The sequence below is a fragment of the Talpa occidentalis genome, unplaced genomic scaffold, assembly GCF_014898055.3.
Source record: "Talpa occidentalis isolate TD23 unplaced genomic scaffold, MPIMG_talOcc4v2.1 talOcc4.2, whole genome shotgun sequence".
Classification (NCBI taxonomy): Eukaryota; Metazoa; Chordata; class Mammalia; order Eulipotyphla; family Talpidae; genus Talpa; species Talpa occidentalis.
The window spans coordinates 129,318,278-129,440,173 of NW_023602073.1; the positions used below are offsets into that span (position 1 = coordinate 129,318,278).

General features: G+C 40.1%; 2 protein-coding genes and 2 long non-coding RNA genes across 9 annotated transcripts; 2 read left to right on the plus strand and 2 right to left on the minus strand.

Annotated features, from left to right (window-relative positions):
• The first annotated feature begins 13,770 nt into the window (after nucleotides 1-13,770).
• LOC129146241 (uncharacterized) lies at nucleotides 13,771-29,740 on the plus strand. Its single transcript, XR_008552781.1, has 3 exons — nucleotides 13,771-13,901; nucleotides 24,776-24,904; nucleotides 29,512-29,740. It is a non-coding gene; the product is annotated as an uncharacterized LOC129146241 (long non-coding RNA).
• LOC129146240 (uncharacterized) lies at nucleotides 20,533-29,961 on the minus strand. 3 transcript variants are annotated; one of them, XR_008552779.1, is made up of 3 exons: nucleotides 29,837-29,961; nucleotides 23,949-24,042; nucleotides 20,533-20,690 (listed from the first exon to the last, which is right to left on the minus strand). It is a non-coding gene; the product is annotated as an uncharacterized LOC129146240 (long non-coding RNA). The 3 variants fall into 3 exon arrangements; XR_008552778.1 differs by having other exon boundaries at nucleotides 29,811-29,961; XR_008552780.1 differs by lacking the exon at nucleotides 29,837-29,961 and adding an exon at nucleotides 29,317-29,381.
• Nucleotides 29,962-30,079: 118 nt separating this feature from the next.
• TBPL1 (TATA-box binding protein like 1) lies at nucleotides 30,080-59,872 on the plus strand. Of its 4 annotated transcripts, none has more exons than XM_037520424.2 (7): nucleotides 30,080-30,177; nucleotides 53,458-53,636; nucleotides 56,159-56,241; nucleotides 56,395-56,458; nucleotides 58,471-58,574; nucleotides 58,664-58,758; nucleotides 59,351-59,872. In XM_037520424.2, the coding sequence occupies exons 2-7, from the start codon at nucleotides 53,502-53,504 to the stop codon at nucleotides 59,428-59,430; spliced, it is 561 nt and encodes a 186-aa protein (XP_037376321.1). In that variant the 5' UTR covers nucleotides 30,080-30,177; nucleotides 53,458-53,501; the 3' UTR covers nucleotides 59,431-59,872. The 4 variants fall into 4 exon arrangements, with proteins under 4 accessions (XP_037376321.1, XP_054553832.1, XP_037376322.1 ...); XM_054697857.1 differs by lacking the exon at nucleotides 30,080-30,177 and adding an exon at nucleotides 30,184-30,302; XM_037520425.2 differs by lacking the exon at nucleotides 30,080-30,177 and adding an exon at nucleotides 30,184-30,297.
• SLC2A12 (solute carrier family 2 member 12) lies at nucleotides 59,521-121,526 on the minus strand. The gene is made up of 5 exons (XM_037520426.2): nucleotides 121,217-121,526; nucleotides 97,133-98,467; nucleotides 77,621-77,743; nucleotides 74,246-74,378; nucleotides 59,521-63,591 (listed from the first exon to the last, which is right to left on the minus strand). Exons 1-5 carry the CDS (start codon nucleotides 121,329-121,331, stop codon nucleotides 63,438-63,440), a joined length of 1,860 nt encoding a protein of 619 aa, XP_037376323.1. The 5' UTR covers nucleotides 121,332-121,526; the 3' UTR covers nucleotides 59,521-63,437.
• Nucleotides 121,527-121,896: the final 370 nt, after the last annotated feature.

The window sequence follows — 121,896 nt, forward strand, 5'->3', positions numbered from 1 at the left end:
AGGAGATGAATTAAAGACCTGGGAGGATTAGGGCCCGGCTGCTGTTGGCTCCTTTGCGACCGCTAAGGGGCAGAGAAATCTTACAGTCTGGGGCTTTCTCGGTGGGAGGCTGTTGTGCAGCGGGTCCCTTGGTCCCTGCCAGGCAGGCAAAGATTTCCCCTTTGCTCTGGTCTGGGGCCCTGTGCTTCCGGCTCCCGGGAAGTGAGTCTGAGGTTGGGGTGCAGGAGCTCGAGGAGTGTGAGCGCCTCAAGAGCGCTGGGGGGAGCCCCTGGGCAGGGGAAGGACTCCAACAGAAAGGCAGCGAGGGGACCACAACTCCGCTGCGTTTCTACCCCAAGAAGAGTTGGTGGAAGTAGGGTGGCGTGGGAGGAGGGTGCCCCAGCCTACACGGGCTCCTGCTCCCGCTCCCTCTCCCGCAACCTCCCGCGCCCGGTGTGAGATGCAGTCCAGGGACGATTCTGGGTTCAAGACCCGTGCAGCCAGGACGGGAGGCCCCGACCCCACGCTGTGGCTCAGCCAAGCTTCCTCTTCTCAGCTTTGCCTCCTTCCCGGCGAGCACTGTCTGCGCCCTGGGAACGCTCCGGGCGTCCGCGGCGGTGGGGAGCGAACCTCGCCGGCTTCTCGGGCGCCCGGGTTCTGCGCGCCTCTGATCTTTCCCTCTGCCGGGGACTCGCGGGTCCACCCTTGTCCTTTTTCGCCAAGGATTAAACACCGGAAGACAAGGCTTAAAACCCCCTGCTAGAGCGCAGGGGGAGCAGGGGTGGGAAGGGCAGAGAGAACACCCTTAGGAAGTGCCGGGACATAAAGCGAAACTCCCCAGAGCCTCGCCCTGCATCTTTCGTACCCAGCACGCAGCTCAGTCCCTGACACCTCAGCAATTGTTGAACCATGAATGAATCATGAGGCTATGGTGACAGAGGCAGATAAGATAGAGAACAGTTGGAGTAAAGAAATTGACAGTGGGGCTGTGACTAGAGTTAAATGGAAACTGAGCCTCTTATGTTCGAATCTAGGTGCATTTTTTTTTAAAGACAAGGATTTCATTAAGATAAAATTTTAGTGGCGCAGCGGGTTGAGCGCAGCGCCGGTGAAGTTGTCCGCAGGCTCCACGGCGCCGGTTCGATTCCCGGCCGGCCAGGGAGAGGTCCACAATGCGCAGCAAACCTCTCCTGTTGTGCCCGCTGCTCCTCTCAGCAGTGTATTTCGGTCCTTCTGCCTGTTCTGGTCCCTGCTCTCTCTCTGGTGCATTCTCATCCTCCTGCACTTCTGGCCTGTACCCCAGTGCTTGCATAAATAAATAAATCTTTACCAAAAAAAGATAAAATTTTAAAGAATAAAGACATGATAGGATAAATGGTAACAACGGGGGGGGGGGATGCTTAAACTATCCCCCCTCCCCCAACTCCACACAAACACACAAATAACATTTGTTCTTTCCCTTCCCAGTAAAAGAAGATGCTAGTTTTAAATTTGTATGGCCCTTAGATCAGAATCATTAGCTTAAAATGTGGTTTGAACCATAGAAATAATTTGAGACATTATATAGATTATTTTATTTATTTCTGCATACAAGAGCTGGGGTGTAGGCCAGAGGTGGAGGCGGGGTCTGAGAGGATTCACCAGAGACAGAGTGGGGAACAGAACAGGCAGGGGTACTGAAATACACTGCTGGGGGGAGCAACAGGTGAGACAGGAGAGGACTGCAGCACCATGTGGATAGCTCCCTGGCCAGGAATTGAACTCATTCTACAGTGGCTGCTGATAGCTTGACAGTGCTGAGACTTAACCCCTTGTGCCACCAGGGAGATCCTAATTTGAGACATTAAAAGAATAAAATTTTCACAAAACCTTATTTAAAAATAAATCCATAATCATCAGGGAAATGACTTAGAACAACAGACATTTCTTATTGCTTATGAGTCTTCAGGTCAGTTGGGCAGTTCTGCAGTTCTTGCTGGGCTTGCTTACACATCTGTGGTTGTCTGAGAGCTGGCTGGTTGAGTATGGCTTCATTCAACTCACTTCCAACAGCAAGAGAAACAAAAGCAAAAATAAACAAATGGGACTGTATCAAAATGAAAATCTTCTGCACAGTGAAAGAAACTATCATTAAAATGAAAAGACAACCTAGTAAGTGGGGAAAAAAAATACTTGTACATCATAAATCTGACAAGTGGTTAATATCCAAGATCTACAAAGGACTCATAAAACAAAAACAAATAACTCAATAAAAAAAAAAATGGATAGAGTCTTCTCCAAAGAAGACACGGAGATAGTAAACAGGCATATGAAAAAATGTTCATCATCACTTATCATGAGAGAAGTACAAATCAAAATTATAATGAGATAGCAGCCCAAACCAAATAGAATGGCCCAAATAGAATTGGCAAAGGTGTGGAGAAAAAGGACCCTTATAGACTGTTGGAGAGACTGTATCCTGGTCCAGTCCCATTGGAAAAGAGTATGAATGTTTCTTAAAATATTAAAAATAGATTTGCCAAATGATCCAGCAAGTCCACTCATTGGTATCTCTCAGGAAGATACAAAAACACTAATTCTAAGGAATAGATGCACTCTGATATTCACTGCAGCACCATTTGCTATAGCCAAGTTATGGAAACTATCCATGTGCCCAACAACAGATGAATGAATAAAGCAGATGTAGTACATATACATAACACTATAAAAAGAGTTAAAAATCTTTCCATTTGCAGCATCATGGATGGAACTGGAGGGGATTACGTTAAGCAAAATAAATCAGTAGAAAGACAAATACAGGATGATTTACTCATGTGATAGAGAAACAAAACAAAGGAACAGACAAAACCAAATAAAAGAAACCCTAGAAATATGACTGCAGAATTGAGGCTACCAGTGGGAGTGGGGAGGAAATGAGGAAGGGGCCCCAATTGTCTATTGATGCTTTGGGAGTGGGTATGGTATGTGAACCTATGCCCCTAAATCATGTATAGTTTGCAAACCAATGTTACCTCAAAAAAAAGAAAATTGTGTTTCCTAAAAGAAAAACAAAAGGGTGGCCTCATTCACATGTTTGGTGACTGAGGTTTATAGGCTGGGATGAGGACATTAAAAGAGGCACAAGTATTTCATCAACCAGTTAGATAACTTGTGCTTATTCTCAGGTGATTTGGGCAGGAGTAGAAGCTCACAGGCCTCCTGGAGCTAGCGAGCATTGATACACACAAGATATGAACGTTTGTACTGTTTTCCATTAGGACTGGACCGTTCTATATTCTCTCCAACAGCCTATGAGGGTTTCTTTTCCTTTTTCTCCATGCCTAATTAACATGGCATCACTTTGGCTCTGATCTGTTGGCTAACACCAGTCGCAAGACATCCTAGACGAGGGAGGAGAGATGCAGTCACATTGCACACCACATGGATAAAGAAAAGAGAGAAGACTTGGAATCATTTTTATAATTAACCTACCACATTAAGGTTTGCCTGAAACTTCTTCATATTAGCCATCTAGCTCTGAACCATTTTCCACTTGAATTCCAGTATCTTGTGATTTACCAACCATTTTTGTCCCTTGGATTCCTATGAACATGTCTTAGAGTTTTCTATTATCACTTTGGTTTTCTTTGAAGTTACTGATCCCCATTCTGCAAGTGTCAATGCTGACATTGTCTTGATTTTCTCAGAGGGAGCATCAAGAACATTCCAATGGAAATTAGTTATACCAAGCTTTCTTTTACATATTCTTAGAAATTTGGAGGTTTCTCTGACTAGTTCTATCACTTAGCATATGGGTGGAATGGGAACCCCACAAATATCCAATTGTAATCCCTGAGAACTATAAATATTACCTTATTTGGTAAAAGAGCCTTCACAGATGTGATTAAGGATATTGAGAGAGATAAATTACCCTTGATTAATTTTATGAACTCTAAATACTATTACAAGTGTCCTTAGGTGAGAAAGAGAGGGAGAATTGATACACACAAGAGTTAAAGGTGATGTGAAGACAGGCAGAGGTCAGAGACTGAGAAAGGCAAGAAATGGATTCTCCATAAGGATCCATAGAGAGACTGGCCATGCCAACACCATGAATTTCACCCAGTGAAGCTGATGTGGAACTTCTGGCCACCAGAACAAATAAAAAATAAGTTTCGTTATACTAAAGCAACAATTTTGTAGACATTTGTTATGGCAGCCATGGGAAACTAATATAGCTTGTAGTAAGCAATCCCTGGCAGGTATCTCAGTAACAAAATGAAACAGGATTATCAATTTATTGTTTAATTCATGTTTTAAGATTCGTAAAGCACTTGAATGTTGCTTACAGAACTATGGCTATCCCTCTAATGATAATTATCTTTGTTCCTACACGTTGCTTCTCTATTTCCATGCCTCTTTATAACAAAATAACATTTTCCAATGCTGAATCAGATTATAATTTTTAAAAGAGATTATAATGACAATTGAGCCCAGCATGGATAATATCAAGAATATTGTTGATTATCAAACAAAATGTTCAGCTGCATACCATGTTTGAAATGAAAAAAAATGTGAGAAAGAATGCATCTTAGTATGACTGTATATTGCAGCTCATTTCATTCCATGCAACATCACTAAGTGTCCGCTGTGTTCAGGGCCCTGCACTTGTACTGGAAGCAGATTAATAAGAAAATGACACCTTCCTGACCTCCCGTATGGGTCTTCCTCTCCAGGAGTTGCAGAGTATCTTCTCTGCAAGGACCTAGAAGGGCAGAGGAGCCATACATTCTGAAAAACATCAACTCTGCCAGTCCTCAGTAGAGAGGGCTTTTGGACATGCTGGCTGGCCCTGTCACACTTCAGTCACAAGGCCACAGATACCTCCACATGCATTTGTGGTGGCACTCTCAGCTGTCTCTACCCCGGGCTAACAAATTTTTAGGTAGTGTGGCCATATATTTGGGCAAGTAATGTCTTGCTCATTTGCCCAAATATATGGCCAAGGTGGTTATTCTGGGTACCTTTATTTTCCTAAAACTGAAATTGGATCTCAGGCCGCTGGAAGATGGACAATGTATGGTGGGTCATCATTCTGATACACTGATATGAGCAGTCATTTTGCAAACATGTATTCTTGGGTCTTAGCAAAATATATTTCAGGATATGATTGGTATATCAGTAGAGACTTACCTATCTGGAAGCTCAACACCAAAACTATAACTGACAGAACTTGATAGCTAAAGATCATGAACCATGCCCTGCGGTAGCTGGGCTTAACTCTTCTTTCTCACTTGCCAAGCCCATTGGATCATCTTAGAGGCCTTACCTTCAATTAGTTTATAAATTTTCTGTCTTCAGAATCTAGCTTGCCTTTTTCCTTGTCTTTTGAATCTCAACAACCAATTCACAGCCTGTGATACTGAATTCCACTCTTTTCTCAATATTTTATATCAGGTACATTTTACATTATTAGAGTAATTTGTTTAACAGTGATATTATCAAAAGCTCATAGACAAGTCTGAGCTTTTGGGGCCTCTGCCATAACATTGTTCTGACCTCCAGCTAATCATTTAATCTCTTTATGCCTTGATTTCTTCAGCAAGATTTCTCTAGTTCATTTCAGCATTAAAAAAAAAGTCGTGATTCTAGAGGAAAAAATCCAGTGGTTTTTGAACCAGACTGCTGGTACTTGTTTGGATAAATGCCCATCCAGTCTCAACTGTATATTGTAGAAAGTCCCAGAAATTGTTGGTATCATGATTAGTTTTAAAACTTCTGCTGGTCCTATCAGAAAAAAATAGAATATGACATTCTTCAAAAACTCTCTCATTAGAGTGATTTCCTTTCCACATGTTACATAATATTTAGAAATAATTTAAAAAATAAATGATATATTTATATCTACTTATTTACCATTCTGCCCCTGGTGTGGGAATCATCTCTCCAACAACTGAATAAACAAAATGGGGCTGAAAAGAGGATGGTGACCCAAGGGCATGACACTGTGAAAACCTTCCAAAGATTTAATATTTCATCATATTTTATTTATACCATTCACAGTATAGCTAACCATTGCATGATTTCCAGATATTTAGATAATGTTTAGAATTGTAACATTTCACCATAAGCCATGATGCCATCTTGGACCTTTGTCTGCAACTTCCAGAATTATAATTTTGGGTTAATTAGTGTGACCAACTTTAGACTCCTCATATAGATGACCAAACTGCTTTTATTTTACACCCCACCAATGATTTCCTAGACCACTAATTGTATTGAATTTTAAATTTAACTGTCTTTTTCTTTTGCCCACATTAGGAAGTCTACCCTTTGAAGAAAGAAAGAATATAATGGGTCGAGAGGCATTTCTCTATTTTCCACTATTTCATATCATTATCTCTTTTGGATAATCTTGTAATTTTTTTAAAAAATGATATTTGTTCTTGAACAAGGACTGAAGGAGAATGTAAGAAAAAATTTAAAACTGCATCTGTGGAGGAGGGAGTAAACTTATTTCTGAAGTTTTGCTTTTCCATTTCATCCTTAAGAACCTTTATTAAAAATTCCAGTCTGTATGACTCACGAGAAAGATTTTATTCTCAAAACACCTTGTTACCAAATTAAAACAAATCTGTTAACTTTTTTCTGATAATAACTTGAACTCTCTTTATAATTAGAGTTGTGAGACATATAAACCTGATAATCTGCAGGTCTGCAAAGCAATTTTGAATGGCAGGAGAATGGTGGAGACCAAAAGAAAAATAGCAGCTTGAGTAAAAAGAAATGCAGTGTAGTGATCAAACTGGAATAGGGCATGGGTATTGAACACAGCATTTGCTTCAGGAAGAATGAGAAACTGAGCTCGACCATCTTTTGAACTAGCTACTGAGGGCTGAAAGAATAATATCTCAGGAAACAAATTACTATGTTGTGAGAAACCCCTTTCTAAGAATAAGTCATCTGAAATAAGAGAATTTTCTATGCTTAGTATAAAAAGATCACCACTATAATGTCCCACAGTCAGCAGAGAAAAGGACAGAAATCCCTGGGAGAAGAGGGAGTCAGCTGTCACAAAGTCAGGTAGAAGAATGACAGCTGTCAACTGAGCAGAAATGTGACAAGAGCGAATATCATTGCCAGGAAGTAAGAGACCACTGCTTTGATCATCTTGAGACCAGTTCCTGCCCTTGCAGTCAGTCAGTCCTCCAGAGATCTTGACATTAAAATTTGCCTTATACAGGACATAACCTTAGGAATTCTATAAGCAAAAGACTGCAGCTTGCTAATCAAGAGGTGGGGACTCAAAGCATGGGGATGTGTGGGATGTAAATATGAAAGATTTTTTTTCACCAATTTTCTGGGCTTATTCACCTTTTTGAAACTTACAGAGAGAATTTAATGTGTATAGTCATTGTTTATAAAGGAAATTGTTTATTTCCAAATTAAAAACCTTATTCATTATAAACATGATCTTTAATATACCAGTTTGTGGGTTATTGTTTAATGGAGTAAGACCCTTCCAAATAGCTTTTGTGTTTTGGGGGAAATACATACATGTAGACTAACACACACATATACATATGTATATCACATGTCAATTAACAGCTGTAACGTCAAAGAGTAAGAAACATAAACCAGTTTAATGTTCCTACCATTGCTCTGCTGTGTTGACTCTCCTTTTCTTAGTGGGAGCAAATTCTTTTTTTTTTTTTTTTGATAGAGGCATGCTTTATTTATTTGTTTGCTGGTTTGCTTGTTTGTTTTGTTTATACATGCACTGGGTACAGTCAGAAGCGCGGGAGGGTGAGAGAATTCACCAGAGCCAGAGCGGGGAGCAGAGCAGACAGAAGGACCGAAGTACACTGCTGAGGGGAGCAGCGGGCGGCAGGAGAGGTCTGCGCGCCATGTGGGACCCTCCTCCAGTGGCCGGGGAGCAGCCGGGGATCGAACCGGCGCCGCAGAGGCCGCAGGCAGCTTCGCAACCCAGCGCTCAACCGCTGCGCCACCGGGGAGGCCCGGGAGCAAATTCTTAATGATCTCTAGGGCAGACACTACAACATTTCCAACATTTTGTTATTAAAGACAAATTCAGTATTGTCCACTTTATTTTTTTTAAGATTTATTTATTTGTACATGTAAGAACTGGGGTACAGGCCAGAGGTGAGGGGGTGAGAGGAGTCACCAGAGACAGAGTGGGGAACAGAACAGGCAGATTGACTGAAATACACTGCTGAGGGGAGCAGCAGTCGAGTCAGGAGAGGTCTGCTGTGCCATGTGGGTAACTCCTTGGCTGGGGATCAAACTCGTGCTGCTGTGACTGCAGATAGATTCATAGGTTGTGTCTTAGCCCCTTGTGCCACCAGGGAGGCCCCAGTAGTATTGTCCACTTTGAAGCCTAAATCTTACATTTGATGTTAAATCTTTTCTCCTCCTCAACCATGACCTGTGGCTCCATGGGTCCTGCACAGCATTTTCTCTTTGGTTCCTCCACCAATTTACTAACTTGAATCAGAGTGAAGGGAAGGGGCTCTGGTCTAAGTCTAGATCTACCTTAGTCAGGAGTTTATCCCTCTGATGGTGGGGACTGAAAGGCAGTGTGTCCAACGATGAGTCTTTATTGACAGTACCCAGCTGTGGTCCTCTGTCTACTGTTGCTTCTTGCTTGCTCTGAATGTCCTCTATGTAGCAAGGGTCACAATATGTCCTCTCATTTGGACACAAGAGTGCATTCTTCTGCAGGGAAAAGGATGCAGTGAAGTCACCCTTCCACATAATTCCCACAATTAGAGTTTGCCTCTACATCTTCATGTTTAGCTTTCCCAATTCTTTCAACCCTTGCTTTCTTTTTTTTTAAGATTTATTTATTTATGCATACAAGAACTGGGGTACAGGCCACAGGTGCGGGGTTGAGAGGATTCACCAGAGACAGAGGGGAACAGAACAGGCAGACTGACTGAAATACACTACTGAGGGGAGCAGCGGGCAAGTCAGGAAAGGTCTGCTGCTACATGTGGGTTGCTCTCTCTGGTTGGTCCGGGGATTGAACTCATGATGCAGAGGCTGCAGATAGCTTCACAGTGCTGTGCTTAACCTCTTGCACCACCAGGGAGGCCCTTCAGCCCCTGCTTTCTTGCCATTGGTATCTCTTCACCCTGTAGTCAGCTCTCATCTCTCTGACATCTGTCTTCAGTTCTGTTTTTCCCTGTTTATATAGGCACATGGGCAGATTCTTAAAATAACTGTATATAATCAACCCCAAAAATTCCATTGGGAATGAGATGCCAGTCTTCTCTTCTTTCTTTAGATACCCACCACATCTGTGAGCAGTTGTCCTAGCCTTCCTTCATCACCTGACTTGTGGAGGGGGCAAAAATTCAACTTCATTTTTTCATGGGAAGTCAATGGAGTAAAATACAGCACTTACATAAACACACAACCTCTAAAGACTCTTTCCCTGCCTTACTACTATCTCTAGATCCTCTGTTTATAGGTTTGCAAAAGGGATATTGGAGAAAGGGGAGATTCACAGCAATAGTGATTGGAGGTAGTACAGCTAATCTGTCCAGTTGTTGATAAACCCTAATAGAGATGTCAGCCCACAAAATGTTTGCACTTCCTTGGAAAATGTCACTGTAGCATAAGATACTTAAGGGTCTTTTGTCCACAGTTTATAATCTGAGTTGTCAGTTCTAAGCAGCAAGAAACGCCCATTCCATAATTTGTGTATAAAAAAATGAGAACATGCTGTTTTATATACTAAAAAGTCGTGGCTACTATAATGTTATTATATGGATACCATAATATTTTTAACAATTTCTCTTTATTTAGAAATTATTTCTAATTATTTTTCCCTATACAAACAATGCTAAAATTAGTGTCTATTGTCTTTATGTCCCCATGTTAGCATTTGTGTAGAACAGCTTCTTACAAGTAGAATGGCTGGTAATGTTAAAATTTTTAGATGACTACTATCAAATTGCTCTCACCAAAATTTGAAAAAGTTTACACATTCAGTACCAATTTCTTCTTCCTCACATCCTTGACAATATTCAGTATTATTAAATTTTAGAACTTTTGCAGAAGACTCCTATTTTCAGGAAGATGAAGTAAATATACCTTATTCAGACTGCTAACTACAATTTAAGACTGTACATTTTCTATTAAACAGATATGTCTCTGAAATCAGATAAACATCTTAAAAAAAATTGTAAGACCTAGTTAATATGGACAGCCTACCTAATGCAATAAGGCAAGAAAACAAAGAGTGTTCTGATTGATAAGGAAGAAGTAAAATTATTTGTTTCCATAGACATGACTACCTATGCAGAAAATCTGAAAGAAGTGACCAAAAACTCCTGCAACTAATAAGCAGTTATTGGAAGGTTGGAGGAGATAAGATTAATAGACAAAATTCAGTTGCTCTCCTAGATATAATCAATGAACATGTAGAATATTTAAAGTTGAAAAACAATACCATTTACAGTAATCCAATAATAAAATATTATATACAGATCTAACAAAATATACACAAGATCTATGTGGGGAAAACTACAAAACTGATTAATGAAATCAAAGACTTAAATAAATGAAGAGAGATTCCATGTTCATAGTTAGGAGGAATTAATATTATCAAGATGTCAGCTCTTCCTAACATGATCTATAGATTGAATGCAATCCTGATTAAAACCTAAGCAAGTTATTCTGGGCGTAGCCACAAACTAAGTTTAAAGTTTATAAGGTGGTGTAAAAGACACAGAATAGACAACACAATATTGAAGAAGAACAGTTAAAGGACTGACACTGCACAAGTTCAAAACTCACTATAGTAATCCAGACAGTGTGGTATTGGTGAAAGACAAGTAAGATCAATGGAACAGAATAAAAAGTCCAGAATAGACCCACAAAGCTACAATCAGTTGAACTTCAATAAAGGAGCAAAGGTAATAAAAGGGTATATAATCCAGCAATGGTAGACCTTCACATATAACTAAAACACTTAAAACTTAATGTCGACATAAAAATCTGCACATGTATGATTATAACCATTTTATTTATAATTTTTAAAATATGGAAGACACCAAGATGTTATTCAGTAGGTGAGTGGGTAAATAAACACTGGCACATCTAGGGAATGGAATATTATTGAGCACTAAAAAAAAAAAATCTATCAAACCATGGCAAGATGTGAAGAAACCTTAAATTTGTATGGAAGATGATGGAAAGATGAATAGGCAGGGCATAGCGGACATTTAGGACAGTGAAAATATTCTGTATGACACTGTAATGGTGACTGTCAGGACACATTTTTCCGACCACACACTGAACAGCACCAAGAGCTAACTCTAACGTAAACTACTGACTTTGGATGATAGTGATGGGTCAGTCAGTGCAGGTTCATCAATTGTAACAAATGTATCACTCTGGTGTAGGTATTAATAATGGGGAAGCTATGCATGTGGGGGAAAATAAGGTATATGGGAAATTACTGCACCTTCCTTTCAATTCTGCTGTGAACCTAAAAGTGCTCTAAAAAAAAACAAGATCTTTTGAAAAGTTAATCAATAGATGCCAGCACTGAGATGACAGAGATATTAGGATTATTGAATAAATATTTTAAGCAATCATGATAAAAATGCTTCAGTGAGTAATTACAAGCATACTTCAAACAAAATAGAAAGCCTTAATGAAGAAATAGAAAGCTTCAGCCATGAAGAAGGAGGAAAAAGAAAAAGTAAAAGGATGAGAAAGAAGGAGAAGAAACAAATAGGAACTAAAGCATTACTAACTTTACTCATAATAGCCCAAACTGCTAACTACCCAAATATCTTTCAACAGATAAATGGCTAAATAAACTGTGGTACATCCAAACCATAAAATATTACTCAGCAATAAAAAGGAATGAACTGTTAATCCATGCACCAACTTGGATGAGAATTGTGCTAAGTGACATGAATCCCCAAAGGTTGCAGAATGTGTGATTGCATTGATGTAACATTCTTGAAATGACTAAATTATAGAAATGAGGAACAAATTAATGGTTGCCAAGAGATAAGCAAGGGATAGAGAAGAAGGGAAGCAGGTGCCTCTACAAAAGGGCAAAGTGGAGTATCCAGTGGTGATGGGGAATATCTTGTATCTTTTGCGTATCAGTGTTAATTGCCTGGTTCTGTTGTTGTACTGGTGATTTGCAATATGTTACTATTGGAGAAACCTGGGTAAAGTTTACATGGAATTGCCTGCATTACTTCTTACAACTGCATATGAATCTACAATTACCTTCAAATAAAAAGCTTAATTTAAAAAACTTTCCTAATCCAAGGTGAAACATGCCATGTCATGTTTTTTTTTTTTTTTTTTAAGATTTATTTATTTATTTATTTATACAAGCACTGGATACAGTCAGAAGCGTGGGAGGGTGAGAGAATTCACCAGAGCCAGAGCAGGGAGCAGAGCAGGCAGAAGGACGGAAGTACACTGCTGAGGGGAGCAGCGGGTGGCAGGAAGAGGTCTGCGCGCATGTGGGACCCTCCTCTGGTGGCCGGGGAGCAGCCGGGGATCGAACCGGTGCTGCAGAGGCTGCGGGCAGCTTCGCAACCCAGCGCTCAACCACTGCGCCACCGGGGAGGCCCATGTCATGTTTGTTTTAATTTGCTTTTTTTTTAGTTATAAGTGAATTGAGCACCTCACACTTATTTATAGGTTCTCTTTTTAACTATACAAATTGTATGTTTTGATGCTTTGCCTAATTTTCATTTGGTTTACCTTTTCCTTAAGGATTTTTCAGGGCTCCTCATTAATTACAAGCACTTGTGGGTTTTTTTTTTTTTTTACTTTAAACAATGTAAATATTTTCTTGCATTATGTATTTGTCCTTTAGTTTGTTTAATTTTAATACATTTCTATCATTATGTAACCATTATGTAACCAAAACACACTATCTCAAAGTGTTCCCTTATGTCTGATTGTACTTGCTCTTCCCACTCACCTATATGTAAAGAAACCACTGAAATGTTACTATTTTCCATCTCTAAAATTTTACATCTCCCAGAAATTCCTTATTAAACAGACCATACAACATGCAGTCTTTTACGACTGCTTTGATTTATCTAGATATTCACTGCAAATCACCTATGTCGATAGAAGTATGAGCAGCTTGTTCATTTTTATTGTTCAATTTGCATGTATATCACATTTTGTTTATTCATTCACCAAATGGTACATATTTAGGATGTTTCTAGTTTGAAGTTACTATAGTGCTATTAAGTTACTATAGTGCTATTAAGTGCATTCACATACATGTCCTTGTTTGAAAATGTTTTGATTTCTCTTGCATGGAAAATGAGGTTCAGAAGCATTAAGTGACTTGCCTGAGACTGCCCTATTAGGAGGCGCTAGAGTTGGGATTCAAACTTTGTCCAACTGACCCCAGCCCTGGAACGTCTTGCACTGCGCTGTACTACCCTCTACTGGCTGCCTCCTCCAGTTATGCCAGTAAAAGAGTTGAAGCAAGGGCTGGGGAACCTAGTTTGTAACCTGACCTAGAAACACGTACAGAGGCCCATTCAAAATTTTCTCAACTCTGTGCATAATCATGAATGATCACAAAAGCTTGAAAGTATTTAATTTTGGGGTTATAAATAAAGTTTAAAGTACTTATATATTTACAGATAAAAAAATCTGAATAATGATGGTCGAATGTGCTATTGGGCCTATGTGGTAGGGTTCTCCAGAGAAACAGAATCAATAGGATGTATATGATTTTCATATAGTGATTGTGCTTTTTTGTTTTTCTTTTTAAAGATTTTTCTTTTCATTTATTTATACAAGCACTGGGTACAGTCAGAAGCACAGGAGGGCGAGAGAATTCACCAGAGCCAGAGCGGGGAGCAGAGCCGGCAGAAGGACCGAAGTACAATGCTGGGAGGAGTAGCGGGTGGCAGGTGAGGTCTGCGAGCTTGTGGGACCCTCCTCCGGTGGCCGGGGAGCAGCCGGGAATCGAACCGGTGCTGCAGAGGCTGCGGGCAGCTTCGCAACCCAGCGCTCAACCACTGCGCCACTGGGGAGGCCCTAGTGATTGTGTTTTGATTTATATATATTACATAATCTGATCTGTGGATATGATTTATATATACATACATGCATGATTTCAGATGATTTCACATACAGTAATTGATTTGTTGTGAACAATTGACTCATTCAATTTTGGAAGCTAAGACGTTCCACAATCTCCATCTGCAAGGTGGAATGGTGTACTTTCAGTCTGAGTCCAAAAACCTGAGACCTGGGAGAACTACTGGTATAAATCCTAATCTAAGGGTAACAGAAGACCTGTGTTTCAGTTCAATCAATCAGGAAAAAAATGAGTTCTCTCTTGCCCTGCTGCACTGTTCTATTCAGACCTTCAAGGGGGTTGGGTGATGTCCAGCACACTGGGGAAAGATCTGCTTTACTGAATCAACCCATTCAGATCCTAGCATCATATGGAAATACTATCATGAACATACTAAGAAATAATGGTTAGCTAAATATCTGGGCACCCTATGACTCAGTCAAGTTGACATGTTAATATTAGCCATTGTGCTTTGTAATTGAGTAAATGGAAATTAGAACAATCTAGTTCATGCAGGGCTACTATCATACTCGGCTCTTCCAGAATGAAGACTTGAGTCACCCCACCAATCAAAGAGCCATGACCAGCTGAGGTGTCTGCTGAGGACAAAGGGAATATGGAATATGTAGGAGATGAAGTTATCTATGAATACCAGCTATGGCCCTGCACTCAGCTGCAGAAGTTAGAGCAATAGTAGTTATGAGTATTTCTTCCTCATTTTGTCACAAGTCTGTTTGTATGTGCTTTAAGCAATTATTTTTGTTTTCTTCTCTTATCCCCTTATCATCTAACATATGATATACTGATAACAGTTAACTTTATATCCTGTACTCAAGTTACAGTATATCAAACAGAAGAGGAAATGTCACCCATGAACTCTGCATCTTCTCCTAAAGAAAGTGTTATTGTGTTTCTGTTTGTACACAGGATGCATGATGTCAAGTGGAAGTATGACTTTATCATTGTCTTCATTGGGAGGTTAAGTTTGGTTTATGGAGGTCTGATGGATGCAAAGTTGACAAAAGATAGACTATAATGGTCTAGTTGACACATCAGGGTAGCTAAGCTATCGTCCCTGGATTTTTGTTTTCTGGTTTTTTTGTTTGTTTTTATGAGGTGTCATGGGTTTACAACACTATGTTTCAGTTATACAGCTTCACACCTTAACAGCTGTAGATACCACACTACATCCACCACCACAGGTCTAATTACTCCATCTCCATCCAATCAATACCCTCTACCCATTCCACTGATTCCCCTATCCTGCTTTCCCCTCTGGTAACCATAATTCTGTTGTCAGAATTGAATGGGTTTTTTTTTTTTTTTGCTTGTTTGTTTGGTTGCTTTGATTCTTTATCTCCCCTGTAAGAGTGAAATCATATGATATTTAAAAGTACATAATCAGTTAAAATTGTGCATAAGTAAAGGTGATTGTCCTAGAGAATTTGAATATTTCAATCAATTAAAAATCTTAAAAACAGAGCTGAAACTTTCTCAAAGAAAAAGTAATCCCACCTGTAGATAGCAATTTCAGTCTATGCCCAAAAGCTCTCTCTGCCCTTCCTGATGACGTGCTCTACATATTTAGACTTTTCTAGCCAGTCCCCTCAATCGCATAAAACAAATCCTTGCAATAAATATCTCAGTATATATCTCCTACTGGTTCTGCTTCTCTGGCTCAACCTGGACTGATAATCATGCCAAAAGAGAATTAAGGCTGCAGGTAGAATTAATCTTGCCAATCAATAGCAACTGACTTTAAGAGAGGGAAGTGATCTGAGATTTCCCTGTAAGCCCAATGCAGGCATATGAATTGTTTAAATGGGGAATAGGGAGACAGAAGTGTCAGTCCCAGAGTGAGGGTACAGGAGAAAAACTCCACTGCCATGTCTGGTTTTGAAGATAAAGAGTAGCCGGGAGCCAAAATGCTGGTAACCTTTAGAAGTTGGCAACAATAGTAAACAGATTCTTCCCTAGAGCTGCCAGAAGTTATACAGTCCTGCTGACACCTTGATTTTAGCCCAGTGACAAGAATTTCAAATGTCGGACCCCCCAAACCATCAAATAATAAATGCATGCTGTTTTTTAAGCCACTGATTTTGTGGCAATTTGTTCCAGCAGTGATTGGAAACAAATCTATGAAAGCTGTCTCAAAATGTCCTTTAAAATGAGAGTGAAAAAATATATATGCAATTTTAGTATATAAACATAGTTAGCATCTATTAAAATAAATTGATACAAATGATCATTGACTTGATTCTTTATAAAAAAATTTCAGAAAAAACAAATACCAGTAGGATTCATCTTGTGTAAGAGACTGTTCAAATTGAAGTGGCCCGTGAGACATAGCAGATGTTAAGATTCATGACAGAGCTCCTTATGAAGAACTTACAAAAGAAAATGATCCAGAAAAATTGGTTTCCTGACTCTTGAATCCTTTAACCAAACCAAGAATATCAGAGACAGGAAATGGGTAGAGGATGGAGAGTTTTGTGGAAGGAACATCTACAGAAGGAAGTATTGTGGGTGATAAGGGACTGAGCTGCGAGGTATATCCTACCCCAATCCCAAGGAGGGAAGGAGGAACTTGCTCTCCTACTGATTGGAGTTTCCCTAAATTTGCTCAGTGCTTCAGGTGTTCTTTCTGCGGTGGTAGGTTGGGGGAGGGTTGGCTCCTCTGAAGCCATAGAGGTTAACTTCCTCTGTGGCAGAGCCAGCACTGGGAACTGGGGTTTAGCATAGTAGCTTGTCTCGCACAAGCATGAAGTCACTGGAGAGGTAAAGGGATGTGAGCATTAAGCTCAAGTCCATGGATGAAGCATCAAGCAGCCACCTGAAATGGAAACTCATCTCCCTGGCACAAGGGACATTGCCTACAGGAGAAAGGTTGGCTGTAGGGCCTCCCTGGTGGTACAGGTGGTTGAGCACAGCGCTATGAAGCTGTCTGCAGCCTCTGCAGCATGCAGGTTCGATCCTGGCCTGCCGGTGAGAATCCCACATGGAGCGGCAGACCTCTTCTGTCTCACCTGCTACTCCCCTCAGCAGTGTATTTCAGCCAGTCTGCCTGTTCTGTTCCACACCTTGTCTCTGGTGAACCCTCTCACCCCCCGCAATTCTGGCCTGTACACCAGTTCTTTATGCATGAATAAATAAATCTTTAAAAAAAAAAAAGAAAGAAAGAAAGAAAGGTTGGCTGTAGAACCTGCCAGTCCCCAAGCACTGAGCTTGGACTATAATGATACTCTGTAATTGAAAGTTCTTTCCTTTCCCTTTATGAGTCTCTGGACTCCTTCCGGTTTCAATGTTTGGGGGTCAGATATTGGCAGGGATAAGAATCAAGGAAAGAAAAAAGGGAAATGAAACAGATAAGGTAAAGTATGTGCCCCATTTCCACTTCTAGCCTCAGGTAGGCCTGTGATGGCTGGTTGAGGTTGAACACAGAATATAGTCCAGCTTTTCTGTTAATATCTTGGGTTGGCCATTCTAATTACTTAGTTGAGACTCTGTGACCTTGTGAACTAACTACTGAGAATTAACACAAAAGCTTTAGGTCTTGCCAAGTTTTCATTCTAGGGAATAAGAAACTTCCCCCAATGAACACTTTTTAAAGAGGCAATAAAAGAATGGATAATAACAGGTAAATAGTGACTGGATGACATGAGCACACCAGTTACATTTATTATCAGGATTTTTCATTCCTCACAGCATATCCCAGCTGGGTTGGAAAATCCAACATCAAATATCCCCCTTGATCCCTGTTTCTATGCCACACACACAAACTGGTCTCCTACATTATGAGGATTTCTTCTCTTATATCCACCATTCAGTATCTACTAGTCTTCCTTTACATAGTTTTTACACATATATTCCCTCCTTTATATCCCATACTTGGCCATTGTATGTTATAGGCCCAGATTGCCCCATATTTTGGTTACTATAATAGTTTTCTCAGTATCTTTGATTAGGTTTTAGATCCCATTCCAATTTAATTTATTCTACCTTGCCAAATTCTACCTAGTCAATACATGGCATCTCTTCATGTTCCTTTCTCTAGCATTCAAGATCTTTCATGATCTGACTTCTACCTTCCTTCCAATTCTATTTCCACTTCTTCCTTAGCCAACATGTTCATTCCAGGGAAACAGTCTTGCTTCCCTGTGCACATTTTCATTATACCTAACATATTTCCACCATATTGGCTGCATTTTCATTTGGTAAAATTCTATCCTTCTAAGTCCAACTCGGTGCCACGTCTTCCATGGTGCTTTTCTCCTCATCTCAGCTGGGTGGTGTTAGCCAGAGTTGTAAAGAGGATGGTGCAAATCAGTCTAGTCAAACAGGCTAATAACCATTACATATCGGACTAACTACTAACATGTCAGACTGCCATTTATATTGATTCGATAGTTAGTGGAATTTATATATGTGAGCCACAGATGGTCTGACAAAAGGGACATGATTGTCCCAGGAAGATGTGAGCTAAAGGAAATTTGGTCACAAAATTTATGCTAGAATATAGTTGATTAGGTTTTCACAGAGGAAAAATGAAGGATCCAACTGTGTAGTCAGTATCCAATCAGAGGATAGAATTCATATAATAATTTGAATAAGGAAAGTTTAATTTAAAATGTTATTAACTACAGCGGAATAGCTAGAAAGGGAAATGCCTGGGGCTGAAGGAGTCTCTTCCTGGGGGGAAAAAATTTGGAAAAGTTCCTCTTTCCAAGGCTAGGACTTAGGCTTTTTCAGAAAGGACACTGGACAGAAAAAATCCCTGATTGTTCTATAACAGGGCTGGCTCACAGCTGGTCTGAGCAGAGGCCTGGCAAGCGAGCAATTTCAACTGGGACCAGCATGCAGAGAACACCTGTTTTGGAGTACAGTGAGCAGAGCCTGGTAAACTGGGAACCATGGCTGAGACATACTAGGAATTTATTCTCTGGGAATCCTACACAGGAAAGCCTCCAAAGGAGGTGCCTCACCCTGGAAATAATCTCCAGAAGAGGTGCTGGGGAGGTGGTGTGTTCTGTTGACCATCAAACACTGCTGGCTGTCTCTCCAGCAGCAATAACCTGGGCTGCTGGTAGCACTACTATAGGTGAATCAGGAGGGAGCCCCTTCCTCTTGCAGTGTCCCTCCTGTGCCCTCTACTGACAAAGTTGAGCATCTGCCATCTGCAAAAGATGGCTTATAAAATACAGCTCCAGAAAGAACAGTGGATTTAGAGTTGAGCAGGCAATAGGTTGGATTTGGAGCAGAGAAGCAATAAATTGATGACTGGAATGCTGTCAAAACCACCCTCTCCCTGTATTTTTATTTTTCTATTCTTCAGACACAATGGATCTGTAAATCAACTTCCCAGGTACCTAATCCTGGGGTTTCTGAGACCACCATCATTATCATCAAATATTCTCAACAGAGCAAAATAGATGTGTTGAGATTTGCTCCAGAATAGGTGCTTATTGGCATTATGTCCATAATTAGGATAATGTAATCACTCTACTATACACTAAGCAGTATGTAAGTGCATGTTCCTATTTTTATGTTAACATATGAGGAAACTGAAGCTCAAGGACATACAGCTAGTAAGAGAAAGTCCTGAAAATATCACCTGGGATCATCTAACTAGAAAATCGGTACTTTGTTCACCAGTTCAGCCTGAATTTATCACCAGGCGACCAATTTTTTTTGGGTGCTGAACTAAGAAATTCCAAGCTCCAGGCAAACACCTGGGGCTTCAATGGAGACATCATTGAGATGCTTTTCAGAAACCCACTAGCAGCATCTGTTACTTTTAAATGACATACTGTTTCCATGGGTGCATAAAAATACAATAGAAAGTAGGCTTTTCTTTATGACATTTCATAGCGTCATTGTAAGCACACTCAGCGCATGCACAAATCTTTGCTGCCGGGTGATTCCACCGGTCTGTGTCCCAGCACCGAGTGATCGCTAAGCACTGCTATGCAGCGAGCGGAAATTTTCCTGTGTAATCCAGTGGCTGGGCAGTACTAGCCCATTTTTCAGATGAGGAAACTGAAGACTGGAGGGATCAAATCTCTTAACAAAAGTCACCACCTGGGATTTGAATCCAAATATGTCTAACTCCAGAGCTCAAGTTCTTGACTACACCATGAGGCCAGTGCCCATCCAGTCAGCCCTCTGTTTTATATTTTCAGTTTATCTCAAATAGTCTAGATTATTAAGTTTTAAAAATATAAAATGCTGATAATATATTTTTCAGCTGCTTCCAATGAATGGCGGTAAGAACGTCAAGCAGTTTTACGGGGAGCAACCCTTGTCTTACCCTTTAAGGCCACTAGGGGCAGAGTTGCTAATTTGGGATCCATTGACCATTCTCAACAATTCCAGGTGAAGTAGGGCAGGCCCATGAGTACTTGGATGAGAAATTTGCAGTTATGTAGAATAAGAATATCAACTATACAGTAATTTTTGGCGAATTTATTTTTATTGCCTTGCTTCTTGCCCTACACCTGTTTGCTAGAAGCATCACATCCACGGAGTTGACCTCTATATAATTCGAGCAGGAAATCCCTTGCGCCTCCACTTCACGTTTAACTAAAAATAGACTCCAACACACATTTCTGTGGCTCTGTAACTAGAGCAAAACTTACGTAACTACTTAAACAACTTTACATTAAAATTTAACATTTAAATATTTGCTTCATTTAGCATTTACTAAATCTTATTTAAATTATCTCATTGACACAATATGCTTTTCATGCTAAAAGTATCTGCCTGTGAAAAAGGACAGGAAAAGAGAATTTTAAGAATATAATACACTGTAATACATTATTTTACTTAGTTTGGTTTTACTAAAATAAATGCATGCATATATAAGCCTATTTTAAGAACATGCACACATCCCTAAGAGCCTTATCTATCTCTCTCAATCCGTGGACATCTATCAACGATATATTCCTGGGACTTCAGGCAGTTCCACAGCTAGATCTAATGGCTGTGCTGGGAGTTCCTGATATAGATTCAACAGGATTCCACAACACTGTACTAAATTGATCGTAGCAACAATGGTGAAAGTTGCGGTTACTGTTATTATTAAGGGAAACCGACCTTGCACAATTTTCCCACTGCTGGGTATAAAGCCTTCCTGTCTATCCAAGCTTCACACCACACGGTGGCAGTCTTGTTTCTCGTTTCCTTTTAATGTGTTGTCACAGGCAGCGAACCTATTTACTGAATGGGTAGTGGAGTTCAGAAAGGAAACAACTGATGCAGAACCATGCTCCGGAGGAAACTAGTAGGAAAAATAGTGTGAGCTTTCTTTTCTTATTTATAAAACTGAATGGATCTCCAAAGTCCCTTCCCACTCCACAGCTAAATTAACACAGAACCTGTCTACTACAATGGTGAGAAGAGAATGCTGGGAGAAAGCCTTCAGGAGCAAGCAGAACAAGCACAAGACAAAGAGTAGGAAGGGGGGTGGAAATGTGAGTGGTAAAGATGCTAATTTTCCAAATGGAAGATACAAAGGCAAGAAACTCTGCAAACCTCTTTGAAAGTTTGAGGTTCTTGGGGCAAAGGAAATTAAGGAAGATTGTGATGAAAGAATGAGCTAGAAAATACGGGTTACATATGTTTAGTTTGCAGACCTAGAAAATGTGCTAAAATCAATCCTCACATATGAAACTGTATCTCAGAGGAAAACTAGAATGAATTGAGTCCTAAGAAACTAACAGAAGAGGAGAAACACAAAATCATCACAAATCCAGTCAAGGTATGGTTTCAAGGTGGGGGCACCAACACCTGACCAATAACTTTAACTCCTCAAAGAAAAAAAGAGTTCACAGTAAGATGACAGTCTGCATGGGGAGATAAAGAAGAATTTGAAGTGTCTTCTGCAGCATTGCTCAGGATAGAAATTCTATCATGTTGGCTCACAGATTTGACCCATCTGAGGGGGGTCATACTTTTATATAAGACAGATACCACATCTTAATTCAATAACACTTGCCATGGAAAGGGGTTTTGGTGGTTTTTTTTTTTAAAGACTCTTTTATTTATGCATACAAGAACTAGGGTACATGTCAGAGGTGTGGGGGGTGAGAGGATTCCCCAGAGACAGAATAGGGAGCAGAACAGGCAGAAGGACCAAAAACATTGCTGAGGGGAGCAGCGGGTGAGACAGGAGAGGTCTGTATGCCATCTGTGGATTAGCCCCCAGGGCTGGGATCAGACTTATGCCTCAGAGGTCATAGTGCTGAGACTTAGCCCCTAGGCCACCAGGGAAGCCCTCTTTCTCTAATTTAATGAATACTCATGAATACTTTAGTTCATGAATTTTCAGACTTTCTTCCTTAAAGCATATAACAAGATGTTTTGTTAGTTATAGCTTCTATAGCTCTACTAATTTTTATGTGTTCCATCAATAATTCAGAGAGATTTATTGGTGTACATACTCTGAGTTTCTCATCATATATCTATTAATTTTTACTTCATTTTGCTGATATGATTATAGCCATTAGTTTTTAATGGTTAACATTTTTCTGTAATCATTTTCAGTTTTTAGATTTAATTTTTTCTTTAAATACAAACTTTTCAAGACACTACTGTTCACTTTTCAAAGAAAACATATTAGTGTATTAGAAAAGAGGTCACATATTGAATATGGATAGAGATTTTATGATAAAACCTAATGGACCTGAGGATCTTTGAAAATGATTTATTTAACAGATGTCATAAAGAACTCCTCCAGAAGGGAGTTAAGGTTAGTTAACCTTAAGGTTAAGGTTAACCAACTGCCTCAATACCAGTTATTGTTTATCCTTTCCGAAGAGGTAAATTTCCACCTTCCACTTATTTACTTGCTTCTCTTTTTAACTCCCTCTGCTCTACTTCTCTTTCCCTGTCAGCTTTGTTTTATCTTCTTCCTCATGAGGATATGTGAACTTGTTGCCCTCAATCCACATTCTCCTGGTTATACCATAAGAAAAGGAATTTTCCTCAACTGCACCTCAATGAATCCTGGAGTGGGACACCCTCTGGCTTGGCATGGTCACAACCTGTCTCCAGCCAATCACAGTATCCAAAGAAATGGGATAGTGAGTCCAATAGGGAGCCATAAACTATATGGCAGTTTGAACAGAGATGGCATAATGTGAAGAATTTTTAATTATTATAGGGAATTGGAAAATTGGGGGACTGGCTAGTAAGAAATAAAGAAAACCCTAATAAACATAGGAAACATACAAATAAGGAGTAGGCACGATGCTGTAGGGCTGAAACGGGACACCCAAGAAAGAGCCCCCACCATGGCTGAGCAGCAGGCCTTGTTGCAGGGGACACGGCTCTGACTCACTGTGTGACAGAGAAGTTGCTATGATGCTTCAGACAGAATTCACTGAAAATCCATTCTCCACATGTTGGAGAAAGCAATTCACAGGTGGGGTGTCTCAATGGGGAGGCTTTCTTACAAAACCATGTGACAGGGAGGAGGTAGGAGGGGGCCTGCAGGAGTTGCAAGAAGCAGACAATAGAGAATCTGCTCACATTGTAGGAGCCCTGGGCACTACAGAAAGCTACCTTACTACTCAATGCCTATATGCGCCTTCCTACAACAAAACAACTCTGTATTTCATGAAACATGATACTGTATCCTTCTACAAGTGACATCTCACCTTTCCCCAAAATAAGGAGATACAGAGTCCTAGGAGTCCTTGTGTCTATTACTGGCTATGCTAATCCTCAAATTCAGTCAGTGTTCCACTGTTTCAGTCAGTGTTCCTGTTTTCTAAATTCTAATTGTAAAGCTAACTTCTGTAGTGATTGAGTTACACTGTGGTCACAAAACTATATGTTCAAGTCCTAACCCCCCAGAAATCTGTGAATGTGACCTTACCTGGAAATAGTCTTTGCTGATGTAATGAAATTAAGAATCTTGAGATGAGATCATCCTGGATTTAGAGTGGGCCCTAAGTCCAATGACTGGTATCCTAAAGAGGAAGAAGAGGGACATTTGAAACAGGACCCACAGAGGAGCAGATGACATCAAGATGGAGGCAGAGATTTAGTGCCAAGGATTCGAGGCAGCCAGTAGAAACAGGGAGAAGATATGGAACACATTCTCTCCATAAAGCCTCTCAGAGAAACCAAATCTGCCAACATCGTTTTCTAAATTCTGGCCTCCAGAACCATGAAAGAATAAATTGCCATTGTTGTGAAACAAGTTGTGTACTTTGTTACAGAAGTTCTAGGATACAACTCTGACTACCTGAATATAAGATAAATATGGAAAGGAGAGAAAAGAAGAAAATGTTAGTGGATACAAATAAACATATACAGATAATAAACAATAGAAAATATGCAAAGATACTACAGTCCTTATTTGTGTAACTGTTCACAAGGCTGTATTTTATATCTATGGCTTCTGTTTTCCTCTACCTACTCTGTATTTCTCCTGCCTTAAGTCAGAACCTCAGCTGGTTGGGATTCTTCACTTGTTGGAGTGACCCAAATCTTCATTTTCCAAAGGATCTGAGACCTCAAGCACTCTACATTTTATTTCTGTTGCTATAATGACATGAAAGGACTAAGAGAACCTCTTTGTTCCATACTATTACTCCTGGTTCCATCATGCAGAAGCAAGTCAATTTCCCCTTGGTAATGAGGATCAATCACTTCAGCAAGTAGATTACCGCCCCCGCCTAATTTTGCTTTTTGTTTCAGGGAGATAAGGAATCCAAAATGATCAGTTGGCTGTCTCACTTTCCAATATAATGGAACCATTGTTGCATCTCCTAAAGAAAGCATTCTCCTTGGGAACTAAGGTCTTCAAACCAGCAGCAAAGTTTTCAGGTAAGAGCAGAAAATTCTGACAGCAGTTACTAGGGTGAAAAAGTGAGAAGAGCCACTCACACTCTCATACTTTGATTCAGATATATTCTGGTCACAGAAGATAGAGTAATGTATAATAGCCTATGTTTCAAAACATATCCCATAAGACAGAACCCCATTTTTCCCTGGTATTGCTTCCCAACTAGGTCATAATTGAGTCTTCACTAGGTCATTTCACTGTTCAGTGAAGTCATCTGCTTCCAAGTGTGGTGTATGTGGTATATCAGTTAATTCCATAGCCATGGATAATCACTATATTTGCTATAACTGTGAAATGAGTTCCCTGACCAGAGGCAGTGTTGTGCAGGATGCACTGATGGTAGATAAAGCATTTCTTTGAGTTCACAGACTGTCCCCTCAGAAATATTATGAGTAGGGCCTCCCCTGGTGACACAGTGGTTGAGCGCTGGGATGCGAAGCTGCCCGCAGCCTCTGCAGCACCGGTTCGATCCCCGGCTGCTCCCCGGCCACTGGAGGAGGGTCCCGCATGGCGTGCAGACCTCTCCTGCCGCCCGCTGCTCCCCTCAGCAGTGTACTTCGTCATTCTGTCTGTTGTGTTCCCCACTCTCGCTCTGGTGAATTCTCTCACTCTCCCGCGCTTCTGGCTGTACCCAGTGCTTGTATAAATAAATAAATAAATAAATCTTACCCTGGGGAGTGGGGCCGCATCAGGGGTTCAATATTGTTCTCTGCTGTTGACAAATTAGGCATTTGGTAGTAATGTCAGCAGATGTGTGCCATGGTGAGGGGAAATCCAGGTTAAGTGCACGCTTTGCCTGTATCACTACAACCACTTATAGGCCCACTGAACTTATAGGCTCATTGAGAAAGTACTGGTTGGGAACAGTGGTTGGCTGATACCCAGAGTCTATGGGTCTATGCCATTTCACCTGCAAATTCTTCACTTCAGTGGATACTTTCAGTGTGCATTCAATAGGACACAAATATCATCATAGTTTGTGCCCATTCACAGGAGGCAATTCACACACCTCTTCCCCACACTTCACCACCAGTCTTCTTCTTCTTTTCTTTTTTAAGATTTATTTATTTTTATACAAGAGCTGGGCACAGGCCAGAGGCGTGGAAGGGTGAGAGGATTTACCAGAGACAGTAGGGAGCAGAACAGGCAGAAGACTGAAAGCACTGCTGAGAGGAGCAGCAGACACAACAGGAGAGGTCTGCCACACCATGTGGGAATCTCCCTGGTTGGCCAGGAATCGAACCCTCGCTGCAGAAGCTGCTGACAGCTTCACAGCACTGCGATCAACCCGCTGCACCACCAGGGGAGGCCCACCACCAGTCTTCTGATGTAAGGCCCTGTCCACTTATCAAAACCATTGGCAACTTCCCATTTTGCTCTGTCCCCTTAGAAGATTTACCACTGCTTGTCCTTCAGACCCCTGAGTGGGGCTGGGGAAGCCACCTGTGCTGTAGAAGGTAGATTCTAGAAAGCTGTCCATGCTTCAGGAGCCTGCTAGGGGTTGCACACTGAAATTGGGAAGTAAAAATCTTTCCTACTACAATGTTTCTCTAGCACTTTCTACTGACATACTTTAGCAATAGCAAAAGAAAAACATTTAAAGGGCCCAGATCCATCTTCATAGAGCAGGCACAAAGAGTGAATTTGGAACAGGGAACAATAAATTAATTTCAGTAGAGGAAATTAGCCAGTTTAGCTCAGAAGCCCATCTTTCTTCAACCTCTGTGGCTATTATAGCTCCCATTTGATTAGACAGAGACAAGGAGTAGAAAGAAGAGTACACTTCCCAAAAGAAGAGAGAAGTTCTAGTCTAACAAAACAGTAAATGTTCCTTACATCATTTGGTTGCTCAGTGCATGCACACACCCACATGCTCCCCACCCTCACCCTCACACATACACACACACACACACACACACACACAGAGAGAGAGAGAGAGAGAGAGAGAGAGAGAGAGACTTCACCATAGCTATAGTTGTCCTTCCAGTAATTATCCTATATGCAATAGAATATATACTTAATTTCTACCAAGTGAAAGAAGAAAACTCAAAGTCATGTCCAGCCACTGAAATCAGCTTCAAATTCATGATCTTTGAGTGTAGTCAATTTTAATCAGGTTCAGATGTGGCTAAAAGATGAATAACGTATTAATTTATTCCCAATCCACAGATATACAATAAAGGATGAGGGGGTATAACAAAACAACAAAAACTAACAGAAAGGGCAAATCAGAGATGTAAAGTATGGATGTAGGTGTGTATACCATTTCCTGTTAGGCAACAGTAATAAGCATAAGGACCTTTTTGCTTCAGTACAGAAATTGAAATCATTGATCAGCCAACAAATTGTCAAGTTTTCCTTTGTCCATTATCCCCAAAATCCCTGTCTTTAGAGGGATAGTGAGAAGACACCTTGTGGGATTGACTTGACACCCAGATTCATCTTTCTATAGGATGGGAACCAGGTAATTGTCTTTGAGACAGCACAGTAGTAGATGCTTTTTTCCAGGTTGAGGACTTTCTCACAAAACTTTAAAATTTACTTGACTGTCAGTCAATGTCATTTGGGGGAAATCCATTAGCTTGTTATAATATCATTGAGACACAAGGTTTGAACATGGACTCTGCCCTTCCTGTTTCTAGCTCTTGGAAACGGCCTAGTAACTGTCATCTCCCTAATTCTTAGTTCAATACCTTTGCCATAGACTATCTGAAGGTTGGGGGAGGGAACTTGCTGGGGTCATAAAACCAGGTTACAGCACCAGATTCTCCTAAGCTGTTCACCACTCAACTAGCATAATGAAATTAACTTTTTCAATTTTTCAATTACCTTTTTCAAAGGAGCACAGCAGAAGATATATAGGAAAAGTTGAGAAGAATGAGCTACCCCTGATTCCCCTGGGTCTCTTCATTTCTAAATAGTGTCTTACCTATGAGGCTGAAGATTTAGTTGTTTCAACTGGCAGAATAGGTATTATCTGATCCTTATCAGTATAGTTTAACTAAACCACTGGCAGAAATGATTCCTCTTAACAATGTTATATAATTATCACCCACCTATGACTTGTCTCTTAGAGAAAGTCTATGCTGAACACAGCCTGTCTCTTTCAGATCACTAAGGGATATAAGAACTACTTCTAGCCAATATATTCCAGTGGCCTGATATTTTTAAACCAGGTTCATAAAGCTAGAGTCTTCATGGGTGTAACAAATATTATACCAGTGTCTCAAGCCATCTATGGTGTAGAATCCATTTTTGTTTGTTTTTATTTACCACCTCATCACAAATGTTTTCATAAATACAAAATTGGACACTTACTTATATGTCACAGTATTGTCAAATTGTGAAAAGCTTCAAAGTCCTCCTCTCAATTCCTACTCCTATTTTATTTCTGATCAGTACATTTTCCAGTCTGGCTTTGGTCTGTACATCACATTTCAAGAGCACTGCTCTAACTGATTAAGTTCACCAACTCCCTGACCAACTCCCTCCTTCTTGTCCTCATCCCACCTTGACATAACCAGTTCTACTCTTTATGGCCAGACAATTCAATTCCCTAGTTGCAGGTATTAATTTCTGTATTAATCCAGAGTCTTGGCTTAGAATAGATACCTTATATTCAAACTTACCTGGCACCTGAATTAATGGAATATATTATAAGACCAGTGAAACCCACAGGGTTGATATCATTCTTTTTTGTACTCAAATGAATTATTTGGAATGGCGCATGGGTTGAAGAGATAGTGTATAAAGCTTCAATGAGTCTATAAAGAAAGGTGCTTGCAGCACAATCAAATCCATTTTCAGAATGGGGAGCTATTGTAATGAGTCAAATTGTTCATCATCTATGACAAAATAGAACCCAAAGTAATTGACAAGCTTAATAACCAGTATCTTGTTAGGCCCCTGAAAGGAAGGTGCCTCATAAATGCCTTAGAATTTGCTCACTGTTGCCACAAAATTGACTTTTTATCAGTTGTAGTACTCAGGAGCAGAGCATTTCCTGGGCCATTCCCTTGGTAAATCAGACCATGTTACTCTACCCTACAAATATTCAGTCCCCTATATTTGAAAGAAAATCTAAAGCTCTTCTATGGTCTACAAGACACTGAAGGCTAAAGGTTTTAACTTTTTTCCAATTTCATCTCATGTCCCTCTTTCCCTTGCTCTGATCTGGATGCCCCATTATACTAATATTTTGGCACAGAATACTCTTAGCATATCTTGTTCCCTCTGCCTGGAACACGGGCAAATATCTTCTAGGCCTATCTTTTTTAAATACCAGCTGACATGTTAACCCCTAAAAATCTGGGCCTACTACCACACAGATATTCCTTTCCAACATAGCCTCTTGTTCACTTTCATTACACTCAACACAAACTATGACACTTACTTGAGAAATTAGTACAGAAAGTGAAAACTGCAAATTCCACAGTTCTACAGCTTTTTGATGTTCAGATATTTTACTAAACAAGAAGAATGGGAAGCCAAAAATCAGGATACATGCTTGGAGACCCTGTAAATAAATACCCAGATGGTGACCCACTCCATAAACCCCCAATTCAACCTGTATCTTCTCTTTCAAAAGGAAGTGGCCTCCCTGGTGGTGCAAGGGGTTGGGCACTGCACTGTGAAGCAATCCGCAGCCTCTGCAGCATGAGTTCGGGGAGATACCCACATGGCACAGCAGACCTCTCCTGGCTTACCCGCTGCTCCCCTCAGCATCGCGCCTCGGTCCATCTGCCTGTTCTGTTCCCCACTCTGTCTCTCATGAATCCTCTCACTCCCTGGATCTCTAGCCTGTACCCCATTTCTTGCATGCATAAATAAATCTTCAAAAAAAAAAAAAGGCGAAGTGGTAGCAATAGTTTTATCAACAATTCATACCAGAGACCAGGTACCATGGAGCCCACCTTGGTAGCTCTATTAATTCAAAGCTGCCCACTGGCCTCATCTAGGGCCAGAGAGAGCTCAGGAGATGCCAGAGCAGGTCTGGCTAGGGGGGTGGGGGTGCGTGTCCTGGCGCCGCGCGGCTTCCACGTTGCCTTGTGACCCCAGAGCCGTTACCTCGAGTCTGGCTCCCGCACGCAGCGGGGGGGTCTCCCGCCACCCCCGCGGCCCCCCCCCCCCCACCGCGAGGCTTACTCGGCCACGGCGCGGCGGTTCAAACCCGCGAGTGCGCGCCCTCGGCCCGGGTCATTGCAGGGTTATTTGGGCGCAAAGCCGCGGAAGGTCTCAGTCCCCATCTGTTGGGGTGAGCTCCCCCAAACGCCCCTCGGCCTCTTCTCCTGGCACCCCCACTTCTTCCAGAATCAGGCTTCCCGGCGCAGAAGCTTTGAAGTGCCTCCTGGCAGAGTCCCGACTGCAAACCCAAGTTGAGTAAGAAACATTGGAGGGACAGAAGACAGCGGTGTGACTTGAGCCCTCTGCTGTCTGTCCATCCACCCATTCCTCCACCCAGCTGTCTCTCTGTCCGCCTAGCTTCTATCTTCTCCATCCACGCGTTGTCCCTTCATCATCCATGCAGCATCCATCTATTTTCGGACTAGGATTAAAATTTTTAATGAGCGCTTTATCACGACAACGTAAATTAACACATTTCTTCTCACTGAAAAAACGAAGACTTTATCAGAAAATGCCTTTGAAAATTTAGTTAAGGGCTAGCTTTGTGAATGATGTTAATGGTGGGACTTTTCTATAACTTGAATGAGCTAACAAAGTGCCAAGGTTAGAGAAAAAAAAAAAGTCCATTTATATTATAATGCACTCCAGAAAATAGTATTCCTGTTTGGAACACCACCGAAACATGTAAAAGGCATTCACAGTTTTGTCGAAATCGTCTAAAGTGGTTCTCAAGCGGAAAACAAAACAAAACAAAAAAACCCAGGGCCCAAACGCACCCACCTCCCCCGCACGCCCACCTCGCCCACCTCGCGGGCAGGGGCGGCCTGACCGCAGGACCAGGAAGGAGGAAGGGAAAGTGGGGAAAGGGGCGGGGCAAAGTGACGGGAGCAGTGAGAGCCGGAAATGAGTGGCTAGCGAGGAGCCTAGGGGCGCCCTGTCCGGCGGCGCTCTAGCCTCCACGCTCAGTCTCTATGCTCCCCCGCGTCTCTTCTATTTATTGTCGCGGGGAAGCGGCGGCCGCCTTGTACCCGGAACAACAAAGCACGAAAGACGGAGCCCGAGCCTCGGGGGCTCCTAGCAACGGGCCGGGGCGGGAGTTCCATGGAGACTGGGGAGCGCGCCCGCCTCATCATCATCCTTGTGCTCCAGCTTATTCTCCGCGTCCGACGCAACCGGCAGCAGCGCTGCCGCCGCGTCCTCTGCCGCCGCCCCCTCTTCCCACGGTAACCCCGAAGTCGGCCCGGGGAGGGGGCCGCGCGGGCGGCGGGGCGGCCCGGGTGCGGGGCGTGCGGGGCGCCTCGGCTGGGCAGGCGGGTGCGGGGCCGGGGCCGGGCTCGGGTGGGGTGCGCGGGGGCGGATGACTGGAGTGGAGACGCCCGGGTGGGGGGAATTAGCCCGGGGGCCGAAGGAGGATCCAGTTCTAGGGGGACGTGGTGATATTGGGGGATCTCATTAGGGATAACGGGGTGGGGGTGGGGCTTTGCTGCCTGGGCGCTTTATCGAGCGGGGTGTGGGGGGAAGGAGGGAGGTATTTTATTTTTCGTGTTATCCGCTACGGGGAAAGACAGGCGAAGGGAGAGTCCCCCTCTGTCTCTTCGGAGCCCTCACCCTAGGGAATAGGGACGGTGCAGAGATGCTCGGGGTCCGTTGCGCCCCAGAAAACTTCGGCGGCCTCTCTGCCGCGGCCGGAAAGGCTCCCGAATAGCAGCTTCGCCCGTTCCTGGTTCTGGCAATGCCAACAGCCCGCATTATTGGTACTGTTGTTGTTATTATTAACCATAATTAAATTTGATGAAGAACTGAGGAGGATGAATTGTGGGAAGGGGGCAGGGCAGGGCTAAGGCTGGGGGTCAGCGGTCAGTGATCGCTAGGAAGAACCCTAAAAGTAAATGTACCAGGGAATGACGGTTTGTGAAAGTCTCTTCTCTGCCGAAATGTGCATCTGCGGGCTCTGTCAGTGTGCTGGTTGCAAGGAGACTCAGACTTCAGCCAATCCACAGCTGTGTGCTCGCTGACTGCATCTGTCACCTGCAGTTCCAAAGAGACACTGGCTGTGGGTTTGTGTTTGTAGGGGTAAGAACGGTGCCTAAAAATTGGCTCGAGTAAAGAAAGAAAAGGCAACAAGCTTGGTGTGGTTTTTGTGTGAAAAAGCAGTGATAGATTCTCAGGGAAATTGGAAAAGAGAGATGTAAACTGAAGATTCAACTGTGCTAACAATAATCAGATAGCTCGTTGAAAGTTTGAGAAAATGGTATTTTATTCAGATTGAGAAGGGACTATTCATCTTTTTTAGAACATAGTTCAATTTGATAGGGCCGGTTAAAGGCCTGTCGGTTTGTGCTATCTCTTTAAGCCTCACATCGCTATTTAATGGTTTCAGACTTTCCATAACCATTCTAGGTCAGTAAATGAGGTTTTCTTGAGGTATACTGAAAAGGCCACAGTATACATACTAGAGTAATACAATTTTTATGTACAGCGAGAACAACGCTGTTTATGTTTAGTGGAAGTTTAAAGATGAAAGTAAAACTGATAAATCACAGAACCAATTATGTCAACTATAGCTTCTGTTTGTTCCCATCTTTTTATGCTAAGTCTGGCTTCTCTGTTTAAGCAAAAAGATGTCATCCTCATCCCCAGCACCTTCTCTTTGTACTCTCCGCCCTGAAAATCATTTTCAAAAGCTTGTAATGATCTGCTTCTGTGTGCTCTTGATTGACTGATACCAGAGTTTTTAACGCAAGCATAATATATTGGAATTGAGATTCATTGTCTCTTGTTAAAGGAAGTTCAGGTGTGTGCAAAGAGCTGGATAGGTTCCTTTAACAGAGATGGGAAGTGTAAACATTGAGAAACTAAAAATTGCGTTTTAAGGCTGAGGAAAAACCCGTTACTGTCATCTTTAGGTTAATGGATTGAGAACGTGCTTATTAGTCTTTTCTCATAGCTTTTTTTCTTTTGTGAGAAAGAAAAGGATATACAGGGGAGGACCACACTTGAGGTGTATTGAGACCCAGGATTTTCATAGTGCGTGTGAGATTTTATATATTCCCTCAGTCTCAGGGTTGCCATCACACCTAGACCTTATTTGCTGTCCTCTCTGTCCCTTTTTTATTTAAGTGGGGGGGTAGGGCGGGGGGGGGGGGTAGGTGGAGGGGGTGGGATGTGAAACCCTAACTTCCACTTTTGCTAACAATTCAGTTCCTACTTTATCTGCTTTCTGCCCCAACACTGCAATGTTTGGTATTGCCTAGTTCCTCGCCTTAGTGTGGTGTCCCAGCTGAAAATAATTTTCTAAGCTATTTGTATTATTGCTCTTTCTTATAGAGTTTTCAACCTATGTCCTTGACCTGTATATCCTTTTCATTAATGTTACTTTGTTGCATTTTCCTTCTGTATCCCTCCACTTTATTTCTGGAGAATGGGATTGTGATGTTACATATTCTGTATTCATTCTGAGTAACTATTGGTTGTGTGGTACAACAGGTAAGAGACTTGTGCTGAGAGACAAGACTATTGAAATAGGACACTTAAAAATATTTGAATCTTTTAGAATAGAGTGCAAACATTTTAGAAGCCCAAGGAATAGATACTGTAATTGTAGCTTTTTTAGTAATAGTCGCTTTTTTAAAGGTAAAAAGAGTATTGTAAATCTGTTGTGCGTTTTAAATTGAAATTTTAATTTACATAATTATAATTCTTAAAATTTTAATATTCTCTTTTAATAATTTTGCACCTTAATGCATATGAGGTAACTAAGTGATTTCTACATACTTTCTTGTGGAAAATTGTCACATGAATTTTTGCGTAGATGTGTGTGTGTGTATAATGTGCAGAATTTGCTATAAAATAGAACAAATACATGAAAGATGCAGCTGAAATTTTTGGAGAGTGTATTTCTCATTGTGAATGTACCATATTAACATTTTGCAAATACTATGTAATCTAGTTGAGTGGGTGTCGGTGCAGCTTTTAGATGAAGCAGGCCCCATAATAACCCGGTGATTGATTTCTTTCTGTTGCATCATAGACCATGTGATGAAATTATTATTGATGTGAAAATTAGTTTAAATTGATTTTAGAATTTATTTCTATCACATCTGAATCAAAACTTGTAGTACCTTGAAAATTCAGCTGTATTGTGACATTTAAATAAACATTTTCTGAAATTTATACCCATTTTTTGCACCTTTTTTATGCCTCATGCCACATACAGTGTGCACAGCTGGATGAAAGATTTATGTTTTCAGGTGCTTTTTGTGCATTTATAGGTAGCACAGAAATCACATGCATGGATACCAAAATATGGCAGACCTAAATTTGAACTTTAAATCCTTCATTACATACTGCCTGGTGCTATGTAGTTATTGTTGTGTGGATTTCATCATGCCCACTAAATTAGAATTGTCTTGAGGCGCAGGACTTTGAGTTGCCATCATCTTGTATCTTTACTTATTGTGTGTACTTTAAAGAGTCACATCTTAATAGGATGATATATTTTTACCATTCCACTCCAGGGACTTAACCTCCTGGATGAGGGAAACTTTTTGGAATCTAATCAAATTAGGGATCTAATTCAAGGTGTCTAAAATTTCAACTTTTTATACTGGCTGAGGGATGCAAGTTATAAGTAGCAAAAATTTGTCATACATGATTAGAGCTTTGCATTAACCAATTCAAACACTAAAAATAATGGCTTACTGGCTTGAATAGATACAGTATTTGCTCTTGTCATATGATTGCCACTTTTGGAAATTTTAAAAGGGTGAAAGAATATCAGCATATCTGAGGTCTGCCATTTGATTTTTGCATTGTGACACAAATCAGCCTTTCATTTAGAAGAGTGATAGTGTGTTTGTATAGATGTGAAAATGCAAAATTATAGAAGGATATCAATGGAAAGGAATCAGGCCACATAAGATATTATCATCTGATCTTGTGACTAAAAGGGTGGTAAATTTCATATTTTGGTTTCAACCTCTGGTTTTGTGCTGAGAAGCATGGTGTTAGGTGTCCCATTCATAAATAAATATTAAAATGTACACCAAGGTGAATTCTGAGGCAGGTCAAATCTGCCTGAGCTTCATGTGGAAGTCAATAATGAAACTTTTCAGATTTGACCAGGAAATGCAGCACAAAAGTTTGACTAATGATTTTTTACTCTGCGGCTGAAAATCAGATTGTGTTATGTGTTTTCTCTGAACTAATGTGTGGATGACATTAGTACTTTGGTTGTGTTAGCACCATAGACGTCTTTCTATTGGCCTTGGTTCATGATATGTTTCTGTTTAACTCCCTTCATGAAAACTTACCACACCTTAACAGAAGCAAAACTGTTTTCACTAGTTATATGGTTCCAAAGACTCAGGTGTTAACCTTCCTCTTCCTGATAAATTACAAGTGTTTTCATTGTGAGACATGCTTTTGATCAAAATCAGTTACACTTTCTTGGGATTAGGGACAGGGACAGCTAAAGAGTATGTGGCCTTTGTTTACAGCCTACCTCTGTATGGCAGGGTGTCTGTGCTGCTTATTGGAGGCCTTGCACTAGTTACTTCACTGTCCTGATTCCATTTCTTCACCTACCATATGGGGTTAGTATTCGTACTACCTCACATGGTTGCTGTGAGAAGTGTGTAAAGTACCTAGAATAATGCTACCTGGCTGGTGCTCTTAACAGTGTTGTTGGTTCTGGGTGGTTCATTAAATGTGAATCATTAGGCCACTTGAATGCTTTGTTTCTTTAATTTGGTGACTTTCTATGCAAACTTTGAAATTCTTTGTGATCACTGACTGTGGGACTCATCTCCTGTTAGGTTGTGGGAGGGGAAAGCACTCTTGTTTCAATTTTGGATTGTCACATTGGTATCTAATTATCATTTATAGCAGATGGACTAAGTAAAAAGAGACATCTCTGTTTCTTGGAAAATGAAGGCCACGCAAACGTGATCTGGCACAGCCCTGCAACTATTGAAATGCTGTTTCCCTGTGGACTTAATTGCTTGTTGAGCTGTACGGAATTCTTAATAAAAGGAATAGACTTCAACAGTTTAATTTAGCAGACTTAGTCTTGCTCATAAGACACTATTTTTTTACTTTGATAGCCTTAAATGACAGTAAACTTAAAGCTTGTTGAAGTCATTGTCAAGACATTTAACTTGTTTTCTTTGTCACTGTTATTGTGTTCTTTATAGTAGTTTACCTGTAACTTAGGAAGTAGCTAAAACTGCTGCTTTGCTCCAATATCTCAAATGGCTCAAGAATGACTGCCTAATATTGCAAGATTATGTACAAGGCTAACACCAAATGCTAAGTGTACCTACCTAATCAGGGAACTAATTTGATAATTAAAGCTTTGTTTAGATGGCCATTGAAATGGCCAAGTCCAAATGTTTTAATATACTTTGTAAGGAAGAAAAATAAGATTTGCTTTGGATATACAGGGTAAAATTTTATGATTCCTCTTTCCATATTGTGCTGTTTTTGTTTTTTTGTTTTAATTGGTTTTTAAAACACACACACACACACACACACACAGGAAATTGGCAAATACACTTTTATTTAGAGGAGTGGCTTTTGTTTTCCCGTTTGAAGAGAGTGAAGTCTAATTGATACTGTTTATTTAGTTGAGTAATAACTACTTTGGGCATAGCAGATTTAATATTGATAGACTACTGTTAACATTATTCCATAGTTATCATGCATTCTGGATCTAAAAAATACTGAGATATATTTTGAGATAAGAGAATATGATCATGGCATTTTATATATATGAGCTTAGGGGTGTGTGTGTGTGTGAGTGTGTGTGTAGGGCTATGTACACATATCCTTTTTGCTATTCTGGAGATTATGTGGGAGAGTTTTAGGAAAATAGATCTCCAAGGTGTCAATACTATTGTCCATAATAAAACAGGTCTATTGTGAAATAAAGGTCTCTCTGACACATTGTTAATGTTTCCCTAATGTTCTTTCCAGCACACTTCTTCAGGAACAGATGTTGCTGTCCTTCAGATATGAAGATAATAAATCTAATGCTTAATCCAAAAGTGCAAATATAAGGATGCGTATTTGTCTCATGATTGCGATCAACATGTATGAAGTCTATTATGTGAACCTCAGATAAGATTCCTGGTGAACCTGAAACTTTTGTGGAATAAGAAACCACCCCAGGGTTTATAACTTGCCATACACATTTGTTGAGCCCCAAAGCCTTTTTCTCTCTCCTGCTTATGCTAAAGTGAGCTTCCTGAGTATCTGTAGTTACTTGTACACATGGACAACCTAGTGAAGTTTTAATGAGCATCCTTTAATTGCTGATGGATTGACCACAGCCTAAAATCTCTGTCTCAGATTAGGGTATTTGCAAGAGACCCAGCCCTGTTTAAGACACAATCAACTACTCATTAGACCTTCCTCAACACAGACTGGATAGGCTAATCTCAACTTAGTTCTCCAGTCTTTTTTGATGATGGTGGTGGTGGTGGTAGTGGGAGGGACCTGAGATAAGGAATGTGACATGGCTCATTATCTCACAACTGACAAAAAGCCTTATAAATAATACTTTAATCATCGCCTCAGCAGCATATTGCTAATGTAAATCTTTTGGTTAGTATAGCAGAGAAAATCTTGGACCAGTAATCTTGAAAATTCTATCTCAACTTGTAGTATAAAACTGCTTGGTTAATTGTTTATGTGTACATTAAGAGCCTGTACCTTTTGATTTACTCTTTCTTGACTTTTTGTTTAAGGCCTGTTAAATTGGAAGAGTTTCAAATGTCTGAAATTAAATTCTTAATTTTTACCTCATATTGTACCCTCACTCTCACTTTTGTTAGAAGAGGAATAATGACCTTAACATTAAACCCTGTTAAATTGGATGGTTAATATGTAAAAGTGACTCACAGAGTAGCCATTTTATAACCAGTTATGGAATTGAAAGGCTCTGAATGAGTTAGGAACTTGATGAAGTGCAGACATTATCACTTAGGGGAGCAGAAATGGAATATGTATTGAAATGTGATAAGGATCTAATCTATGTATGTATTTTAATTAAAATAATTCCTTACATCAGAATTCTAAGGAATTGTATTTTTCTATTTTTTAAGAACTCGTGGAACACAATTACCCTTCAGAATTTGGGGATTTGAAGTAAAACTGTTAGCAACTTGTTAGTTGAAAGCACACTGTATAGAACATACCAGAAAATGAAGTAAGGAAATAATAGGATATTGTAGGGAGTCAACAGTTGAGTGGTTTGAAGCTACTAAGATTCTTATTGTTACTGTGAAATAAGTTTACTCTTCCCTTTTATTCTTCAGCCCTCACAAGTCTTTCTGTTGTTCTTAAAGTATTCATTTAATTTAGCAACTATGTATTGAGTTTACCAAGTACCAGCTATTGAGCCAAATTTTAAATAAGCATCTTAAGCAGTTTTCTTCAAGGAACTTGGTGCCTACAGTCTAGCGAACAGTTATAATTCAGATATACTTTGTATTTGCTGTGACCTCTGCTTGGGGTCTCTTTCATTAGTGACTGCTTAGTGTCCTTCTGGATCTCATTTTAAGAATATTTTCTCATTTCTGAGCAAGTTAGAAGGCCTTCCTGATCATTCCCCCTAAAATTTCTCTAGTGTCATCCTTATATAACAAAGATCACATTCTCTAATTATTTTAATTGCTTGTCAGTTTATTGTTCTACTGGAACATAACTACCATGATGGTCCCTTATCTGACCTTATCTGAGCTACATTCCCAGTGTGTAGCCACTTGATTCATTTCAGTTGCTTACTAAATGAATGCAACTATGAGTAATCATTTGTTAGATGAATGAAAGGGCATTCTGGACAAATAAAGAAAATCAGGAAAGGATCTGCTATTGCAAGAGGAATGGTAAAATGTAGAGACTTAAGTTGTGTTGGAGATGGAAGATTTGGTTACAAAGAGTAGATACGGAGAATTGATGTTCACTGTCTTCCAAGCCAAGCAAGTAAGATTCTGTTTTGTTCCATGTAAGAGAGCCAAGAGATGTTTCTTTAAGCAGGGGTGTGGCACAGGAAAATAATAATGGTAGCTTATTTTTCAGATAGAATAGATTGTAGAGATGGCAGGCAGAAAATTCCATGTGAAGGCTGTATTGTATGACATTTGCAAGCCTAAAATGCTGGTGCTTTGGATGCAGCTAAGTAAAGTTAACTGGGTATAGGAGAAAAAGAAGAAATGAATGATTCTGAAATTTCTGATTCAGGTGAGAGAGTGTTAGATGGTGTTTCTATTGACTAAAGAATCAAAAGAGAGCAAGTATTTCTTTTAACCTTTCACACTTACATTTTACAACAACTTTATTATTTTAATGTTCCCATTTTACAGCTGATGAAACTGAGGTTGAAAGAGGCTAAAGTCTTATTTCTGAAGGGATTACTAGTTTTCAGTGTATTGGCTTAATTTAATAAATATACCTAATAGGATTATGGATTCAAATCTCTGATTGGTCATGATTGACGTAAAGAGCCATAAGTCATGAATTAAATCCTGGAAAGCTTAAAAGGATTTAAGGCATTGTTTTTGTAACATTCAAGAATCTTGAATTTGAGAATATGAAGAAAGAAAACAGTTGGCTGCAAGTATTGATTCACATTTATCTGTCGACTATTCAGGGGATTCCTTGCTCCTGGAACCTGCTATTGAGCTTGTCAAGGATTGTTATGGACTTCCATTAGAGGAGGCAGCAGTAGTTGACATGGGAGGAAAACCACTGAAAGGGGTCTCAGGAGCTCTAAGGATAGAAAGGAGTGAGGGAGAGGTTCCTAGTGTTTATGCTCCAGAGAGGTCCTATAAGAAGGGAATTTCATCTGTGATAGTGGATTCAGCAGTGAGCCATTTATTTGCAGCATTTCATAGTGTGTAGAGGCAGAAGGCAGATTGTGACAATTTAGTGCATGACTCCAAGTCAGGGAAACAATGCATGGTAAACAGAGTACAGAAATCTTGATGTTCTCTGTGATAAACAGTCCTGATGTAATATATAGCCCATTGTAAGGACCTGCTGAAAGGGAAATTCCATTATTTTGATGACCTATTATAGCATTTCAGCCCAGTGGTTCTCAGCTCTCTGACCATTACAAACAGCTTGGAAATGTTTTAAAATTAGGGCCCTTAAAAGGTTAGTTAATCAATATCTCTCGGGGTTAAACCTGTTGGTAGTTTTTTTTTTTAAAGATTTATTTATTTATACAAGAACCAGGGTACAGGCCATATGCACGGGAGGGTGAGAGGATTCACCAAAGACAGAGTGGGGAACAGACCAGGCAGACTGACAAAATACACTGCTGAGGGGAGCAGTGGGTGAGACAGGAGAGATCTGCCGCACCATGTGGGACCCTCACTGGTCAGCTGGGATAGAACCAGTCAGCCGGGATCGAAACGGCGCTGCAGAGGCTGCGGACAGCTTCGCAGCGCTCAACCGCCTGTGCCACCAGGGGAGACCCTGAACCTCTTGGTAGTTTTTAGTCTGTTCTGTGATAGTTAAGAACCAGTGTTCCAATCAGAAAATGTCCTAATCAGTCTTGTGTTATACCTAAGAACCCTTTCTGTTACTTGTATGTTATTATCAAATTATTCAGTTTATTATTTTGCTAGGTGAAATCTGTTAGTCCATCTCACAGACCTTAGTTTACAAATTTAAAAAACTTATGGCTTTCTTATCTCTAGCCACATTCTTCATACTTATCTTCTTTTGAGTGATACTACCCTCAGTTACAGGCCTGACCAGTTCTCGGTAAAATAAGAAGTTCTTTATGGTGCTTATATGTGGTAAGAGTATTCATTTGGTAATCCTGTTTTTTGCTTCTAAGTTTGTTATATTTTTACTCTTTTTTAATGACAAAAGTCTGAACTCTATACACTGTTTTCCTGAAGTTAATGTCATACTCTTACCTTCCTTTTCTTAAAAGGACATAGATCTTAAACAATTTGCCTACATTTACTTGAGGAAACTATCAAAACAGGTCATTTCACCTGTGTTTTTGCCTTGCAGTGTCTTCTTTCAATTAAATTCTTTACGAACAATATTTGAACCTTACATTCATACCCTTGAAATAAACATCAAAATGCAGAGAAGCTTGAACTTTATGCATGCCAACCTTGACACCAACCAGAAATCGAAAGAGGGTTCATTCCATTTCTTAGCTACCTGCTGAATTAACATTTATACTTGCAAATGAAAACAATATTGTAAAAATTATGCTGTTTTATTAGCATCAGTTTAATGACTAAGGCTAGCCTTACAAATTATAGTTACTTATTCAGGGTAACTTAGGACAAATACCAAGATTTTCTACAAATTTTTAAATGTCCTAGTTTTTTAAGTGATAACCCCTAAAATGGGATAATCAGGACCCATGTAAGAGCTGCTGAAGAAAAATGATGTCTTACTCTTTTAAGTGAGATGAGCAGGAAAACAGGTTTTGTTTTTGTTTTTGCAATTTAATATCCAAACCCATTTCACTTCTAATTTTCATGGTACCTCTAGAGCACTGTTAACAGAATTTTTTTTAGTAATATATAGTAGACTTGATTAGAATCTTTTTCCCTGTTTCTTCCTGTTTCCCTTCTCCTTGCCCCCCATACTTTGTTTTTTTTTTTAAAAAAAAAATGTTTTTTAAGAATACTAATTTAATTTACCAAATACATCAAAATTACACTCTTTATTTTTACCCCTTCCTTTTACACTTGAAGGAACATGATCTGTTTTTGTGTCCAAAGCTTGAGGACCACAAAAAATAACTGGAAATCCTTTCCATTTTTGAGCATTTCTCTAACCATGGAAAATGAAGAGAGGAGATAATAATAGTAACCATGAGAATAGCTAAATTTGAATGCTTACCATTCTGAGTGCTTTGCATGAAATTTCAATTTTGGTTACACTCTGTGATAGGTTCTGTTATCTGCCCTTTTTTCCAGATGAAGACAGTGAAGCATCAAGGCATTAATTTAATAAACACGACTTAAGTGGTAGAGTCTGGATTAACCCAAGTAATCTCTTCCAGAATCTGAGCTCTTTAGAGACAGTGTTTGTGTTTATTTGTAGATACTGCTTTTTAATAATCTCAAGCTAACGAACTCTTAACAGACATTTTATTGAATGTATCTGGTGCCTCAGGAACTGTGTCAAGACTCAGGTACAATAATAAGATTTGATCATGTGTCTGAGGAGCTTATTGTCTACCCTGGGGATATCTATAAATAGGAAATTTCAGTGTAGTGTGGGGAAATAGTGTGATAGAGGCATGACTAACCCGGTAATAGAAATCAGCGTGAGGATACTTTGGTTCAATCTTGAGGAATCAGATGTCTTTGCCCTTTGATTTCTTATTTTTCCCATCATGGTTACAATTGTCTCCTGTATTAGGGTTTCCAAAATTCACCTCCAGTCTAGACCTAGACCTTTTCTGAGCAAATGGCCTCTTATCTGATTATCTGCTCTGATTATTTCCTCCTTAGTGGTGCAGAAGTTCCTTCATTTCAACATACCCAAAACAGATTGTTAACCTGGAGAATTTTCTTTTCCCATCTTCCCTGCAAACCTGTGCTCCTTCCAGTGTTGCTGTTTCAGTAAATAGTATCTTGGGCCACAGACTTGGCGTCATCCTCCATTGCCCTTTCCCTTATCCCTATATAGTCACAAAGCTCTTTTCACCCTCTCTCCTAAAAATGTCTCTTCCGTCTACTTTTTTCTATCTTCATTTTCCCTGGTCACCAGTGCTGTCACTCTTTCCAGGCCTGCTGCCCTAAGCCCTAGTTCCTACCCATTCTTATCTTCCATTCTATTCTCTTGTTAAAGCAGTGGTAAGTTTTTTTTTTAAAAAGTGAATGTGTGTCATTTCTTGCTGCTCTTTTAACTCTTGGCATAAATACAGCTTAGAAGATGATTTGACCTCTCCTTGCATCTTCAGCCTGACCTTGAGTCACTTTCCCATTCAATCTTCTCACTGTAGCCATGCTGATCCTCCTTTAGGAGGGTCCTAAGCAATTCATATTCTTGCGTCTTATCTGAGAGACCTGCTGTTCCCCAGCCAGGTCTTGTTCACTGTTGAATCTCCACCCCCAGCCTGAGGCCTAACATTTCAATCTCTAATTCATTGTTATAGGATTGATTGAATGAAGGTGATGCTGAGCTATAGAATAAGAAGTGAGAGTGAACCAGGTGTAGAAGTGGGGATAGATTTTTTTTTTTAAAACAAGAAACTGCATAGCCACAAGAAATTAAGAGATCTCAGATGGGAAGTGAACAATCGATGTGAAAAGTTACCAGAGAGGAAATGCAAGTAGTAATATTTGAAGTTTACCCTCTTTAGTATAGGGAAAATCAGTCTGTTCAATATTCCTATTTTTTCATATGTAGCAGATTGTCAGGATTTTTTGAGAAATCCTTTGTTGACTAGATACAATAGCATATTATTTTGATATTTCAAAACTATCAGGTAAAGTAAATGTGATACTTGCATTTAACAAATAAGGATAGGAACAGTTCAGTTTGCCCATTGTCACAAAGGATCCAGGTCTTACTGTTTTCTCAATTTTATATAGATATATGTTAGTGCATGTGGAAATAATGAAATGTTTAAATAGGTTACTATTTTAAACCCTACTTATGGGATGGGCATTAGATTATATAATATTCAAAATGCTTCATTTTTCAACTGGAACTTTCTCATGAGAGTAAACCATTGACTTGCTTTAAGTGCTTTTACAGAAAATCAAAAATTAAATCTTCCACTACCTTTAGGTGCTAATACCAATATTTTTATTGATTGAAGCATAAAATGCATTTTTCCTTACCAATTTTTTACTGTAGATAATTGTTGGAAACTCTCAGAATTGTTAATTTCCATAAAAAAACAGTATCTGTAGTTATCTTAGTACAGATTTTTAAAAATTAAATTTAAAAAATTTGGGCCTCCCCTGGTGGTGCAGCGGTTGAGTGCTGGGTTGCGAGGCTGCCTACAGCCTCTGCAGCGCCAGTTCGATCCCCGGCCACCAGCGAGGGTCCCTCCAAAAAAAAAAAAAAAAAATTAGAGTAATTCATTTTTAATACAAGTTATTCACATGAACATTACATGCTTACTAGTCTTCAGAATTGGTGTTTAAGTAGGGTCAGAGCTAGAAAGCTAAGACCCATAACAAAGATTTTAACTTAATGTGATGATTATGTTTGCTTTTACTTAAAAGGCACTTGTTAAATGCTGTATGTGATATTGGTAATATATAATGCTTTCCTTTGGAAAATGCAAGGATTGGTATTGCCAGGCTGACTGTTAATAAAATTTTCATCAAAATTGCTAAATTTGCAAATATGCCAGCTAGCCCTCAGGACTGGCTCTTAAAGTGTAAGTTCTTGGGCCATGTACAAAAATGTCCTCATGATAGCATGTCACCTGCCAAATAAAAGTTTTGCAGTTTTCATTGACGTATGGTATTACCCCTTATTACATCTAACATTCTAAAGACAGAATTTGCCCCTTTGAACACAAATGCTTGTTGAAGGCAAGTAATAATTTCAGTATTGGGACATTAATTTCGCTAAATTAATATAATAGCTTTAGAGCTAAAATTAAAATTTAGTATATAATTCATGGTTTGTCTGTAGTATGTGTTCACATAAGATATTCAAATCCTGGCATTTTAGAATTAGATGGGATCTTAGAAGCCATGTATTGTAATCTCCCACCTTACAGAAGACTTTTGTAACATTTCCAGCCACTGGTTAATCCTCTAAACCTGCTGTCCATTTTCTTGTTATTTATTATCTGTGGTACCCACTACTTTGCATATATTTGGGTTTTGGTATGATTTCATGAAATCTGCTTCTGTGTGACTTTAATTTTCTCTAGCAGTTTCCTTTTTATCCAGATATTTGAGAACTGCTTCTTTCTTTTTTTTGTGCTTAATGTCCTGAGACTTTACTCACAAAACTATTTTTATATCCCATGCCTTCCTACTTTCCCCTAGATATCAGTGCCCTCTTTAAATGATAAGGTCAGGATATTCTGGATGTTTCCATGCAAAGAGTTTATTCCTTTGTTCCGAACACTCCTCTCTAATCTGGGTTTTTTGTTTTTTTTTTCCTTAAGTAATATAAAACTCATGTTGTCTTAATGTGACCTATTGTGAAACAATGGCTTAAAAATTTCTCAGAAATTTTGTGAAAAATTTCAGACAGATAATGTAGGTAAAGAGAGTATTGTAATGGGGCCTCCCCGGTGGCGCAGCGGTTGAGCGCTGGGTTGCGAAGCTGCCCGCGGCCTCTGCGGCGCTGGTTCAATCCCCGGCTGCTCCCCGGCCAGCGGACGAGGGTCCCACATGGCGCGCAGACCTCTCCTGCCGCCCGCTGCTCCCCTCAGCAGTGTACTTCGGTCCTTCTGCCTGCTCTGCTCCCTGCTCTGGCTCTGGTGAATTCTCTCACCCTCCCGCGCTTCTGACTGTACCCAGTGCATGTATAAACAAAACAAACAAACAAACAAATAAATAAATAAATAAAACATGCCTCTATTAAAAAAAAAAAAAATTAAAAAAAAAAAAAAGAGAGTATTGTAATGAATACCTATGAATCTTGATGCTTAGATTTAACAATTATTAAGCGTTAAAGCAGAAATATGGCATTTGGGGGGGGAGGGTCTAAAAATACAATTATACTCACTGCCCACATTTACTTTGTACCTTGAAGAGATCATCAGATTTGTTTGATTCCTGTGACAAGATTACAGATTCTGGGCCTCCCTGGTGGTGCAGAGGTTGAGCGCTGGGTTGCGAAGCTGCCCACAGCCTCTGCAGTGCCAGTTCGATCCCCGGCTGCTCCCCGGCCACCAGAGGAGGGTCCCACATGGCGCGCAGACCTCTCCTGCCGCCCGCTGCTCCCCTCAGCAGTGTACTTCGGTCCTTCTGCCTGCTCTGCTCCCTGCTCTGGCTCTGGTGAATTCTCTCACCCTCCCGCGCTTCTGACTGTACCCAGTGCTTGTATAAATAAATAAATAAAAATCTTAAAAAAAAAAAAAAAAAACACACACACACACAAAAAAAGATTACAGATTCTGAGGGAATTATCTGAAACTTTATCTAAATCTATTTGTCACTGAGCTTAGACAGTGAAAGATACCTGTATTTTATCAGAAAATACAGACATGACATTCCCCTCTCAATATATCTACTCTGTTGCTCAAAAAAAAATAAGCATATGTGTCTTCATAACATCCTATTATTTTAACTAACAAAATTTATATTAATTCCCTAATATCACAGATTACTTAGTTCCATACTCAGCTTTCCTTAAGATCTCTCTTGTTTTATTCAAACTAGGATGCAGTTAAGGGTCACGATATACAAAATGAACAAAAATTTTGTTCATTTTAATAAAAATGTGAGCTTTACATTTACCAACGTTAAATTTTATTTTATTGATAGCGCCTCATTGGGCTAGCCTGGAAATCTGCAACCTTCTTAAAAGACCAGATAGTAACTATTTAGCCTTGTATGTAATTGGGTTTTTGTCACAGCTACTGAGTTGTGCCACCTAGTCATTATGTAAACACATAAACATGGTGATGGTCTGATAAAACGCTTATGGAACAGACAATGTGACCCACTGGTGTTATTCCACTAATTCTTTTTTTTTAAATATTTATTTATTTATTTATTTATTTATTTATTTATTTATTTATACGAGCACTGGGTACAGTCAGAAGCGCGGGAGGGTGAGAGAATTCACCAGAGCCAGAGCGGGGAACAGAACAGGCAGACTGACGAAGTACACTGCTGAGGGGAGCAGCGGGCGTGGCAGGAGAGGTCTGAGCACAATGTGGGACCCTCGCTGGCGGCCAGGGATCGAGCCTGTGCTGCAGAGGCTGTGGGCAGCTTCGCAGCCCAGTGCTCAACCACTGCGCCACCAGTGGAGGCCCTCCACTAATTCTTATCTAACCTATTATGATACTGTTTTTCTCCACCCGTTAATGTGACTTTTCTCGAGTTTTGCAACAATTTATGAAATAGTGTTATTTGGTTACAATATGCAACTACCTGTGAATCCATCAAACAATAATATCTATCATTTAATAACCATTTGCTATATACTATGTACTTGGCATAGATAATCATATTTAATCTTTAAATTACCCCGGGCAGTGCAGTGATTTTTAACACACATTTTCCAAAAGAGAGAGTTAAGACTTAAAGAGAAAGCTAACTTACCCAGTTATCACATATTAAATAAAATGTAAACACACTGGGTCTCCTTAATGTGGATGCTATACTATTAAACAAATGTAAAAGAGCATCATCTTTCTAAAAGGCAAAATGTTATCTTTTCTCATTGGTCACAGACATGTGACCTGTGGGCATAGACAAAATGTCTTATTTCCTAATCTGCTATTTAAGGAACTTTATAAAGAATATGAGATTAGTTTTGATGGCTCCTCTTGCTTTTAGAAATCAGCTATCTCTAGGAGACCACGTGGGCTCGTGTTGTGTTTGGAAATTGGTCTATATCCAGATTTCCCTTCTGCCATTTCTCAAATCACAGATGGTAATTTTATGGTTAAACCCCTTGAAGCATCTCCCTCAGTGTCCTCAGATGCAATGTTAATGGGAAGGATATACTTTTCTGTAGTTCTCGTTTTTTTTTTTATTTTGTTCTTTTGGCTTTTAGTTAGATTTTAGAGTTATTTTTGCTTTTTTTTTTTTAATGACACTTTATTGTGGAGTTTCACTTTAAATGTCTTTCCTATACTTAACGGAAAATTTAAAATTGGATGCAATTTGTCTTAAAAGCCAGGAGGTGGCAGTGTTTTCCAGGTACTGCTTTAAAATTGTGGTTTGTGATGACTGCTGAAGTAATGTTTTTGAATACCACTAGAAAGTCAAAAAAGTTAAAATCATTGAATGAGGGAGAAGCTGCTTCAACTTCTATAATGCATTTCAGTGGAAATATAGAAACATAACATTTCCTGAGGTTAGGACACTGGCAATTTTAAACTTTTCATTTTATTAGAGGAAATAGTTGACAAACCCATACTAAATATATACTTGAAAAGCAGGACAAAACACCTGAGAGACAGGACAAAATACCTATCTTAATATTAAGCCTTTGGCAGTGGGAAAATTGTTGATAAATTATATGTAAATCAATATGTAACTAGCTTTATTTTTCTTATATTTAATATATTCATTTTAGAAAAGGAAAAATCCAGTCTCTACAAAACCATAGAAGAAATGTCTATTTTTTAAATTAAAGTCACTCTGGTGTTAACTCTAAATAGAATGTTAATATTTGGCAAGTGTAAATATATAAGTACATATGTAGATATATAAACCAAAATGAACCCTTATCAAGCATTTTTTTTCACATTATGGACCTCTGTCTATATCCATGTCATTTTGTAATTTATAAAATATTCGGTCATAATGGTGTTATATTGTGCTATACTCTACTTAAGTTTACCTTCTAGATAGACATCTAAGCTTCTGTTAGTACAAAATTGTGATATATAATCCTAACTATAACTATACTTTGCTCGTTTTAATTATTGCTTGAAATACTTTCTTAGCAGTTGACTACAATTCAGTATATAGTTGATTATTTTAATTATTTGAATACACAATGCCAGATTATCTCCTATAGAAAATTTTTGTACCAAATTTTAAGAGAATGCTAGTTTACTCACACCTGCACCAGCATTGTTTGGTATTTAACATAGTATAATATGTATACATAGTATATCATTCTTTCAAGTTAACTAAGTGAACTTAAAAACCATGTATTGCTAAAGGCAAAGAATTTTTAAATAAATAATATAAGAAAAATAATGATGAAAATTTAAATATTGTAAAATCAAGGGGTAATCAAAATATTTTATAATTCATGTTCAGACACCTTTAATATGCTGTTATAGTCATCTTGAATATTCACGTAAGGAGTGAAAAAAATTCAAACCTGAAGTATTAAGCATCTAACTTTCTAATACAAGAAAATGATCGATAGAAGGGAAAATGATGAATTTTGGCCAAAAACAATAAAGAGGATCAAATAACTGCCAAGAGTTTGTTCTTTTAAGAACCTTAACAAAATAGATAAACCTCCTAGTAAGATTGATGAAGTATAGGAGAAAAAACAGGGATAAGTGATAATGTGATGAAAAAAATAAGTATACTGTAGCAAAGATTTTTTAAGTGTATCAGAAAACTATGATAAATTGTATACCAGTAAATTTCAAAATTTAGGGAAAAAATGGAGAATTCCCCCAGGAATTTTAATTTAGGAAAACTGATTCAGGAATAAATAGAAGACATCAGTTGCCTCAAAAATCTTCAATTGAATTAGTCTTAAAATTCTCCAACCAAACAAGAAACAAGTCCAGATAATTTTCAAATGAGGTCTGCTATAAACTGTCTTCCAGAGAATTAAAAGAAAAAAGACAGAAACTGCACTAACTTGTCTAACGAATCTTGGCATTCAAGTCCAAGAAAGGAATATTATAGATTGTATAGATTGTCTATCTATGAACATAAATGAATTAATCCTAAATGAAATATTAAAAAACCAAATCCATTATTGTCCCTTTTTTTTTTTTTTAAAATCATGATGTAGTTGGGTTTAGGAATGTGATATATATGTAATTAGTTTCACAGAAATTATGAGATTGATAAAACACCAATTCAGAGAGATTTCCCTGGCTTTGGAGGGGAGAGATGAGAGAACAGGATTTTTGAGAAGTACATGGAGTAGTATCTACTGTACTGTGATGTTTATAGTTCAAGTGGGTGGTGCTTAGGTGGGGTTCTTCTAGCCCCTTCATATATCATAAATATTTTATACTATAATGTTAGTAGACTTAACAGTTTTTTGTGTTTAAATGTCACTTTCAAGTTTTTTGTGTTCTTGTGAAGTTGCTTAAATACATTCTCTTAGCAACTGTGCCAACCAGTAAAATAATTCCATATTAACAAAAAATATAATAAAGTATACTGTGTATGCACCTTCATGAATATTATGGTAAGGGGCTTGTAGGGAGGGAAAAAGGCTCTTGTTAATAATACTTTTGCATTCAAATGAAAATAGGTGGCTTTGGGGCCTCCCCTGGTGACGCAGTGGTTGAACACTGGGCTGCGAAGCTGCCCACAGCCTCTGTAGCGCCAGTTCAATCCCCAGCTGCCGGCGAGGGTCCCACATGGCGCGACAGACCTCTCCTGCCGCACCCGCTGCTCCCCTCAGAAGTGTATTTCATCAAGTCTACCTGTTCTGCTCCCCACTCTGTCTCTGGCAAATTATCTCGCCCTCCCGCGTTTCTGACTGTTCCCAGTACTTGTATAAATAAATAAATCTTTTAAAAAAAAAAAGAAAGAAAAAATAGGTGGCTTTGGGAGTAAAGTTGCAGGTAAATCTTTAAAAAAAAAAAAAGAAAATTGGTGGCTTTGGGAGTAAAGTTGCAGGCTTGATAAATTTAGTTTTTTCCATGATTGGTACTAAAAGAAATTGTTTGGAATTCTAAGTAGATGAGAAATTTAATATAGACTGGGATTGAAACGTTGGATATTCTGGCATTAAAATTGAACATTCTCAGAGAATGTGTGTTAGTTAACACTAGGTTTGATTAATTAAAACAAAATTCCAGTATATGATGGGCTTAAAATAGAAGTTGATTTTTCTCTCACATTCATAAAATCGGGAACTAAGAAGTACAAGGACAGTGAGGAAGTTCTCACTATCTGGGACTCTGGCTTCTTCAGTCTTCTTCTTCTACCATCTTTACCTCATACGTGTGTGATCCCAGATGGCTATTTGAGCTCCAGCTCTCAAGTCCATCTCCAGGTAGAAGAATGTAGAAGGGCAGGAAGTTACAAGGGGTCTTTACTGCCTTATTTTAGTCCTTCAGAGCAGACTTCCCAAAAGACATAAAACCATTTCAATTTACATCTCATTGACTAGTACAGAATCATGTGGCTTCTTCACTATCTATTGCCAAAAAGCATGAAAAATACAGTACAGTAGGACCCCTCCCCCCACAGTCCCTTTCCATGGTTTCAGTTACCCAAAGTCTACCAAGGTCTGAGAATATTATTTACAACAAGATATTTTGAGAGACCACATTAACTTAACTTTTATTACAGTGTATTGTTCTATTTTTATTATTGTTAATCTCTTACTATGCCTAATTTATAAATTGGATTTTATTACAAGTATGCGTATACAGGGTTCAGTATTCTAGTGGTTTCTGGCATCCTCAGATAAGGGGGGAGTACAGTATTTTATTTCTGCTACAATGTGCCCAACTATACATCTGGTTTCTGTTCATTGTGAGGAAAAGGTGGGTTTAGAAACTAGGATTCTGTGTCTACAACAGTTATCACATAATTTTTATAAGAATATAGCCGAATCTCCTGGTGTCCAGATGGCTGAATATCTAGGTTATAGTATAATCATGGAAAGTAATGCTAGGAAATCTCTGCTCTGCCTGTTGATTTGAACTTACTGTATCCATAACCACTGTCATTTTTGTGGTATTTCCCACATATATGTGCTAAGTACTTTTTATACATTTTATATAAATCTACGATGCTGGTAGATACAATCTATCCCATGTATAGATGAAATAACCAAGGCGTAGATAGACTGCATAACTTTGCCAGAGTTCTCCTAACAGTTACATGGTTAATCAGACATTGAGCTTGCTGCTTAAATATCACTGCCAGTCCTTACTAATCTCTGTACATATATGTCCGTTGTCCTCACTGCCACTCCTGCCCAATCCATTATACACAAAAATTCTTTGAGGCTGCTCAAACATATACAAAAAAACAAACCCAGAAAAACAAAAAGATAAGCATGTTTATGGAAATATAAGAGGAGAAAATTAATGAAGTACAGTTGAGGCACAGAATTGAATGTTGTATGATCTGTAAAGAGGCTAGAAGTCTTGGCCTGACTTGTCATTGTGTTCTATCATATTTTGTTTGGACTCAGCATCTTTGTTGTTTTAGTTATATAATAATTTGAACCCTTAAAAAGAATATTTTTCAGATTATGGCTACAAGTAGTCTTAAAGATTAAATGTCTAGGGCCTCCTGGTGGCGCAAGGGGTTAAGCACTATGAAGCTATCTGTAGCCTCTGCAGCACGAGTTCGATCCCCAGCCAGCCAGGGAGCTAATCCAGATGGCACAGCAGACCTCTCCTGTCTCGCCCGCTGCTCCACTCTGCAGTATATTTCAATCAGTCTGCCTGTTCTGCTCCCCACTCTGTCTCTGGTGAATCCTCTCACCCCCTGTACCTCTGGCTTGTACCCCAGTTCTTGTATGCATAAATAAATAAATCTTTAAAAAAAAGACTAAGTGTCTACACTGTTTTAAGATTAAGTCTACAATTATGTGTCGAATAAACTAAGTTCAGTGTTTCGCAGCCACATGTACATGAAATTTTATAATGTATTTATTTCAGCTGAAATTTTATTTTGGATTTTAAAGACTCTTATCAGTACAGTAGTTTACCGTTTTCTGATTTTTTTTCTTTTTGTGTTAGATAAGCTGAATTACCATTATTTTTCAAGATGTGGAAATCCAAAGAGATATTTTAGCTGGATATGGAGCACATGCTTACTAAAAACTTGGGCTTCTTTTTTGCTTGTTTGTAGAAGTGCTCTTATCATAGTTTTTTTCATAGCTCTAACAAGTTGTCTAAAGTGGATATAATACCATTAGTGGATGGACATTGGGACCACAAAGTCCAGCCATTGAACATAGGGTGTTTGGAGAATTTCCCTAATTTTGATGAACCTGGAACATAGTGGTTGTGAAGGCAAGTAGCAAGAGATTAAGTCTGGCAAGCTCCTGATGTGTGTAAACATTACTTATTAATTTAATTTTATTTTTTTAAAGATTTATTTATGCATACAAGAACTGGGGTACAGGCCAGAAGTGTTGGGGGGGTGGTGAGAGGATTCACCAGAGATAGAGTGAGGAGCAGCACAGGCAGAGTGACGGAAATACACTGCTGAGGGGAGCAGTGGCCAAAACAGAGGTCTGCTGCGCCCTCTGGGTTAGCAATGTGGCCAGCTGGAGGTCGAAATCATGCCATGCTTCAGTGGCTGCTGATAGCTTCATGGTGCTGCGACTTAACCCCTTGCACCATCAGGAGGGCCCTACTTACTAATTTTAAGGAATGAAAGTTAGGTCCAGATTTGGAAAGATTTTGTAAGACAGTATTCTTTTTAAAATGACATTTTTAGTGGGGAACAGAGAGACATGATTTGATTTGAGTAATGTTTGAAAACAATGTAGATTCATTTCTTACATATTACCTTTCAAGCTTATTTGTGAAAATAAAGTAACAAAACATTTAAGTTTAATTACTCCTTTTTGTTTTATTTCTCAGGATGTGATCTTCGTGGTGGGAAGCTAAGTTTTTAAACTACCCCAATGGATGCAGACAGTGATGTTGCATTGGACATTCTAATTACAAATGTAGTCTGTGTTTTTAGAACAAGATGCCATTTGAACTTAAGGAAGATTGCTTTGGAGGGAGCAAATGTAATTTATAAGCGTGATGTTGGAGTGAGTATCTGAATTTTAATATGTGTGCTTACATAGCCTAATTTTGTAGTCCTGTGAGTGTTATACTAAAATGTATTCATTCTGCAGATTATGCATACCTTACCCTATGCTAGTTGTACTGAACTCAACAGTGAGTCTTTAGAAGTAGTGACCCCTCCTATGAAGCAGCAGCTTTTGGAGATACCTATCTCCAAGTCTTACCAAAGAATTCACTGACTGCTAGACACTTCATTGTTCTCTCAATTTCTTTGAACTGGTGAGGGGGACTTTTATACTTCCATGTTTAGTTATTCAGTATATTTCAATATAGTTATAGTTACATAGGAAATTTTGTAGTGTCTTGCCATGCTTCTCTTGAATTAGCTGAGATAGTTGGTTTTCTTCACTAACAAATTGCTGAAAATAACATGACTCATATCCTAACCTGGACATTTTTTTATTTCTTTTTTAATAGATTATTTTATATAATTCTTACATCATTTTCATTTTGCATAATGTATGCATTTTCATTTTGGTTATATTCCCGATAAAATTCCCACCCCTTTTTCTGACTCTAATCCCTCTTCTCCTCCCCCCAACTCCCACTGTAGTGTGTCTCTGCTATAGTTGCTTATTGATTTTGATTTTTACTTTATTGCAATTAGTCTTTTTCCTGGTCTCTTATTTAGGTTTTCTAAATTCCTGCTATGAGTGAGACCATCCGCTAACCTGGACATTTTAAATTTTAGTTTTTGTTAAACCTGTAATACAATAAAAGATGATAACTTGCTTAGTATTTGAGATTAACATTATAAATGACAATAGGTGTTCATTTGGTTTTTGTAAACCAAAGAATGATTAGGTATATACATTTATCATGAAAATTAAGAATATAGGAAGTCTCTTTTAAGCTCTAAAAATCAGATGCCAGTATTCCTAAGTAAAATTATTAAGTTTTAGTACTAAAACTAAGTAAAGGTGAATTAAATTCAATGAAAGATTTCATTGACCTGAAATTAAGGATTTTTTAATTGATCAGTAATTATCAATAATGATCAGTAATGATCAACTACTTTAAATATGTTTGCTAAAAAGTTTTAAGAGGGGAAAATGCCTAATGTTGCTTTGGAACTTTAACATTGCCATATGACAGAGAAGTTTGTTTGTGTTGAAAAATTGAAAAAGCTGAATGGATAGTCAAGCTGTTGATAAAAAACAAGTATAGAATAAACTCAGTTCAGTAGTTTCTCAGCCATGTGTACATCACATTTTATCATGTATTTATTTTAACTGAAATTTTGTTTTGGATCTTTGGTAAATTTTGTCTTCCCAAACTAGCTTTCTCTACTTTGATAATATGGCAAATGATAGAAAGGGAGTAGTTAAAAAATGTAACAAAAGTTTTAAGGAGAAATGTATGATTCATTTGTTTTACATTACTCAGCAAACATTTATCTTTCTTATATATAAATAGGTATCTAATGAAAATTTCCATAAATGAAAAGTTGCAGGGCCTCCCTGGTGGCGCAGCACGTTGAGCACAGTGCTGTGAAGCTGTCCGCAGCCTCTGCAGCGCATGTTCAATTCCCAGCCAGCCAGGGAGAGTCCCACATGGCGCAGCAGACCTCTCCTGCTGCGCCCACTGCACCCCTCAGCAGTGCTTTTGGTCTCTCTGCCCGTTCTGCACCCCACTCTGTCTCTGGTGAATTGTCTCACCCTCCCGCACCTGGACCTGTACCCCAGCTATTCAATAAATAAATAAATAAATAAATAAATAAATAAATCTTTTTTTAAAAAAAAAAGTTGCGATGAAAATTTAAATTCACAGTAACTTAAATCTTGGCCCTTGACCTGTTTATACTTACCCTGTAAGTAATTTCATGCAAAAACCCTTAGCTTTAAATGCATTTTCATGTCTAAGCAATTGTACCTCCAGCTCCATTAACTTTGCATTCAAGATTTGCATATTGAACTTGAATATGTAATAGGCATCTCAACTATAGGTTGCAGTATAAAGTAGTGATGAAATTGTAAAGCACAATAAAGGAGAGCTGAGAGAAGAGGGAAGAGGGTTTTGGTGGAATGATCAGAAAAGACCTGTGTGGAGGTGACATGTGGTGAGAGGCTGGAATGAATAAAAAAACTGTGGGAAAGATATTTCAGATGAAAGTAACAGCCACTGTGAAGCTCTTGAGGTGTGAACAGTTGAGGCTATTTGAGGATCTTTGCAAATGACAAAGTCCAGTTGGGGGACCACAGCAGAGTAAGAGTTTTAAAAGTTTACATACTTGTAGTACATTGAATTCACAAAAATAGTGACAGATTTATATAGACCTTCTAGTTTCAATTAAAAATCTTTTTGTATTAATATGTTCTTTGTGGTAAGTATGGTCCTTGATTTCAGAATGTATGATTTGGAGAACAGTTTATTTCAATTTTGAGTAAGCATGGAATAGTATTTAAGTATAAAATGACTTATGTAGAGCAGAACCATATCTGGAAACACTTATATAATCAGCCTTTTTCTGGTTTTTGTTTTGTAGAAAGTATTAATGAAGCTTAGAAAACCTAGAATTACAGCTACAATTTGGTCCTCAGGAAAAATTATTTGCACTGGAGCAACAAGGTAAATGTTACTTGGGTTTTTAATTTTTATTTAATTTTCCTCTAGTGGAAACATTTTCCTAGACTTAAAAACAAAACCAAATATACAGTTTGTCTTGTTCCTCAGTACAAAAATCTATTTCCTGACAATTTTTTTCTTTCCCGAAAATCATAGTGAAGAAGAAGCTAAATTTGGTGCCAGACGTTTAGCCCGAAGTCTACAGAAACTAGGTTTTCAGGTAATGTTTTCAAAAAAAAAAAAAAATCCAATGTGCAAATATTCAAGGATTTATTTTGTAAAGTTAAAGTTTTTACTCTAGCAAACTAATGAAATCATCACAGAAACTCCGCATGATTGACTTTTTCTTGATTTTTTTTGTATTGTCCTTCAGTACCTAATTTGGTGGTAAAACTTGCCCACAGGGTCTTTGTCAAGTGTCTGGGCTTTATTTTTTTTTCTCCAAATTCCTTCCCATAGAGAGATAGACTTGTTCCCTTACAAATTAAAACTTCCTTTCCAATTCCTTTAATTTCATTACTTCTCACGCACAGATTGTGTTTTGCTCACTTCAAGAGTAACCTTCAGGGTGGTATGTAGAGAGCTGCAGTACCCTCTTAACTTACAGTCTGGCTCTTGTAAGGTGACCATTGCTGGCAGGTAAACCTAATTTTGTGGAGTTGAATAAAATTAATAGGTAGTCTGGACTTACAGTCACTTGTAAATAATGAGTAAATGAAAGAAAAATAAAGATGAACTATGGTCCCTGAAGAGACAGACCTATCTTATTTGGGATTTGGGTGAGAAGTGGTGAGAAATTGAGTTTCTATCTGAAGATTCAGTCTCCTCTGTGGTGTAAGTGATAGGAAGGCACTGAAGTACTGCAGGGGAGACGGGGGTGTTCCTGCTTGGGCAGAGTGACTGTATTGGGAGCCATAATGGATGGTGCTGCCACCTTACCCAATTTTAGACTTTCTGCAACTGCTGCCTTAAGCAAATACTGAGTTGGAGAATAGTTCATTCATCCAGAATTGTGGCTTTACTAAGGGCTTTTCAAAAGACTTAAAGATGTCTTTATTTGAACTAAAATCATTCAAGATATTGACAGCAGAAGTTGACATTAGTGAAAGAACATTATTTTTAGCCTTGGAGCCTCTTTTTCTTACCATAACATTAGAAATGTTGAGGAAAATCCCAGGTAGTCAAAAGCACAACTTTATCACTCTATTCCCAAAAGAAAGCATTTAACTTAACTCACAGAACTGTCATTTACCCTGTTGCATATAAAAAACAGCCTTACTGGGCCTCCCCAGTGGTGCAGCGGGTTGAGCTCCATGCTGTGAAGCTGTCCACAGCCTCCGCAGCACCATTTTGATTCCTGGCTGGCCAGGGAGAATCCCACATAGTGAGGCCGACCTCTCCTATCTCCCCTGCTGCTCCCCTCAGCAGGGCCTTCAGTCCGTCTGCCTGTCATGCTCCCCACTCTGTCTCTGGTGAATCCTCTCACCCTCCCACGACTCTGGCCTGTACTCCAGCTCTTGTATAAATTTAAAAAATAAATCTTTAATTTAAAAACAACAACAACAACAAAAAAAAAACAGCCTGACTTTTGGAGCGCAGTACATGCTCACTAATTTATGAACTTTTTTTTAAAAAAACATTAGCTTTTTTCTTTTTTTTTTTTTTTTTAAAAGATTTATTTATTTATACACGCACTGGGTACAGTCAGAAGTGCGGGAGGGTGAGAGGATTCACCAGAGCCAGAGCGGAGAGCAGAACAGAGTGACGAAGTACACTGCTGAGGGGAGCAGCGGGCGGCAGGAGAGGTCTGCGGGCCACCAGACCTCAACCGCCACGCCACCAGGGAAGGCCCAATTTATTAACTTTTAAGTAACAACTTTTCCATTTTGACTTTTGTGAAAGAGGACTATGCTTTAATTTTCTTCCCCTGTGCTCTCTCATCTATCCCAGTAGATTAATTATTCCATTTAAAGTATTGAAAAACTAAACATGGGATTCAAAAGACTTCATATGTATTATTTTAATTATGTACATACCTCAAGTTTTTTAAAATCCTGTCTTGAGCTTTTCTCCCCTTTATTTATAGGATTAAAGAGTGACTCATAACTTAAAATACAAAGTCATCCATGGTTAAGATGTTTCTGTTTAAAGATTAAAAATTATTACATGTTGTCTAATGAGCAGACTTTTTTGTTTCAAAATAATTCATTGGGTTTTACTTCTCTCCCGAAGGTAATATTTACAGATTTTAAGGTGGTTAATGTTTTGGCAGTGTGTAACATGCCATTTGAAATCCGTTTGCCAGAATTCACAAAGAATAATAGACCTCATGCCAGGTGGGTCTTTGAGGAATCAAGATAACATCAAATTTCACGTTATTTGTCTGACAATGTATTTATATTAATTGTGAATTTTTTGTATGTAGTTATGAACCTGAACTTCATCCTGCTGTGTGCTATCGAATAAAATCTCTAAGAGCCACGTTACAGATTTTTTCAACAGGAAGTATCACAGTAACAGGTATTTTGTGATATTGAAATCAACTTGTCATTTATTGATATAATGAGATGAGAGGTCACCATTCCAAATAGAGATAATGTTTGATTTACCCCTTTCAGTCACTTCTCCCCTTCCAGGGGAGCCATTCTCCTGAGTTAACACTGTAGATTAGTTTACCTGATTTTATATTCTGTTTTTACATCTTATATGTACTATTTTGTATCTGTCTTCTTTTACTCATCATTATCTTAGTGACATTCATTCCTGCTGTTCCATGTAGTTGTAGGCTATTCATTCTTGTGGTTTAGTATCCAGCATGTGAACACACTGTCCATAGGCCTTTGGATAGTTTCCAGTTTGGAGCTGCTAAGAGTGTCCTATATATTGTCATAGTATCATTTTTTTATTCACGGTATCTTGAATTTAAAATACTTGAGGGAAACTTTTTTTTTTTATTCTCATAAGAGTTTTACATGAGCAAAATACTCAAATAAGTTTAAAAAAAAATACCTGATATTCTAAATGACTTGAATATGTTTAATCCTGGGAAATTGCCTTTTCCTGGTGTTCTCTTTACCTCTTCTCACCTCATCCTCTGTTGTGTTTGTCGCAGGTCCCAATGTAAAGGCTGTTGCTACTGCTGTGGAACAGATTTACCCATTTGTGTTTGAAAGCAGGAAGGAAATTTTATAATTCATATCTTATTTGGTCAGAAATCTTAACTGAGCACCTTTTAAAACCTGCTGCACATTGGACTCAAAAGGAAAACTGGACCAACGGTAATTGAGGAAATAGACTCTTTTATTCATTCACGGCTACAGTGTAAGCTCCAGTCCCTTTGGATTTTATTTCAAACCTTGCTGTAATATAAAAAGGAAGTTTACAAGACATGACATTGCTGCTTTTACAAAAGGACATTCTATTTATTTACGCAGTAATTCTCATGTCCCGATAAGCAGAGCTGTCAGTGTGCACTACCTTGAATTGTTTTGTTGTTATTTTTTTCCAGTTTGAGCTAATGTGTTTTATTTGTGAATAGTCTTTTACATTTTTGTATGCTAAATATGGGCACCAAAGAACCTGTAAAAGTTATCTTTTTCAATTGAATGTGCACAAATAAAAGTTTGGAAAAGATCTCTCTTCATATCCATTCTATAACTTTTATTCCCCATTTTCTATTAACAAGAATTGTATTCATTCTTTTTTTTTTTTAATCTATGCAAGCTTAGACTTTTGCTGAATCTTGTGGGGTTCTTTTTTTGAAGTGTATTTTGTAAATATATTATGTCACATGTGTATACTATCTTTTAACGCTGTGTTACCAAATATTAAATAGGATTTTTTCCTTGCAGATTAGAAACAAAAAAATGTATATAAATTATAGGAAACCGGAGTAGAACTTTATAGATTAAGCATAATGTTTTATGTTGCTAATTTAATGTGATAGAACATGCTGAGTATCTTTTAAAAGTTACAAAACTGTAGTTTTAAAAAGAGAAACCTCTTATGGACAAGTGGATATGAGAAAGAATCTGTGATGAGTTGTACCTCATATGTACCTCTGATATTCTTGGAAAGACTACTCTAGACATAGGAGAGTAATAACCTTAGGTTGGTGCTCAAGGCTAAGCTAAGAGTCTTGTCAGAAGTTGATACATTGTGCTGTTTTAACAAGAAGTGCCCACAAGCTGCCTCTGTGCCACAGTTATAATTATTATATAGTTCAACTTGAACTTGAAAGCCATTTTGCAAGATATTTTTTCCCCTTGCTGTGTCTTAATGTAGCTGAAGAGTGACCATTCAGTATCTGGGAGTGCTACTCTGAAATTTATAATAAATACGCATTTGTGGAACAATGACCAGCTCACCTACCAGCCCTAGAGTGGTGATGCAGGGTTAAGGTGCAGCTGTGCTCTGCCACTTGTATTTAAGGGTTTGGTATAACCCACGATTTTTGCTGCGAAATAATGCTATGTGGTGAGTTGGATTAGCCCCTCGACAGAAACGTAATAGAGACAGTGTTCCAACATGATCTTCCACTAAAACCTGAATTTTCAAAATGTGTTGAAGCCTTTGAGAAAAATTGCAACACCTTAACCTCCATATTCTAGTATTTTCCTTCCCATATTATAAAAATCTTGAAAACCTAGTTTAAGCACTGCACTTAACAATACATATGATTTTGTTTATTTTTATCATAATGCCTTCCCCTATCCTGCCTCTCATCCCCTCATAAATGGGGGCAAAGACTAACTTTTATATTTTCTTTCTTGTGAAAGACTTAATTGTGATATTCAGACTTTTTTTTTTAACATTTGTATTTTATTTGCTTCATTTTAAAACCCAGTAGAATTGGTAACCTCATAAAATATAGAGAATAAAATTCAGTGACTCTGGGCCATTTGAGATTTTCCACTTAAGTTTTAATTAATTAATTAGTGACCTCCTGTTTTGCAGTGTTCACCCAAAAAAAAGGGAAAAACATGGTTATATGGCATGTGCAAAACTAGATATTGTAATATTTTCAGTATTGGAGTGACTTGAAACTGGTTAGAACAGTAGCTTATCAAACGCTTTCTCAGAAAAGAGGAAGAATAAGACAATCTGACCAGGTCTGGTTTCAGGGCTGCTTCATGAGCATCACCTGGATAGTGTTATGGCTCGCCCACTAAACTTTTAACAAAACTGGTAAGATATGAGTGTGTCTGGTGTCTTCTACTGGCTTTTCACAAGTGCTGTAAATTTTTTTATAAATAAAAATTGTGAACATATACATACAAGTGACAAGTTTCCCCCCTTTTTTTATTTTTGAAAAGCAAAAAGCTCTGGGGGCATATTGGGTAAAAATTAAAGACAGAATTGTTTACAGACTCTGAATAATAAAAATAAAAGTGTATTTGATATACTAAAGTTGAAATTGCTAGTGATAAACCTACTAGGTTTATAAATGGTCTCCTGCCCTTTAACAGTAACTGGCTAAATGAGGATGATAAAGCTTAAAGAATATAGTGTTTGGATTTCAAAAGATACATAAAGCTAATCTGTGGCAAAGAAAAAAATTTCAATTACATGTCTTGATTTTTCTATTTTAATCTTAGCATGTTATTCCACTGAAGATTCATAATAAATTTCATAAATTGATCCTCTACAAAACACATTCTTCTAAAAAAAAAAACGATTGAAAAACAGTGCATGCTCTAACTTGCATATTAAATGTACTGTTATACAATTAAGATCTCCTAACATCCCTCAACAATTTTAATTTGGACAGTAATTTCAGGACCAGTAATTTCTCCTGAGTCTCTGATAATACACTTGTTCTGGTGCTTACATAAATTTATAATCTATCTACTTTGTTACAAGGGAAATGTGGTAAGTCATATGCCTACATATCAAATTGGAACAGTCTGTTAGGGGCCAGTAGGAAAATTCCAAGCCAAATAGAAAGGTTTTGGCCACTTAGAATTTTCTTTTCTTCAGGGTAAATCATACTTTTAAAGTTTCTTTTTCAAGTAGGTTGTTCAAGCTTTCTTAGTTTTATGTATGTCTCCCTAATTCAAAATAATTTAAGGAACTGCTATTCAGTGGCTTGATACTCTTTATTGTAGATTTTTCTAGCATATCCAAATTCTGTTAGTAAAATGCCTCACCAAGTCCTAAAATTTACCTGGAGAAATACAGAAAAGAGAAATCCGTTGTTGTGGATGAAAACCCAAGTTTCTGGTACAGTTGGCCATCTCTTTCATCATAGAGGAAAGCACAGTGAGGGAATTCTGATGGCTGGATGTCGTTAGCCTGTACATAGTCTTCTGACAGTTAACATGTTACAGCCTGTGTGTCATAGTCTGAGGTAGTGATATTCCTGAGGAGTATGAAAAATTACAGAAAACTATGGATTGCTGTTAAGTTATGAAAGCCTTGCCTTGTAAGGAGAGGATTTTCATAAGCTTGATTTAATAAGTCCAACTTGATTGCTTAGAAATTTGGATAATCTACTGGCCTCACTCCTTTCCAAGTGTTTTATAATGACTGCTAAATAAATACAGCCCCAGCATTTTTTAGTTGGCCTTTCTATTCACACTTTTTAATGGATAGAAAATGCTTACTTTTCTCAACTATTACAAAACTTTTAATACTATATTTCTACATGAAATTCATAAAAGTAGGAAATTTTGTATTGTAGTTCATCCATAAAATAAGCTGTATTGTCTTTGTACATGTTGAATTGTAATTCAGAATCATCACTGGAATCCTAGCGAGGACCCTATCCTAACCTAGAACATGTGTGCAGTTGTCCACATTGTGCCCTGTTTCCTTGTTACACAAGACTCGAAGCACCTAGTACCCCAGTGGGCTGTCACATGTACATTAAGGCAGAAATTGATTGCATCACTAGCTCTGAGTTTTTCAAAGGCTGCTGCTCTGTGCCATGGGTGGGAAGTACTGAACCAGCCAGTATTTTTTTAACCTGATACTGTGCTCAGAAAAAGATCACTTGGGAACCTATACCTCATTTACTTTTTGAAGTTCCTTTTGGATAGTTGGAGATGAAAGGGTGTCTACCATTTCAGGGTGTCCTTTCAACACTAGCCCCTGACACTGAAGAGAAGGCATGGAAGCGAGTGGCACGTGTGTATTGGTACAAAGACACCCTACTTTGAGGGTTCTTATGAATCAAAATTTATAAGATTTCAATGCCATTAAGTCTCTGGAGAAAGCGGCCTCGGCTGTCCCCTACCACATAGCTTTTTACACTCCAAGAGCTGCTCTTGGGGATTTCTTTTTTGAAGTTGTTTTGGCACTAATTCCTCTTGGTGATGACTCATAAAGCAAATGTTGTTTTTCACATAGTTCCTGAAAGAGAAGGAGGCACTAATGAAAATGTCATTCTTAGTTTACAGTACTTAAAATATGCAGGCTAATGTTTTAAAAATCACCCCGGGGCTCTAAGTTTTTAGCTATGCACCTAAGAAATTTTTATTGCAGAGCTTTAGTGTGTGATGAAATTCAGAATACCACATAACTTTTGTCAGTTTCATGCAAAGAGTAAGGTGGGTGTCTTCTCAGAACAAAATCATAGCATTCCTGACTTCAGGGAAAGATTCCAAGGATATTTATTATATAGACTAATGAAGGTATCATCCCAGATCCTCTCATATTTTTTCCAGTTCTCAAACTACCAACATGCCTATATTTTTATGCATATATTCTGTCTTGCATTATCCCCTCACTTCTGCATTAACAAATTATTTGCTACAGGATCGTTTCCATCAACATAAGGATAATGTTCAAGTATTTTACATTTTTAAAAAAAGACCACCTTTAAACCTCCATCCTCTTTCAAATATATCTTCCTATAATTTAGTCAGTTACTCCAGTAGCCATAATAGGCCTGGTTCTATGGTAGGAGCTGAGGAGAGAGCAGATTAAAATCACCTGCTTTCAGAAGCTTATATTTTAATAGAGGAAACAAGGATAAGCATAAGTTTTAAGCAGTAAAAGTGTGATTTCAACAGCATAAGAAAAGACATGCTGATGGATACTCATGAGATTCCAGGTCCTGGAATGGCCTAAGATTTGTTGACATGCAGGTACATGAAGAAGTGGTCTGTAGTTTCAGAGTGATCAAAGGGTGAGTAGGCAACTGTGAGTGGAGCAGCAATTGGTAGGTAATAGAGTCTAGATATGAGCATCCTGTTTCCTCCCCTGAAAAGAGTAGACTAGCCCGTGTCCTCATGACCTTCCACTCTTGCGTCAGCTTTGCCCTCTCACTCCAGTGAACCAGTGGTCACCTCTCCTTCGTGCTCCGGCTTGCAGCAGCATTCAACACCAGCTAGTCTTCCCTCCCTAGAGCATTCTACGGGCTTCAGCAATACCTTATCCCCATGGCTTTCCTCATGTTGGCTTCTTTTAGCCCTTACTGATACTCTCCTCTGCTTAACCCTGAAGCAAGTGCTTTGTTTTGGGCCTCATTCCTTTCTCTCTATTCTGATCAGATGATTTTATCTGGTTCCATGGACTTATACCACTTGGAAGTGGATAACCCCCCAAATCTGACCCTAACCCTGCATGTCTCCAAAATTTTAGACTTAGCCATCTACCTAATGTCTAATGGGCATCTCAAAATTCATAAACCTAAAACTTACCTCCCCACCAGGAGACCTAGTCTCAGGCGCCCTTTACTCACCATCTAAGTTCTGGAACTGAATGTTCGTGTCATCCTGACTGACTTCGTTGTCTTACTTTCCTGTCCATTCTTTCCGCAATGAATTTCAGTTAGGTGCCAAGCCATTGTTTCAGGTGCTGAGAAACAGCAGTGAGCAAAACACAAAATTCCCTACCCTCCATGAGCTTATTAAATGTAGTGAAGCGAGAATCAGGCAAAATATAGCAAATATCAGCTTTAGTAAAAACTAAGGTAGGACGATGGATGAAAAGTTTGTCATAATTGTAATCTAAATAGGTGACAGGAAAAATCCGAAAAAGGTAAAGCGGTGAGACAGATGGATATCTAGAGAAAGAGAATTCTAGAGCAGGGAAACAAGTGCCAAGGCCCTGATTTCTTGAGTGTTTCTGGTATGTCTGAGATACAACACAGAAGCCAAATGTGACTGCTAAAAGATGGAGAAGAGTAAGGCATGTAGGACCTTGCAGACCTCTGGAAGGCTTTTACTCAGAAGGGATCCTGGTTGCTGTGTTGGGAACAGATGAGAGGAATGAGGGTGGAAACGGAGCAAACTATCACAGTAATACAGGAGATGATGGCACCTCGGATCGGGGGCTGTGGAGGCGTGGTCAGGCTCTAGATATATTTTAAAATAGGAACCAACACAATTTCCTGATAGACTGAATGTGGGGTGTGAGAAAGAGTCAGAAAAGGCTGTGGCCAGAGCAAAGAGTATAAAGTACTATCAACTGAGGTGGCCAAGACTGACTGGAGTAGGCTTGGCAGTCACTGGGGTTCAACTTAGAACACGGTGAGTCGGAGATACTTGTTAGACATTTGAAATACGATGTAAAGCAAGCTTAAGTAGACAAGCTTTATACTTAGGAGACATTAAAGCTGGAGATGTAAATTGGAGACTCACTGGCAACATACACGTCATAAACGCCAGAGCTTTGAACTCAAGGAGCCAGCGCGTGTGATAGAGGAGTGGTCGGAGAATGCCCTGGGGCAGGCTGAGGAGGGGTGGCCAGTAGGGTAAGAGACAACCAGGAGGTGGATATAGGAGGACAGTGGAGTGACTATTTCTGGAAGAAGGGCGCATGCTCACCTCAGCTATGTGCGGGGATAGTCACCAAAATAGCCACTAAGATGAGAGATGGGAACTGAACAGTGGGTTTTGCAACATGGAGGGATGTTAAGGAGAACAATTTCAGAGTAGTGGCCACAAAAGTCTCATTGGAACAGGCCCACGAGAGGACGAGAAGAGGCAGTGAGGACAGTGAATACTGCCCACTATTAAGGAGAACTTTGCCGTACCTGGTAACAGCAAAAACTAGAGAGGAAAAATGGGCTCAAAGACCTCTTTGGTTTTTGTTAAGATGGGAGGAAAAATCACACAGAAGGTTTCTATGCTTATGAGAAGTAGAAAACAAGTACAGGGCCTCCCTGGTGGCACAAGGGGTTAAGACGCAACCTATGAAGCTATCCGCAGCCACTGCAGCACAAGATCAATCCCCAGCCAGGGAGCTTCCCACATGGCACAGCAGACCTCTCCTGACTCACCCACTGCTCCCCTCAGCAGTGTATTTCAGTCAATCTGCCTGTTCTGTTCCCCACTCTGTCTCTGGTGATTCCTCTCACAGCCCCTCTGACCTGTATCCCAGTTCTTATATGTATAAATAAATAAATCTTAAAAAAAAAAAAACCCTAGAAATTACCTTAAAAAAAAAAAAAGAAAACCAGTAGAGGTAAAATATGGATGATATAGGAGTGAGTGGGGAGAGCTGGAGAATGTCCTGAAGAGGAGAATGCAAAGTGGTCGGTCTCACAAAGGAATGATGGAGTTAACTGGACCCAGAAGGGTGACTGTGTATTTGAATACAAATACTGATGTGTTGGGTTATGGGGAAGGTTGCAGAAGTGCCCCTTCTCACAGAAGTCAGAATCCAGACAGTCAGCAGGAGCGAGGAGGTGGGAAGGTTTTCAAGCAAAAAAGGTGATATTAGCAGTTGTCTAGAACAGAGGCAGGTAATGGATCAGGGACTCGTGTGATTGCCACTTGAGGTCAGTGGTCATGATTTAAAACGTGACCCAGAGCGGGGTTTGTGTGCTTTCACTGCCGCGTCCAGCTTTGTGACTGCAGACGCTCACTTGGCGTGCCTTAAAATGTATATCAGATTATGTCACTCCCCTGCTCAAAATACTTCAGTGCTTCCCCTTGTACTTAGAATAAAATCCAAACTCGCTCTGCAAAGTCCTACACACCAGTCTTTACTGACTTTCTAACTTAATCTTGAAGATTGCAACTTCCTGGCCTTTTTTTGGTTCCTGAAGCAGGTCCAGCATGCTCCTGGTTTACCTTTGCACTAGCTCTTCTCTCTGCCTGAATTCTGTATCCCCCTTGGCTTTGCAGGTTTGGCTTTTTATTATTGCCTAGGTCTTATCTTAGAGGTTGTCATCTCTCTGAATAAACTTTTCAGGTCACCAATGGGCAAAAGTAGCCCACAAAAAAATTATCCTATGAGTGTGATTTCCTTCTTGTGGAATTCTTCTCGCTGATTAATATAGCTCCCAGAACAAGGGGTGGCACTTAATAGATATTTGTTGAGTAAATGAATCTGGGTGAATGAATGAAGGGAATACCACATACAATTAATTGCAAAAATGAAAAATAAGCCTCAGAAGTAATATATTTACAAACCTTGTTGGATTTCTCTGTTTCCACTTAAGCTGGGGGAAAGAATAAGTCACAGTCACAGCTGAAATAGCAAATATGCCAAGCATCCCGTTTTGAGTTTGTGGCTGTCAGAGCGGAAGTTCAAAATAAAATTCTTGCAAAGTACGTTATTGCGAAAATGTTTTCTGACCTCTCAGCTGCAACACTGAAGAATTTAACCTCAGAAGAATAGTTGTTTTCTGAGCCATGTAAGTCCCCCATTATTCAGCCACACTTTTGCTTTCAGTTAACTGCATCCACTGCAGTCCAAAGATACTGGTACAATAAGACGTTGAGAGAGGTTACAGTCACATAACTGTTATTACAGTGTATTGTTACAATTGTTCTATTTTATTATGTTATTGCGAATGTCTTATGTGCCTCATACAAAAATTAAAATTGGTTATCAGCATGGGAGTCTGGTGGAGGATGAACGAAGCATACGCACATATGGAGGTGTGACATCATTCCCCAAATTATATATAGTTAGGCAAATGATATTTTTTACAAGTTAATAAAATCTGGGGGAAAAATAAATCCCATTCAAAATAATAATTAAACTATATCATGGATGTGTATGGATAGGAAAAAATCATAGTGTCATATATACAGTTTGCCACCACCCTCCGCAACAGGCTGTCCACTGAGGGTGTTGACACTTAAGGGGGTCCACTGTAAATGAAGCAACTCCAAATATGAGAGAGGACTACGCTGAGCAATGTGTTGTATAGGATTTGAAGTTAATTTGATGTTACAGTTTCTTTTTCAGGTCTTAGAAAAACTCCTAGGGAACTACACATTAGAACTATTTCCCTGGTGACAAAAGTGGATTCATTGTTTCATTAACTCCTAAATTTGAAAAGACTCTCAGCCCAGTCTTAAGCTGCTCTTTAATTCCACCAGACTCACAAGTAGTGTCCTTTTCAACCTTCAAGTTCACGTCTAAAAGTTCAGAGTTCACAGCTTCTTGTACTAGCAACTTCACTGACCTTTCAGCTGCCTCCCACATTTGCTTAGCTAGCTTGCAGAGTTTCCAATACTATTATTTTACTTATATTTTTGTCTCAGATATTTTTCTTCCAGGGAAGCTTGTTTAACACATATATATTTCATACATACTTGGATCAACTCACACAATTCTGCTTACCTTTTCATTTAAAAGCCTTTGCCAACCTGCAGCTCCAAACTAAGACAGACCCTGGCTCTCTGGTACTACACAAATAGGAGTTAGCCAAGTTTTCTGAAAGCAACTTTGTTTCCTTTCCACCCTCAGAAGTGGGCTTCCCACAGGGACATACCCCACCTCCACATTGTTACAACTCCATAAATGAGATTAAAATGCACAATTACTTAGTCATACCATCTTTCATAATTCTCTTCCCCAGTGTCTTTATCAGTTTTTGTTCTTGCACACCACTTAGAGCTCATGTAGTCTGTTCAGGGGTGAACAGTACTTTGCTTCTCTCTTACTGTAATTTTTAACTATCGTGGTGGGGTCTAGGTTAAAGTTTGAGTAATTGTATGATTCAAAAGTAACAGAAACGTGATTCTTTCAAACACATTTCATGATTTAGAGTTTTACTAATTTAGACAGATTCCTTCCCCACCCCAAATCCTGAATAAATAGATTCAGTTGAATTTTAGTTACTCATATTTTTATATTCTTAGGAAATGTCTTATTCTGGAGGTCTGCTTGATGGAAAGAAAGTCCAATTTTTTTTAAATCTGTTTCTTCAATTCAAATTTTCATTTGGTTTGCAGTTTGATTCTATTTGACAGCCTCATATGAAAAAGATTTATTACCTTAACTCATACAGAACATTCCAGTTTCAAGTTAGACATGAAAATAACAAAGGTGCAAAAAGGAGTGATAATAGAGTAGGCCCTTAATTTTCTTCAATTAATTAATTACTACTTTCTCTCTACCTCAATTTTTATTTATTTATTTATACAAGAACAGGGGTACAGGTCAGAGGAGCCGGAGGGTGAGAGAATTTACCAAAGAGAGCAGGGAGCAGAACAGGCAGGCTGACAAAGTTACTGCTGAGGGGAGCAGTGGGCGAGACAGGAGAGGTCTGCCACACCATGTGGGTTTCTCCCCGGCCAGCTGGGAACTGAACCTGCAGTGCAAAGGCTGCAGGCAATTCACAGTGCAGCGCTCAATCCGCTGCGCAATCGGGGAGGCCCTAACTCAATTTTTTAATTAGTATTGCTCACAAGAAATTTAACAAACTTATTTTTCAGGAATGTTGTTCCCAAGCTAGTAGATGGGTAATTCAAAAGTACATCTAAATAAGGTAGATTTTGATAAAGCCAGTGATTATTAACATTGTTATTTTATTGAGGTAACATTTGTTTATAATATTGTATATGGTTTTGGGGAGTAGGTTCATACCTCCTATGATGTGTGTACCCACACTCCACCTACCACCAAAGCACCCAGAGCCCTTTACCAAAAATGATTGGGCCCCTCTTCCTTTTATCCCACCTACCACTTCCCCCTCTAGTAGCCTCAATTCTGTAGTCAGATTTCTAGAGATAACACCTCACTCCTGCAAGAATGGCATATATATATATGTATGTGTGTATATATATACACACATATATATATACACACACACCAAAAAAAGTATGTGTGTGTACACAAAAAAAAAAAATACAGAAACAATCTGTTGGCAAGGATATGGAAAAAATGGAACACTCATATACTGTAGGTAGAAATTCCAGTCCCTATGGAAAGTCAATGACTCAAACACCAGGGTCCCTCACCTGCATAGCTCCCTCCAAGACCTATGTAGTCATGTCTGATTTTCCATTCATAACATATTATTTTTTCTTAAACCAGGTCCTCAAAAGCTGAGACTTCACAAAATGTGGCTCTACACCTACTTACACACTAATGTAAGGTTACACACCTACTCTTTCTCCTCCTCCGGGCTTACATCAATGAATGTCCCCAGTATATACTGAGTTATTCTCTTAAGTTGGAGAGAGATTCCAATTCCCTCTTTTCCCAAGTTGTACAGGTTCTATACCTGCACCCCATCTGGCCTCGGTTTCCTGATTCCTGAAATAGACTCCTCCTAGATCTCCCTCATTCAACATCTCCCCATTCCATCGTCCATATCTTGTGTGAGTGCTTCTTTAAAAATTGGGTTAGGGCTTCCCCGGTGGCACAGTGGTTGAGCACTGGGTTGTGAAGCTGCCCGCAGCCTCTGCAGCACGGGTTCGATCCCCGGCCACCGGGCGAGGGTCCCACATGGCACGCAGACCTCTCCTGCTGCTCGCTGCTCTCCTCAGTGTGTTTCATCAGTCTGCCTGTTCTGCTCTCCTCTCTGGCTCTGGTGAAATCTCTCACCCTCCCGCGCTGACTGTACCCAGTGCTTGTATAAATAAATCAATCTTAAAAAAATAAAAAAAAATTTTAAAAATTGGGTTACTTTCCTTCTTGCCCTGTTGTTTTTCTAACACACCCCACTACCTTCAGGGTAAAATGTGAATTCTTTATGAGGCAGAAAAGATCCTTCTTCACTGCCCTCTGCCCTTTGTTCTGGGCTCATCTCTCTATCCCCAACTCAAAACCTGTCCTCCTCATAGCACACCAGTGAGTATTCTGGAGTCTGCTTGGTCTGCCTTTGCTGACTCCCACACAGTCCTGTTTGCCCAGATCACTCCTTCAAGATTCAGTCTGGTTTTTCTCTCTTTCAGGGAGCTTATAAATGAAATCTTCCCATCAACATGATTTTTCTTTGTGCTGTGTAACAAAGTGTATTGCTGTAGTGTGTTTTCTTGTCTGCCTCCTACAACAAAGAAGCTATGAATTCTTTGTCCCCTGGATCTTCAGTACTTTCCTAGGACAGTACTTGGTCCATAGTGAATGGCTGACCAAGAGTTGGACAGATAATGCCTGAAGTGGTGGTGAAGGGAGTGGTCTCATATTGCTTGAATGTCTCACTTACCCCTTCCTCCTCCATTGCTTAGATTGTGTTAGACTATAGATTAAATCATATCCCATGACTCACAGATCCAAATCTGTACAGTTTATTCTGTGATCCCTGATGTGGGGTGTGGATTTTCCATCTTTGTGTGTAATCCCTATATACAATAAATCAGCATTATTATCAAATTGAACTGTAGATTTTTAAAATCATCTTATATGAATCAGTATTAAGTTAGGCACTTCAGAGGCTACATAAGAAAAGATAGTGGGCAAAGACCATTGCTGGAAACCAAGTCCTTATAACCTAGTTAAGGCAGTAAAACCACAAGTATATTAGCTAAGGCAATATTGAAGAAAATGGAGTTAGAAAATACTGAGAAAAATGAGAAAAGAATGCTCTCTAGGGCCAGAATTACTCAGGACTTCAAGGAAAAGGGTTTGATTGACCCTAAGGCATGGGATATAAGTCTATAGATAACTATAAAGTAGAACTAGAAGGAGAAATAAGGAGGCAGGGGTCAGTGAGGTAGGAGAGAATCCATGGAAGAAGATTGTTTCATAGGAGCGAAAATGAATTTTAAGTGCCCATGGATGGATGACTTGATAAAAAAAAAAAAAAGATGTAGTATATAAACACAATGGGATACTTTAAAGCTATAATGAAAGATGAAATCTTGCCATTTGTGACAACACAGATGGAACCTGAGGGGACTATGCTTAGTGAAATAAGTCAGAAGAAGAAAAATACTGGATGATTTCACTCCTATGGAATATAAAGAAACAGACAAAATAAAACCAAAAACAAACTCTTTGGTTCTGACTACAGAGCTGAGGTTACCAGAGTGGGAGTAAGGGCAGAAACAAAGGATGGAGGAGATCTGATGGACTGTGGGGAGGGGGGTTATTAGCACATTGGTGATAGAATTACATTAGCACATGATGTGGTAGCATGCATTTGAGGGGATGTGAACCTGTACTCCTACAACATACAGTGTGTTGTAAACTAATGTCATTTCAATAAAAAATCAATAAAATGGTTAAAATAATTTTAGAAAGAGTAAATGGGGTAGATTAAACATCCTTTTAAAATTCTTTGTCCTACATACTGTCAAGAGAGTAAGTCAATTTCTCTACCTCTTGAAACTTGGGATATATTTGTACTGGAGATAGAAAATGGAACATGTGGTATAGTGTGACTTCTAGAATGTAAACCTCATAAGGACTCTTTTAGGCCTTCCTGCCTAAGTGATATGCCTGCTGATGTAGCCACATGAGTGATCCAGGTGATGCCAGCAGAGCCCCCCACCTCAACAAGCCAATCAAAGAATCACAGGAGATAGCAAATTGCTATTTTAAACCACTGTGTTTGAGGATGACTTGTTCCATTGTTGTGATACAAGCTACAGGGACGTATGAGCAGTGAAGGAACACCAGTAGATTGGAAGTGGAATCTGTCAGAAATGTTTCCAGTGTACAGATGGGTACACTCATTTATCAAGGTCTAGGGCTATGAATTATCTGAATTGTGTATTTGTAATTAATAGTCTTGTTCTGAGTCTGTGCTTGCCAAGAAACCCAATCGCTTGGCTTCCCCTCACAAGACTCAAGCCAGGCAATGTGCTAGTGCAACTATGGGTACAACCAGCCTTCCTGACACTTTTCTCTTTGTAAATGAATGTTTACTTTATTTTTTAAAACAGGGTCCCATCTCCATCAAAAATTGGTGCTGCAATTTAGTATTTATAACTTGAATTAAAAGAACATTTTTCTGTTTACTAAAGTGAAATGCTTTAAAGATGTACGCCATTTAAATGTGTATAAAATAGGGGCCTCCCTGGTGGCACAAGGGGTTAAGGTGCAGCACTTTGAAGCTATCTGCAGCCTCTGCAGCACGAGTTCAATCCCGGGCTGGCCAGGAAGCAACCCACTTGGCGCAGCAGATCTCTCCTGTCTTGCCCGCTGCTCCCCTCAGCAGCGTAGTTCAGTAGATCTGCCTGTTCTGCTCCCCACTCTGTCTCTGGTGACTCCTCTCACCCCCCGCACCTCTGGCCTGTGCCCCAGTTCTTGTATGCATAAATAAATCAATCCTTTTAAAAAGTTAAAAGGGAGGCATTTTCTACAGTCTACTTCTAAGTTAAATTGTTTTGACTACCTCTCCAAGGGAAATTTATTTAACCAGTTTTCTAAATGCTTATTGATATAAGGAATGATCTTTCTTAAAATGACTTTGTGCCATATTTAGAATAATAGCAGATATTGAGGTCCAAGAGTTTCCCTGAGGATTTTAGCCTTCCCAGGTGGTTAGGGTTGAAAGAGACCTACAAGTAAGATGGAGATGGAAGGGCTGAAGTCCACAGGGTGTGATATTCCAGGATGTACCCCAAACAGCCACCACAAGACAACCTTCTGTGTGGGGGAGCAAGAGAAATGGAAGAGTCTTCAATAATTATTGAAAAGACCTTCAAAAGCCTCACTTGTTATAAAGCACTGGTTATTCTACTCCTTGACTGAGTCACCCCAGTAAAACACATGCAAAGAAACTGGTTTATGCTTTGAGATATGGTTTCACACCAAAGGGAATGTCCTGAAATCATTTTATATATTATTATTCTTTAGTTCTATATATTGATAAAAGCAGCATATGTGGCCAGAGTGCTGTTTCGAGAGCAAAGCATGGGATACTCACTGATTTGCAAGTTCCATGGATATTTGTTCTAAGGAGCATCCCTTTGTCTCAGGTATAAACAGAACAACAAAAGCCAGAGATGCCAGACTCATGATTGTGTAGATGAAACACACCCACGGCAGGCCAATGAGATCTATGAAGGACAAAAGATATTGGTTAGAATTGTATTTTGTGTTGCTTTGATCCTACATGTGGATAGTTGCTGCTTGGAACATATAAAAAAATATTTTTTCAAAAATACTGGCAGTGTCCAGAAAAATAGTAAGCACAAATTAGAAATTTAACCAGTCTCTGAAAACTCCCTTTTGCAAACAGCCTCAACTGTTTTTGGTGAAGCAGACCACAGTCTTGTAGCGATCACATTATAAACTTGACACCATCTTCTTGGTGAGCAAGTCTTTCTATTTCAAAGTGGCAATGGATGAACTCACTGCAAAAAGAAAACCTCAAATCACATCAGAGCATAAAAGCAGAATGTGAAGACTCCTCTCCACAATTTCTCTCTTGGGAATCACTATAGCAGTTTGATTTTTAGGTGGTGGACATTTTTAAAGACAATTTATACAGATGGACTTAATTTGGAATGAGTTCCCCTTCTTTACTCGGCATGAATGAAATGTTTCATGTTGGCAATATTTTTTCATTCCAGTAGCTGGCAGTGTATTTGTAATGCCTCTTTCTGGGTTCAGAAAAAAAAAGGGGGGGAGTAATGATTCTAATGAAAGGCATGAACTTGCTAAGATGCATCTACAAGGATCCTCAGGGTTTTTATGGAGTTCACCTGCCAACCTAGCTTTTCCACTGACCACTTCCTGTCAAAGGAACAGTCCCTTTGTATTTCCTCACCAAGTTCAAGGTCCATTAACCCATGTATAAACAGAACAACAAAAGGTCCCCCAATGCAATTGAGCCAACAACCACTTATCTGGTGCTGCTGCTCCTGGCTCAGCAGAAGAAAGTTCATTGCGGTGGGGAGTAGCAAGAAGGAAGCTGACTCAGAAAATAGGCTCAGACCAGCCACAGACTGAAACAGTACAGATAACCCGTAACAGCCCAAGTCACAAATCACCGTTAGCTAGACACAAATCATGAAACTGACCAAGCAGTCATATACTGAGGTAGTTTTGTCAATGCAATGTGGAAAGAGTTAATCAAATTAAGGATTTGTCCATCAATTGTGCTGAGGAGGGGAGAAGTAGGAGGCAGGAACAGCTCTGCAGTTTTGGCAATTTTAATTAAAGTCTGATCTCTCTGTGCTTTGCTTGCTGCTGGCACAGGGTTTTGTTAAAGTGTTTAATAAAGTGCTTGTAGAATTGGTCCTTCTTTCTCTCTGGGGCATAAAATACAAATTTAGAATGTGAAAAAAAAATACAAAGTTCATCTCATCAAACCCATAACCTGTGCTGTTTGATTACTTTCAGTAATGAGGAGCTCACCACTTTACAAAGACTTGTTGCACTTGAGCCAGCCGGCTGTGCTATAAAGGGGTTGCTTACTATGATACTATCATTTATAAAATATAACTAGCTGGTTATTCAAATGACCAAAAGGTATTTTTCATACATATTTGGTCTTCATCATAGTTCCTGGCTCACAGCTCTTAAAAGCCTGGGAATTTCCTAAGTGTTGAGAATAATAAAGACTTCCCTTGTTAAAGATGTGAGTTTTGGAGAAGCAGGTAAGGATGGAAACTTTTCTAGGAGAAACACCCTTGTGACAAAAGGTTGGAAATTCCAGTCATACTGAAAAACTGCTGGGAAGCGAGAGTGGCTGGAGCTAGAGTTCAACTGCCAAAGGCCAATGAATTCATCAACCATGCCCATGTAAGGAGGGTGGTTCAGAGAGTTTCCAGATCCAGGAACCAGAACACTTTGTATCCCTGTGCTGGACCCCAAGCTCCACAGGACAGAAGTGCCTTTGTTTGGGACCTGGCACTGTGTCTCTTCATCTGGCTACCGATTTGTGTCCTTTGTAATAAGTTGGTGATCGAGTGAGTAAATGTGTTTCCTGAGTTCTATGAGCCACACTAGCAAATTAGTCAAACCTCAGTAGGAGCCTGTGGGAGCCTCTGATTTATATCCAGTAGGTGAGAAGTACAGGTAATAATCCAACTTGAAGCTGGCACCTGATGTCTGAGGAGGTGGGAGGGTCATGAAAACCTCCGGACTGTAGCCAATTGATCAGATACTCAGGTAGCAGTCTGGGCTTGTCACTGGTGTCTGAGGTGGAAGATGGCCTGGGGCAACTGAGCCCTTCAACTGTGGGACCTGACTCTCTCCAGGTAGACAGAATCAAAACTGAGTGGCCTTCTCCGACATCCCCCTAGTGTCTGAGAAGTGCTTGTTGGTGTGCGGAAGTTTCCATACACGCCCATGTTGCAACTGGATCCAGGAAACCCATCTACTTCTCCAGCCTCCACATCTAAATAGCAATTTACAGAAAACACAAAAGACCAAAGGTCATGCAGCATTACCAAATTAGCAAAACCAACCTAGGGAAAATTCTGTGAAACAAATGATGTGGTTTTCTTTGTTAAAAATATAAGATCTAGAGGTGAGGGAGGAAAAATGGAGCCAAAACCTAAAAATTATGAGAAATATCACTCTATTGTAAAAGATACATTGAGATGGTGATTCAAGCAAAGTATAAAAATAATTATAAAACAATTTGAAGAACACTGGCTATTTAACACCAGGTGATTGTTATCAGTATCTCTAATCTGATAGTGATGTTTTGGTCCTATTTTAAAAATGTTTTTCGTTTTCAGGGGATCTTGCTGAAATTTTACAGACTACATGGCATTCTATCTGAGTTATCATTCAAAATAAGGGAGGGGTGGGGAGAGCAGGTCCGTTACAAATGAATTCAGATTAGTAACTGTAACGCAACCAACCCATACCAGGTAGGTTCATTAACGGTTCTAGCAGGCCTGTTGTCTTCATGCTCTCGGCCTTCTGTAGTCGCCGTACTCAGTTGCGCTCTGTCACTCTCCTGCGCACGCTCCACTGCACTCCTCCATCCTCGGCACCACACCACCACACTGCACTCTGCTGCGCCACCCTTATAAGCCCAGTCTCTCAGCCCAGGTGTACCCACCTACGCATGCCCACACCTTGCTACAGGTGTCCGCCATCAGGCACACATTCAGGGCTGCAAGCATCCACCATTAAGCCCAATGGTGGGAGGGCAGAAAAGCCTGATACTTTACCTACCCTACAGTAACTATTTAAGTTGGGTAGTGAGTTCATACACGTTCGCTTTACTTTTTGAGAATGTTTGAAATGTCCACAATAAAGTGTTTTTTAGGCGCCAGTACTTCCCTAACGTCTGCCCTAAGAGCACCAAAGGCATAAGAGGACAGCAAAGATTGCTTACCGGTCACAGTCAAAAACGTCAGAGAGATGAGCAGGTTGATGCCCCAGTTCATGCTGGAAGTCAACGCCATGGCTCGCCCTCGGATTCCACCCGGAAAAATCTCACTGAGCACCAACCAGGGCACTAGCAGAAAGGGAACAGTGGTGGAAAACAGCAAAATTATAAAACAAACAAAAAAATCCTTGAAACTGAGGGCCAGCCCACTAGTCGTTCACCTCATCCCCCCTCATCCTGCACGATTTGTGGTTGGCAGGCTCGGTTGTCCTTCCTCAGCAGGAGGGGAAAGGGATGTGCTTTCCCCTCACCTGATCAGGAGAAACACTGAGAGTTTGACCATGGGCGAGGGGACTAGAGGAAGGACATAAAACCCTGGTATGTGACACCAGGCAGCAATGAGAGAGCAGGCTTTGGATATCCACCAAGCATGGGCACCCCAGTGCCCAGTTCTACCTGCCAGGGAACTGGGCCCTTTCCTCTAATCAGCATTGGCCCTGACCTTGTAGAAGTCCAACATCACAGCTGATGAGGGAGTAGGCAATGGAGCGAGAAGGGTGGGTGGAAGGAAGCCAGCTACTCTCACCTCTTCCACTCAGCCTTTTTGGCCTTGGGCAAGCTGAGAAGTTCTAAATGAAACAGAGTTCCAAGATTTGATGATTATACCAGACTAAACATCTGAATTTCTGAGTGGAGACTTCTTGGCACTAAAACTGATCAGAGCACTTTTTATTATCTGAGAGTGACAGGGACCATTATGGAACCTGTCTGATGGGATTAGCAAGGGCAATAGAGGAACAAATTAACTTGTCTTCTGCTCACAGCCTATCAAGCCCAGTTTGTCTAATGAAGTAGCTATGAGTTCATCACTGGGACGAGCACTTCACAAACACGATCTCATTGGATCCTTGCAAAATCCCTACAAGATAAGAATTATCTTCTCCAAAAGAGAAGAGCTTAGAAACAGCATATTTGTTAGAATTCTCAGAAGAGAATGTGCCTAATTTCTCACATGAGGAATTGAGGCTTAAAGGACTTAATAATTTATGAGGTCACAGAGCTCACGGCCAAGGCGGCACTGAGCCTTGGCACTGAGACTTTGTAACTCGTGGTTTTTAAACATGGTGCTCGCTTTACAATGGTTCAATAAATGTTTGTTAATCAATAAATAAATGTGGAATATAAGCACCTTTGATTCCATGCAAAAACTTAAGTTGCTTCAGTCTTGGCTCACTGCTGGCTAAGGATTCCTGTGTTGGAAAATGAGCTTTTATACCCAGATCAGCTGCACCATCCTAGCCCAGAGGAGGTGGTGCGAAAAGAAGGAAGAAACTAGGAGACACCCCACTTGGACAGAATAGGATTATCCACTCTGCTCTAATTTTACAATTCGCCACTCAGAATAAGATCATGCTCTACAGAGGGCACAGAGTAAATTTGCTGTTTTTTTAAAATAAAATAAATTGAGTTATATTTATACTATCCAGGGAGATGGAAAAACTTTTTCTTGATTATCTTCTCCAAGTGAATCTATATAAAGGGTTACCATTAGATCATGGAAGACAATTGTAACAAAAGGAATGTGCTTCTTATTGTTCAACCTAACAGGGAATTTAAAAACAAAATTCCATTGCCCTCTCCACTTCCTGCTCCAAAAGACTTTCACTAGGTTCTTGCAGATTATATCATAGGTGAAATTATTTTTCACTTAATGTTATAAGTACAATGCTCAGGGAACCTTGTTTTGAGCTTTGCAAGTCTGGAGATCTGGCTACAAGTAGAAAGACCACTACATAATCCTGCCTGAAGGAGCCTTTGTAAAAACCTATCTTTGGACAAATACAAGATAAAATAATAAAAATACAATTTTTGGAAACTAAACAATCCATGCCACATACCTATCTTCCTGTGCCCCCTCCTGAGGAGTAGGTTGGGGAAGGAACACTCTATCATTTACTTTTAATAGAGTAAGAGTTAGCACAGGTTTTCTCTATCTACTTGCATCCCCACCTCATCACCTCTGAAACCTTCTTCCTCCCCTTTCCACCTTTCATCATAATGGCCTCTTGAATTATTTGGTGAGGGTTGGATTATCATGTTGGCCTCAGATGAGAACGAGCTGATCCTACTGCTATAAAAAGTCACGGATCTCGGACCTCCCCGGTGGCGCAGCGGTTGAGCGCTGGGTTGCGAAGCTGCCCGCAGCCTCTGCAGCGCCGGTTGGATCCCCGGCTGCTCCCCGGCCACCAGAGGAGGGTCCCACATGGCGCGCAGACCTCTCCTGCCGCCCACTGCTCCCCTCAGCAGTGAACTTCGGTCTGCCTGCTCTGCTCCCCGCCCTGGTTCCGGTGAATTCTTTCACCCTCCCGCGCTTCTGACTGTACCCAGTGCTTGTATAAACAAAATAAACAAACAAATAAATAAATAAAACATGAAAAAAAAAAGTCACGGATCTCGCCAACAAAAAGACAGGAAAGTTGCTCAAAGCTCTAGTTATAAATGCTCAGTCTGAATTGCCAAGTTTGCCTAAAAGAACCCAAGATCTATACTGCAGCCTGTCCTAGGTGTGCATTCAGTACAGCAGAGGAGTCAAGTCTTTGGGGGCAGTTTAACCAGTTAGTGAGCAATAAACCGAATACTGAAAAAGAGACTTTACTTTCCCAATTCCTGCTGGGAACTTGTTGTCAGACGATCCCTGCACTTGACATTTCAAAAACCAATGTAACATTGCTGAAAGGTTCCACATCTTTTTTGATCTAATGGAAAGACTGCAAGAATTGATGCCTTGGTTTGGCTACTTATGACAAATTAAATGTTGCAGTGATTGCCAAGTGTTTTGACAAAGGTGGTTCAACTTCCCAAATGGAACCTCAAATCAAAAATAAGGAGAATATTATATTACCCATGATTTCAAAACCATAAAAATCACAGATTTTCAGAGAATGATATAAAAGTTTGAGAGGGGCCTCCCTGGTGGTACAGGCGGTTAAGTGCAGTGCTGTGAAGCTGTCTGCAGTGTGTGTTCGATCCCAGCCAGCTGTGGAGCTACCCACATGGAGCGGCAGACCTCTCCTGTCTCGCCGGCTGCTCCCCTCAGCAGTGTAGTTCAGTAGATCTGCCTGTTCTGCTCCCCACTCTGTCTCTGGTGAATCCTCTCACCCCCCACACCTCTGGCCTGTACCCCGGTTCTTGTATGCATGAATAAATAAATCTTTAAAAATAAATAAAAGTCTGATAGTGGTGCTTGCAGCAAGATGGAATTTATAAAAAGGTAAGTATCCCCCCATAACAGACTTAGGAGCAAAATGGTACCAGAATCTTATAGACAACCATATTCCATGGGAATGAGCTATAAAAGCACAAAGCAGAAGGAATGGAAAAATGTCTGTTTCAGTTCACAAGAGCACAGAGGTATAGATCATCACATGAGGATTTAATATGTTAATGTTGATAATAACAGGTCGAAGTATTCTTAAAATCACTTTTTTTTTCCAATGAAATGACTTAATTTCTCCCCAACAAAAATAAAATTACTGTCACATGCTGCAGTGAAGGAGTGGTAGACTTTTCTGGGCATCCTTGTCATCTCCTACCATGATGGGCTCATAGGGGAGCTTTTGTGCGATTTGCTCATGAGGCATCCACAGAGTATTCGGAGTCACAGTGAGCTCTTCTACAGTAAGTGTGACTGCTGTGGCTTAGCAGGCTCTGAAACATTCTACCTTGACCCCTATTATTTCACCATTAACCCCATCATTCCAGGACTACCGCAGCAAGTTGTACCCCTATAAATATTAGAGTCTGCAGAGGTCTTTACATCTTCTTTACAAGGATTAAAGACATTTTGCACTTGCTGAGAGATCATATCTAGATATTGGAATTCCTGTTTTGAATGGTATTAATCATGATTTCCCCTTTGTACCTGTGTGATCCAAGTGAAATAGCCAAACAGTTTATGCTGCACACAGTGTCATAAAAAGGCCACACAGGGCAAATATGTTGGAGTGTCTCTGTGCAGTGGAAGACATGGACTTGGGCTAATAGGGACAATTGATGGAGATGACTTAACCCTGCACAAATAAGCTGCCACACTTATATCTCCTCCCTCCTTAATATTTCTACCACTGCTGCAGCTTTTTCCACTGAAGCTGTCATTTTAAATTTCCCAGTGATTTCAGATTTAAACCCTGTGGCTCTCCAAGCACCCATTCTGTTTGGCTTGCACTCTTCCCAAATCTGTTTGGCGTGTTAACCCAATGTTTGAAAGACACGTGGAGGTCTTGAAACTTTTTACAGAGAAAGCTTAGCAACTTTGGAGGAAGCTCTGCACTTGTTTAGCCAAGGAACCAGTGTCCTATGCTTTGTAGGAATGAAGCCAAATCCTATGGTTTTATTGCCTTGGCAAGCAACACGCAGCATACCTAGCTCTCGGACTCAGAGATACTAAAATGTGGATTTGATAGAGAATATGTGCATTGCCTTCCAACCAGATGTTTAAATTCTGGACTCATAAGTTCTGCAAGTGAAAATATTCTTCTTTTCAAAAAAGTTACTGATCCACAGGCTACTATCTCAAACATCAGGATTGAAGTAGTAGCTGTAATTTGTTTTTATTTTTATTTATGGCATCTCACTTCTTCTAGTTTCTAGGAGTTCTGCTCATCTTGGTCTCTTCTAAAATAAAAACTTTATTCAAAAATATAATCTTGGATTTCTTAAAAAGCAATAAAATAAAAACCTCAATATTCCCCAATATTTGTGCCTTAATTATTTCTAGGCAAAACTACCTGAAATGATTAAAAATATATATATATTTTTTAGGGGACTACATGGAATGCCCCTCAATAAAAAAATGCCAGAATTGGTTAAATGCCAGAATCCTTTTGTGAAGAGCAGGTGCCATTTGGGAATAGAAGTGTGACTGATATTCAAACTTTCTATCTGTGCAGTCTTTAAAATAATTAGGAAAAAAAACCCTTTCTTTCCTCTGTAAGTCAACATCTAACATTTCTTCACCATGCAATTTCTATTGTATTATAAACTATTAACATTTAAATACATCACTCTTCTAAGTCTTCCCAATGGAATTTAAGTAACATATGAATATGATACCCAGCATTCATTAAAAAATATAGGAATAAGGTTTTTAACATAAATATTGTGTTCTTTTTCATTCATTCTTTCCTTTAAACTTAGTATTTTTAAACTTGAAAGACATTTATTGATTCCCCACCACACTTCTCTGGGGGAAAAAATGACAAATTAAAATTTAAGCTTTCTTCTTATAGCCTCTAAATATTTTTTCTGTTATTAACACGATAGTTTGTATGAAAATGATCAAAACTATAGACTCATACCAAGTTTGTAGAAATAACTTAAATGTTAAAAGTGAAATTGATTGGTAATACCTTGCTTAATGAAATGACTGGGAAATTTTTTCTTTATTATCAGTGGTTGAATGGTACTTATTTCTAGGATTACATCAAGCAATTCTACTTTTTCAATGACTGAAATTTATAGTTTTTAAGGATAATGAAAGTAGAGAGAATTGAAGAAATTTTATAATAGCAGTGTCACTCAATCCTTTAAATTAACAAAAGCTATTTGAAATGCTGTTATCAGCTGGTAACTCCTTATATTATCCTCCACTTTTGCTGAAAGGGAATTGTTGGCAATATCTTGTCTTTTGAAAGGATTATTATGCAACCACTACAATCATTTTTCCATACCACACCTACACCAGTATTTCTAATTGTCTTTTTGACTGGTATTCCTAAGGTTTTTCTATTTTAGAGCATGTATCATCGTAAGATTTCTCACTGATAACGGCATGCATTCATTTTAGTGGGGCCACAGTTATTGCTAAGGAGGTGGAGAAGGAGAATTTTGAAAAATGGACTTTTTCTAAAAATCAAGAATTGGATTTCGTCAGGTGTCTCATTGAAGGGGCACCCTGGAAAGTGAAACTCTGGAGAGCGCATATCTCAATTTTCATACTCCTGAACAGAGTTCAAAATCCAAAACAAACAAGAAAGCACTACAAGAAAATAGTATTTTCTGGTTTAAACTGTAACTTGAATATGATGCCATGCTTCAGATACAATATTTTATGTTGTACTTTTTTCTTGATTTTTGTTTTAGACTTTAATAGAAAAGTATCAGAATTTTTAATTTTGTAAATGTTCCTTGGAAAAATTATTAACATTGTAATCTGGAAAACAATAAAGTAATAAATAAATGATTATGTTTATTTATTTAAGTTTTTTTAAGATTTATCTTTATTTATCCAAGCATACAAGAACTGGAATGTAGGCCAGAGGTGCATACACTGCTGAGGCTGAGCAGTGGGCCAGACAGGAGAGGTCTGCAGTGCCATGTGGGTCAGCTCCTTGGCCTGGGATTGAACTCAGACCACAGTAGCTGGCAATAGCTTGATAGTGCTGAGATCTTAACCCCTGAGCCACCAGGGAGTCCCTAATTATGTTTATTAAGGGAGTGCTAAAACCTTAGGCTGTTTCCTTTGTCTTTACTCTCCAATATTCATAGTATTCAAGGGCATTATATATGCCCAAGGGCAACTATAAGTGTAGTACTAGACTGAAAGGAAAATTTGACACTGGTTATTAAGTGACCAGTTGCTGCTACTTAGGTAAGTCGTGCTGATGCTCCAAATTGTAGTGTCAGATTTTTTCTTCTGGCTGGTACTCATGCTGTATGGTCTACCTCTAAAAAGGAAAATGAGGTTTAATTAGCTATGGCTTATCTTTCTTAAATATAAACTTGCTTATAAGCGAATTTAGTGTAGAACCTTTCAGATGTTATTTTTTGTTCACTTTGTCTTATTTTAAGGGCTAAGACCCAAGTACTACATAAGTCACCACTTCAACAATCAAAAATAAATTATCAGAAAAAGGTACTTGTGTAAATATTTGATAATTGAAACCCAATATTTAAAAGAACAAAATATGTGAAAAAAATCTTAACCATATACACACTTAAAGCCACTGTTTAGATATGCTTGTATATAATAATAATTCATGCAATATTCCTCTTCTCTAAAGGTATGCAATTATTCCATAAGAATGGTGAAGAAAAGATTAGCACTTAAAAAACCTTTGATGGTGATGGTTCTGAGTATTAGGGTCCTGGCCTCTCAGGAGGAAACAAAGAAAATCTTTTTTGAAACATTTGATGTACATCTGGTCTATAAACCTCTCTGTTCTAAGCCCAGTAACTCTTGGAGTGAAGCAGTTAAGCAAACTTCCAAATTAGAACCTGCTGTTCCACATCACTGGAATCTTCACAGTCTTGAGCTGAGCCACATTTTTAGAAGTTAGAGTGATTTGGGTATAAAATCTAAATTAAAATGTGTGGCAGATGATTCTTATACTTCCTACTGATCCTCCAAAAGGCTAAATGGATAAGGCCAAACGAAACAAAAAGTCAGGCTGCACAGTCTTTGAACTTTAAAAAGTCTAATTTCTTGTTTAAAACAGAAATGAGACCTTTCTTTGGATGTGTGAATTAAGAGACAACTCTCCACGGGTCTCCTGAGCAAAGGTGCTGCCTGCACTTGTCCAGGCTGTCTTTCTTTTTTTTTTCCTTTTTTTTCTTTCTAAAGATTTATTTATTTATACATGCAAGAACTGGGGTACAGGCCAGAGTTTTGGGGGGTGAGAGGATTCACCAGAGACAGAGTGGGGAACAGCACAGGCAGACTGACAGAAGTACACTGCTGAGGGGAGCAGTAGGCGAGTCAGGAGAGGTCTGCTGCGCCATGTGGGTCACCTCCCTGGCTGGGGACAGAACTCGTGCTGTAGTGGCTGTGGTGAGCTTCATAGGTTGCATTTTAACCCCCTGCGCCACCAGGGAGGCCCCCAGGCTGTCTTTCTAAATATGTTTGTACAAAAAATAACCTTGGATGACAGAGACAGTATCCTCTCAAAGATGAAGTTCGTTTACTCTTCTTTAAATTGAAGATAACCTCTCTTTTCAGAAGATACAGCAGACTGGTTTATTGTCTATTATAAAGTATTTGAGTTCCCTAAACTTGGGATCCCTCTCCTCTAAAAGAACCTGTTGTGTGCATAACATTGGGATTTGTGACATGGTACCCAGATTGGTATTCCAGCTGTTGTCATCACTATGAGAAATTGCCCTATGTCTTGGCCCAAGGAGGTTTTTTTTTGCTTTTTGTGAAACTGACAGGTCAGCTTGCAAATGGGTTAAGAATCTCAGTCCGGGGCCTTCCTGGTGGCGCAAGGAGTTAAGCACCGCGCCGTGAAGCAGTCTGCAGCCTCTGCAGCACGCGTTCAATCCCCAGCCGGCCAGAGAGAAACCCATATGGCGAAGCAGACCTCTCCTGTCTCGCCTGCTGCTCCCCTCAGCAGTGGATTTCAGTCAGTCTGCCTGTTCTATTCCCCACTCTGTCTCTAGTGGGTCCTCTCATCCCTTGCATCTCCGGCCTGTACCCCAGTTCTTGTATGCATAAATAAAGAAATTTAAAAAAAAAGAAACTCAGTCTGTTTACAGTTTATAAGAATTTCTTTTACTTATACCTATGGCGTGATTTTTCTATAAAAATCTTTTATCTTCTTATTATTATTAACTTTGGACTTCCACTTCCATTTGAGGGATTTAATATCATTTGATTCTTAAGCCTGAGATAATCCCCTAAAATATTCCAATAAACTCTAATGTTAACTAAGTAAGCACAAACAATCCCAAATTCCAGTTCAGATTTCCACTTATTTCTCTAAGGAGAATTATGAAAGAATTGCCTCAATTCTTTTTTTTTTTTTTTGTAAAGAATCAAATTTAAATATATTCAATCACTAAACCAAGGTCAGAATTCTATATTGTGGTATGGCAAACATCAAACTCTTTTTAAGGGGAAAATTGGATAAAAAATTAGAATTGAATATTTTGTCTAGTACCGTAACTTTTTAATGGTCTTCTAGGAAATTTAAAACATGAACCTTCTTTATCACCAAATATTGGAAATGGCCATACATCCTCAACTGAGCAACTTTCCTCAAAAAAAATTTAAGTCAAATGTGTATAGGTTTCACACAAATTGTATTTATCTCTCATTCCCTAGATAACTCAGATTCATACCAGAGATCAGATATCTTATACCCAGACTAAAGAAAGAACTTTCCTTTTATCACAGAAGCAGAGAGAGAGTTCCAGAAACACTTTTTTGATTCATCTAATAAATACTTACTTGAGCCCTTTCTGTGGGCCATACCTGGGTTAGTTTCCAGGAAACAGCAATGAATAGAACGGAGTTTCTGTGCACACAGAACGTATGGTCTAAATTAGTTGCACCAACTAGAAGAGTGGATATCCGGGTATTTCTCAGCCTAAATCATTCCTTTCACTTTTCACCAAAGCCTCAAGATTTTTTGGAAAACTTATTTGGGTTTTTAGGAATCTCTCTTCATGGTAGGTAATCCAGAATTGAATCTTACTTCAAGTCATAAATCTTTTCTCTGTAGTCTTTACCCGACTGAAATGGAGTACAGAAGGGAGGCGAGAAGCACCATGGGGCCATAACTCGTACAAGGCTATGGAGCCCTTCCTGTGTGTCCTGAAGTGGTTTTAAGCAAAATGCCAGCTGAGGTCAGTACTGGCACTATCAGAACTATTTATCTCCTGTCTAGACCATGGCCAGACATTTAATAGCACTAATAACAAAATGTATTGAATCCATGTAGCGTGCCAGGTGCTGAACTAAGTATACTTTATAGAGATTGCTTCATTCAGCCCAATAATAATCACACCTTGAGGTAGATGTTACTGCCCCATTTTCTCAATAAGCATACTGAAGCCTAAAGAGATGAATTGACTTACTCAAAGTCCTACAAAGTCTTGCAGAAATGGGTCTCAAGGTCAGGCAGTCTGATGCCAAAGCCTTGCCCAAATTCAAACACCACATTGTACAGCCTCAACAGCCTCTCTTGCTTCTGAACATCCTGAACATCCAAGCTCACATGCCCCTCAAGATTTTGGTCTGCCACTATCCCCGCTACATTCTTCGTCACAGGTCTCCACATTGCTTTCTTCATGCAAGTCTGAAGGTCAGAAGGCCTCTGTGACCATTCGCTTTGAAATAATCCTCTTCTCACCCTGCTATTCCACTTGTTCTTCTTTATGTTTCTTTCACACTCCGAGTTGCCCTCCTGAAACTCCATGAGGATGAGGTCTGCATGTCATTCATCCATCCCTGAGTCTTCCAACCTGGCACTATGCCCATCACGTCATGTCATGGGTGCTGGAGGAGTGACCTCCACTGCTTTGTCCCTTTCTGCTCTGCTCAATCATGCCAACATGCTTTCTTGTTGAAAGTTCTGCCTATTTACTTGGTAGAAAAGACCAGGGAAGGTGATTTTGTGTCACCTGCCATTCAGCCTGTAGCATAAGGTTCCGCTAGAGTGAGTGAACACAAAGGCAGTTAAAGAATGACAATCATAGTCTCATTACTGGACTTAAGACACGACCTTGAACAAATTTCCTCCATCTGCTCATAATGGAAAGAATCATGAGTTGGGAGAGGAGATTAATTAATTAATCTGCAGACATAAGAATTCAAGGTTAAAAAAAAATCCCTAATAACTATTGTGAAAAGAAGAGAAGAGCCCATTCACTTTTCTGAGTAGAGTGGTTATTTAAAGAAGGGTGAGTTTCTTTACAAGTAACACCTCAGATGAGTTAACTTCAGATTGGCTTAACAGTTAGGCAAACAGAGAACCATAAAGTAAAATGATGTAGGGCATACACATTAATCTAAAAATAGAAACATTTTTGGCAGGAAAAACTATGCTGTGATCAAATAAAATTAAGGAATGTTGTTCTAAGTCAACTCATATTTAAGAAGGCTTAATAAAGATGGTTTAATCTTGCTTTCAATTTTACTTCAGAACTGCAAGTACTTTTCCCTTTATACCACTATTTACACAAAGGATTTGTTTCTATTATGAGCAATAAGCTGCCTGCATGAAATAACCATGCATTGATCACATCAGGTTAGAATATTTTATAAGGCATTCAAGACCTGATGTGAAATTCTGCTCCTAATAAAAATGTTCTTTCAACTCCACAGGCTCATGTAGTTTATACCAAGACTCTAGAACACAATTTTGGTGACTAAATTGGATTTCTGATGCTATGTTTTCTTTAGGAAAAAAAAGAATAAACTGCAATACGGATATGGACATAAGGAACTCTTAGCAAGAAAAAGGGACATTTATTCAAATCCCTTCTAAGAAAAACTCTAGGAAAATTGCTAGTCCAGTGGGGGCTGGTCGGGGTTCTGTCTGAGACAGCAGCCTCCCTGTTTCACATGGAAATAACCGACCCCATCCTTGGAGCTGCAATAATAAATGGGAGAGACAACCGGATGAAGAGCTATTTCCATTTCCCATATTCAAACCTCCTTCAGCCTTTAGATTCTCATCTCACAAGCATTATTTTTTGTTTAAGATATTCTCCAAAGGACTCTCTTCTCCATGTTGTAACAAAAAAGCAAAGGTGTCATCCCCCCAAATCTGGGACGACCATTAGATATGATATCTGAAATCCCCAAATAACTCTATGGCATAACAAAGAAAAGCCCTAAATGCCTCCTACTATCTATTTCTAGGCACAACTAACCTCCCTGCATCTTTTCTTACAGGCAAAGCCAGAATGAGATTTTTATAAATTATGTCCAAGTGTGGATCAGCCTATTAAAAAAAAAAAAAAAACCCTCATGATGGGGTCTGGCAGCAATAGGAGTTTGTCTGGCTGTCTAGCATTTCTAGCTTAGCCTGCCCGCTAGATAACTTGACAAAGGTAAAGAAGCATTCTTTCAGATCTTTTCTACATCTGCATCTAATTTTAAAGTCTCTCTCTCCTTTCCCCCTATAGAAAAATCCCAGCCGGGGATGGAACCGGCGCTGCAGAGGCCGTGGGCAGCTTCACAACCCAGCGCTCAACCGCTGCGCCACTGGGGAGGCCCAAAAAATCAATGGTTTTCAAACAGACTTAGCAATGGTCACTTGAAGGGAGAGGGGGAAACATAGCAGATGTTGTTTCTTGCCTTGAAGAGTTTACAAGCTAACAAACTTATTCTGGTTAGTAAGTGTACAGAAACAATACCCTATATCATTTAGCACTAAGTTGTTTTATCACATGATAACTTCCATATATATCATACTCTATAAAATCTGAAACATTTGCACATGGTTAGCTCACTTGACGCTTGAACAGGTATCATTATGCTCAAATCAGAGACAAGATATAGGTTCAGAGGAAATAGATGACTTAAAGATCACATAGCCAGTACATAGAAGAGCTAGTATTAGAACCCAGGTTTTCTGATTTTAAATTCAAGCTCTTTTAACCCAAAACTGAACTACTCTACACTAGAAAAATAATAGTAGTTCATAACAATGAAGACTTCTAAGAAATGGAGTGAATTCATACAGATGAGACTTTCACTGAGTTTTAAAGATAGGGAGGATCTGGGCAGAGTAGAGGGGAAGGCAGAGGCCACCACAAGGTCTTGGTGTCTCCAGACTTGGGCATAGAGCAGGGGTAACAAAGCCCAGAGAGGGTATTGCATCATGCACAACACCAGGAGGCAGTGTTTTTTACATGGGGTCATAGGTGTTCCTAGAAGACAGCTCTATAGGCTACAATGTAAATGGTGTTCCCCACTGTTGGACAGATAGTTGGGTGACATGATGGAGGACTTTGAAAGTCATGTCAATTTTCCCTCAAAGAAGGATAGTGTAGGGCCTCCCTAGTGGTGCAAGGGGTTGGGCACCGCACTATGAAGCAATCCGCAGCCTCTGCAGCACGAGTTCGATCCCCAGCCACCAGGGAAAAACCCACATGGTGAAGCAGACCTCTCCTGACTCGCCCGTTGCTCCCCTCAGCAGTGTATTTCAGTTAATCTGCCTGCTCTACTCCCCACTCTGTCTCTGGTGAATCCTCTCACCCTCCCACATCTCTGGCCCGTACCTAGCTCTTGTATGCATAAATAAATTTAAAAAATTTAAAAAAAAATTAAGGGTAGTGTAAAAGTATGGAATTAAGCTTCCGACTGGGATTCGAGTCCTGAATCTGTGATCTCATTCTCTCAGTTTTTCATTTCTTTTCTATAAAGGGAAAATTGGACCAGATAAAGTCTAATTTCCTTCTCATCTTGTAAGGCATTTGACTTCTCTGAGGTGAAAGAAAGAAGTCCTGGAAAATTTGTGAGCATTTGGTGACATGAAAAAAATGACATTTAAGGAATACTGGTATGGAGGATGAGTGGGCATGAGAAGGGCCTGGAACATAAGCAAAGTAGAGGAAGAATCTCTCAGTAATTTAGAATTAGACCATACGGGATAAATTGAAATGGCAGATGTGGAAAAGAAAGGATAAACACAGAGACCATGTGTGAGGAAATATCCAAGACCATTTGATCATTGACCAGAGAGCATCAGTCTTAGTGACCAGAAGATTGAGTGCTCCTGGGAAGACCCCCTGGTCTAAGAGGGAAAATAATTCACTTTTGGGTTTCTTGTGTTTGGCTAACAGTGAAGCATCAAAATGGAAAAGTCCAGTACTCACTGGGAAAAAAGAAACCAGAATCATGTGAGATGATAGAAGTGGAGATAAGTGAGAGTCCTCAGCTCAAGGGAGATAATTAATGTTCCGGAGAAAACAAATGTGAGCGCTTTTATAGTGCATTAGCAAAGGAGTGTTTTCAGTTTTATAGCTAAAGAAACCAAGGCCAAGAGATGTTCATGAAATGACTTCATCTCTTTGGTAGAAGTAGATGGATGGAAGCTAGTCATACATTTTAACAATTTAACATACTTTAATTTAAAGAGATAAATGTCTATCAAAACAACTAAAAAGAGAATTCAGGGCCCTTGACCTTCTGAAATATTTCCTTCTATAGTCACAGCTAGTCTTAGTCCAGAGTTTATTATTCTGGTAGTTTTTGTACTGTGTTACTTTTGCAAAGCTTTCAGCATTGTGTTTCCAGAGGATGCTGCATAGCTCTGGGTTAAGGCTGGTAGGAAAAAAAAATCACGTGAGACTTGGAAGATCAACGTGACACCTCAACCTGTGCTTTCGGGGTGTGGGCAGGGATCTGGGCATCACTGCATTCTGTGCACGTGAGCAGCTAGTGAGGACCAGCTAATGAGGCCAGACACCCTTGGCAGGACGCTGGAAAAGGACACCAGTATTTTTGAAAGTGGCCATTGTCTTCAGAGTTAGTGAGGTGAGAGATGTGGGCTTGTTTCTTCCCTAAGAATCCAGTTTGTCTTAGCAGAGTGAGTTATCCTTGCTTTTCCCTGATCTGCTGCTGACTGACAGAGACTCCAGGCTGCAAACAGAGGCAGAGGCGATAGCTTTCTGCAGACATCACCATTTTCCCTGCGTGGGCCTGATTGGTGACTATTTCCTTTCACTCTAATAATCACCTTCCAGACCTTTGCTTCCTTGGCTTCTCCGGCAATAGTGTGTGAGCTATTTCCTGTAAAAAATGTCTTATCCCGGGCCTCCCGGTGGCGCAGCGGTTGAGCGCTGGGTTGCGAAGCTGCCCGCGGCCTCTGCGGCGCCGGTTTGATCCCCGGCTGCTCCCCGGCCACCGGAGGAGGGTCCCACATGGCGCGCAGACCTCTCCTGCCGCCCGCTGCTCCCCTCAGCAGTGTACTTCGGTCCTTCTGCCTGCTCTGCTCCCCACTCTGGCTCTGGTGAATTTTCTCACCCTCCCATGCTTCTGACTGTACCCAGTGCATGTAAAAACAAAACAAACAAATAAAATAAATAAATAAAACATGCCTCTATTAAAAAAAAAAAAAAATGTCTTATCCCATAGCACTTACATTCCTCTTGCTTGTCTGACACAATTGCTCTCATATTGTCTTTTTATCCAGGCTTTTCTGTTCCCTACCTCCCTTTAATTGACTGGGCTTTGTGAAGTTTACTTATTCTCAAGGGATCAGCTATCAGTGAAGGGTGATGAAATTTTAAAAGGCATCTTGCATCTCAATATTTTTAAATATCCATCATGATAGACTACTAACCAATATTAAAGTGCTGGCTAGAATGAGTTCTGGGAACACTGTAACCTTCTGGTGCCTGACCTGGGACTACCCCACAGCACCCAGATGTCTCCAGCTCCACTTGTTAAGTGAGAGAGAAAGCAACTCCTGTCTTGTTGAAGTCATTGTTATCTTGGTCTTTATTATAACTAAGTTTGAATTCTAACCATGACACACATTAAACATGATCTTAATCAAGTTTAGTTTCTGAGGTAAATGCACATCAAAAACTTCTGTATTCTCATTATCCTCCTTTTTCATTTATTACTTATTTTTAATTAAGTATGTGCTTAATTACCCAGTGGAGCTTGAGAAAGAGAGAGAGGAAAATAGAGAGAGAAAGAGAGAGACTCTGTCTTGGATACACTGAAGTGTGGTTCTTTTATAGCTACATGCAATGTACAAGAACACACTCTTTGCACTCACTCTTAGTGCCAATGAATCCTCATGGAGAGGACCAAACTAAAAATTATTAACTTTTGCTGTGAAGACAAACACTAGGCTGACTAGCTTTATCTTGGATTAAGAATTAACATTGAATTTCAGAAAACAATAGATGTTTTTGTTTATATGAGCAAGTCATTCAAACCCTTGAGATTCAGTGTCTTCATTTGTAAAATTTGGTGAATAACATTTCTTCACAGACTTTTGACAGTTGAATGAAGTACTCTGAAGTATATAAATACTATATACTATGGGACTTGACACAAATAGGTGTCAATAAGTAGTATTTGAATCTAAGGTTGAAATTATATTTTAAACCAATTAATACAGAATACTACTTGAGGAACCCTAAAAGGTAAATATCAAGCACCTTTCGATAGTTTATTTCCAAAATCAGATTGAACTTCTTGCAAAAAGGAGCTGTTAACTCTAATGCAGTAAAGTATCAAGTGATGTGTGTGACTGACAAGTTGCTACATTTTCCAAAGTTACCCCAAAACTAATGACAGCAAGGTAGAATGATCTTGGGAAGACTCTTAATCTGAATAGGCTGATTCCAGAAGTTTAAGATCAAAGTCATTCAATTTCTGCCAACCTCAGAGATTCTCTGAATTAAAACAAAGAAGGCATCCTTTTTTTTTTTTTTGCCAAACTTGTCTTAGTAGATTCTTGATAGCTCAAGCAAGAAAAGTTATGTCATCATTTGTATTATGATGCCTATATAAGAAAAAAGATGTCAAAAGAAATCACTGGAAAAGTGATGAGCAGCTGAAGTTTTATCAAATAAGGCAAACAGCAAAACGTATTTTATTGGTATATGAAAGCTCACAAAAAAATTTAAGTTGCTCGCTGGTACTTGATAGTAGTTATATCTTGCTCTTCTGATAGATTTTACAGAGTGGAAATAAAAATGTAAATTAGATGCTTGCTCACACTTCATTAGCTTTATGTATCAGAGTAACCACGTCAGTATAACTAAGAACTACGTGTTTGTGTCTCCCCTAAAGTTCTTATGTTGAAATCTTAATTCCCCTTGTGATGGTAGGTGAGATGGGACCTTTGGGAGATAATTAGTCATGAAGGTGAAACATCTGTAATGGGATTAGTGTCCTTGTAAGAAGAGAAACAAAAGAGCTAGCTAGTGTCTCTCTCTCTCTCTTTCTCTCTCTCTCTCCCTCTCCCGACCCCCGCCCCATGTGAAGACACAGAAATAAGGTTGCCATCTACAAATCGAGAGGGGTGTCCTCACCAAGAATTGAATCTGTAAGCACCATGATCTTGGAATCCATCCTCCAGATTGTGAGAAATAAATGTTGGCTGTCTAAGTCACAAAATTTTTGATAATTTATTATAATAGTACAAACTATTTAAGATAAATGTCTCATAAGTACATACCCAAGATAATTGAATCCTGAAATAATAGTAAAAACCTATTTCCAGGGAATTGTTCATTAATGATAGTTATCATTTGCAAATCTCAAAAAGCAATGTCAGAGTTGAAAATTGAATCGGAACAATCAGAAGCCAGTGATATGGTACATTCAATCCACCTGTGCATAGCCCCTTTTGGGGAAGTCTGTCCATCCAGAGTGCCAGAGAAAAGGCCAATTTCAGGCCATCCACTTTTAGACCGTGTGGCCCAATGCAGCCACATTTGATTAGACTTGAAGTAGGCCTGACCCTATGACTGACACAACCAAGAATAGAGTAAATCAGATTGAGTAAATCAGATTCCCTCTCTTGCTCTGAAATTGGAACCAATCACTATCTAGAGACTGATTTCACTTAAAAGTAGGAGTAGGCTGAGATATGAGGAAGCAGAGATGGAGGAGAAGCCATACCAGTCACATGCAATCCAGTTATTAATTAACTGAGATATGCAGTCCAAACTTGCCAGTTGTTCACCAGAAAGAAGAAAACACAGTAATTACAGCTTCAAGCATCTAACCCTAACCCTTTAAGGCAGAGGACAATATCTGTCTTGTTTATTGCTCTCTCTCCAGCAATTGCTCTCTCCCCTAGTACCTGGTTTTTAAAAGATTAGTTACTTGTGGCCTCCCTGGTGGTGCAAGGGGTTAAGCATGGCATTGTGAAGCTATCCAGCCCCTGCAGCATGAGTTCGATCCTTGGCTGGCCAGGAGCTACCCACATGGTGCAGCAGACCTTTCCTGTCTCGCCTGCTGCTCCCCTCAGCAGTGTATTTCGGTCAGTCTACCTGTTTTGCTCCCCACTCTGTCTCTGGTGAATCCTCTCATCCCCACAACTCTGCCCTGTACCCCAGTTCTTGTATGCATAAATAAATAAATCTTTAAAAAAATAAAATGAGGGCCTCCCTGGTGGCGCAAGGGGTTAAGCACCACACTATGAAGCAATCTGCAGCCTCTGCGACATGAGTTCGATCCCCGGCCGGTCAGGGAGAAACCAACATGGCACAGCAGACCTCTCTTGTCTCACCTGCTGCTCCCCTCAGCTGTGTATTTCAGCCAGTCTGCCTGTTCTGTTCTCCACTCTGTCTCTGGTGGATCCTCTCACACACACCACCCATATCTCTGGCCTGTACCCCAGCTCTTATATACATAAATAAATCTTCAAAAAAAAGTAAAAAATAAAAGATTAGATACTTAATATATATCACTTGAATGAGCAGTTAATATGTATAGTCAGTGCATCACTGGAACAAGCCCTAAAGTAACTTTCTTCCCAGTATTATTGTTTCCAGCACCAGAAATTTACAGTTGTCCACAAGACTCCTCCTTCACTATGACCTACGCCTTCTTCTTGTTCTTAACATCTAATACTTCCTTTACTTGAGCAAATTTGTTTGATCCTTGTAAACAAAAGTTTCCATACAAACTCTGTAAAAAAGAGTGAGAGGGGCCTCCCCTGGTGGCGCAGCGGTTGAGCGCTGGGTTGCGAAGCTGCCCGCAGCCTCTGCAGCGCCTGTTTGATCCCTGCCCGCCGGGCAAGGGTCCCACAAGGTGCGCAGACCTCTCCTGCCATGCCTGCTGCTCCCCTCAGCAGTGTACTTCGTCAGTCTGCCTGTTCTGCTCCCCGCTCTGGCTCTGGTGAATTCTCTCACCCTCCCGCGCTTCTGACTGTACCCAGTGCTTGTATAAATACATAAAGAAATCTTAAAAAAAAAAAAAAAAGAGTGAGAGAGGGAGAAAGGGTGAGGGAGGGGGAGAAAGAGAGGATGATGTAGCTGGGAGTTGAGTGTGGAAGAGAGAGACTTTATTTCCTCAGAAAATATACAGAAGACCCTTCACAACTTCCCTTCCCTACAGAGTTTTGTATAAGGCCAAAAAACTAGAACACTGGAACAATCTATTCTAGCAAACTTGTAGATCTAGAGGAATTTAAATTATTTAATTGGAGTAGATCAAATAAAACACCCTTGTAACTATCCCTTGCAGTCTTCAATGAGAGTACCTTATTTTCCATTTTCTTGACTCACCCTGAGGAGTTACTTTAGTTATAAAATAAACTTAAAGAAATAATGCATCCTCTTTCCCAACTCATAGTTCTTTTCATCATTATAGCTGGAAAGCATTCATTAATGTTTCTTTAAGAAAATCTAAACACTTGATTTTTTTTCCTTCCAGCTGTAAAGAAATTCAGGAATGATATGGAGGATATTGTTATCTTAATAAACTTTGCTTTCATAAAATAATATATTCTCTTGGGCAATAAATATCTTTTAAAGTCTCACGTATCCCCAATTGGTGCTAAAATACCCTCATCTGATGGATAACAAGAAACTAACCCTTTACTGAGACTGGACCCATCTCTTTCTCAAGCAGATATATGCCAAGCCTGCTGTCCACATGGTAGAAAAATCAGGTGCTTTTAATATTTCCACGTATGAGTATGAGATACTATGACAGCAGGAAACTCCACAGCAATGCATTAACTTAGTGTATGAAGATAATACATTAAATTCATAAGAGGAGAGAGGAAAGGAAAAAAGAATAAAAATACTTACTTGGTCCTAGACCAATTGAGAAAGCAGCAACATAAACAAGCAAGCTGGCTAAGGATAACCATTTCAAAAAAGCTGGGATGTCTGATGGATCAGTGATTATCTGTTGTCCAGTTTGGCTCAGTCCAGCACTTGGTAAAGATGCCAAAGGTGATGCCCCTCTTTTATCCATATCATTTCTCATGGGATCACTTCTGCTATGAGAAGTGATCTCCTTGAAGGACCCTTTAAGTGTGTCATTGCTGACTGACAGGTTTCCTGAAGCATAAAACACAGACTCATCCCAGGACTGGTTGAGAGGACTATGGATTCTGCAAATATTGGTGAAGTTCATGTCAATGTTGAGATTCACAATACCCATGGTCACCAACGAAGCTGCCATCACAGAGGAGCCAACACAGAGGAAGGTTTTGCTCCCAACATGGTCAACAAGAAGGGTGGCCGGGATAGTGCTGATGACCTTGACCACCCCAACACCCGTGGAAGCAAGGCTAGCTGCCTCATTGCTTTGGAAGCCAACAGACTTCAACACAGTTGATGCATAGAATAATATATTTGGCTGGCCAGTGGTTTGTACAAAAAATACCAATGTCAGGCCTATCATGATTCGGGTCCTCATGTTGTCCTTTGAACGAAACAGATCCCCAAAACTGTACTGATATTCATCTTTCAGAGAAGATTTTATCACAGTGAGTTCTTCTGTTGTATCTGAGATGCTCCTCAATCTTCCGAGAACCTTGCTAGCAGTTTCCTCCTGTCCTTTCATCACCAGAAACCGGGGACTTGGAGGGAGAAAGTACATCGCAATTGCTTGCAAAAGTCCCAAGGGAATAACAAGGCCAAACATGTACTTCCAGCCATGGGAAACATTGGCAAATGCATAATTTGAAATGTAGGCACAAAGAATGCCAATGACAATCATCAGCTCATTCAGGGACACAAGAAGGCCTCTTCTGTGTTGGGGAGCAATCTCCGCGATGTAGACACAAGTGGCAATGGAAGACAGTGAAATGGAAACCCCGATAGCAATGCGTCCCACGATAAGAACCGTGTAAGACAAACTGAGTATCAAGACCAGGCTTCCGAGTCCAAGGAGGCAGGAGGACAAGATGATGGAGGCTCTTCTTCCGTACCTGTCGATTAAGACCCCTCCCAGGAGAGAGGCGAGGAAGGCCCCGATGAGGAGGGAGCTCACCACCATCTCCTGCTCATGGCACGTCAGGGCAAGTAAGGCTCTTATCTGAAGCAGAGCCCCAGAGATGAGCCCTAGTTCATAACCCACCAGGAGGCCACTGACTGCAGCCGTGACAGACGTCAGGAACGTGAATGTGCTGCAACCTGCAAGCAGAGGAGAAACAGAAGTCAGCTCTGAATTCTTTATATATATGTTATTTTTATATAATTTTTAAATAATTATACAATTATTATATAATTATAATTATTAAAATTATATGATTTATATAATTATTTTTATATATATTTAAAGGGCAGGTTTATTAGGGAAAGGGATAAGAGTAAAAGACACTTTCATAGACACAAGTGGCAGGAAGAGCTGCCCAGAAAGGGACAGATTTGCTAAAAGAGGCCTACATGGTCGCAGGCGGGCAGGCTTGAGGAGAGCTGCCTCCGCTGAGGGAGGTCAGTGAAGATAGGTCCTAGCATGTACAGGTCACAGGTAGGCAGGAAGCTGCTGCCCTGCAGAGGGAGAGGGTTGGTGAAAAGAAGCACCTGCAGAGTCACAGGTGGGCAGACGGAGTGTTGCAGCTCTGAATTCGTATTGCACACATTTTATGACTGAATGGAGACTTAGTCTTGGGTGAGTTTTTCACCGCGCTGAGTATAAACACAAGTTGTGGTATACTGAGCAAAAAGCTTAGCTGTAGAAGGAAACTGCCTTTTTCTTTCGGTTTTGGAAGGAAAGGTAGAAACATGTGCGTCGTTTCCTTCTATTTTTGATGCTGAGGTTGTTTTCAGTTTTGAGTAGGCAGCTCTGCAAGATCAGCAGATGACAGAGGATGGAGACTGAACAAACAAGAATATTGTTTAGTTCCTGTCTTGGCATTGGATCAGAAATTCAGATAGCCAGGCTCCTCTATCCCATGCAGTTCTCAAAAGGCAAACCATCAGGGGCAGGATAGAGAGAGACTGCCCCCTGTGTGACCCCGGGGACATGAAGAGCCACCTCCAGGAAGCCTGCCCTCCTGTGGCCTGGGTCACAGTCACAGTCGGGCCAGGTTAGCTTTGGCTGAAGCACAGGAGGTGTTAGGGAGAGAACAGGATGCCCTAATACTCGATGTAAATTCAGAAAGAAGGAAGGGACAAGTGGATGCACAGTAGGGAACCAACAACACCCATTACTTGTTCTGAGTAAGGTGGAATGCAATCTGAGGAGATATAAGCAAAAAATTGTTCTATTATTTCAATGTTACAATCTGAGGGAAAATGGCAAAAGATTGACATTAATTTTTGGTAGTAGGTGCAAAAGTGTTTGCTATATGTTTGTAAATGGTAAAAAACAAACAAACGAACAAAAAAGAAAAGAAAAAGAAAAGGTAGCCAAGGGAAAAGCACTGTGGGCACAGGAAAGAGCAATGTCAAGGCTTGAGGACAGGAAAACCATGTTTTTGGAACTGTTGGACCAGTACCTCATGTATGGGGCACAATGGGAACTTACAGAGGTAGACAGGATTGGGCATAGATGAAGGTAGGTAGGTCTAAAGGGGGCGATTTACAAAGGGGGCAACTTTGCAGATCACAGCAACAATTTCTTGTGTGCTTCACATGATGTGGTCGACACCCACCATCCACGAGAGGACATTGATCCCCTGGGTGTCCTGCTGCTGGGTGGAGGTTTGTTATTCAAGGGGGAGAATGGTGCAGGTTAGAGTTTGTTGCCTCAGTCTTGACAAGCGATGCTGATAGCTTAGACACGGGAGTCAGAAGTAGAACTGAAGACAAGTAGACAGATTCAAGACAATTTGGAGACAAAAACCCCTGCACTTTCTCATGATTAGAGTTAGAGGATTAGGAAGTGGGTCAGAAGCTGAGATGGGCCTAGGGTTTGAGCAGTCAGTTGGGTCATTGTACAGTATTCCATATGCAGACCACAGGCCTTTCCCAGGCCCTCTACAGTGCCATGCAGGGGCATGGTGCAGGCTGAAGAGAGAACTGGCTGTGGGTGGGATAAAAGGACAATCAGAAATCAGAAGTTCCATTTTATATTCATTAAAACATTTATTTTGTCTGTAAGACATTCAGATGTAAGTGTCCAGTAGGGAACTGAGTATGCAGATTTGAAGTTTAAGTGGTAGGTGAAGGCTAGAGATGTATTTGAGATTCAGTAGCATGCATTTGGTATTGAAGGCCCTGGGAAGGATGAGCTTCCATAGGGACATAGAAGAGAAGGGAAGTAGAGGCAGGACTAGAACTGGCGTTAGGGGATGCCAACATTTAGAAAAGGAGGCAGCAGCAAAGGAAATGAAGAAGAGACAGAAACGAGAAGTGTGTAAAATGGACTAGCACATGCTTAGGCACATGGTTGTTGTAGACTGAGCTAAGACCATTTAACCCTGCCTGAAGGAGGCGGGGGTGAAAGGTGTGAGTAAAGATACCATTTGGCTTAAGTGAAATGAGCAGGTCAATAAAAGTAATCTAAATCTCTTCCTGCCACAAATATTCAAAGAATTTTACATCTTTTGGGTCCTGGTGGAATATGGGAATTGGAGGTACCAAAATATAAAGTAAAAGAAGCATCGACTATTTAGATGAAGGAAATAGAATGCAATAATCACAATAAAATGCAATGAATGTGTAAGCATTCCAAGAACAAATCATTAAAATTGAAATTAAATCCGCAATTTACTCAGCTAATCAAAAAACAAATATTTAGCACAATTACATGATAGGCAGTTTCCTAGGTCCTGGGAGGTATGAAGAAAAAACATTTTGGATACTTGCCACTCCCCCCACCTCCCAAGAAATATAACGTTCTGGTGATATCTCTATTATCTAATATTTATTACCCACTGTTTTAACCTTCACTTGCTTACTGACCTGAAAGTGTCTCTGATAGGTTCATTTATGTCCTGTTTCCACAAGTTCTTCTTTCCCCCCATGGGATTCTAAAATCTTCAACAACAACCTCCTCTACCACAAGGAGAACTGGGTCATAGTCTCACATTTGGATAAGAATATTATATTGCTTAGTATCTCTGCTTGTTCATTTTATCTACGTTTGACGTGTTGATTAGCGTGCATATTTTGGCAATTGGTCTTTGATATTTAGAGTAGAGAAATAAATGACTTTGGGGAATTACAAAGTCTTCAGAGAAATGAAACACTTCAGGGGGCAGGTTGGGTGAAGCAGCCCGAGGAGATCAGAATGACAGTGTGGAGATCAGATCACCTTTGCTTCTCTCAGCAAAGGTGCTGGAGAATGGGTGCCAAAAGCCTCGAGAAGCAGAAGATTGTCTTGGCCACCTTGTCCTTCTTCTAACCCTTCCTAGTTCTCCCCTTTTGTTAAATGAGAAACAGTGTTTCCCTACAAAAAAGGAAGACACCTTGAGATATAGGAGTCTCTTCCCTTGATTATCCTACTTTATTATCCTACTTTAGAACAAGGTGGATTAAGGAGAAGTAGGGCAAAGAATGGAGAAAGTCACAAAGTCAGTCAGCTGTAATCTGGGGAAAGAAATCTGATAGAAGAGGCATACAGCTTCTTTTCCTGCTTACAGCTTCTTTTCCTGCTTTCTGAACCTAACTCTGCATGCTTAGTTCTTTTAGTCAGTGTTCACAGTCACTGACAAACTGGGATGTGTGCAAAGGGTCTGGAAACCATCCCAGTTTACCAATGTCCCTCTTGAGACCTAGCAGCTAGCACTGCGTCTAATTCTTCAGAGATGCAATAGCATTATTTCCATATGAATGGATAGTTTTAAAATAAAATTATTGCTAAATATTATCTACCTATCTAGCAAGTTGCATTTAAAGTCTTAAAAAGCTGCAATAGGATATTCCATGAATCTATTCCCACATGGGGGTGGGGGGGGCGGGGAGAGGACATACCAGCATGGGTTATACGCTACAGAATTAAGTTCAAATGGCCTGAATTTTATTTGAGGAGTATATCTTCCTGTTGTGTGCTTTAAGAGATACTGCTCAAAACTAGCTTCTCCACTCATACCATGACAGCTACTTATTATTGCTCAAGTCCACTATAGTCCTTAAGCTCCCCATCCAGGTTGTTAAATTCTATATAATTTATTTATTTATATATATTTTACATCACTGTTCATTTTTGTACGGTATTTGCTTTCTCCTCTCAGGTGTAGTCCCTATAAAATTCTCACCACCAATTCACCTGTGCACTATCACCATAGTCCTCAGGTTGTAAATCTTATTCCATGTGGGAGGCAGTCCCTAACGCCTTCCCAGATTGCAACCTCATGACACATTAGAATTTCCACCCGGGTCATTTTTCCAGTGCTATTTTAATATAAAAACAATGAAGAGAGACATAGAGGAGCAGGCTTTTTCTGTGTCTACTTTTTGGTTAATGATGACAATAGAAGCAAGATATTACCCTATGTTCACCAGAAAGAAGAGCTCATTTTCCAAGAATCTGCCGTGAACAAGAGGAAAGAGAGGATGCCGCAGGAAGTGGAGTTGACACTGGCCTAAACATGGGCGGACTCCAAGCAACTGGCGCTCAAGGAGAGGTAGGGTAAGGACGCCTAACTCGTGCCTTTTCAAAAGGCAACCGACCTCAAGTGAGTCTGAACTCAAGGTCAAAATGAAGTTTAGCCACCCCAGTCATTTTGCTCCAGAAAGTTCCTTCCTTTACAGTCATTTCCCCCCAAAAGTGCCTTAGGGAATGGTCGACTTTTTGCAGACACCATGGAAGTGCTAAGTTCTGGAGACCTGCAGGGTCCCTGCTTGCCACCCCGTGTCTTGCTTCTTTGCTAGACAACCAGCAGTGCTCCTTTTTATGTGATCCCAAGCCAAAGTCTTTATGTAAACGTGCTCTGGGACCCACAGCAAGGGTACACACAAAGGCCCGGCAGCCCCACAGGCTCTGAGAGGACAGCAGCTACCACAATACCCACATTGTCTGCGCTCCCGGTGAGTCAGATGAAATCACGACTGTAACTGGTGGGCACACCAAACACTTGCTTTTCCACAATATTTGAGTTCCTGCCTGCTTTCCTCTTGTCTTTCTTCCCTGGATGCCTCACACAGCCTATGTGCATAATGGCGACACAATGAAAGCTTGCCGGCTGACTAAATCCAACTGCAGACTGAAAAGCGTGCACACACAGATATTTTTGGCAAGCAGCCAGGTGATTATACAACTTGACCGACTGAATGCTTCACAAACATAAGGCCCTCTACTTCATGTTTTGCAGGAGGAAAACTTGCACTGTGCGGCCCTTCTCTATGGCCCTTCCCTGCTGCTTTTCCCTTAATCCTAACCCATTTTTCATGAGTTATCTGTTGAAAAGTGCTACCTTTTCCCTTAATGGAAATCACCCTGCTCTGTCATGTACCCCATCCCCTCTGCGCCACCCCTCTGCACAGGAGGCATTTTCCAGCACCTGTGAAATTTTAAGGTACTTATTTATCCACTTGTTTGTCTTTTCCCCCTTAGACTGAAAGTCCTTGAAGGCAAAAATCCTGCCTTGCTTCTACAGTCATCCCTGTAGCTGGGTGTCTGAGGGCAGATTGTTTCCACAACCCCTGCAGGTACCAAAATGCCCAAATGCTCAAGTCCCCACATAAAATGGCGTAGTATTTGCAGATAAGCTACACACTCCTTCCCTATGCTTTACATCATCACATCTAACACAATGTGAATGCTAACAATCATGTAATTTGTTACTTTGTATTGCTTAGGAAATAATGACAGGGGAAGAAAGTGTGTAGGTCATCAGCCCAATGCAACCATTATTGCAGACTTAACTACGTCACATAAATTTTTCCATCCTTGGTTGGTTGATTCCAGGTACGAGAAACCTGTGGCCATGGAGGGCCCACTGTACCTGTACTCCCAACTTTGTTCTTTGGCAAAGGGTAATTACTCAATGTTTGTTGAGTGAATGAATGCATGATAATCATACCCCCAAACACTGCTTCTTGGTCCTCTGCGTCCCCACAATTTTATCAGGTTAGGTTAATACCTGGCACCATGCAATGGTCAGCATATAGAATTTTATATTTACATACATGTTTAGCATTTGAGCAGCATACTATTAACAGTTCTATTAAGCTTTTGGCACTATTATTAGCCAGTTAATATAACACCCTAGCAGGGAACATAAAGTGTTTCATTGTCACCATATATTTATACTTTATTAAATGTCAGCCCCACACATGCACTTGTTCTCTGGTGGTTCAGACTCCTTGTTCAGCAGTCCCCTGTCTGTGCATCAGATTTCAATTCCTACAACAGTCTCCAGGCACCGTTCTCCAACCCACCTGACCACTTGCTGTTTCTGGAAAAGTCCAGCACTTTCCCAGACTTTGGTGCCTCTCTTAATGCTGTTCTCCTAACCACATGTCCTTCTCCTTCTTTCACAGCCTAAGGAAATTCAATTCATCTTTGAAGAGCCAGCTCATATATCCCCTTTACTACAAAATCTTTCCAGAGCCCCTCTCTTTGGTTAGCATTAATCTCTCCTCTCGCTTGCTTTACAACTGTCCCCTCAGATTATATTTAGCTGTAATTGTCTTCTCCCTTAGTTTTGGGGTTGCAGTGTTGTCTGTAGGGGAGTGAGGTTACCACACAAGGCTGAAGCAAGGCCCCAGCTTGGTAGAGGCTATTGGGTGCTGAATGAAGGGGGAGCACTGTCTGAACTAGAAAGCTTGTTTGCACAGTTTCCCGGAGGGCATGTCCAGTCCTGTGGACAGTCACAGGGAGTGTGGGGTGTAATTCCAACAGCTGCCAAAGGTCTCATATGCAACCTCTTGTACTTGGACCATGTGTGGTACCCCCTGTGGAGGTAAATATCTGGCATTAGTCTTTCTCTAACCACTATCCCCTCCTCCCCTGCACCCCAGTCTTTTCTTTAGCATACAATGAAATTCAGAAAATTTGGCATCCTTGCATACCTACTATTGTTTGACCTTTTTAGGGCAAAAAAAGGGGAACTTTTCTATCTTTTTTATTTTGCAATCCCAGGTTTGACTTAGTAGTTTTGTCATGTCTGATAACTGTGAGTTCCTGGTCCTTGCCTTGTTCAACCTTGCTCTGCTCCTGTTTATCTTTTCTTGAAGACAAAACCAGAAAAGCAGGCAAAACTGGCAGAAACAAAGATTGAGGTAGAAGACAAGGGTTAAGCCACAACCTCATTATCATGTAAAAAGCGCATCCACCAGCACTACAGACCTGGTCAGGACCAAACTTGGAAGAAAAGGGGGTATGAAAACCTTTCCTGAAAACCCCTGCTTATTTCTCTGAAGTCCTGCTGACACAGACCCTTTAGCCTCTCTTCTTCCTTAGTCCTCCCCCTATTAATCTCTGCTTCTCCCCAGTTCAGGAAGATGGACTTTGTGACAATAGTCCCACCCATGTCCTCGGTTTTGCTGGCACTCATTTTAAGTCTGACTTTCTTCCACCTGCTCCTATATCTCAAGTTTGATTTAGAACTGTTATAGGACAGGGAGAGGGGCAGCCCAAACCCCGCAAACCTGCTTATTCTAAATGGGTTCTGCCATCCGCCGCATCAACACAAAACATATGAGACTTTAATAGGAAGTAACTTTAATAAAACTAGGAAACAATACAGGAAAGGCAAAGAATCTAGTTTCTAAATGAAGCACCCAAAGTTACCCATCCCCTGGTGGGTAAAAGTCCATCCAAATGGGATTGGCCCAGAGCAAGGCCCCAAAGCCTGCCACAAGTCTAAAGCATCTTCCAGTGGGGACCCACAGAAAAGGGTCAGAAACAACTGGACAAGCCCGGAAGGAAAAGAGCAAAATCAACATCAAGATAAAAGCTGCCATGGTCACCTCCCCATGGGTCTCACCCACATCTGTGTCACCCAGTCCACGACCAAAAGACAAGCTCAGTTTCTTCACGTGTCTCTAGGCTCCATGCGCCTCCTCCAGGTCTCCTGACTCCATCCTGCTTCCTTCCTTCCTCAGTCTCTTCTGCAGCTTCTCCTCTTCCTGCTCAGCTCCACCCTCCCTTGGGTGGGGCAGGGAACCTCCCCCTTTCCTGGGGACCACCCTGTTACAGAACCACTGAGTAGTAAGACTCCAAAAAACTCCTATAATATTTTCAGTGGTACTTTCATCTATAAGTGAAACTAATCTTCAAATTCTGTTTCCCTACATGTTGCTTCATTAACTGTCCTTCTCTGCCTGATGTCATATGTGAGTTTCAATCTCTTCTTTCTTCCCTCCTTGAACTTGAAAACAGTCTGGCTGGGTGCTTTCTTCTAAATTTTTCTCCTATTATTGAGTTCTACTCAGAAAAGATGTCTTCTATATTTTGGATTCCTCCCCACTATTTATTTAGGAATATAAATACATATTTCCTTTCTCACCTCTATCTTCTTGTCCTTATGAGCATCCTAGAATAGCTCCTCATGTTTATCCTTCACATCACAGATTCCAGATAATTCTGCTCCTGCTGTTTTAGTCTCCTTAGCCTTTTGCCATGTTTTATGTAGGTCTATTGCATATCTGTTCTCAGCTAGCTCCAGCTTCACCTTCACTCTAATAAGATATTGTCCTACATCTCTACTTACAGGGTCCATTTTTAAAAAAGTTACAGAGACCAATGATCAATCTTTCTGGTATTTATTCCCTATAAAAGGAAAATTTTAAATGCATTCTTTACCTTTGTTTAAAATGCACTTGCCAGGGCTTCTCTGGTGGTGCAAGTGGTTAAGACGCAGCCTATGAAGCTATCTGCAGCCTCTGCAGCTATCTGCAGCCTCTGCAGCAAGAGTTCGATTCCCTGCCTGCCAGGGAGCAACCCACGTGGGGCAGCAGACCTCTTCTAACTCGCCTGCTGCTCCCCTCAGCAGTGTACTTCAATCAATCTGCCTGTTCTGTTCTCCACTCTGTCTCTGGTGAATCCTCTCACCACCCACACCTCCGACCTGTACCTCAGCTCTTGTATATATAAATAAAAATAAAATCCTTTTTTAAAAAATTAAAAAAATAAAATGCACTTGCCAATAACCAAATTTGCTATATTATCTTTACCTAGACCCCAAATTAATTATATTTTTGATATTAAAAAAAAACCCAAAAAATCTAAAAAACAGGACTTAAAACATAATGGTATTTATTGTTTAACTAGCAGACCAAGTTGAATTTGGTATTTTTGCGGACCCATACTCTATTCTGATTTCTCTTCCAGCCTTCCCAGAGGAAGGGGACACATGGTTGTCCCCATGTGTACAAGGTGGCTGCCACAGCTCCAGGCACAAGGTGCTCTCCCAACCAGACTCAATGGCAGGAGACAATGAAAGAAGGCTTAGGGTCAGGGCTTGTCCTTCTGTGCCCCTTTCCTTTATCAGGAGGAAACTTTCCAGTTACCACTCTTCCATCTGAAAGGTTATGGGTTCAAAAAATACTATCATCTAATATGACACCTTGACAAATTGGGTATTTTAAGATTGAAGGTGTTTGAGAAAGCAGAACAGAAAAGTCACTTTGACCCTCTTGACCTTCCCCCACCCCCAAGCTGTTCATGAAACCCTCAGGGGGGAGCTGCCCTCCCTTTACCCAGAGAAAAGAAGCATCCTTATCACCATCTCCAAAGACAAAGGAATGCCAAGAAGAATTTAAATAAACAGGTCTTGCTAAGTTTCCTCCAGCTTTCTATCTACAATTGTTCACATTTCTTTGGGTCTTCATTTCCTTAAGAAGGCTTCTGTGTCAAACAAAATTTAAGTAAATGTGGGTGCTCTTCTCTGTTAATCTGCTATTGTCAGTTTTGCAGACCCAGTCAGGGATCCTAAATGTACCTGAGGTAAACTTTTCCTCCCCTACAGAGATTTACTCTAATGACTCATTGATCAAAATCAGTGGGTTTCCATGGTGAAATCTGACTGCAAGGGAGACTAAGAAGTGAGTGTGCGAGTTTAGTTACCCAGAGGAAGGGCCAAATCTAAAAGGGAGTTGAACAGCTCTTGGGTCTTCACTGTTGTATGCATAAATAAATAGATCTTAAAAAAAAAAAAAAAAAAAACACCTTATTCTAGCTACCTGGTAGCAGTTGGAAACTCATCATAAGAAGCTCTGGAGGAGCAACTGATGCGCCTAGCTGCTAGCCTAATTTCCTTTTTTTTTTTTTTTTTTAAGATTTCTTTATTCATTTATACAAGCACTGGGTACAGTCAGAAGCGCGGGAGGGTGAGAGAATTCACCAGAGCCAGAGCAGAGAACAGAACAGGCAGACTGATGAAACACACTGCTGAGGGGGAGAGCAGTGGGTGGCAGGAGAGGTCTGAGCGCCATGTGGGACCCGCGCCCAGTGGCCAGGGATCGAACCGGCGCTAGAGAGGCTGTGGGCAGCTTCGCAACCCAGCGCTCAACCGCTGTGCCACCGGGGAAGCCCAGCTAGCCTAATTTCTGATGCTGGAAGCTATTTTTTTTCTTTAAGATTTATTTATTTATTTATTTATTTATTTATTTATTTATTTATTTATTTATTTATTTATTTATTTATACAAGCACTGGGTACAGTCAGAAGCGCGGGAGGGTGAGAGAATTCACCAGAGCCAGAGCGGGGAGCAGAGCAGGCAGAAGGACCGAAGTGCACTGCTGAGGGGAGCAGCGGGCGGCAGGAGAGGTCTGCGCGCCATGTGGGACCCTCCCCCGGTGGCCGGGGAGCAGTCAGGGATCGAACCAGCATTGCAGAGGCTGCGGGCAGCTTCGCAACCCAGCGCTCAACTGCTGCGCTACCGGGGAGGCCCTGGAAGCTATTTTTCAGGTGTGGCTCCTTGGGACTGAGAAAGGAAATTTGTTTCCACTTTTGGGTCCTCTGATTATGAATAAAGGCTATCATTCTTGACTTATTTAAAAAAGCCTCTACTTCTTTGCTTGTTAAATACAATAAATCAAAGCTCTAGAATGCACCATTCCAGTGGCTCATCTAGAATTTGTCCTTTAACACTGATTTTATGTTCCAAAATGCAACAAGCCACTGCCTTACCAAGCCAATCCAGATTTGATGAAATCCTAGAAAATTATAGCTCCTGAAGAAATAAAGAAAAAGAAATAATAATGATAAGATTTTAACAGGGTGGTCCCCAGGAAAGGGGGAGGTTCCCTGCCCCACCCAAGGGAGGGTGGAGCTGAGCAGGAAGAGGAGAAGCTGCAGAAGAGACTGAGGAAGGAAGCAGGATGGAGTCAGGAGACCTGGAGGAGGCGCATGGAGCCTAGAGACACGTGAAGAAAGTGTGCTTGTCTTTTGGTCGTGGACTGGGTGACACAGATGTGGGTGAGACCCGTGGGGAGGTGACAATGGCAGCTTTTATCTTGATGTTGATTTTGCTCTTCTCCTTCTGGGCTTGTCTGGTTGTTTGTGACCCTTTTCTGTGGGTCCCCACTGGAAGATGCTTTAGACTTGTGGCAGGCTTTGGGGCCTTGCTCTGGGCCAATCCCATTTGGATGGACTTTTACCCACGAGTGGATGGGTAACTTTGGGTGCTTCATTTAGAAACTAGACTCTTTGCCTTACCTGTATTGTTTCCTAGTTTTATTAAAGTTCCTTCCCATTAAAGTCTTCTGTGTTTTGTGTTGATGCGGCGGATGGCAGAACCCATTTAGAATAGGCAGGTTTGTGGGGTTTGGGCTGCCCCTTTCCCTGTCCTATAACAGATTTGGCGACCACGAAGATTTAGGACAGCCATCCGTGGTTAGTCGGCCCCATGGGGAAATTTGGCTTCCCTATCCCATTTGGATGGACTTTTACCCACGAGGGGATGGGTAAATTTGGGTGCTTCATTTAGAAACTAGATTCTTTGCCTTACCTGTATTGTTTCCGAGTTTTATTAAAGTTCCTTCCCATTAAAGTCTCATATGTTTTGTGTTGATGCGGCGGATGGCAGAACCCATTTAAAATAGGCAGGTTTGCGGGGTTTGGGCTGCCCCTCTCCCTGTCCTATAACAAGATGATGGGATGGGAAAATTGTACCATTGAAGAATCTCACCCTCCAAAAACGCAGTTTCAGGGTATGTGCAGATGTGTTTCCTTTCTACAACTGATGAAATTTCTTTCAATTAGGGATGCATAGTGAAAATACATGGAAAGCTAACTTTTTATTGCCCTACCTTATACATCAGGGCCATGTTTACATTTTCTTTTTTTTTTTTTTTAAAGATTTATTTATGCATACAAGAGCTGGGGTATAGGCCAGAGATGCAAGGGGGTGAGGGGATTCACCAGAGACAGAGTGGGGAACAGAACAGGCAGATTGACCAAAGTACACTGCTGAGGGAGCAGTGGGCGAGCAGGAGAGGTCTGCTGTGCCAATGTGGGTAGCTGCCTGACGAGCCTGCGATCGAACTTGTGCTGCAGAGGCTGCGGTGTGCTTCATAGTGCGGTACTTAACTCCTTGCGCCACCAGGGAGGCCCCATGTTTGCATTTTCTTTAGGATTCTTAACTCATTAATGAATACTACTGGCTTTAATGTTATTGCAATTTTGCCCTCTTTCCATGTTTTCCCTGGAATTTTCAAATGATGATTTAGAGGAGTGAATCTGAAGAACAAACCTGCAGCCATTTTAACTAGAGACCTCTGATGTCTTGAAGATTCTCAATTTGTGTGAACGATGGTGAGCTATGGGAGATTAGGAAAATGAGCCTTAAGAAAAAGATCTTCATTCCATCAACAGTTATTGAATGTTGGAAAAAATAATAAGTAAAAGATACATTTGTGTTTTAATATTTTAAGCTAATGTAGAAAATTCAAAGTGGTAGTGGATGCAGGATAGCTGTCATTCATTTTTCTTTAAAAAAAAAAAAGATTTATTTATTTATGCATACAAGAAATAGGCCAGACGTGCTGGAGGTGGTGAACGGATTCACCAGAGACAGAGTGTGGAACAGAACAGGCAGATTGACTGAAATACATTGCTGAGGGGAGCAGCAGGAGAGACAGGAGAGGTCTGCTACACCATGTGGGTAGCTCCCTGGCTGGGGATCGAACTCGTGCTACAGTGGCTGCGGATTGCTTCATAGTGCTGAGACTTAACCTCTTCTGCCACCAGGGAGGCCCTGTCAATCTATTTGACTAACCAATAAATGTGAGAATTTGAAGTTTTTTTATATAAAAGGGAGTCTGTGTATTCAAAAGTCACTGAGAACAATGCTTAGGGCTTTTAAAATTCTTTAATTGGGGAAGTTCCATGGGAAGGAAATAAATAATATTGTAAAGTGTGTGGATAAGTACCTCAGTGCCCACCTGGGTGTTAAGGGAGAAACTCCAGATCAGGTAGACATGCAATATAGGTAGATAAGCAAAAGAGGGTGGGAGAGGGAGAGAGTAAAAGATAAAGTGAGAGAGGGCCTCCCTGGTGGCGCAGCAGTTGAGCGCTGGGTTGCGAAGCTGCCTGCAGCCTCTGCGGGGCCGGTTCGATCACCGGCTGCTCCCTGGCCACCAGAGGAGGGTCCCACATGGCGCACAGACCTGCCGCCCGCTGCTCCCCTCAGCAGTGTACTTCGGTCCTTCTGCCTGCTCTGCTCCCCGCTCTGGCTCTGGTGAATTCTCTCACCCTCCCGCACTTCTGACTGTACCCAGTGCTTGCATAAACAAAGAAACAAACAAACAAATAAATAAATAAATAAAACATGCCTCTATAAAAAGAAAGAAAAAAAAAAGATAAAGTGAGAGATACAAAAAAAAGGATGGCTAAGCAAGTTGAAAAAATAGGACAAGTAAAAGAAAAGGTCAAGACAGGCTGTCAAATTGTTGGGAATGAGGCGAGAACACAAGGAGATAAAAGGCCTATGGATTTTTGAAAGTTGGTTTATGAGAAATTCTCTAAGGTAGATTTGACAACAGAATTTTAAGACTGGATCTACCTAATATTTAATTGCACTACAGCCTTCCTCAAATGCTCAGTAAAAAAATCTACCGAGTTTGTGTGAGTGGGATTTGAGTATATCAGGGAGAAGGGCTATAATCTATGCATGATTTGGAGCAGGGTGAAAAGGAAAGACCAGCTGCAAGAAGTGAAGGGCAAGAATCCAGTGGAAACACAAAGCTGATACAAAAAGCAATCACAAGAACCGCAAGCCTCCTAAGGTACACAGTGTGTGTTCAGTGGAGGGTAGAAATGTGTGGAAGAAGGAAGCTTGTGGATTTAACCTGTTTTTATTTAAATATTAAGAGAATGGAGACCTCCATAAAGCTGGAGGATTGGAGACATGCAGGTGAGGTTTTCCAGGATGCCCTAATTCTGTCACCATTAACCATTTAGTTTCAGAAACTTTTTTTATTTCTCTAAACTGGTAGGGTCTTTTCCTAAGAATTCCTCTCTTGGGGCCTCCCTGGTGGTGCAAGGGGTTAAGACCCAATCTGTGAATCTATCTGTACCCACTGCAGCATGAGTTTGAGTTCGATCCCCGGCTGGCCAGGGAACAACCCACATGGCACAGCAGACCTCTCCTGACTCGCCCGCTGCTCCCCTCAGCAGTGTATTTCAGTCATGCTGCCTGTTCTGTTCCCCACTCCGTCTCTGGTGAATCCTCTCATCCTCCCACACCTCTGGCCTGTCCCCCAGCTCCTGTATGCACAAATAAATAAATCTTAAAAAAAAAAAAAAAAAAGAATTCCTCTCCCATGGTACTCAGCACACAATGGCTTCTTCCCCTACCTTCCCTTCAAACTCTGTGCTCTTATCATACAAAAATATTTGCATTTCCCTGAATGTGCCCTTCTCTCCTCTAATCTTGTATACAAGCTCTTTTCTCTGTTTGGAATACTCTCTGTAACCCTACTGGGTTCACTCCTCTTTCCCATCACCATCCTTTATCATTCCCTTTCCCTTTCTCTAACAGCTCCCTCATAACCTCAGGGCGCTCAAAGTATTTATTAATGTCCACCAGTTTTTGTAAGGATTTTTATCAAATCATTTGTTAGATAAATGTCTAGTATTTTTTACTGTTCTGACTTGCTTTACTACACATAAGTCTCTCAAACACCCTCCATTTTGCAGTGTTTCTGCACCATCTTGATCCAACCATCTGTTGATGAAAACTCGGGCTCAATTATACTCTTTTGACTCTGCTTAGCCATACTGTCTTCCCAATCCTTCAAAAACTGGTTAAACTGTCCTCTGCATACTCCCAGAGTATTGTATACCTGGCCACCTACTCTACGTGAGGTTTTCTGATTTCTTGCTACTCTTCAACAGCTGGCAATAAGCATTGCATAGATATCTCTTGTTCAAGGTCTACCATCTTGTCATTTTTTTAGTAGAAACAAAATTTACTAAATGATTGACTTGTACTTATTTAGACCTTATCTTTGTGATGAGTTGGTAGAATCCATAGACAGGAATAATGTCTTAGATATCTCTTCTCACCCTAAAGTATCCAGCACTGTGCCTCTCATATGGTAGGTGCTTATTATGTATTTCTGAATTAAAATGTTCTTTAGTTCAGGACAAACACTTCTTCATTCATTTACTTAACAATCAAGGGTGTTACCTTGTGCCAGGCCTGTCTTGGGCACAGATGGCTGACAGGTTCATCAGAATGGACAGTGCAATCACTCAAGGTGGTTATTATGAGCACCATACTGAGACGTTTCCTAAATTATATGTGGATTTAATGCCACAAATGGTGGCACATGTGCCACATGCATGTGATCCCTGATGAAAACACAGAGAAAAAGGCATAGTTCTTACATCTTAGGAATTGCATAATACTTTCTAAGTGCTTGCAGTCAGTTGAGAACTCTGGTAGTTATAAGAATAAATACTTTAGCCAAGAACTTACAGTCTTATAGAAAAAGACAAATCATAAGGAAAACTGAGGAATTACTGAAATAGAAAGCAGTGGTTAGATCACAGGACAGTCCGATGTAGAGACACCAGTGTGGATGGTATTATTGGTCAAGTGGGTAAAACCCTGCATTGGTTGTAGGATCATGAGATTCAAATGTCTGTCATGTATTATCTGTGCTCCCAAGAACGAATCACTTTGCTTCTCTCCAGGATTTACCTGGGCTTACCAGTGAAGGTACAGTGTGGAATCAGAGCACCTGATTTGTGACCAGCTAGACCTTGATGTGTCCCCTAAACTTTCTCTTTCTCCCTGTCCTTATTCCTAAGATAAAGATAGAAACATGACCTACTTCATAAATTGTTGTGAAAAGAAATGAGGGAAGAGTGCCCTGTGCGTGATAGTAACCACTTGGTAAGTGTTAGCATTGCTCTGTTAGCCTCAAATTTCCTTTCTTTGAACTGGAGATGTTATCACCTGATAGGGTTAGTGTAAAAAGAAGGGATAATAGTGTGAAAATTAGTATACAGGAATCTCATTTAAAGGTGGTTGTGGGACCTTCCTGGCGGTGCAAGGGGTTAAGTTGCAGCACTATGAAGCTATCCACACCCACTGTAGCAAGAGTTCCATGCCCAGCTAGGGAGCTGACCCACATTGTGCAGCAGATCTCTCCTGTCTCACCTGCTGCTCCCTCAGCAGTTTATTTCAGTCAATCCGCCTGTTCTGTTCCCTGCTCTGTCTCTGGTGAATCCTCTCACCCTCCTCACCTTTGGCCTACACCGCAGTTCTGTATGCATAAATAAATAAATCTTAAAAAAAAAAAATAAAGGTGGTTGTGAGGCTACAATAAAGTTCATGTGACTGGAATCAGTGCCCACTACAGAATCCAACACGAAGAGACATTTTTGTTTCTCCCTCAGGAAGTGATGTTGCTTGGCTGCCTCAGAGGGAGGATGGAGGAGACCCCGTACTCAGGAACAGCTTAATCAACCACAGAATGCGATAACCCAACAACTGAATAACGCCATATACTTCGAAACTTCAGTTTCTTCCAAAAGACTCTGCATTTAAAGCAGTTCCTCCAAAATCTATAGAAGAAAGTTTCTTTCTTCGTCCTGGGGAAGTATGCAAGTTTTATGCCAGGAGACAGCAGGTTCCAAATTGCTTTTTGTTGTTACTGAATAACCCATTTTGCTGGTGAAATAACTGGCTGCTTATTTGTTGGAGGTCAACTATAGTAATAGGAGCATTTGGCTCACAATAATCATTCGACAAAAATTTGTTAGTTTGAATTGATGAGGTAAAATCTCCGTAACACTGATGCAAAAGTTTGAACATTCTCTCTTCCTGATAGCAAAGGAAATAAAATGATACCTTCTTTCCTGCATAATAATTGTGGCTTTCATAAATTCTTGAATTCCTTTGTTTGGGGCAGTACCTACAACATTTGGCTAACCTCATGAAAAAATTCTTCATGGACTTTGCCTTGGGGTTTCTACAGTTTAGTTTCCCAACAGAAATAAGACATTTCATTGGCTTGGGGTTGTCTCACAGTACAAACTGATTCTAATTACTTTCCTCCCCCCCCCCACCCATTCTCAAAAAAGCCCTGTGCATTTGAGACTGAGAAGCTGTTTTTAGGCAGATTTCTAAATTAGCACTGCACTTAGCTCAACTAGAGGCAAATCCAACATCAGTGTCCATAAAGTGGCAAACAGGTGCATCCAAGACATTTTAGATAAAGTAATATGGATGTAGCGAACAGCTCCAGCACATAACCATGCCAGGCAGACCTGAGTCATGAGTGTTTCTGAGAACAATTGCTTCCAAGCACAATCTAAGAGTTTATACTTAAATTTCTCTTGACTTTAGTGAGGAAAAAATTACTCCTATAAGTTAAACAAATGACTGCATTTCTCGGCCTGATATTTTGCCAGAACAGAAGAGAATGAGTCATTGCTCAAAAAGAATGAAAGCTGCTAAAATTAGAAAAATATAATAAATTATTTTAGTGTTATTATTACTTCTACCTAATGGTATAAAAAGTTAGTATTTCATGGAGGCATAGCCATTTAGTAAATGCGTACATCAGTGTGTTGGGATCTAGGAAGGAAAATAATATCAAAGAGCCAACAACAAAACAGAAAAAAATGTTTTTATGATTTATGATAAAGATAATACATTTGACTCAATGTTTCAGTGGGTAAGTATTTGGGGGGATTCCAGGTTCTGTGCTTTTAACTGCAATTGGGTGCTTTTTGAGCAATGATAGGAGAAGAAGTCTTCCTTACTTTGATATTTGGTATTTGCTCCTTGAGAAAAAACCCATTCAACTTCCTCCCTTTCTCACCACCGTAGTTTGGTGACATGTCCCTGGCTTTCATCCTTATTATATCAATAAATTATCCTTTTGGGGAAGACTTTTCATAAGGAAAAAAAATTAAACTAAGAAGCCCAACTCTGCTCAACCTACAAATCTTATAAAACCAGTTCTTGCTCATACAATCTGAGCAAATAGCGCTCCAACTCTTAGAAGCCCAGGCTAATTGCATGCTGACGCCAGACTGTTTGGAGCTCAGAATGCTGAGGCTAAAAAGTACTTGAGTTCCTCCAATTGAGAAAAGTCAACCTACAAAACCAGATTCAAGGACTATTTTTGAATGAAAAATAAAATCCCCTATCAGAAGCAATTAAAATTGCATTTTAAAACTGGTCGATTCATCTGAGGTAAATACACATACTTTTGAGTTTCCTCAGGGGATTGTAAGTTGGAGTCATAATTTTTGAGTTCTGTTTCTGATATTTAGAGTAAGCTCTTCACCACTAGAAAGCACCCCTCTAAGGACCTATGGCGACATATCGGGATGGTTTGACTCAGTGTTCTGTGAGCCAGCCCCAGGCCTGCTCCTGGAAACTCAGCTGCCTCAGCAACTCCTGTCAACCCCACCAGAGAGAAAGGTGATGTTTAAGATGATAAACTACTGGGACAGGGGCACCCATTTATCACAACAGACATTGGCAGTAAAACCAGTTTGGGCACCCTGGTGTCGGCTGGCTAATTTCAGTCCCTCCAGGTTGTCAGCACTGCTTGGTGGCTCCCAGGCCTGACTTCATCCATATGCATGTCTGCCAGTCTCCCTCCAGTGCATGTCTGCTGCTGCTGCTGCTGCTTTAGTAGCCAGGACAGTCTGTGTCGAGGTGTCTGGCTAGGTGATATGATCTTAAAGGGCAACAAAGTCCTACAGTGTAAGCCAGACACCAGCCAGAATTTATGGTGAAATACCTCACACCATTCCTGTCCAAAGCCTTCTCTCTAAAACTTGGGCAAGCCATTTCTCCTGACATATGTTAAGGCCAGAAAAAGCCTAAAAAAATGAGATTTTGATGTGATTTCCAAGTGGGGTTAACTGTGCAGTCATGGAGATAAGCTGACTGAGGTAAGAGGGGAGAGGGTTGTCTTTAAAGCTGGCTTTATTTCCAGTTGAAAGTATAGTCCCTCACAAGTTCACCTCTATAAATTCTTCACTTCCTTGGGAATATCAAGCTACATACAACAATCTGTTGTTGTCAGCTATTAATTAGTTAAGTACATATGTTTTTAAAATAATAATTTTACCATTGATTTTTGTCACTTCACTTTTTAATATATATAAAGTCTGGAAAGATGACAATGGCCCAGGGGCCTCCCCGGTGGCGCAGCGGTTGACCCGGCTGCTCCCCGGCCACCGGAGGAGGGTCCCACATGGCGCGCAGACCTCTCCTGCCGCCCGCTGCTCCCCTCAGCAGTGTGCTTTGGTCCTTCTGCCTGCTCTGCTCCCTGCTCTGGCAGTGTTGAATTCTCTCACCCTCCCGCGCTTCTGACTGTACCCAGTGCATGTATAAACAAAACAAACAAACAAACAAATAAATAAAACATGCCTCTATTAAAAAAAAAAAAAAATGATGACAATGGCCCAGATCTGTTCTCCACTTCCTATGGTTACTGACCTGTCTTACTAAAGACCACCAACTCAGCATCCATTTCTAAAAAGGAGTCGGTTCCAAACAACTATCACAGGCGACTCATCTGAATAGCAGAAATGTGCATTTCTGAAATCTCGGACTGTGGCCTCTTGGACTTAGAAGGGTCATAGCAGGATGAAGTGCAGCCCTTTCATCTGGGTGAGTACAGTTCTGGTGATCTGGGCTCCAGGGTTTGCAGCGCTGAGAACCTGCACTCATACAGTAAATATTATTCTTGGTTTCTGACCTTTTGGGCTGATCCAAATGGAAAAGCAGTGCTGCCAGGGCTCACATGGAGGGATTGCTGAAGGAAACGCTCGTCCAGCTTTGAATCAAGAAATAAGAAGAGCCTGGGGGGGACTCAGCTCCTGAGGATAGAGAAGCTGGCATGGCGGCCTTAGGCCAGAGACAGCCAGGGTCAGTTTCCCAGTGGCTACAGCATGAACTTGAGCCAACCACACATCTCTCACCTCACCTCCCCTGTGTAAGGTGCTCCAGCATTTCACATTTCTCTCTTGATTTATAGCTGGTGTTGATTCTGGACACCAGGCTTTGCAACTAAGCTTAACCCTGATCTGTAAGGTCAGTGATAACTGTCTGAGTCTGTTAACACTGAAACATTTACTAAAAATACTTTTGAGTCACAATTTCTTGAAAATGAATTTTAGTTTACTAGTTTCTAGTCATTGGAACAAAGAATTCTTTCCAGTTTAAAGAGAGGAAGACCTGCCAATACTTTTTGCTGTGCACAATAGTATTTGGGCGTGCAAGTACAGAACTCATGGGTTTTGTTTTGTTCTGGCTTGTCTTTCAGTATCTTAAAGGACTTCATTATCTTATCCTGGGTTATATAACTCTTTCCTCTTTGTACTTTGACTTTCCTTATAGGAATTAATAAAAAAAGTGCTACCTCCAATACAGGAATAGTATGATAATTATCCTATATGTTTTAATGACGGAATTTCCTGGATGAAACTATGGAGTCTACAACATAAAGAAGCCAAGAGGAATATTTTACAAAAAGTCCCTTAAATTTCAACATTTTAGAAATCAGAATAAATTAAATTCCAATAGGAGAGGTTAATTAATTTGTAAAAACCATACAATGAATCTGAACTATGCATTCATTATATACATATGTAAGTATAATTCCCTTTGGATACCAAAGATATTTAAGACAGTTTAGGAAAATTTACAAAAGTAATAATGGAAGATTTGTATTCATCTAAGTATAAACACAAATATAGTATAGTATAGCACAAATCAAAGTAATACTGATTCAAGATTTTAAGGAATATTTAGGTTTCTCTTCACAACAAAGGTTCATTTAAAGTTAAATTTAAAAAATAATGTCTGGTTTATTCATTTTTCTTTATCTACATCAACATAAACAAATAGTGGCACATTAAATTGAATGTCATGGGGACCTCCCTGGTGGCACAATGGGTTAAGGACGCAGCACTATGAAGCTGTCTGCAGCCACTGCAACATAAGTTCGATCCCCCACCAGGGAGGTGACCACATTGTGCAGCAGACCTCTCCTGACCTGCCCGCTGCTCCCCTCAGCAGTGTATTTCAATACATCTGTCTGTTCTGCTCCCCAGTCTGTCTCTGGGGAATCCTCTCACCCCACCCCACCCCCGCATCTCTAGCCTGCACATCGGTTCTTGTATGCATGAATAAATAAATCTTTAAAAAAAATAAATTGAATGTCATGCATGATTTCAAACTTTACTAACATACACACATGTGAACTTGTGCAATTTATCCTACTTTGGCTTCAAGTGCTTTGTGTTTTCAAAACCATATCAAAATTAAAAAGTTAATTTTCAATGGTTAGTGTGGAGACACCTTGAAGACAAGCTTATTTTTCACCTTCTTTGTGACAATGTCACTGGCTCTAATTAGGAGACCCTTTCATTGACATCACCACAACAGCTTGATCTTTCAAGAATCAGGGAGAAGAACTTTGCGATCCTTTCCCTTTATTCTCAAATGCAAGCCAGCAAGCACAGCTTTGCTTAAGGGAGAGCTGAGCCATACTGAAAGATGACCCAGATTTTCTTTCTTGATTAGAAGTCAGGAAAGCAGGAGAACTCTGAGCAGGGCGCAGAAGGGAAAGAACAGCAGTTTTTCAATTCCCAAGGGGGTGCTACTCCAAACCTCCCAAAGAGGCCATGGGTTTAATTCCAAGATCAGACAAACCCACAATGCCAACATAGGCATATAGGTAAATGCCTTTAATGTTTTGGATTATTCATGCAATTCCAGTATATGTCCAGGAATGTATTATGTGATTAGGGGAGCAGAGTTGAGGAAAGCAGTAAAAAGGAAAGAACTAATGGTGCTTGATTTTGATTTTATTCCATACTACAATTCCTTTCTATTTATTAGAAAACAAACTAAATGAATATAGGAAGAGGTAACCAAAGTGTGGAAGGTGTTTTCGGGAATTGTGAATGTGGAAGTAAAGAAACGTGTGTGGCTTAGCAAAGATAATTGAAATGAATGAAAATTCCCAAATATCACTTCTGGAAGGAAATAGTATTAAATAGACCTCAGTTCATCAAAATAGACCAGTTGTAAAGAAAGCAGGAGCAAATGAAGCAGGCTAAGTTTTAGGCTCTGAATAGTACTTCAAATGAATTACTAATATGCCGGGAACTTAAAAAGAAAGTTATGTTCATTGATGACATGACTAATAATTTCATGAAGTCTACTTAAAATACTGATTAAAACGGTATTCTAAAGTCTACTTGTTACAGATTGTCCATTTACAACAAGAAATGTAATTGTGTGTGTGTATGTGTGTGTGTGCATTGGCATGTGAGGTTATCTCTCTATCTTGGTGGTCACTCTTCTCCAACTGAAGATTTTCACATTCTATTATGTCAGCACACTGGATGAGACTCACCTTGCCAACAGCAGACCTTCAATCTTCACATCAGAGCTCCTCGGCACTCCTCCCAACTGACCCTGTCCCCTTCTCTTCATGCACCTAGCACACTGCAGTACAAACACACGCGCGCACGTGTACACCCCCCCCCCCACACACACACACACACGACTCCATTGCAGCCTGCTTCTAGCCGGTCGGCCAGCTGTCTCACTTTACCTCTCGCCCAGGGAAGATGCTGGCGGCTGCTGGCTCTGTGGCTGCCATTAGTCTCCCGGGCTCTCCCCTTCGGATTCAGCAGGCTGGGGCCCTCTGTGTTTTCAACAGGTACCATGGTCACGTAGAAGTTACAGCTGCTCCCTCGGCACCAAACCACCCAGTCTTTCCCCACTGACAGGAGTGGTCACTTTCCCCATGGTCGCATGCTAAAGAAGGGTGGAGAAGAAGAAAAAAAAAACTTCGGGCAAAGCCAATGTGATTTGTGACCAACTTTGTTTCTATTTCCGAAGGCTTTGCCCTTTTCGGTGACACAGGCTGTTGCTATTCCAAGCAGCCTATCACAGGCAGTGGGAGGGCTCTTTCTCCGAGATTGTTTTTGCCTTCAGATGCCTAGTTGGAAGCAAGGGTTAAAAGGCTTGGGAACAGGAGCGCTGACACCGTGTTTGGCCATTAGCTGGGGGCAGCTCTGGTATTTCTGCACCTTTGAAAAGAGGCAGAGAAAAGAAACATGCAGATTCCAACGCACACGGGGAGAGTGAGGGCGCCAAATTCTCCAGATTGTATCTGTTAATTTTACAGAAGGGAGTACAATTTAAGCAAAGACATACCAGCAGGAAAAGTGTGTTAATTTTTCAGAAACATTTTTAATCTAAAAGTCGTGACTCTTACCAGCTTAAACA

Excerpts from the sequence above, each read along its gene's own strand:
- TBPL1 (XM_037520424.2), top strand. The coding sequence starts at position 53,502 with ATGGATGCAGACAGTGATGTTGCATTGGACATTCTAATTACAAATGTA. Across the intron at positions 53,637-56,158 it reads TTTATAAGCGTGATGTTGGA|AAAGTATTAATGAAGCTTAG; the intron begins GTGAGTATCTGA and ends TTTGTTTTGTAG. Across the intron at positions 58,575-58,663 it reads AATAATAGACCTCATGCCAG|TTATGAACCTGAACTTCATC; the intron begins GTGGGTCTTTGA and ends TTTTGTATGTAG.
- SLC2A12 (XM_037520426.2), bottom strand. The coding sequence starts at position 121,331 with ATGGTACCTGTTGAAAACACAGAGGGCCCCAGCCTGCTGAATCCGAAG. Across the intron at positions 98,468-121,216 it reads GCATCTTCCCTGGGCGAGAG|GTTGCAGCACATTCACGTTC; the intron begins GTAAAGTGAGAC and ends CTCTGCTTGCAG. Across the intron at positions 63,592-74,245 it reads TCCATGGAACTTGCAAATCA|GAACTATGTGAAAAACAACA; the intron begins GTGAGTATCCCA and ends CTTCTCTTTCAG.